The following is a 144,179-nucleotide window of genomic DNA, read 5'->3' on the forward strand; positions in this document are numbered from 1 at the left end:
ACAGCAAAGTCATGTCTTAAGTGTAAAACGAATAATGACTCAGTAATCCATGCTTTCTGGGAACGCTATGAAGTTCAAAAAGTATGGGCGGAGCTAGACAGTTGGCTGTCAGAAGTATTACAATGTAAATTTACTTTTGAATTTGTCATGTGTGCATATTTTAAGACATGCATATGGGGGTGTAGTGAGATACTCAATAGAGTACCACATTATGAGTCATAATACCCATAAAACCTAGCGCTCAAACAGGAAAATGGTTCTAATCATTTTACACAATTTGTTTTCTCTGAAGTTTTTTTTTTTTAGAAACACTTAAAATACGGTCTGTGATCTGTGTAGGCTTACCCTGGTGTGACGTTTTCATAAATCTCTAGGACAAGGTGGCTTTTATCAATATATTTGCCTGTATTTACCCCCCCATGAAATGAAATGCTAATTAGCTGCTAATGTGACTATCATAAAAAACTACAAATGCCATGATGATTTGGACGAGTGCGGAATCGAGGCAAAGGTAAGAATCTCTGGATTATAACGATCTAATGTTAGCTAAATGTAGTAATGAATAAATAAACTACGTTTCTTTAAATTAACAATTCTGTGAACTGTCTTGTGCAAGTTTTAAATTGACACAATACCTGTTAGCAAAGATGTCAGCTAGAGATGATGTGCAGGAGTTTGCAGGTATTTGTAGTCTTGCGTGATGTCTACTTTGATACTAATTAGCATTTTCGAAACAGAGTAAATAGAGCCAAATATATTGATATGTCACCTTGTCTGAGAGATTTATATGGTTTTCAAAAAGTCATGCCAGGGTAAGCCTACACGAAACATATTTTTGGTGTTTTCTGAAACCTCTTATGGGAAAATGTAATGTTGGAAAAACGATTGGAACCATTTCCCTGTTTGACCACTAGGTTTCATTGGTATCTTGACACCACTGTGGGGCTCTTTGGGCTGGATGATTATCTTTTCATCACTCATCTTGAAATAACATTCTAAAAATGTGAAAATCAATCAATCTGCCATCATTAACGTATCATTAAAAAATCTAATGATTTATTATTGAAATAGAATGCGCAACCAAGAAAATGAATTTGTACAATTTAAGGCCAAGTGGCAAACAATAATGCAGGCACTAGGGATAGGGGTGTGAGCATGCGGGTCTGGGCAGATGAGATTTAGTCATTGTTTGTGGTCCTCTGTAAGTTGTTGTTTGTATGTATAAATTTGTATCTGGAGTGGGGGAAATATAAAATATATATAATAACCATTTTAAAAAGTGCTGTATTAAGTTTTATTCAATTTAATATATCACATTTAAGAATCGTTATCTAAAAAATATGTGTTGTAGGGCCTAATGTATTGGACATTTATTAAATATGTTATAATAAGCTAATATTAGGCCTTGGAATGTTGTCCTTTTAATTCCTTTGTTTAGAAAGTAAACAGATGTGTAAGCCTATCAGTTTCACCTTGAGATTTTTATACATGTTTTACCCCGTGCTGCTGACAAATGGATTATTGGAAGGATGTGTGATAACTAGAAATCCAGCAGAGCCCGTATGTCTTAAGTACATAGATGTGACTATATTTATCTGGTATTTTTGTGTTGTTTGGAGGGCAGTAGTGGAAAACATCCTGTTATCACTGACTACAGTCGAGTTATTGGTAGAGGGATGAGATGGGCTTACCAAGAAAAACTTCCAAAAGGACTCATTCGAGGCAGAAAGAAGTCGAGGCAATCAACAAAAAAAGGCAGAGATTGATTTATTTTAGCTCACTTTAATCCATTGTACAGAATGAGAACAGGTGACTAAAGTTTTGTTGTCAAGCGGGAAGTCTTCCTAATTAGTAGATAAAGACACGCACACACACAAACGTTTCACTTATGTAAATGAAACCTGCTAATGTACTGTAGCTGTTTCATGTTAAGGATAAACACCAATGCTATGCCTGATATCAGAAAAAGCCATTAGTAGAAATTTGTCCTGCACTTCCTGTCCAGTTGCAGTGCTGTCATCCTCTCGCATGTCCACATCAAACGCTTGCACTGACCTGGCACACCAATTACACTGACGCTAATATCCATGTTCATTATGCGCTAACAATATCGTGGGGCTTTGCTGCTCGTGGTCTAGCCCACTGCCTAGGCAGCCAATAGCCTGACAAAATAATTATGCACACGCTCCAGCCAATGGGAGTACAGCTCCCCCTATATATAGGAGCGTGTCTCTACAGTCAGCCTCCCACTTTCTTCAGCGTGACTGAAGATTTGTCTGAGGAATTGCATGACAAGATAAGTCTCAAGACGATCCTGCCAAATGGATCCAGTCACGGCGTCATATATCATGAGCAAGAAGCCACCACCAAAAGCTCTTTTAAAATGATACTTCAGAATTTTAGCAATGAGGCCCTTTATCTACTTCCCCAGAGTCAGATGAACTCATGGACTCACATGTGATTTGTTTGCTTGGGCCCACAGCTGCGCCCTGCTGTCCTCCAAGGTGCGGCGGAAACACTTGGCATTTTTCAGTGTGCATGTCCCCTCAAGCGTTTTATACTCACTCTCAGGTTCTGAGGGCTCTTCCAGAGATGATGACGTTCCTTCCTCTCTCTTGGTTATGGCTCAGAAGGCTTGCCACAACCGGTATCCTTACCTTACTCCGCGTCTAGTGCTGTTGCTGGTCCTCTCATGCACACAGATGCAGGGTAGAGCGGGTTTGTCCCTCACTCACCACGACCCCCTCAGGAGTGCGGTCAATGGTGATTACCCTTCCAGGTCTAGTAAAACAGCGTCTTTGTTACCACATACGGCCCCTGCACTACAGGTTCCACTTCCAATCATGCCAAGTATGGGCATTGGGCCCACACACACTGTGTTCTCGACAGGCTCAAACGCTTGGGTTACGGATGTAACCATCACTCCGACGCCTCCAGTTCACACAAAAGGTAACACGGTATCCTTTCCCTTTCAAGGGGGTCCCCATGGGCTGTGTCAACGTCCAATGGGCCGCGACCGACAGGGCCATAGAGGACTACAGATTTTTTCTACTGAACGCTCCTCGACTTTGCGCTCTCCTGCTATCAGATAATTATTGGGAGTGGCGTTAAATCTGTCCTCTGCCCACCTGGTTAGATCGGACGCTGAGGTGAGCTTATGCCATTCAATTTTGTTGCCCCCTCCACCTTTTGTTGTAGAAACGGTGATGACGTAACCAGAGAAGGTTACAGGTCTGAACAAGGAAATTGCAGAGCTTCTGGTGAAGGAGGCGGTAACAGTAGTTCCCCAAGAGCAGAGAAACAACGGGCACTACTCACCCTATTTTCTCATGCCAAAGAAGGCAGGGTGGTGTGAGGCCAATTCTGGATCTGTGGGCCTTAAACAAGTCTGACGTTTCTGCATGATCATGACAAAGCGCGTTCTGGAGCATATCCAGCAGGGACATGTACTTCCATGTGCCGTTGCCTCGGCATCACAGGAAATTTCTGAGCTTTGCTTTCCAAGGAGTGGCATACGAGTACACAAGATACGTCCTAGCACCTCGCGTCTTTTCCAAATGTGTGGAGGCGGCAATAGAACCACTGCATCGCCAGGAAGTCAGGGTTCTGGCATACTTGGACCTTCTGCTGGTTCTCACCCCATCAGTAGAGCTGGTGATCGTACACATGACCCGACTGGTGACTCATCTCACGCGTCTGGGTGTCCTCAGAATGGAGCGGAACATGACAAGCTCGGGTAATCATAGGTGTGTGGCCTCCAACAGAACGCCACATCAACCTCCTACAACTAGAAAAGTTTTTGTTGGAGCTACGGCACATCACACCCATGCATCGAGGACACCATGTGTTGGTTTGCTCAGACAACCAGACCACAGTGACTTATGTGAACCGCCAAGGTGGGGTGAGATCTCCTGCTCTTCACACCTTGGTGGAGGAACTGTGGCTGTGAACTCACCAAGTGTCTTCTTTCATTGATGGTACGCCACATTCCAGGCCACTTCAATGTGGGGGTGGACCTCATGTCAAGAGGAGGCCCTTGACCCCCGAGATGACGAGTAGCGCCTACAACCCGACATTGTCCACCAGCTATGGGAACTTTCGGGAGAGCCGAGGTGTATCTTTTTGCTACACAGGAGAATGCACATTGCGGCCTCTGGTTCTCTCTTTGGGCACAGGACGGACCGCCACTGGGATTGGATGCGTTCACACACTACCCATGGCCAAGAGTTCTCCTACATGTATAATATATTTGATAAGGCCATTAGTTATTATTGCCTAGTTATCCTCAACATTGTGGTCTGAAAAACTTGGCTCATGGGCCACATCCGACCTGCAAATATGTCAAGGCTCAGGAGAAGATGCAGATGCAGACAGTTTTGAAGTAACAAAAGTTTATTACAAAAGCAGGGGGCAGGCAAACGGCAGGTCAAGGGCATGCAGAGGTTAGTAATACAGAGCAGAGTCCGAAAGGTACAGAACAGCAGGCAGGCTCAGGGCAGGCAGAGGTCAGTAATCCAGGTTGGTGTGACAAGGTACAGAATGGCAGGCAGGCTCAGGGTAGGCAGAATGGTCAAAACCAGGAAAACAGTAATTAGAGAAAGAAAGGAGCACAGAAAAACGCTGGTAGGCTTGATGAAACAAAATGAACTGGCAAGAGACAAACAGAGAACACAGGTATAAATACAGTGGGGATAATAAGCACAAAGACAGGTGAAACAGATCAGGGTGTGACAAAATCACAATATGATAGTATGTGAAGCGAATAGTAATTCCTATTGGAATCCAGCCAGAGAGAGGAAATTCAATCATTTGAATTTTATCACCCACAACCTGCATTCAGAATGACTGCTATGGCGAAGGACTTGACAAACCACACTTTTTACCTTAACACTGAGATTTTAACAATTACACATTTGCTGTGAATATGATTGAGAAGTGTAAAAAATAACGAATATGTATTTCTTCATTGGTAATCATTTGGGCTGTTTTATGAACACCTAAAATAATTGAGGCCTATCAGAATGAGGGAACCTAAGGACGCTTTGTGTGATTCTAGTAGAAACAAAACTTCTCTGTGTCCCTACAAAGCCTACCTGAAGTGCTGTGCATAGCATACTGTATGCCCAGAAGATAGACCTATACTCACTACCTGGTCTGGAGGGTCAGTGTGAGCTCTATAGGCTGAGCAAGGTGCCAGGCAGTGTTAAGTTGCAAACCAATCTGTTATTACCTACTTACTTGGAAATTAGTTCATAATCAGACAGTCGGTGAAGAGCCTTGATCAAGCGGGCCCTCGCAGCAAACTGCCTGTTATCTGCACAATAAAATAGGTCGCCACAGGTGAAAATGTGTACTGGTAAGAAACCTTTCATGTGCATGAAATATTCAGTCGTGGCCAAAAGTTTTGAGAATGACACACATTAATTTTCACAAAGTTTGCTGCTTCAGTGTCTTTAGATATTTTTGTCAGATGTTACTATGGAATACTGAAGTATAATTACAAGCATTTCATAAGTGTCAAAGGCTTTTATTGACAAGTACATGAAGTTGATGCGAAGAATCAATATTTGCAGTGTTGACCCTTGTTTTTCAAGACCTCTGCAATCCGCCCTGGCATGCTGTCAATTAACTTCTGGGCCACATCCTGACTGATGGCAGCCCATTCTTGCGTAATCAATGCTTGTAGTTTGTCAGAATTTGTGGATTTTTGTTTGTCCACCCGCCTCTTGAGGGTTGACCACAAGTTCTCAATGGGATTAAGGTCTGGGGAGTTTCCTGGCCATGGACCCAAAATATCGATTTGTTTTGTTCCTGAGCCACTTGGTTATCCCTTTTGCCTTGCCTTATGGCAAGGTTCTCCATCATGCTGGAAAAGGCATTGTTTGTCACCAAACTGTTCCTGGATGGTTGGGAGAAGTTGCTCTCGGAGGATGTGTTGGTACCATTCTTTATTCATGGCTGTGTTCTTAGGCAAAATTGTGAGTGAGCCCACTCCCTTGGCTGAGAAGCAACCCCACACATGAATGGTCTCAGGATGCTTTACTGTTGGCATGACACAGGACTGATGGTAGCGCTCACCTTGTCTTCTCCGGACAAGCTTTTTTCCGGATGCCCCAAACAATCGGAAAGGGGATTCATCAGGGAAAATGACTTTACCCCAGTCTTCAGCAGTCCAATCCCTGTACCTTTTGCAGAATATCAGTCTGTCCCTGATATTTTTTTCCTGAAGAGAAGTGGCTTCTTTTGCTGCCCTTCTTGACACCAGGCCATCCTCCAAAAGTCTTCGCCTCACTGTGCGTGCAGATGCACTCACACCTGCCTGCTGCCGCCATTCCTGAGCAAGCTCTGTACTGGTGGTGCCCCGATCCCGCAGCTGAATCAACTTTAGGAGACGGTCCTGGCGCTTGCTGGACTTTATTGGGCGCCCTGAAGCCTTCTTCACAACAATTGAACCGCTCTCCTTGAAGTTCTTGATGATCTGATAAATGGTTGAGTTAGGTGCAATCTTACTGGCAGCAATATCCTTGCCTGTGAAGCCCTTTTTGTGCAAAGCAATGATGACGGCATGTGTTTCCTTGCACGTCACCATGGTTGACAGATGAAGAACAATGATTCCAAGCACCACCCTCCTTTTGAATCTTCCAGTCTGTTATTCAAACTCAATCAGCATGACAGAGAGATCTCCAGCCTTGTCAACACTCACACCTGTGTTAATGAGAGAATCACTGACATGATGTCAGCTGGTCCTTTTGTGGCAGGGCTGAAATGCAGTGGAAATTTGTTTTTTTTTCAGTTCATTTGCATGGCAAAGCAGGACTTTGCAATTAATTGCAATTCATCTGATCACTCTTCATAACATTCTGGAGTATATGCAAATTGCCATCATACAAACTGAGGCAGCAGACTTTGTGAAAATTAATATTTGTGTCATTCTCAAAACTTTTGGCCACGACTACAGGTAACTGCCAAAATAAAGGAAACACCAACATATAGTGTCTTAATAGGGTGTTGGGCCATCACAATCTGTCTTGGCATAGATTCTACAAGTGTCTGGAACTGTATTGGATGGATGCAGTACCATTCTACCACAAGAAATTCTATAATTTGGTGTTTTGTTGATGGTGGTGGGAAATGCTGTCTCAGGTACTGCTCCATAATCTCCCATAAGTGTTCAATTGGGTTGAGATATGGTGACTGAGAGAGACAACCCTTTAAACCCCCTAAGCTCCTTTTGAGACTCCTCTTTCAAAGTCACTGAGATCTCTTTTTCTAGACAAAATAATGGTCAACTGGGCATGTGTTTTTAAAATTTTTAATTTATTTAACTAGGCAAGTCAGTTAAGAACAAATTCTTATTTTCAATGACTGCCTAGGAACAGTGGGTTAACTGCCTGTTCAGGGGCAGAATGACAGATTTGTAACTTGTCAGCTCGGGAATTTGAACTTGCAACCTTCCGGTTACTAGTCCAATGCTCTAACCACTAGGCTATCCTGCTTGACCCTAAGCATGATGGGATGTATTAATTGCTTAATTAACTCAGGAACCACACCTGCGTGGAAGCCTTGCTTTCAATATACTTTGTATCCCTCATTTACTCAAGTATTTCCTTTTGTCTGTTACCTGTAGATGAGCTTTGAGTGCAGTTTAGTGCAGTTACATTTGGTGGAGTTCTTGGTTTGCCAAAAGTGTGTGGTCACTCCAGCCCTTTATAAGGTGCTGCATAGCAAAGTTATGTTTCTAACTCAAAGTAGTGGTTTACATATTTTATTAATCACATTTGTCAGTCATTCATCTAAAAAATACAATAATTGTGTGGTAGGGCCTATTTATTTGACATTTATTACATATTTTATAATAAGTTATTATAGGCCTTGGAATGTTGACCTATAATTCATTTGTTTAGAAAGTAATCAGAGGCCTACACATCAGTTTCACCATGAGTTGTTTTGTGTTTTTACACCGTGATGCTGACAAATGAACTATTGGTTGGATGTGTAGTAACTACATATCTAGCGGAGCCCGCATCTAAGGACATAGATGTGACTATATTTAGCTGGTATTTTTGTTAAGAAAGCTGTTTGGAGGGCAGTAGTGAAAAACATCCTGTTATCACTGACTACAGTCAAGTTATTGGTAAAGGGATGAGAAGGGTTTTCCAAGAAAAACAATGAATCTATGGCAGCACCCAAGGGGATTGAATGTTTTTAGCTCTACCCATAGATTTTGCTCTCACATGTTGTCCCCATGAGTGACAGAACACTGAGCAAAGCTGAAACACCTGCATTTTAGAACTGCCTTACAAAAGAAAGCAAAAATAAATAAATACGTTTTTATGCGGCTTTGTTAACTCAATGATTGTTTTTACATTGTTTGCAAACTGATATGTGACACGTGTTAATGCAAAAATAACATGAAAAACAGGTGGGGCTCTGCCCAACCTGCCCTGAATGACGGGTTGCCACTGAACAGGTGACACGTTTCAACGTTCCTCTTCCTTATTAGTACAGGGATGTTGATAAATGCCGCGTTCATGTGCTAGTCGGTACTAGGAAACTGAAATTTCCGACTTGCTAACTGGTTGAACGTGGCACGTTTACAACTACAACCAGTTAGCAAGTCGTACATTTCTGAATTTCCTAGTACCGACTAGTACGTGAACACAGCAAAAGACGGCTACATACATGTTTCACTTATGGAAATGAGTCCCGAAGAGCTGCTAATGTTTCATGTTGAGCGTAAACACCAATGCTATGGCTGATATCACAAAAGGCCATTAGTTAGACACACACACTAACTTGGTTTCAATTCAATTGGAGACAGATTTTCATGCAAATATTCTAGAATCCGCATTAAGAAAACAACGTGAATTCTTCAACTAGTGTTTTTTTTTCCTCAAAGTGGACTTGCTTTTTTTAATACAAATTACCAGCAATCAACAATTTACATCACTACATCAAACATGTCTAACGCAAAACAAACCACACAGGTAAAAACAAGAAGACACTTGAAATACATATGTACTAAAAATAAGGAAAAAAAAGGGCAATTGTATTCACTCAGAAAAAAATGGCATAATAATGACTGAAGAACATGTCATTCTTTTTGTTATTAACTATGGATGTCTTAACTATATTATTACATTCAATCAGAAATATTTTACATTTTGGTGTAGAATTATAACAAATTTTGTTTGATTTATTTAACCTTTATTTAACCAGGAAAAAAGTCCATTGAGACCAAGAGTATTTTTCAAGAAGGCAGCAACAATCAATACATTACAGAACTAAAACATACAACAATACAATACAATTCAACAACATGATCCAGCCTCAATAAGCATTTACACTCCTCTGTAACAGTCTCCCATTAAAAATGTAAATTCATTCAGAGGCACTAACATATCTAGATGCAGCATGGATTGTAGACTATTCCTTGGCTCTGTTGCACAATATGAGAAGGCAGTCTTGCCTAATACAGTAAATGACCTGGGGGCCTTATTAAGTAGCAACCACCTAGCAGACCGGGTATGGTAACTGCTGGTGGTGAAGGAGACCAGACTACATAGGTAAAGAGGGAGTTTACCCAAAAGGGCTTTGTAGATGAACACTTACAAATGTGCCTTTATGTGCATATAAAGTGAGGTCCAACCAAACATTTGGTACAAGGTGCAATGGTGGGTGAGTGACTTGGCCTTTGTAATAAAGCTCAAGGATGCATGATTAACAGAGTCCAATCTCTGTAAGACAGAGGAGTCTGCATGCATATACAACAAGTCACCATAATTAATTACAGAGAGAAAAGTGGCCTGAACAAGCTTCTTTCTAGCCATAAGCGGGAAGCAAGCCTTATTACGAAAGTAAAAACCCAATTTCAATTTAAGCTTCCCCACAAGATTATCAATATGAACTTTAAAGGACAACTTGTCATCCAACCATATAAAAGGTATTTGTAGGATGACACTTTTTCAATGGATAAGCCACAAGATGTGAAAATGCTAACCTTCTCTGTCTGAGTACGAGCTCTGGTAAAGGTCATACATGTTTTGTACATTCAAGACCAGTTGTAGACAATAAAGGAAGGCCTGCAGTGACTGAAAAGCATTACTGGAGCTCTTCAACAGCCTTAACCTGTAACGCCTGCTTCCAACTCGCACTCCCAGACACGTAGATCTGTTTGTACTGTACTTTAGCCTATCGGATTTCCTGTAATCACCTATTGCCTGATCTCCCGGACGATGTTACTAGCCTTTTCCCTGCCTCTACTGTTGCCTTTTTGGACCCCCTGTGTATGACCTTCTGCCTGCCCCTGGACCCAGCTACCTGCCTCCTTCTGTTGTCCTTTACAATTAAACACCCTGCGCTTGAAACCAGCTCTCTGTCTCCCATTGTGTTCATTACAGAACCAGAGAAGGACCACATTAATATATGACTGTATCATATGCATATAGATGCAACTTTGCTGGTTGCATCTCATTTCCCAAATCATTAATACAAATTGATAAAAACAACACAGGAGATAAAATGGAACCCTGGAGCACACCTCTATTAATCTCTAGAAAGCTAGACTTGTGATTGTCAGTATATACACATTGTGTTCTGTCAGAAAGATTGTTCCTAAACCAATTTACTGCCCCTTCACTGAGACCAATGTTACTGAGTTTAGCTAGCAACAATTCATGGTCAACTGAATCAAATGCCTTTGATAAATCAACAAACAGAGCAGCACAATGCTGCTTTTTATGAAGTGCATTAGTGATGTCATTTGCCACTGCCATAGCTGCAGTTGTGGTACTGTGCCCCAATCTAAAGCCAGACTGAACCCTGCTCAGTATGTTATTTGTCACTGCCATAGCTGCAGTTGTGGTACTGTGCCCCAATCTAAAGCCAGACTGAACCCCGCTCAGTATGTTCTTTTCAATTAAGAAGTTTTTTAACTGAGTTCACTAGGGATTCATAGACGTTGGCCAGGTTAGGGAGTTTGGAGATAGGACAATAATTATTAGCATCTGAGTGATCTCCACCCTTTAGCAGTGGGAGGACATGAGCTGATTTCCAAATGCTGGGTAGGGAATTGGTCAAGAGGCTCAAGTTGAAAATGTGAGCCACAGGTTCAGTACTAATACCAGCTGCTATCAGCATAAGAAACAGGCTCAAAGTTAAAATGGTTCACATGAGGGCCTATATCTTAGTTTACTGTAACAGAGCTTACATTAGAGGCCTGGGACCCACCATTATCAAAAATTGAGCCAGCAGATATGAAGTGCTTGTTAAAAACCCCATACAATATCAGCTTTATCCTTCACTTCACTAGAATCCACCATTAATAAATGGTCAGGAAGGCCAGAGGAGACATTAGAACCTGACACTGATTTGATTAGCTTCCAGAACTTGGTATGGTTGTTTAGGTTCTCTGTGACTGCATTTAGATAGAAATCGGATTTGGATTTCCTGGTCAATCCTGCAAATTTGTTTTATAGTGCTCTGAAGGAAGCCCAGTCAACAGGAGCATTTGTATGTCTAGTTTGAGCCCAAGCGACAAATGGACTTGCTACAGATAAAAATGGGTAAGTGATGACAGTGCACAAAATGTAATTTTTTGCTTAAATTTTCATGTATCGAATACAAATCTAAAGTTCAATTCAACAGATAGTTTTGTCACAAAAACTGCTGAGTTAAATAGAAAATGTGCCTATTCTGGTCTTGGCACGTGCGCTCTAGCCAACAGCTCACAGACACAGTGCAGGTAGGCTGTGCTGGTACAGTAGGCTAGTCTACATGATTAGATTATTATGGATAAAGAGCGAGAATATTTGTATTGGTCAAAAGGCAGTCAAGCATCGATCATCATGTCACCAGAATAAGACCCTAGATACTTATTGTAAAGCAGCATCAAGTTCATCACCGTGCACTTTCACCACCCTGTGAAGTTCATCATAATTTAATCTGTATCCTAATAAACTGCATGGTTTCCGGAGTTGTAGTAGGAGGACCACACACCATATCATCACGTGACACTAAGTTTACTTCCATATGATGGTTATTATATCAATATCTGCATTTTCACAGCCATTTGGCACATAATTAATTTTACAGACACAAAAAGATTCTACCATGGAACACATTTTTTTAACAAGGTATGACTTTACTCAAATAAAAACTTGGTGGAAATGTGGTTATTGATGTGAATTAATCTTTTACTTCCTGTCCAGTTGCAGTACTGTCATCCTTTCGCACATCCAAGCATTGCTCCACATTGTATCCACATCAAACTCTTGCACTGACCCGAAGAACGAATTACACTCACATTACTATCATTATTCATGATGTGCTAACAGCTTGTTATGTGCTTTTCATCAAGGTTAAAGAGTTTCTCAGTACCTTGTAAACATTAGCAGATCACCGTCAGTTTGCCCTGGAGGGGAGCCAGTGAGGAGATGTGGAACCTGTCAAACAAAGTGACACTGTATTTGATGCTGTTTTGTAATTAATGATGTCAATGATTTTCAGGGGCGCAATTTCACTGTGGACGGGAACGGGGGAATGCCTCCCCCCACATTCTGAAATTGCATTTTTGTCCCCCCCAGTCTTATCATTGGAATGTGATACAAAGCGAGGCAAGGGTGTGCTTTAGGACCATGCGGACGCCTCCGAGCAGTCCGGGAGGCTGTTGGAAGTGTTTCTGACTGGATAAAAAATACATTATAATAATTATGTCCCCCCCACTTCTAAAACCAAAGTTGCGCACCTGATCATTTGTATATATTATTTTTTAAAGCCTTTTAAATGTATTGACCTGCATGGGTACTATAATGAGTTTGTATAGCTTGGTTTCACTTTCATGCCTTGTGTGTTTTTCAATATGAATGAGAGGGGGAAAAACATGTATTTCTTCATTGGTAGTCATTTGGGATGTTTTATGAACTGCAAAAAAAATAGGCTACCATTTTGAAGGACCATAGGGACGTTTTGTGGGATCCTTGAGGAAACATTCCCAGTTGGTCCCTGCAAAGCCTATCTGAAGTGCATAGCATATGCCTAGAAGATGGAGCTATACTAACTTCCTGGTCTAGAGGGTCTTTGAGCTTTATAGGCTGAGCAAGGTGCCACAGGCAGTGTTAAATTGCAAACCAATCTGTTATTACCAATTTACTTACAAATTAGTTGATAATCAGACAGGCGGTGAATCTACACAATAAAAGAGGCTGTCAGGTGTAAATGTGTACCTGTATGATAGACCTATCATGGCCATGAAATATAGATGAACTTTGAGTGTAGGTGGTTTAGTGCAGTTATAGTTTATTTATTCGCATACAAAGATTTGCAGATGTCATCTCATGTGCTGCAAAATGCTTATGTTTCTAGCTCCAACAGTGTAGTAATATGGGGCGGCAGGTAGCCTAATGGTTAGAGTGTTGGACAAGTAACTGAAAGGTTGCAAAAATCTAGCGTTCTGCCCCTGAACAAGGCAGTTAACCCACTGTTCCTAGACAGTCATTGAAAATGATAAAGTTTTTTTATATTTTTTATCTAGCAGTGGAGCTATAGAAGGACAGTCTCATTGTAATGGCTGGAACGGTATCACACATATGGAAACCAGCTCCTCCCACCAGCCTCCACTGATACAATAACAATACACATCATCCAAAAAGTAAAAAAAGAAATAGCTATTTCTAATTCATAGTAGTGGATAAATGTATTAATCATATATATTAATCATTAGCCTATATTTATGAACCACAACAAAAAAAAATGGGTAAAAAAATTGTAATTTGGTGATTTCACATTTTATAATTATCCCTTATCAATAGGCCTTGGAATGTTGACCCATAATTAATTTGTTTAGATAGTAAACATAGGCCTACGCATCAGTTTCACCTTTACTTTTTTTTCTTTGTACACCGTGCTGCTGAGAAATTCATTATTGGAAAGATGTGTGATAACTAGAAATCCAGCAGAGCCCAATATCTCTAACTTTTTGACCTCTACCTCCCACTTGTGGCGTGACGTTGAAAGAGGGATGGAACTTTAAAAAATGGAAAAAGACACGCCGCACTCAGAGCTTCTTCAGACACGCGCAGAGAAATACGAAAACGATCGCGAAACTTCGAATATTTACTTAGAATGGTGTGATAAAAGCTATCGCGGTATACATAATCTAAAAGTCCGTTTCTATATGTGTTGTCGAACCGATTAAATGTCATTGATTACTGCCAGATAGTTGTATACGCATTTGAATAACTTTTCTTTAAGAGTTTATTCTTTCTTCTCAAAGGCAGGAGAGAGTTGCTTAATGGAGTGAGACCAACGTTGCTAAATTGTTTCGTGTAATACAGTTTGTACGCGTTGAGATTTGTTTCAAAACAATAACTTTCTTGCTTTCATTGAGCAAGGCGATTGGGACATCGGCTTCAGTCTTCTGGAGTCATCCCCGAGGAAAAGCTGGACAAAACTCCGGCAGAATGAGCACCGATAAAAACAAGTGAGTATGAACCAGTTTTTTTTTGTGTGACCACTTCCTAAAGTTAATATTTATTTTCCACTAGCCTATGTGGTTTTGGTGGTGTCTGTTGGACTGGGCATGTTGCGCTTCAAATATTGTCCCGGTCAGAAGTGAGGTAATTTAATAGCATATCACGTTACTGCTGAGTAACGTTAGCAGATGTTCCTAATACTAGCTACTTGGATAGAGTTCATATTTCAACACACGCTAACCACGGCCATTATACTGGAATCTACGCGTAATTACGCAAAGCCATTTTGTCGCCAAAAGTGTTCCATCATGGAAAATCTTTATGGCATGGCATTGTTTACCTTTTGAGAAACCTTAAAAACAGGGGGAAACTATGAAATAATCAATTACAACCTTTCAAGGAAGGTGCCTTGTGGTAAAGCGAATTAGCCACGTTAACTATTTAGCACCCTACATTGATTAATTCTCAGTAGCTAACAGATCTTATACACAAATGAGGTCTGGATAAGCTGCCTGTTACCGCCGCTTCTCCAAGGCTGAGGCATGAGAGTGCACGATAATCTCTTCTTTTCCGAGAGCCTGTCACAATCAATTAGATTGTACGTGTCTAAATAAGACTATAGAGCCAAGTGTTATCGCTCGTCAGGGTGAAGTAATTTATGAATACATACATGTCTGAATATTGACAACACCACAAAACGTGGTAACTCTCCTTCGGTCTGTGTTGGCCTCTCTTGAAAGTATAGCGGAAGAGGCAAAGCGAGAGCGTTTACTCCGCCCTAGCCTCTGCTGAGTCCCTAACAACCGGATGTTCCGGTTTTCAGGGGAAATAGAAAGGTATGTGACACGACTTCCGCTTTTGGACATTAACTTGGCGAGAGGGTGGCGCTCTATAGTAACTCCTCCTCCACATTTACTGGATTGGTTGAACAGTACAGAAGATAACCTTAAAACAATGTTGTTTTTTCTTGTCCTTGAGGCCTGTGTCGTGGATCTAGTTTCAGGCATTATTTTTACGTTTTCTACGTTCGGTTAACAACATCTGTCCACGAAAATAAGACTACAAAGTGAGATTTTTTTGTATGAAGGTCAATGAGTGAATTTGTAAAACAAAAAATGTAATTGCTAATTTGCTAAGTCAGGCTTATTTGATCGAATAGAAATTTCGTAATGTTTATGTTATGAATGCACTGATATGTGGAAGAACGTGGCATTTCGGCAACTTTGGGAAAAAACGACTTTATATAGACGTTATCCGTTGTTCACGTGAATATCTGCCCTCTCATTGGCTAGAATGGTCCCACCTGATCTCGCCTCTTCCCGCCTTACTTCCATCTTCAAGGACATGTCTTTTCGTTGTTAGAGCAGACACTCAACTTTCTTGTTAATATAATAGATCATCTATGGTATAGCCAACCAACATCGCTTGCCTCTCAGGAACATGCACCCTGGTGGAAAGTTTTGTATTGGTTGTATATGGGTTTCTAAACTACACGCTCTTTCTCCTTAGATCTAAACCTCCAGATTACATTATACTCTTTGTTTTTTTGTTTTTTACATTATATGTAATCCATTCATGCTGTAGATTTATTCTGGTAAAAATGTCTAAAGCAGAAACTGGGTGGTGGAAAAGAGATCTGGTCACATGCAATGAAAAATAGAGCAGAGAGAACCTTTGAGATATATTGCCATTTGTGATCTCCTTGTGAATCATTTCCATTCTCATTCAATGTACATTTATTGCTTCATAGTTTGATAAGGAACCACATTGTAAAATACCTTTACTAAAAAATATGATTCCTCATTATTTATATTTTGTTTTCTCAGGACTAACCCACTAATCAGATTATGTTTGACAGGGAAATCATTCTTTTCTGTCATGATGTCATCTTTATTTTTTAAATTTTAACTTTATTTTACTAGGCAAGTCAGTTAAGAACAACAAATTCTTATTTATGTTGGCCAGGTCGCAATTTTAAATGAGAACCTGTTCTCAACTTGCCTATCTGGTTAAATAAAGGTGAAATAAAAATAAATAAACATTTACAATGACGGCCTACCCCGGACGACAGTGGGCACTGATTGTGCGCCGTCCTATTGGACTACCAATCACGGCCGGTTGTGATACAGCCTGGAATCGAACCAAGGTCTGTAGTGGTGCCTCTAGCACTGAGATGCAGTGCCTTAGACTGCTGCGCCACTTGGGAGCCCCCCATCTACTTACTGTCTGGATTTATCAGTGCGTTGTTTCCTGTTGTCTTTACTTTAGAGAGCGGATACAGGAAACCAGTGACAGACGCTTTAGGCTGATTAGGTGCTATGCGGGTTAGATTTTGTAACCTAAATCAAATTTTATTTGTCACATGCTTCATAAACAACAGATGTAGACTATCAGTGAAATGCTTACTTACAGGGTCGTTTTCCAACAATGCAGAGTTTAAAGATAAAACATAATGGAAATAGACACAGGAATAAATACACAGTGAATAACAATAACGAGTAAAATAAAACATGGCTATATAGAGGGAGTACTAGTACTTGGCCGATGTGCAGGGGAACCAGGTAATAGAGGAAGACGAGGAAGCTATGTACATGAACAGTGCATTCAGAAAGTATTCATACCCGTTAACTTATTCCACATTCTGTTGTGTTACAACCTGAATTCAAAATTGATTAAATATATATTTTTCTCTGATCCATCTACACCCCATAATAACAAAGTGAAAACAAGACATTTTTGCAAATTTATTGAAAATCAAATACATAAATATATAATTTACATAAGTATTCACACCCCTGAGTCAATCAATACATGTTAGAATTACCTTTGGCAGCGACAACAGCTGTGAGTCTTTCTGGGTAAGTCTCTAAGAGCTTTGAACACCTGGATTGAACGATATTTGTACATTATTATTTGAAAAATTCTTCAAGCTCTGTCAAGTTGGTTGTTTATCATTGCTAGACAGCCATTTTCAAGTCTTGCCATAGATTTTCAAGCTGATTTAAGTCAAAACTGTAACTAGGCCACTCTGTATCATTCAATGTCGGCTTGGTAAGCAACTCCAGTGTATATTTGGCCTTGTGTTTTAGGTTATTGTCCTGCTGAAAGTTGAATTTGTCTCCCAGTGACTATTTCAAAGCAGACAGAACCAGCTTTTCCTCTAGGATTTTGCCTGTGCTCACCTCTATTCCTTTTGACTGGATGTATTGATAACTTCACCACTCTCAAGGGACATTCAGAATCTGCTTTTTATTTTATTTAGACCCATCTACCAATAGATGCTTTTCTTTGCGAGGCATTGGAAAACCTCCCTGGTCTTTGTGGTTGAATCTGTGTTTGAAATTCACTGCTTGATTGAGGGACCTTACAATTATCTGTATATGTGGGGTACAGCGATTTACTTGATATTTGAATAATTAACTAAACACTATTATTGCACACAGAATAAGTCCATGCAACGTATGGGACTTGTTTAGCACATTTTTACACCTGAACTTATTTAGGCTTGCTATAACAAAGGGGTTGAGTGTTTATTGGCTCAAGACATTTCAGCTTTTCATTTATAAAAAAAAACTAAAAACGTAATTCCACTTTGACATTATGGTATTGTGTGTAGGCCAGTGACACAAAATCTCAATTTTAAATTCAGGCTGTAACACAACAATTCAAGGGGTGTGAGTACTTTCTGAAGGCACTGTAGGTAGGGGTGACAAGACAACAGGATAGATAAGACAGTAGTAGCAGCAGTGTATGTGGTGAGAGTGAAAGTGTTTGTGTGGCATCATTATGCATGTGTGCTTATGTTATGTGTGGGTGGGTGTTGGTGTGACTGTTTGGGTAGAGTTCAGTGTGTGTGTTTGTGTGTAGTTGCTGCGACAGAGTTAGTGCAAGAAAAGGGCAATGCAGGTAGTCCGGGTTTCCATTTGACTAGTTATTTAGCACTATTGTTTAGCAGTCTTTTGTCTTGGGGGTAGAAGCTATACAGGGTCCTGTTAGTTCCAGACTTGGCGTTCCGGTACCAATTGTCGTGCGGCAGCAGAGAGAACAGTCTATGGCTTTGGTGGCTGGAGTCTTTGACAATTTTTTTGTGCCTTCCTCTGACACCGCCTGGTATAGCGTTCCTGGATGGCAGGGAGCTCGGCCCCAGATCTACTGCTTCAATGTGAACTATTTCTACACTTCCCGTTTTTACATTTAGTTTTTGGTCTTCGGTTTCGCTATTTTTGGTGATGGAAAATATATATCATAGCGGTTTAGATGGCACAATGATTCTCTACAATATACTTCCTTGTTTTGTCACAAACTGAAATTCAAATCAAAGTTTATTTGTCACGTGTGCCGAATACAACAGGTGTAGTAGACTTACTGGAGGTGTAGAATACAACAGGTGTAGTAGAATACAACAGGTGTAGTAGACTTACTGGAGGTGTAGAAAGAAATCCTTCTGTTCACCTGATTTAGAATTCCTCACAATCAAATGTAGACCGCATTATCTACCAAGAGAATTCTCTTCGATTATAATCACAGCCGTATATATCCCCCCAAGCAGACACATCGATGGCTCTGAACGAACTTTATTTAACTCTCTGCAAACTGGAAACGATTTATCCGGAGGCTGCATTCATTGTAGCTGGGGATTTTAACAAGGCTAATCTGAAAACAAGACTCCCTAAATTTTATCAGCATATTGATTGCGCAACCAGGGGTGGAAAGACCCTGGATCATTGTTACTCTAACTTCCGCGACGCATATAAGGCCCTGCCCCGCCCCCCTTTCGGAAAAGCTGACCACGACTCCATTTTGTTGATCCCTGCCTACAGACAGAAACTAAAACAAGAAGCTCCCACGCTGAGGTCTGTCCAACGCTGGTCCGACCAAGCTGACTCCACACTCCAAGACTGCTTCCATCACGTGGACTGGGAGATGTTTCGTATTGCGTCAGACAACAACATTGACGAATACGCTGATACGGTGTGCGAGTTCATTAGAACGTGCGTTGAAGATGTCGTTCCCATAGCAACGATTAAAACATTCCCTAACCAGAAACCGTGGATTGATGGCAGCATTCGTGTGAAACTGAAGGCACGAACCACTGCTTTTAATCAGGGCAAGGTGTCTGGTAACATGACTGAATACAAACAGTGCAGCTATTCCTCCGCAAGGCTATCAAACAAGCTAAGCGCCAGTACAGAGACAAAGTAGAATCTCAATTCAACGGCTCAGACACAAGAGGTATGTGGCAGGGTCTACAGTCAATCACGGACTACAGGAAGAAACCCAGCCCAGTCACGGACCAGGATGTCTTGCTCCCAGGCAGACTAAATAACTTTTTGCCCGCTTTGAGGACAATACAGTGCCACTGACACGGCCTGCAACGGAATCATGCGGTCTCTCCTTCACTGCAGCCGAAGTGAGTAAGACATTTAAACGTGTTAACCCTCGCAAGGCTGCAGGCCCAGACGGCATCCCCAGCCGCGCCCTCAGAGCATGCGCAGACCAGCTGGCCGGTGTGTTTACGGACATATTCAACCAATCCCTATACCAGTCTGCTGTTCCCACATGCTTCAAGAGGGCCACCATTGTTCCTGTTCCCAAGAAAGCTAAGGTAACTGAGCTAAACGACTACCGCCCGTAGCACTCACATCCGTCATCATGAAGTGCTTTGAGAGACTAGTCAAGGACCATATCACCTCCACCCTACCTGACACCCTTGACCCACTCCAATTTGCTTACCGCCCAAATAGGTCCACAGACGATGCAATCTCAACCACACTGCACACTGCCCTAACCCATCTGGACAAGAGGAATACCTATGTGAGAATGCTGTTCATCGACTACAGCTCGGCATTCAACACCATAGTACCCTCCAAGCTCGTCATCAAGCTCGAGACCCTGGGTCTCGACCCCGCCCTGTGCAACTGGGTACTGGACTTCCTGACGGGCCGCCCCCAGGTGGTGAGGGTAGGCAACAACATCTCCTCCCCGCTGATCCTCAACACTGGGGCCCCACAAGGGTGCGTTCTGAGCCCCCTCCTGTACTCCCTGTTCACCCACGACTGCGCGGCCATGCACGCCTCCAACTCAATCATCAAGTTTGCGGACGACACAACAGTGGTAGGCTTGATTACCAACAACGACGAGACGGCCTACAGGGAGGAGGTGAGGGCCCTCGGAGTGTGGTGTCAGGAAAATAACCTCACACTCAACGTCAACAAAACTAAGGAGATGATTGTGGACTTCAGGAAACAGCAGAGGGAACACCCCCATCCACATCGATGGAACAGTAGTGGAGAGGGTAGCAAGTTTTAAGTTCCTCGGCATACACATCACAGACAAACTGAATTGGTCCACTCACACAGACAGCATCGTGAGGAAGGCGCAGCAGCGCCTCTTCAACCTCAGGAGGCTGAAGAAATTCGGCTTGTCACCAAAAGCACTCACAAACTTCTACAGATGCACAATCGAGAGCATCCTGGCGGGCTGTATCACCGCCTGGTATGGCAACTGCACCGCCCTCAACCGTAAGGCTCTCCAGAGGGTAGTGAGGTCTGCACAACGCATCACCGGGGGCAAACTACCTGCCCTCCAGGACACCTACACCACCCGATGCTACAGGAAGGCCATAAAGATCATCAAGGACATCAACCACCCGAGCCACTGCCTGTTCACCCCGCTGTCATCCAGAAGGCGAGGTCAGTACAGGTGCATCAAAGCTGGGACCGAGAGACTGAAAAACAGCTTCTATCTCAAGGCCATCAGACTGTTAAACAGCCACCACTAACATTGAGTGGCTACTGCCAACACACTGTCAATGACACTGACTCTACTCCAGCCACTTTAATCATGGGAATTGATGGGAAATTATGTAAATATATCACTAGCCACTTTAAACAATGCTACCTTATATAATGTTACTTACCCTACATTGTTCATCTCATATGCATACGTTGATACTGTACTCTATATCATCGACTGCATCCTTATGTAATACATGTATCACTAGCCACTTTAACTATGCCACTTGGTTTACATACTTATCTCATATGTATATACTGTACTCGATATCATCTACTGTATCTTGCCTATGCTGCTCTGTACCATCACTCATTCATATATCCTTATGTACATATTCTTTATCCCCTTACACTGTGTATAAGACAGTAGTTTTTTTGGAATTGTTAGTTAGATTACTTGCTCGTTATTACTGCATTGTCGGAACTAGAAGCACAAGCATTTCGCTACACTCGCATTAACATCTGCTAACCATGTGTATGTGACAAATAAAATTTGATTTGATTTGATTTGATTTGAATACAACAGGTGTAGTAGACTTACTGGAGGTGTAGAATACAACAGGTGTAGTAGACTTACTGGAGGTGTAGAATACAACAGGTGTAGTAGACTTACTGGAGGTGTAGTATGCTTACTTACCGGCTCTACCCAATAGTGCAAAAAAGGTATTAGGTGAACAATAGCCATTTGATTACCTGTTCAGGAGTCTTATGGCTTGGGGGTAAAACTGTTGAGAAGCCTCTTTGTCCTAGACTTGGCACTCCGGTACTGCTTGCCATGCGGTAGTAGAGAGAACAGTCTATGACAGGGGTGGCTGGGGTCTTTGACAATTTTTAGGGCGACCTATTTGAATTTTAGCAAATGGCAGAGCTATTTCTGCATAGTGCACCCTTAAAAGTGCACAGCGACTAGGAAAGATAGTCTTTGTACAATCCTTTAGAGCTGTTTGTAAGTTTCCCAAATATATTTTTCCTAGCACACTGCAAAAGCAACCATGTGAGAGAGCTAGGGAAGCCAGGGTGCAGGCAATCAAGGTCCTCAACCTGCTCTTCCCCCTGAGCCACTGATGTGGGCCTTGACTAACATGCTGACCAGACTGCCCACGTTGCGTGCGCATGTTTTGCAAATAAACTACAGTTCAAAAGTTTGGGGTCACTTAGAAATGTCCTTGTTTTTGAAAGAAAAGCAAACATTTTTGTGCATTAAAATAACATCAATTTGATCAGAAATACAGTGTAGACATTGTTAATGTTGTAAATAACTATTGTAGTTGGAAACGGCAGATTTTTAATGCAATATCTACATAGGCGTACAGAGGCCCATTATCAGCAACCATCACTCCTGTGTTCCAATGGCACGTTGTGTTAGTTTAAAAGGATACACAGTGAGGACGATGGTTCAGGAGGAAAATAAAAATCCAAGGGCCAAAGTTGGAGAATTCCGGAACTTGGTCGCATCTTCGGGTCATCTACTTCTCACGTGTACAATCAGACATCACCTCCATATCAATAGGCTCTTTGGAAGGTTTTCTAGAAAAAGCCTTTATTTAGAGGAATCAACAAATGCAAACGCTTGGGGTTTGCTAATCCCTTGGATTGGAACCGACGCTATGGTCAGATGACATGGAAATAGCCACGCACAACAGTGGTGCTACTAGGACATTTTAGCCAAAAACCTGGTTGCCTCTGCCAGGAGACTGAAACTTGGCCTCAAGTGGATCTTCCAGCAAGACACTAACCCCAAGCACACATCAAAATCCAGAAATAAATGATTAATTGACCAGAAAAGAAAATGTTTACAATGGCCATCTCAGTCTCCAGACTTGAACCCCATTTAAAACCTGTGGTTTGAATTGAAGAGGGCAGTCCATAAGTGCAGACAAAGGTTATCAAGGATTGATTATGTATGGAGGAATGGTCTAAGACCCTCCCAATGTGTTCTCCAATCTCATAAAACATTTTAGAAAAGACTCAGTGCTGTTAACCTCACAAAGGGAGTCAAAATTATTGCTATCCCTATCTTTCTGAAAATATTTTTATTACTTGTTATACAATTGCTCAGAGAAAGAGATTTTGTTTTAGTTTAAAATCATTTCCCCCCAAAATTGTGTATTCGATATAGCTCAGTATTTATATGATTTATTTTGTACAGTATTTTATACAGTATCTTTATCGTGGTTGCCAGTAATTTTAGTGAATGTATATAGTATAGAATGTGTGTGTCAGACAAGGTGAGAGTCAACCCATGTGGCGTCTTTACAAAAAATATGTTCTTGTGAGGATGTTTTTCATTCATGTTGAAAAAGGGGGAAAGGATCTTGTTTTTACTGAGGTGGGAATGCTGAACATTCCACATCTCTCGCCCACCACTGGTGTGGGTATACTGTACGTCTAGCCCTGCACCCCTTGGTGTGTGTACGTCCATCCCTGTGCAGTGTTCCCCATAAGGCCCACCCTGTTAGAAACCTCATCACAGGCTGATTATGTGGCTCCTGTCCTGGGGGTATATGGGTCCCCTGGTGTGGTAGGAGCTCTAGTCCCATGACCCCGTCCATCCCCAGCATCGAGCCTGCTGCAACATGACTCTTCTCTCGCTTCTCCCCCCTCCCCCTCTTAGGGCCTTCATTCTAGCCTTGCCACATCACTCTGTTACTTGAACCGGCTGCATCCCCTCCCCTCCCTGCCTCACCCCTTCACACCCTCTGCGTGCAGAAGAAGAAGACTATCATGGCGAATGCTAAACTAAATGCTACTTGAAGGCTATGTACAGTAAATGCTACATGATTGGATCCGTTAAAGATTTTGTACCTGTCTAGAGGATCATATTTGGTACAAATCAGTCCCAAAGTTCTAGACCTCAGCTGAATCTGGTAATGAATGGTGTGGCTTTTGAACAAGTTGAGGAGACTAAATTACTTGGCGTTACCTTAGATTGTAAACTGTCATGGTCAAAACATATAGATTCAATGGTTGTAAAGATGGGGAGAGGTCTGTCCGTAATTAAGAGATGCTCTGCTTTTTTGACACCACATTCCAAAAAGCAAGTCCTGCCGGCTCTAGTTTTATCTTAATTATTGTCCGGTCGAGTGCTGCAAGGAAAGACCTAGTTAAGCTGCAGCTGGGCCAGAACAGAGCGGGACATCTAGCGTTTCATTGTAATCAGAGGGCTGATATAAATACTATTCATGCCAGTCTCTCTTGGCTAAGAGTTGAGGAGAGGCTGACTTCATCACTTCTTCTTTCATAAGAAACATTGTGTTAAATTCCAAATTGTTTGCATAGTCAACTTACACACAGCTCTGACACACCAAACCCCATCAAACATGCCACCAGGGGTCTTTTCACAGTCCCCAAATCCAGATCAAATTCAAGAAAGCGTACAGTATAATATAAAGTCATTATTGCATGGAACTTCCTTCCATCTCATGTTGCTCAAATGAACAGCAAACCTGGTTTAAAAAAAATGAAAAAGCAATACCTCACGGCACAACGCTTCTCCCCTATTTGACCTAGACAGTTTGTGTATGTATTGATATGTAGGCTGCATGTGCCTCTTTTAAAGTTGATGTACAGTGAAAGTATTCAGACCCCTTTCCCACATGTTGTTACGTTACAGCCTTATTTGAAAATGGTTTTTAAAAATAAAATGGGTGTTGCACAACGATTTTGAATCAATACGTCATAGTTTAGTCAAATAATTATATATTTGGGCATGAAGTGACATCCGAAGTGTCCACTTCGTGCAAATCAGTGTCAATGTGGTGTCTTATCCTATGATATGACATACAAATTATTTTCAGAGGGTGCAGGGGCACCTCCCACTTTTTTAAAACCAGGAACATTTCATCATTTTTCTATTTTAATTTATTTTTTAGCTAGTCTGTATCTTTCAATAGTTATCCATATTACCAGTGCTTCATCCTATAATTCCTATGGTGAATTCGCAGCTGCAATTTATGAAAGATGACAAAACTTTGTAGATAACAATAATGGTGAAGTCAAAGAGACCAGTGGTTTCCATCTGTGGCAAAGTTTTCACTAAATCAATACTTCTGAAAAATCCAGCTCCAGAACCAGCCATAGAGCCAGCTGGCAAATTTTTTGATTACGGTGTAGTAAAATGCAACAACTGATGTAAGCCACTATAACTTCATTCACTCTTGGACCATTATTGCTTGATTTAACATACAACTTACAAATGTTGAAATGTGGCTTTCTGAGACTCAGAGAGGGTTCTCAGAAACCCTCTCAAACCACCAACCAGATCTTCCTCATCTTTTTAGTTAATGTGAATAGGAATGACCCCTGACCCTGTACATTCCAAGGCTCTCTCACTCTCCCTCTGCGCCTGCAGCTGTCCGAACAGACATTTCCCTAAGTCCTTAAACGGAGCCCCAGAGCCTCAGAGGAAGATCTGACTTCGTCACATCGCCAATGACACCTCAGGGACTCTTGAGAGATTGACTGGTTGAATGACTGACTGACTGACTGAAGCTATAGCTGGCTCTCTGACAACTATAAGATGACTCTCTATAGCTGTTTGCCTGGAAGGCATGTAGTAACCTGGAGGGACTGTCTGAACCCATGGCATGCTCTCTGTGTGACAGAGATGACGCTCTGTAACTGTTCTTACCAGGAAGGCACATACTGTCCTGGAGAGACTGAAGAAGAAACAGGACAATGAGAATGGTGGGAGATGAAGATGGAATACAGTACAACCCCTCTATTTCACTCCCTACTATTACTTCACAATGAAACTCAAGTCTGCTTTGATGCTGCTCAACACTCAACTCTTGAAACTCAACCATTCCTCTATTCTTTCTTCCATTCTTTCCTTCAAGACTGAAAAACCAAAGGAGAGTCAGAGTCCAATATTTGGCAGCGCTTGGCAGGATGGCACAACGCCAGGCCCCCAGGCTACTCCTCTCCCCTGTGTGTTTGATGTTGGGGCTTTGCTTTAATGTTATGGTTATGCTCTGGCCCCAATCATATCTCAAGGCCAGATAATGTGATAAGGCTGTCCCTCCGCTGGGGAAATGAAGATGAGATGCTAGTTGGTGCTATCTGTCTCAGGAACAAGTTGTATCCTTCCTGTTGTTGCTTATTTAGTGGTTTGTGTAACAAGAGGCAACCCCCCACAAACTGTGTAGCAGCATTATTCTGGCCCGGGGTGGGGCAGTGTAAAAGGAGAAAGTAAATATTCCCTAGCCTACCTTGCCGTCCAAGGTACTCGAATTAAGGAACAAACTGGATATTCCTGGTGGATATTGGAAGTTTAATTTTAAACACCACATCTTCATCTGCAAAAAAAACCTAATTTGAACATGTCTACAGGACTATATTGGATTATTATTGATAACTTAAAGTACATTTTCTATTGAAAAGAATCTGAGGAAAGTGAGAAGGAGGGATGCTGGTCACAGTTATGACCTCATCCTGTTAATGATCTGTATTGAAAGCCGGAGGGAAGGGAAAGGAGGATACCTAGTCAGTTGCACAACTGGCTGCATTCAACCGAACTGTGTCTTCTACATTTAACCCATCACCTCTGAAACAGAGAGGTGCGGGGGGCTTCCTTAATCGATGTCCACGTCATGGATGCTCGGGGAGCACTTGTTGTTGGGGGTTAACTGCCTTGCTCAAGGGCAGAACAGCAGATTTTTCTTAGAGATGGAGGGATGATAAGAAGGGGAACAGCAAGATGGAGAGAGAGAAAATAAGAAGGGGCTAGAAAGATGAAAAATGAGCAAACTGTCTTTGTGTTCTGGTTAACCTAAGCCTACGGGTTAATATTTTACTCTTTCTCCTTCTTGCTCCTCTCCCTGTGCTGTTGGTTCTGACTGAGACTGGCTCTCCATGGGGTCTAAACATCTGGTCTTGAAACTAAAGTCAGCTATGGGCTACGTTCCTAAAGGCCTCCCTGCTCCAGGAAGAACCAGCTGGCTGAGGGATCAGGGTAGAGCTGTAGGCCATGTAGCCCCACAAAGAGATCCAACGCTTGGACAGGGAACTAAACATGAGCTCTGAGCTTCCTTATACACCAGGAACTTACCTGTCCTGCAGAAGGCTTTTGGCACAAACTGTTTTGTTCTCTCCGCTCTGACTGGCTGGTGTATTATCATTGTCAGGCGTATGGCTTTAGGCAAAATACACAAGTATCAGTATGCACAAATAGGAACCATATTACCATGGACACCGATAAATACCTGCAGGACATGCATGCATGCACATGCTTTAATGGTGTAACATTGTGTAACGAGTGTGTAGAAATCCTGCTCTGAAGAAATCCCGCAAATAATTAATTTCCAGCCCGGGACATCGGGCAGGTATAAGCACAGCCACACACACTCATAGACATCATGCTGTGTTTGGTCAGTCATGGGAATGTGAAAGAGTATCTGACCAAGGCAATGGAGTTGCATTGTGTTTCTTGAGACCTGCAGAGTTGCTATCCAAGAACTTAGTTATATTATGTTCTATTAAGTCAGGTTCTGTGCCTTCCGATGAAAAGGATGGGCAATAAAAACTGAATGGAGTAAATAACAGAAACTGAACTGATTTTATGTTCTCCATATGTTCTCCATTGTAGTAGGATACTCTGCCCTCTCCTATTGTGATTGCACAATAACCGTTTGACAGGTCTGAAATAAAGGAAAGAATTAGTGTTTGTCTGTCAGGACGATGCACAACTGTGTGGGGTTGTGTGTATGTGCACGCTGGATTGCTAAATAGGATGGGTGTAAATATGTAGACTTGTTTCATGGGAACACAGACCTGACCTTCAAATCAAAGTTTATTTGTCACGTGCACCGAAAACAACAGATAGACCTTACATTGATATTCTTACTTACAGGCTCTAACCAATAGTGCGAAAAAAAGGTGTGTGTGTAAGTAAATAAATAAAATGAAAGTAAAAAGACATTTGAAAATATGAGTAGCAAGGCTATATACAGACACCAGTTAGTCAGGCTTATTGAGGTAGTATGTAGATATGGTTAAAGTGACTATGCATATATGATGAACAGAGAGTAGCAGTAGCGTAAAAGGGGAGTTGGCGGGTGGTGGGACACAATGCAGATAGCCCGGTTAGCCAATGTGCGGGAGCACTGGCTGGTCGGGCCAATGTGCGGGAGCACTGGCTGGTCGGGCCAATGTGCGGGAGCACTGGCTGGTCGGGCCAATGTGCGGGAGCACTGGCTGGTCGGGCCAATTGAGGTAGTATGTACATGAACGTATAGTTAATGACTATGCATATAAGATAAACAGAGAGTAGCCGCAGCGTAAAAGAGGGGTTGGGGGGGGGGCGGCACAATGCAAATAGTCCGGGTAACCATTTGGTTACCTGTCCAGGAGTCTTATGGCTTGGGGGTAAAAACTGTTGAGAAGCCTTTTTGTCATAGAACAGTCTGACAGGGGTGGCTGGGGTCTTTGACAATTTTTAGGGTCTTCCTCTGGCACTGCCTGGTGTAGAGGTCCTGGATGGCAGGCAGCTTTGCCCCAGTGATGTACTGGACCGTACGCTCTACCCTCTGAAGTGCCTTGCGGTCGGAGGCCGAGCAATTGCCGTACAAAAAAATACAAAAAAAACAAGGCAGTGGTGCAGCTGGTCAGGAGGCTCTCGATGTTGCAGCTGTAGAACCTTTTGAGGATCTCAGGACCCATGCCAAATCTTTTTAGTTTCCTTATCAGTAATAAGCTTTATCGTGCCCTCTTCAAGACTGCCTTTGTGTGTTTGGACCATTCTAGTTTGTTGTTGATGTGGACACCAAGGAACTTGAAGCTCTCAACCTGCTCCACTACAGCCCCGTTGATGAGAATGGGGACATGATCGGTCCTCCTTTTCCTGTAGTCCACAATCATCTCCTTAGTCTTGGTTACGTTGAGGGATAGGTTGTTATTCTGGCACCACCCGGCCAGGTCTCTGACCTCCCTATAGGCTGTCTCATCGTTGTCAGTGATCAGGCCTACCACTGTTGTGTTGTCTGCAAACTTAAGCAGGTTAGTAGAAGTGGAGGAGGTTACCTGTAGCAGGAGGACTTTTCCGTTGTTGCCTTAGAATGAGCATAAATGAACTGTCTTTTTGAGATCTTCTACATGGAATGTAATGAGTGTTTATAACCTTCGCTTGATAATCAATCTGTTCATGTTCTTCTTTTCTCTGCATGTATCTGGATATAGACGGTAGGTGGTGTGCATAATATACTTTTTTCAACAGGGCTCATAATAGATCAAAATAAACACGGTGCCCTTGATCTAGTAACTAGGCTCTTATTGCAGGTAACTGTAGTAGAGAGGCTTCCCGTGTGTGTGTTTGTATTTGTGTGCTCAGAGAAGGTTTCACTCCTAAGTAAAGCTAGGCTAATCCTGACAGCCAGGGCAGATCATTGTAAGAAGCCCACGTGACTCACAAATAAGGACTAAGGTGATGGAGTGAGAGATAGACGCAGCAAGTGTGAGCCAGATGGAGGACTAAGGCTTTGTGTGTGTATGTGTCACCCTCATAACAATAGGGGATTTGGGCTGAACGAAGTCCCTGGTGTGATGACACACACATCCTGTTCAGAATGCTTCAGCCTCTGTATTAATCCAATCATGTAGCTCAGTGTTTCCCAACCCGGTCCTCGAGACACCCTGACCCAGCCTTTCCACATATCTGACCTATTCCAGTACAAGCACACCTGATTCAAATGTGGTAACTAATCAGCAAGCCCTTGATTAGTTGAATCAGGTGTGCTCGTGTTGGAATGAAACAAATATGTGGACTGGCTGCTGGTGGTCCTGAGGACATGTTTTGGAATAAATTAACGTTGACAGTGGTATATTCCCCTGTTTAACTTATGTTCTAGGTATTTTCTCCTGTTCTCCTAGTATCCTAGGTATATTCCTCGGTTCTACTGGTGTTCTAGGTATTTTCTCCTGTTCTCCTAGTATCCTAGGTATATTCCCCCGTTCTACTGGTGTCCTAGGTATATTCCTCGGTTCTACTAGTGTTCTAGGTATATTCCCCCGTTCTACTGGTGTCCTAGGTATATTCCCCCGTTCTACTAGTGTCCTAGGTATATTCCCCCGTTCTACTAGTGTCCTAGGTATATTCCCCGTTCTACTAGTGTCCTAGGTATATTCCCCGTTCTACTAGTGTCCTAGGTATATTCCCCGTTCCACTGGTGTTCTAGGTATATTCCCCGTTCTACTGGTGTCCTAGGTATATTCCCCCGTTCTACTAGTGTTCTAGGTATATTCCCCCGTTCTACTAGTGTCCTAGGTATATTCCCCCGTTCTACTAGTGTCCTAGGTATATTCCCCCGTTCTACTAGTGTTCTAGGTATATTCCCCGTTCTACTGGTGTCCTAGGTATATTCCCCCGTTCTACTAGTGTCCTAGGTATATTCCCCCGTTCTACTAGTGTCCTAGGTATATTCCCCGTTCTACTAGTGTCCTAGGTATATTCCCCCGTTCTACTAGTGTCCTCGGTATATTCCCCGTTCTACTAGTGTCCTAGGTATATTCCCCGTTCTACTAGTGTCCTAGGTATATTCCCCCGTTCTACTAGTGTCCTAGGTATATTCCCCGTTCTACTAGTGTCCTAGGTATATTCCCCGTTCTACTAGTATCCTAGGTATATTCCCCGTTCTACTAGTATCCTAGGTATATTCCCCCGTTCTACAAGTGTCCTAGGTATATTCCCCCGTTCTACTAGTGTCCTAGGTATATTCCCCGTTCTACTAGTGTCCTAGGTATATTCCCCCGTTCTACTAGTGTCCTAGGTATATTCCCCGTTCTACTAGTGTCCTAGGTATATTCCCCCGTTCTACTAGTGTCCTAGGTATATTCCCCTGTTCTACTAGTGTCCTAGGTATATTCCCCGTTCTACTAGTATCCTAGGTATATTCCCCGTTCTACTAGTATCCTAGGTATATTCCCCGTTCTACTAGTGTCCTAGGTATATTCCCCCGTTCTACAAGTGTCCTAGGTATATTCCCCGTTCTCACAAGTGTTCTAGGTATATTTCCCCATTCTACTAGTGTCCTAGGTATATTCCCCGTTCTACTAGTGTCCTAGGTATATTCCCCCGTTCTACTAGTGTCCTAGGTATATTCCCCCGTTCTACTAGTGTCCTAGGTATATTCCCCGTTCTACTAGTGTCCTAGGTATATTCCCCCGTTCTACTAGTGTCCTAGGTATATTCCCCGTTCTACTAGTGTCCTAGGTATATTCCCCCGTTCTACTAGTGTCCTAGGTATATTCCCCCGTTCTACTAGTGTCCTAGGTATATTCCCCCGTTCTACAAGTGTCCTAGGTATATTCCCCCGTTCTCACAAGTGTTCTAGGTATATTTCCCCGTTCTCACAAGTGTTCTAGGTATATTTCCCCGTTCTCACAAGTGTTCTAGGTATATTCCCCGTTCTCACAAGTGTTCTAGGTATATTCCCCGTTCTACTAGTGTCCTAGGTATATTCCCGTTCTACTAGTGTCCTAGGTATATTCCCCCGTTCTACTAGTGTCCTAGGTATATTCCCCCGTTCTACTAGTGTCCTAGGTATATTCCCCCGTTCTACTAGTGTCCTAGGTATATTCCCCATTCCACTGGTGTTCTAGGTATATTCCCCGTTCCACTGGTGTTCTAGGTATATTCCCCTGTTCTCACAAGTGTTCTAGGTATATTTCCCGTTCTCACAAGTGTTCTAGGTATATTCCCCGTTCTCACAAGTGTTCTAGGTATATTCCCCGTTCTACTAGTGTCCTAGGTATATTCCCCCGTTCTACTAGTGTCCTAGGTATATTCCCCGTTCTACTAGTGTCCTAGGTATATTCCCCGTTCTACTAGTGTCCTAGGTATATTCCCCCGTTCTACTAGTATCCTAGGTATATTCCCCCGTTCTACTAGTGTCCTAGGTATATTCCCCCGTTCTACTAGTGTCCTAGGTATATTCCCCGTTCTACAAGTGTCCTAGGTATATTCCCCGTTCTCACAAGTGTTCTAGGTATATTTCCCCGTTCTCACAAGTGTTCTAGGTATATTTCCCCGTTCTCACAAGTGTTCTAGGTATATTCCCCCGTTCTCACAAGTGTTCTAGGTATATTCCCCCGTTCTACTAGTGTCCTAGGTATATTCCCCCGTTCTACTAGTGTCCTAGGTATATTCCCCCGTTCTACTAGTGTCCTAGGTATATTCCCCCGTTCTACTAGTGTCCTAGGTATATTCCCCGTTCTACTAGTGTCCTAGGTATATTCCCCATTCCACTGGTGTTCTAGGTATATTCCCCCGTTCCACTGGTGTTCTAGGTATATTCCCCTGTTCTCACAAGTGTTCTAGGTATATTTCCCCGTTCTCACAAGTGTTCTAGGTATATTCCCCCGTTCTCACAAGTGTTCTAGGTATATTTCCCCGTTCTCACAAGTGTTCTAGGTATATTTCCCCGTTCTCACAAGTGTTCTAGGTATATTCCCCCGTTCTCACAAGTGTTCTAGGTATATTCCCCCGTTCTCACAAGTGTTCTAGGTATATTCCCCCGTTCTCACAAGTGTTCCTGTTGTTCCTGCAGGGTGGAGGATGAGGCAGTGCTGGACAGAGGGGCATGCTTTGTCAAGCATGTCTGTGATGAGGAGGAGGTGGAAGGTAAGAGCACTGAGCCTCTGTGACATCCATGATGGCTGCTGTATCAATGATTGGCTAACAATGTTATTCAATAATGTCTCCTCTCATTTCTCTCAAGCACCAACTCCATGGAGTCAACCTATTTCCTTTCTCCTCTCTGTCTTCCATCCCTTGATGTTTCGCCACCTCACTCCAGGGCCGGCTCCGGGCATAAGCGACATAAGCAATCGCTTAGGGCCCCTGGTCACTAGATCCCCCCAGTCAGGGTATCAATTTACTGTTTGAGAGTTAGAATAGTGGAATATGCAAGTTCGACATTTGGTTGTGCATCAGCAGTTTCTCTTATGTCAACCACTGACATTCACTCAATTAGCTTTGTCAGCTAACAATTTTTAGATTGGTAAATTAGTCTAGCCAGCTATCTAAACTTTCAGTAATCATGGCTGAATACTGACCGGGCACCATGAGACCAGGGGCCCTGACCTCAAGTGGGCCCCATTAGATTTTTTTTGGTTACTCTCACTCCGATATCATAACATGACATAAGTCTTGGCAAAATATGTAGAATTGCAGGAAATTTGCTTTAAAACTACAAATAATTTGTTCCACCCCATGGCAAAATGGGTAGAATTACAGGAAATGTAGCCTCCCGAGTGGCGCAGTGGTCTAAGGCACTGCATCGCTGTGCTAACTGTGCCACTGGAGATCCTGGTTCGAGTCCAGGCTCTGTCGCAAGCGGGCGCGACCGGGAGACCCATGGGGCGGTGCACAATTGCCCCAGTGTCATCCGGGTTAGGCCGGTAGGGATGTCCTTGTCCCATCGCACTCTAGCGACTCCTGTGGCGGGCCAGGTGCATTGTATGCTGACACGGTCAGGTGTACGGTGTTTCCTCCAACACATTGGTGTGGCTGTCTCCCAGGTTAAGCGGGCATTGTGTCAAGAAGCAGTGCGGCTTAGTTGGGTCGTGTTTCGGAGGACGCACCGCTCTCGACCTTCGCCTCTCCTATGCCAGTACGGGAGTTGGAGAGATGAGACAAGACTCATCTCTCCAACTTGGATACCATGAAATTGGGGTGAATTTTAAAAAAATAATTAAATTCAAAAAAGAATTACAGGAAATTTGCTGTAATTCTACAAAAAAATTATCTCTGCCCCATGGCAAAATGGGCCAATGCTACAAAATGTGTAGCATTGTAGAAAGCGTGTTTTAAAAATTCAACATTTTCTGTACTCCCCATGGCAGAATGTATAGAAATGCAGGAAATTAACTTTCAAACTAAAATATTTCTCTCTGCAGTCATGGCCACTAAAAGTTTTGCCAGCTGGTTTGCACACGCGGCTGGGGATGCTGTCTGGGCCGGCAGGCTTGCGAGTGTTAACACGCTTAAATGTCTTACTCATGTCGGCAACGGAGATCAGGAGCACACAGTCGGCGGGGGCCCATGTGAGCGGCGGGGGCCCATGTCGGCGGCTCTATGTTTTCTTTGAAGCGGGCGAAAAAGGTGTTTAGCTTTTCCAGGAGCAAGGCTTCAGTGTCCGAGACGTAGCTGGCTGTGCCTTTATAATCCATGATTGTCTGGAGTCCCTGCCACATGCGTCTGGTGTCTGAGCCGTTAAATTGCGACTCCACTTTGTCTCTGTACTGTCGTTTAGCCACTTTTTAATTGCCTTATGGAGGTCATAACTGGTCTGTTTGAACAAGTCCTTGTTCCCAATCACCTTGCTATGGTTAAATGTGGTGGTTTGCGCGAATGCTGCCGTCTATCCACTGTTTTTGGTTTGGATAAGTTGCAATCGTCACAGTAGGAACAACAGCCTCTATCTACTTCGTCACAGAGTCTGCGTATACGTCGATACTATTCCCAGAAGCGACCCGGAACAGACCAACGTTGAACAGTCCTCACCACAGGTGCTTCCTGCTTAAGTTTCTGCCTATAGGGGGGAGGAGCAGGATGGAGGTGTGATCTGATTTTCCGAAGGCTATAATACTCTCTCTCTGTAGGTCTCGCTCTAATTTCAGCATGAAGTATAGGAGGGATTAATATTGAAGATAAAGATGTGGAGCAAATAACTACAGGTTTATCAAGCCACGTAATGCCTGCCCCCCACATGAAGATGTTTACTACTTTAATCCCCCTGCAGTGACACACACACTTACTTTTGCACAAACACACAAACTTGTGCACTCACACATTCCTACATTTTCACACATTTTGACACATACATACACACACACACACATAATCATGTCATGTTTGAGTTATAATTGACAGTGTGTGCACAGCCATATCTGCCAGCTAGCTCACCTCTGTGAGATTCTGTGTTAAAATTCAAACAAACCCCAAACCCAGGTTTCACATCACGGTGGAGCAACACAGTGAGAAGAATCAACAACCAAAAATACCAGTCACATTGAATGTGAAATCACTCAGTCACGACCAACCTCATGTTTGAATGGATGTCGCCTTTTGGTGAATGACCCCCGGTTAAACTCCTGTTCGTTCTTTGTTTACACAGCCTGTTCTGCAGTGTAGTTGGCACTCTGATTTTAAGTTAGCTTTGCAAAGTCAAGTTTATAATATTTATAATATTTGTTTCAAATAAGATGAAAATATATAAGGAACATTATTGAAAAGCAGCCTGTAAAATTCCCTTTTACATCACCCTCCCAAATCCACTGTGAAGGCTACATACAGGCATGTAGCATGTGTGAGAGGTCACACTAGGGAGTGGGGTGTGAGTTCTGGAGATTACCCATGCCAACCAATACCTACATTAGTGTTTACCAGTACATGAGGATTGGGTATATAGCCCAGAACATTTTGCCTGTGTGTTAGACAGCTGTTAGCTGGAGCATGTGGCACTCTGTTTCTCTCTCTCTCTCTCTCTCTGAAATGGCTTCCTGGATAAGTTTATCCTTTTCCTGTCTGAGCTGATGGACAGGAAGTGGTTGGCATTTATTTACATCCTCAGCGTGTGTCAGGATGAGGACAGATTCCGTCCTGATTGGCCCAAGGGAAACGGCCTGACGCACAAAGAACTCACCAAACATTTTACCAAACAAGCTGACTAAATAGCCCATCATCAGTCAGTAGGACTGTGTGCGTGCCTGTGTGTGCGTGCCTGTGTGTGCGCGTCTGTGTGTGCGCGTCTGTGTGTGCGCGTCTGTGTGTGCGCGCCTGTGTGTGCGCGCCTGTGTGTGCGCGCCTGTGTGTGTGCGCCTGTGTGTGTGCGCGTGTTCTTGTGACTCTTGCATGCATTCGTGTGTTTGGTTTATCGCGGGAATTTTGTTCCCTAACAGAAATGCACCACCGCTTAATTAATACCTGAACATACACCATATTGGTCAGTAAGCTTACATCACTATGGATTCTTTGACATCCAATCCTCCACTTTATCATATCTAATCCATCCTCCTTATTTATTCTACAGTTTCACTTACCCAACAATATTCATTGACTTTTTCTTCCATTTGATGCAAATTATCAGCATGGTAGTCCTAATCTGACCTGTGTCCCTTGAATGGTGTCCCCTCTTCCTCCCTCAGGTCACCACACCGTGTATATTGGTGTGCATGTGCCCAAGAGCTACCAGCGGAGACGGCGCCACCGACGCAAGTCCAGCCACAAGGAGAGGAAGGGGAGGCCGGCGGACAACGTGGAGGGGGACAAATCAGATGGAGAGAATGCTGACGAGGCAGCGCCCAACATCCTCAAACCCCTCAGTGAGTAATGACAGCACAAATTACACTACCCAGCATGCAACTCTGCCAGTGCAAACACATCAAGATAGATCCCTGGAACTATCAACCAATGATATCAGTGGAAACAAGTGAATAGAATTAAGTAGTGAATTACAACTAAAGGGAATTACCAACAAATCAGTCGATTGATCACTTTTCACTCCTGAATATCTTGATACACTACCTACCGTTCAAAAGTTTCGGGTCACTTAGAAATGTCCTTGTTTTTGAAAGAAAAGCCATTTTTTTTGTCCATTTTAAAATAACATTCAATTGATCAGAAATACAGTGTAGACATTGTTGACAGCAGATTTTTTGAATTAGGCCCATTATCAGGAACCATCACTCCTGTGTTCCGATGGCACCTTGTGTTAGCTAATCCAAGTTTATCATTTTTAAAGGCTAATTTATCATTGGAAAACCCTTTTGCAATTATTTTAGCACAGCTGAAAACTGTTCTGATTAAAGAAGCAATAAAACTGGACGCCTTTAGTTGAGTATCTGGAGCATCAGCATTTGTGTGTTCGTTTACAGGCTCAAAATGGCCAGAAACAAATAATTTCTTCTGAAACTCGTCAGTCTATTCTTGTTCTGAGAAATGAAGGCTATTCCATGCGAGAAATTGCCAAGAAACTGAAGATCTCGTACAACGCTGTGTACTACTCCCTTCACAGAACAGCGCAAACTGTCTCTAACCAGAATAGAAAGGAGTGGGAGGCCCCGGTGCACAGTTTTTAGCTGTAATAACAAAGGGTTTTCTATGATCAATTAGCCTTTTAAAATGATTAACTTGGATTAGCTAACACAACGTGCCATTGGAACACAGGAGTGATTGTTCCTGATAATGGGCATCTGTACGCCTATGTAGATATGCCATTAAAAATCAGCCATTTCCAGCTACAATAGTCATTTACAACATTAAAAATGTCTACACTGTATTTCTGATCAATTTGATGTTATTTTAATGGACAAAAAATGTGATTTTCTTTCAAAAACAAGGACATTTCTAAGTCACTCTGAACTTTCTGAGTTTTCTCAGTTTGTCTGCACTGGAATACTGTATGTTGACATTAGAAAAATATTCATAGACAGCATTACTGACTGAGCAACTAATTCCCCTGGCTTAGTATTGCCTAGAAACACATTGTTGTTAACCAAACCTCACTATGTCAGTGTTCATGGCTGTGTTACTTTTAGCTGTTAGTTCACACTAGACCACTCAAGTGTTGCTGCGAGTCTCAATCCAAGGATGCTATTTCTGTACTGCACCAGAGAATAAATGGCTAGAGATGATTGTCCTAACTCTAACCCAGAAACTCACAGTAGACTTGTTCCATAGCTTGTTCCAGTGACACTTTTTTTAGTGCCATGTAAATAGAGATGTGTCAAAACCACAATAATTCAAAAGACCGTAAGCAACGTGTCACACATTCAGTTCTTCTTGACTCTGCAGTTTCCCCTGCTTACAGTCACCAGCTTCTCTGATCCAGCGTGTTCATACTGATAGACCTCAATGTTTGTTTTATTACTTTGGGGCTCAAAGTTGATGACCTAACAGCAGTAAAGAGACAATCACGTGGTGGTCCGGTGATTGAGAACGAGGGGACATAAGGAGATTTAATTCTCCTCTGTTTTGGTCACTGGAGGTTAGATCTTGTTGAAAAATCCTACTGACCCCATGGATGGAAGTGACCATCAGTAAGCCTACACTTTTTAAAAGGAAGGCAAGTTGAGGTAGACCGACATCTCAAAGTTATGGAATTGTATAACTCACGTTGACTCACAGAATAACCATCACTGATCACACATGGCTGAAAATGAACTTCTGTGTGTGATTAACTCAAGTTATTTTGGGTTACCTAACCAATCTCCTGTGTTGTATAATGACAGCCAGAATGCCAGAAGCCTCATAGCATTGAGTTGTATCCATAGAGATACTCTTGATGGACATTTGTTATCCATATTATCTCATCTCTGTCAGTGTCTGCCCTTGATTTGCCCGGTAACATTTCTATACATTTTCGATCCAAACAGCGACACACAGAAATAAAAACAATACATTATTGGCTTTTTTAATTGAATGTTTTCATCTCTGTTTGGATGCAGTGGAACAGAACTAGACAGACTCGGGGACAGGGGACTTTTTTGGCCGTGACAAGGCTCCCTGCCAGCCAGTACCTGCTACTTTATCATAATCTCCTCTCTTATCCGCATCACCTTGCCACCTCAAAACACAGACACCTACCCTGCAAGTCTACACTACATACATAATCCTGTTAATGTTGGCAAACTGTGTGAAGCCATTCACTTGAGAGTTGTATTCAATAGCAACATGTAGAAAATAGTCAAAATAAAGAAAAACCCTTGAATGAGTAGGTGTGTCAACTTTGGACTAGTACTGTATATATAGATAAAGTATGTGGCCACACCTTCAAATTAGTGGCGTCGGCTATTTCAGCCACACCTGTTGCTGACAGGTGTATAAAATCGAGCACAGAGCCATAAAATATCCATAGACAAACATTGGCAGTAGAATGGCCCAAACTGAAGAGCTCGGTGACTTTTATAAGTGGCACAGTCATAAGATGCCACCTTTTCAACAAGTCAAATTCGTCAACTTTTTTGGCCTGCTAGAGCTGTCCAGACCAACTGTAAGGGCTGTTATTGCGAAGTGTAAACATTTAGGAGCAACAACTGCTCACAGAACGGGACCGCTGAGTGCTGAAGTGTGTAAAAATCATCTGTCCTCGGTTGCAACGGTCACTACCGAGTTCCAAACTGCCTCTTGTAAGCAACGCCAGCGCAAGAACTGTTTCTCGGGAGCTTCATGAAACGGGTTTCCATGGCTGAGCAGCCGCACACAAGCCTAAGATCACCGTGCACAATGCTAACCTTGCCACCATTGTATTCTGGAGCAGTGGAAACACGTTCACCATCTGCCAGTCCGACAGATAAATCTCGATTTGGCTGATGCCAGGAGAACATTTGGTGGAGGAAGAATAATGTTCAGGGGCTGTTTTTCATAGTTCAGGCTAAGCCCCTTAGTTCCAGTGAAGGTAAATCTTAACGCTACAGCATACAATGACATTCTAGATGATTCTGTGCTTCCAACTTTGTGGCAACAGTTTAGGGAAGATCCTTTCCGGAATCAGCATGACAATGCCCCCGTGCACAAAGAGCGGTCCATACAGAAATATTTTTTCCGAGATTGGTGTGGAAGAACTTAACTGGCCTGTACAAATCCCAGACCTCAACCCCATCGAACACTTTTGGGATGAATTAGAACGCTGACTGCGAAGCCAGGCCTAATCGCCCAACATCAGTGGCCGACCTCACGAATGCTCTTGTGGCTGAATGGAAGCAAGTCCCCTCAGCAATGTTCCAACATCTAGTGGAAAGCCTTCCCAGAAGAGTGTAGGCTGTTGTAGCAGCAAAGGGGGGACCAACTCCATATTAATGCCCATGATTTTGGAATGAGATGTTCAACGAGCAGGTGGAAAATATATCTCTGTCGGCCCCTTGTCTCGTCTGAAATATTCACTCTGGGATTTGTCCCTTCTTTGTTTATGTTGAGCACTTTTGCATTATTTCTTTGTACATGGGTATCTCCTAATGGAACAGGATAAAGTTGTCCTAGAAAATAAATCAGTATAATTAACTAGAACGGAAAACTGTATTTATAGAGCGCAACTACTACCAATGTAGCACAAAGTGATTAGTAATGGATTAAAAGATTACTTTTGAATCCACAGCTAACTATTTCATAATTATTTGCTGAACTATATAAAACAACTCTTAAGTCCTTTCTGGTGTGTGAGTGTTTCTTAGTTGTCAGTAAGCAGTGTTTCCCCTATACTCATTTAGCAAAGGCGTGCCACTTTTTTTTCCTGTTTAAAAAAAACAAACATTCGGGATAGTCAAATGTTTTAAGTGTAAACTTAAATGACTAAAAGCATATCAAAAGTAAGTAGAGATAATGGAGCTATATATTTTTAAATAATAATGTTTGTGTACTATGTCATGACATTGGCCTGATGGGGGAGGTTTATGAGCCCCATAAATATGACCCCCACCAAGAATTTATAACTTTCAGATTAGACTAAATAAGGCAAGGATTAAATATTGACTGCTATTGATGTGAAAGATGACTAGGTCTTTAAGAGTTTATTCGGAAGATAACAGCTCTATAAACATTATTGTGGTGCCCCGACGTTCTAGTTAATTACATTCATCTGATTAGCTTAATCAGGTAATATTAATTACAGAGAAATTATTTTATAGAATAGCATGTCATATCACTGTATACCACTGCTGGCTTGCTTCAGTAGCTAAGCAGGGTTGATCCTGGTCAGTTCCTGGATGGGAGACCAGATGCTGCTGGAAGTGGTGTTGGAGGGCCAGTAGGAGGCACCCTTTCCTCTGGTCTTAAAAAATATCCCAATGCCCCAGGGCAGTGATTGGGGACACTGCCCTATGTAGGATGCCTTCTTTCAGATGGGATGTTAAACGGGTGTCCTGACTCTCTGAAGTCATTAAAGATCCCATGGCACTTATCGTAAGAGTAACCCCGGTGTCCTGGCTAAATTCCCAATCTGGCCCTCAAACCATCACGGTCACCTAATAATCCCCAGTTTACAATTGGCTCATTCATCCCCCTCCTCTCCCCTGTAACTATTCCCCAGGTCGTTGCTGCAAATGAGAACGTGTTCTCAGTCAACTTACCTGGTAAAACAACGGATAAAAAAATAAAAAATATCACTTAATCCGGCATAGCCAAAGACACGACAACTAACAATTACCAAAATAAAAACTAGACAGTCTGAGATGCTAAAATTTGAAAGTATTCATGGAAAAATGTATAGAATTGCAGGACATTGTCTTAAAAACAGATTTTTTGTTGTTGTTCTCAGCTACATGACAAAATGTGTAGAATTGCAGATGCTAACATTGCAACTGCATCTGAAAAGAATCCTGAATTAAGTCAGTCAGTCTGTGGAGCTTAATAATGGCCACAGGAAACTCTCTTCCTTCAGAGAGTCTGGTAAATAACAGCTTAACAACCTCTTAGAGCCATCACTTCTACAGGTGTTGCAAAACTTTTTTTCTCCTTTTCTTATAAGTGATCGGCGGTGTCAACACTTAATATTTTACTGCATTGCTCACATATATATACAGTACCAGTCAAGTCTCTCTCTCTATCATCCATCCATCTTGTCTGCTCTCTTTCCCCATAGTCTCTGCAGCAGCAGAGAGGATAAGGTTTATCCTGGGTGAGGAGGATGATGGCCCCCCGCCCCCTCAGCTCTTCACTGAACTGGACGAACTGCTGGCCGTCGATGGACAGGAGATGGAGTGGAAGGAGACAGCCAGGTGAGGAGAGAGATTTTCTCTCTCTCATTTATTATTTATATATATGTACAGTACCAGTCAAAAGTGTGGACACACCTACTCATTCAATGTTTTTTCTTTATTTGGACTATTTTCTACATTGTAGAATAATAGTGAAGTCATCGAAACTATGAATTAACACATATGGAATCATGTAGTAACCAAAATTGTTAAACAAATCAAAATATATTTTAGATTCTTCAAAGTAGCCACCCTTTGCCTTGAAAGCTTTGCACACTCTTGGCATTCTCTCAACCATCTTCACCTGGAATGCTTTTCCAACAGTCTTGAAGGAATATGCTGTACTTGTTGCCTGCTTTTAATTCACTCTGCGGTCCAACTCATCCCAAACCATCTCAATTGGGTTGAGGTCGGGTGATTGTGGAGGCCCCCACACCATCACACCACCTCCTCCTTAATTCATGGTGGGAACCACACATGCTGAGATCATCTGTTCACCTACTCTGCGTCTCACAAAGACACAGCGGTTTGAACCAAAAATCTAAAATTTGGACTCATCAGACCAAAGGACAGATTTCCACCAGTCTAATGTCCATTACTGGTGTTTCTTGGGCCAAGCAAGTCTCTTCTTATTGGTGTCCTTTAGTAGTGGTTTCTTTGCAGCAATTCAATCATGAAGGCCTGATTCACGCAGTCTCCTCTGAACAGTTGATGTTGAGATGTGTCTGTTACTTGAATTCTGTGAAGCATTTATTTGGGCTGCAATCTGAGGTATAGTTAACTCTAATGAACTTATCCTCTGCAGCAGATGTAACTCTGGGTCTTACTTTCCTGTGGCGGTCCTCATGAGAGCCAGTTTCATCATGGCGCTTAATGGTTTTTGTGACTGCACTTGACATTTTCATGTCTTAGAGTAATAATGGACTGTCGTTTCTCTTTGCTTATTTGAGCTGTTCTTGCCATAATATGGACTTGATCTTTTACCAAATAGGGCTATCTTCTGTGTACAACCCCTACCTTGTCACAACAGAACTGACTGGCTCAAAAGCATTAAGAAGTAAAGAAATTCCACAAATTAACAAGGCACACCCGGTAATTGAAATGCATTCCAGGTGACTAACTCATGAATCTGGTTGAGAAAATGCCAAGAGTGTGCAAAGGTGTCATCAAGGCAGCTTTACTACATGATTCCATGTGTGTTATTTCATAGTTCTGACATCTTCACTATTATTCTACAATGTAGAAAATGAGTAGGTGTGTCAACTTTTGACTGGTACTGTATACACACACACACTATATGGTATGTGGACACCTGCTTGTCGAACATCTCATTCTAAAATCATGGGCATTAATGATTATGGAATTGGTCCCCCCCTTTGCTGCCATGACAGCCTCCACTCTTCTGGGAAGGCTTTCCACTAGATGTTGGAACATTGCTGCGGGGACTTGGTGGGCGATAAGGCCTGGCTCACAGTCGGCATTCCAATTAATCCGAAAGGTGTTTGATGGGGTTGAGGTCAGGGCTCTGTGCAGACCAGTCAAATTCTTCCACACCGATTTCGACAAGCAATTTCTATATGGACCTGCTGAAAATGGAAAGGGCCTTCCCCAAACTGTTGCCACAGAGTTGGAAGCACATAATCATCTAGAATGTCATTGTATGCTGTAGCGTTAAGATTTCCCTTTACTGGAACTAAGGGGCCTAGCCCGAACCATGAAAAACAGCCCCAGACATTATTCCTCCTTCACCAAACTTTACAGTTGGCACTATGCATTGGGGCAAGTAGCGTTCTTTTGCCATCAGCCAGACCCAGATTCATCCATCGGACTACTAGATGGTGAAGCATGATTCATCTCTCCAGAGAACGTGTTTCCACTGCTCCAGAGTCCAATGGCAGCGATCTTTATACCACTTCAGCCAACACTTGGCCTTGCGCATGGTGATCTTAGGCTTGTGTGCGGCTGCTCGACCATGGAAATCCATTTTATGAAGCTCCCAACTAACAGTTCCTGTGCTGATGTTGCTTCCAGAGGCAGTTTAGAACTCGGTAGTGAGTGTCACAACCGAGGACAGATAATTCTTACACACTTCCGCACTCAGCAATCCAGTTTTGTGAGCTTGTGTGGCCTACCACTTTGCATCTGAGCTGTTGTTGCTCCTAGACATTTCTACTTCACAATAACAGCACTTACAGTTGACCGGGGCAGCTCTAGCAGGGTAGAAATTTGACGAACTGACTTGTTGGAAAAGTGGCATCCTATGACGATGCCAAGTTAAGTCACTTCAGTAAGGCCATTCTCCTGCCAGTGTTTGTCTATGGAGAGTGCATGGCTGTGTGCTCGATTTTATACACCTGTCCTCAACGGGGGTGGCTGATATGTATAATGGCCAAAACCACTAATTTGAAGTGGTGTCCAAATACTTTTATGTGTATATGTGTGCACACACTCATGCATTGAATTACACACTCTTTGTTTGTTGTGTCAATTGATTATATGTATTTATGTGGGAGCAGCAGCATTCTCTATTGTCCAAAGTCTAATGTCCCCCTTGGGGACAAACTATATTGTATCATAACTCATAACACACACACACACACTTTCCTTTAGTACAAGCATCTCAGAGAAGGAGTGGTCAGTTCAACCATCGTGGTCTTTCACCGTTAACCCTCTTTGACCTTGTGCCTCCAAGGCTTTGTAACGTTAACCCCCTTGTCACCAACACCTACCCAGCTGTGGTATATCAATGTCATACTATCTACATCATATCGGTGAGGGACACATTTAACAACATCTCAGCTTGATGTTCTCTCTGTTCGAGAGCTGTGTTTATCTTCATTAGGGTTAAGTGTTTCCTGTTTCAGTGCTCTGCTAAAGTCCAGGGATTGGCTCCAATATGGAGTTGCTTGAGTAGGGCAGTAGTGTGCGTATTTACATGTATGCGTGAGTAGGAAGTGTGTGTGTGTGTGTAGCATGTGTGTGTTTGTGTGTCCATGAATGCGTGCGTAGGGTAGTAGTGTGTGTCCTCGAGTGAACTACTAGCTCACTCTTATCTGGATGAAACACTGCTCTGTTCCCTCCGTGAACCCAGAACACAACCTCTGTGACCTCCCATGTGATCTCAGAACACAACCTCTGTGACCTCCCATGTGATCTGTCCCTCTTCCTGAACAGGTTGCTTTCTGACTGCGGTTCTGACTATGTATCAAGAGTAGGTGTGCTGATTTAGGAACCATTTTGCATTTTACATAGCAATGATTACGATGGACAAGGGGAGACCTGATCCTACACTAGATCAGCACTCCTTCTCTGAGACCCTTGATACATACGGCCCCAGCTGTTTCCAGTTTTACATTAAAGATGACTAAATCTTAGTTAATGCACATTGTTACATCATTGTCTTACATGGTGACTTTATCTGCACTGATGGTTGGTTGAAGGACTAGGGACCTATTGGAGGACAATTCAATGGAGTGCTTTACTCCCTCCCCTGTAGTGGTGATTGTCCCTGAGGCCTGTCTCCTCCCTCCCTTATAGATGTGATTGTCCCTGAGGCCTGTCTCCTCCCTCCCTTACAGAAGTGATTGTCCCTGAGACCTGTCTCCTCCCTCCCTTATAGAAGTGATTGTCCCTGAGACCTGTCTCCTCCCTCCCTTATAGAAGTGATTGTCCCTGAGACCTGTCTCCTCCCTCCCTTATAGAAGTGATTGTCCCTGAGACCTGTCTCCTCCCTCCCTTATAGAAGTGATTGTCCCTGAGACCTGTCTCCTCCCTCCCTTATAGAAGTGAATGTCCCTGAGGTCTGTCTCCTCCCTCCCTTATAGAAGTGATTGTCCCTGAGGTCTGTCTCCTCCCTCCCCTGTAGTGGTGATTGTCCCTGAGGTCTGTCTCCTCCCTCCCTTATAGAAGTGATTGTCCCTGAGGTCTGTCTCCTCCCTCCCTTATAGAAGTGATTGTCCCTGAGGTCTGTCTCCTCCCTCCCCTATAGTGGTGATTGTCCCTGAGGTCTGTCTCCTCCCTCCCCTGTAGTGGTGATTGTCCCTGAGGTCTGTCTCCTCCCTCCCTTATAGAAGTGATTGTCCCTGAGGTCTGTCTCCTCCCTCCCTTATAGAAGTGATTGTCCCTGAGGTCTGTCTCCCTCCTTCCCCTGTAGTGGTGATTGTCCCTGAGGTCTGTCTCCTCCTCCCCTGTAGTGGTGATTGTCCCTGAGGTCTGTCTCCTCCCTCCCTTATAGAAGTGATTGTCCCTGAGGCCTGTCTCCTCCTTCCCCTGTAGTGGTGATTGTCCCTGAGGCCTGTCTCCTTCCCCTGTAGTGGTGATTGTCCCTGAGGCCTGTCTCCTCCCTCCCCTATAGAGGTGATTGTCCCTGAGGCCTGTCTCCTCCCTCCCCTATAGAGGTGATTGTCCCTGAGGCCTGTCTCCTCCCTCCCCTATAGACGTGATTGTCCCTGAGGCCTGTCTCCTCCCTCCCCTATAGACGTGATTGTCCCTGAGGCCTGTCTCCTCCCTCCCCTATAGACGTGATTGTCCCTGAGGCCTGTCTCCTCCCTCCCCTATAGACGTGATTGTCCCTGGGGCCTGTCTCCTCCCTCCCCTATAGACGTGATTGTCCCTGAGTTCTGTCTCCTCTCTCCCCTCAAGGGGCCTAAATGGAGGCAAGGTAGGGCAGTCCGATGTGGGAGGCGAGGTAGGGCAGTCCGATGTGGGAGGCGAGGTAGGGCAGTCCGATGTGGGAGGCGAGGTAGGGCAGTCCGATGTGGGAGGCGAGGTAGGGCAGTCCGATGTGGGAGGCGAGGTAGGGCAGTCCGATGTGGGAGGCGAGGTAGGGCAGTCCGATGTGGGAGGCGAGGTAGGGCAGTCCGATGTGGGAGGCGAGGTAGGGCAGTTAGATGTGGGAGGCGAGGTAGGGCAGTTAGATGTGGGAGGCGAGATAGGGCAGTTAGATGTCGGAGGCGAGTTTTCATTGTAAATTACATAGAATGAATCATTAGATTGTTTTCTACAATATCATAACCTTAATATACCTGTACTTGACCGTTTTGATGAAATAACAAGAGCCAAAGATTTTTATTGAGCAGTGACCACTTTTTGATCATGCCTGCAAAGGTGGGAAAAGGTATCCAATTGTCATACTTGAGTAAAAGTAAAGATAACTTAATAGAAAATGACTGAAGGGGAAGCTGCCCAGTATAATACTACTTGAGTTAGTCTAAAAGTATTTCGTTTTAAATATACTCCGACATAATTTACAAATGAAGCATGTGTTTAGTGAGTCTGCCAGATCAGAGGCAGTATGGATGACCAGAATTTTCTCTTAATACAGTAAATGTGTGTCAATTAGACCATTTTCCTGTCCTGCTAAGCATTTGAAATGTAACAAGTACTTTTGGGTGTCTGGGGAAAATGTATGGAGTAGAAAGTACATCATTTTCTTTAGGAATCTAGTGAAGTAAAAAATAGTAACGTACAGATACTCCAGTAGTACTTTTGAAAGTATTTTTCACTACTGCTTGCCTGTGATGACATTCAATTCACTCTGAACATGCTGAACATGAACATTCTCCGTGTAAATTATATGTAACTTTTGAGCCATATGGTAGAGGCATGCGGATTGGACTATTGTCTTTCTGACAGAATTCTCTATGGAATGGACATATTTGTATAAACCTTGAGTTAATTAAGAATTTTATGGGTGAACCCTCTATATGTAGATGTGTCCATAAACCAGAATACACATGTATTTGTTGCTAAGATTTACAGCCCCCCTGCTGCCATGGTGGATGCTATTGGTGCTATATCCAAGTGTTTAACAACTTGTTTTGTCCTCGAAGTTTGTCAATTTAGGGGATTTGAATCTGGGTTGGCTATCCCTGGCCTCAGATCAATCTAAGAGTATATGCATTGATTTTAATCTTACTCAATTGATCTCAAAACCCACCTGGCTAAATGTGAAAACTATTCTTATTAATAAGCTAAATAAATATGATGCTGTATTTCCATATGATCTCAGTGATCATTAGCCCATAGTATGTATAAGATAAACAGCAAAATACTAGTTATTTTTTAATTAAGAATTAACCTTCTTTTTTTTAAAGTTCTCTCCTCAATGGTTTTTACATGACATGTTCTACTCTGATTTAGTCACTCTCCTGTATTCCTGACCCCGAATTAGCCCTAGAAAATGTATTCTCCATATCTATTCCTCTGGCAAATAAACACGCCCCTTTTTTAACAATTCAGAGTTAAAGATAGATCTAACCCTTGGTTTTATTTGGATTTATCTGTGCTCATTCAGATGAGAAATCAGGCCTGGGCCAAAGCAAGGGAAACTGACTCTAGTGGACTGGCATTCTTTCAGACAATTGAGAAATGGGTAGTACCTTGATTTAAGAAGGCTATATCAAGCTACTTTTTAACCTCTGACTCTGCTGGTTATCCTTCTCAATTTTGGATAACAGTAAATGCACTGAAGCGTACAAATTCCTCTTCTTCCCTGCCTAAGCACGTTCTCTCTGATTGCATCATAACTGAGAAATGGGATAACTGATGCTTTTAATCATAATTTTATCTTGAAGGCTTTATATTTGAGAGAAACGGTGGTTTAACTGACCTTGGTCAGTCAATCGACTGCTCTTCCCTCTGCCAGACTCTAGCTGACTCGATAGAATCTTTGTTTTCATTTCAACAATTTACTATCTGTGACATGCTAGATGCCTTGCTTAAGATTGATCTAAAAAATGTTTTAAATCCACTGGGGCGGATATGCTTGATCCATTTTTGCTGTAACTCTCTCTGCTCCCCTTGTTGCTAAATCATTAACACATATTTTTAACCTGACGATTTTATCTGGTAATATCCCCAAGTAGCCCATGTACTCCCTCTTCACAAAGGTGGTGACCCTTGTGACCTAAATAATTCATTGCCCTGTTTCTCAACTTTCTTGCCAAGCTAAAATATTAGAATCCTTGATTAATTCTCAGCTTAAATCTTATCTTTTAAATGTATTCTAAATGTAGATCAGTCGGGTTTTAGACCAGGTCATAACATTTGTCTCTGCTGCCTTCCTAGTTTATAAATGATGTGGTTAACTGTATGGATAAAATACATTGTCCTGCCCTCTTCATTGACCTGTTGCTCACTCACTGTGAATTCAGAGGCTTTCCTCAATTGTCCTAGACTAGGCTGCATGTAACTGGTTTAAAAGTTACTTGACATCTTTACTAAACTTTAGACATGCCGCACCTGGTCTCAGGGATGATTAACTCTGGAAATTCCATTGGTCTTTACTGAGTTACGTAAATCGGCTTTTCGTTTTCATGTACCTTATTTGTGGAACAATCTTCAAAATGTTCTTAAATGTGATGTTTTTGTACAAACCGGTCGATCTCCAAGCCATTCCTTGTCGATCACCAAACATTTATGTTAAAAAAAACTATGATAAAGCCTTACGTTCCTATTTAATTTTTTTCGTTTTTCGCTGTTGGCGGTTAGTGCAGAACACTGCCTACCCGGTAGGGCAAGAGAGCACATCAAGTGCAGCTATAACCCTACCGCTGGCCAATCAGATAGCTCAGATCAGTGTCTGCACAGTTTCGTAGCGCCATAGACTGTAAAACTAAGCCTCGAACGCACAGCGAAGATGATAATGTGAGATTTCAAAACTTTTAAAACCATAACTAGAGCGAGACTCAACAGATACTGGGCAGCTGTTTTTGAGTAAGTTCATGTTTAAGTTGATATTCAGCACTGTCAACACTCTGTTCAACAGTTTGATAAACCATAAAATCCTAATTTCGATAAGCTTGCCTTATTTGCAGCTTGTCTTTTTTTAAATATCAAGTAATATTTCACTTTCCCTGGTCAGAGGAGTAACAACATTAATTGGTGCGTGAGGCATAAGTAATGCAGTTGAACTTAAGTTTCGCCATCAGCTGGAAGACTGTGTCCCCCTTTCTCAGCAGAGAGTGGGGGAAAGAAGGGACGGTGAGTCGGGTGAGAGGCAGCTTCACTTTCTCAGCAGAGAGTGGGAGAAATAAGGGACGGTGAGTCGGGTGAGAGGCAGCCTCACCACTGCTCCCTCCCTCAGACTGACTATCAGATGCCGGCCATCACTCTAGTAGAAAAAATAGCCTACTGCGCTAACCTCATTGCTGCAGAACTGTTTTTAATTAGTTAATGTTGAATAGTCTTGTGCTTTTTAAGTAATGTAAAATAAAATGGTAGATCTCTGCATGCATTCTGGCTCAGTAAGTGATCTTAACTCAGAAACGTTTGGTGACCACTGCTCTAGGGCAATTCAAAAAGCTGACTAAGGACTTTATTACTGATGTTTTTTTTTTTTATGACCGTGTTTAAAAATAAAACAATATGACCGTGTTTTTCTTTCAGCTTGCATTTTGTATTGATGTTTATAATTTCTGTAATTCAGGGCTCATTTGTAAAATAGACCTTGATCTCCGTATGACTCCCCGATTAAAATAAAGGTCAAATGTACAAGTGTTTTTATTGCTTCGTCCCACATCCCCTCCATTTTCTGTGAACCGTGATGAACCCATAACATAGAGGGGTTGTTTTGTAAAGAACGAACTCTCTCACTCACACACACTATGTATGTTGTGTCAATTGATTGTATGTACTTATGTGGAAGCAGAAGCACGCTCTGTTCAGTCAAATTTAACCTTGGAGGACAATTATAGTATATAACACACACTGACCCTTTCCTTTTAGTCCAAGAGTCAGTCAGTTGGTCAGTAAATCATAGTCACTCGTGTGCGTCGGTTCAACCATCACATGTTCTTACACAGTTAACCCTCTTTGACCCTGTGCCTTCAAGGCGTTCTAATCTTAACCCCCTTGTCACCAACACCCACCCAGCTGTGGTATATCAAAGTCATATGATCTACATCATATAGGTGAGGGACTCATAACAACACATCTGTGCTTGATGTTCTCTCTGTTTGAGAGCTGTGTTTATCAGCAGTAGGTTTTAAGGATGGGCTCGAATATCCGAACGGACGTTAGTATTGTAATGAAACCACCAGGGGGCAGGTCTCGAACCCTCGACCTTCTAGCCCGAAGGCCAGCGCGCTATCGACTGTGCGCAAAAGCATGCTCAAGCGGCAGTCGATATCCTCGCTTATAAACCCAGGGTCGTTACACTAGTCCCTCCTTTCAAAGAGTGCGTCCTCGCGCTAGTTTGAGACTCAACGTCTTATAGGACCGCGTTCACCGGCCGGGCCACGCACTGTCGTGGATGCAAGGTCCGATCACGTCTGACCCCAGTGTAATGAAACGGCAGGGAGCAAGCAGGTCTCGAACTCTCGACCTTCTAGCCCGAGGTCCAGCGCGCCATCGACTGCCACAAAAGCATTCTCGGGCGCCAGAGTCGATATCCTTGGCAGAGTACTCATACAAATATTTCAAAACAGGCCTATTTTTTTTTTTAAAGGCTTTGGCTAAAATTGTAATATCTATGTGACATTGCTACATAACCTACAAGGATAGACCATGACATTTTACATTCTAATAATACGTTTTATGACCGTTTTTATCATAAAAAAGACGCACATATAGCATATTATTGTTGGTCAATCCAAAGCGGCGCTAGTCGGATGCTCCATATGTAGCAAGTGAAGTGGGAGGTTTCTAATCAATGCCAAATTGAATTAAAATTAAATTGTCTAAACGAGGAGTAGGCTACAATGATCAACCAACAGGTAGTCTTGTTTCTTATGAATGGAGTTGTTGTAGACAAGGATGCCTCAAAATAACCTAAGTTAGCCTTGCTACTTTAGCTAGCAAACTTAGCTTGCTATTGTAGCTAGCTAGCTTCTTTACAACGATTTGATGAAGTCAAGACAAGCACTACCAGATGGTAGAGTATGATAGCCAAACTTGTTGCTGCCATAGGTTATTGTAACTAGCCTGAGTCGGTTGGGTTACTTTCTCTCCCGCTGTGCCACACACAAGACTGTCACACACACACAAACCAAACACATGAATCATATGTAAATAAGGGACGTTTGTGTGGACAACAATAAACTTGTGTGGGAAACCATAATTGTTCATTCTTTACCTAGCATATTGTACTTTTGGAATAGTTTTAGATTTATTTGACTAAACTGTAAACTTTCCTGAATATTCAATTCAAGGGGCTTCATTGGCATGGGAAACATGTTAACATTGCCAAAGCAAGTGAAGTAGATCATATACAAAAGTGAAATAAACAAAAATTAACAGTAAACATTACACTCACAGAAGTTCCAAACGAATAAACACATTAGAAATGTCATATTATGTATATATTCAGTGTTGTAACGATGTACAAAAGGGAAATGTAAAGCTCTTCACTCCAAATTAGCCTACCTACTTGAGGGCAGATATCCAGGAAGACGTATGGACTACCCTGGTATAACTACAGTACAAGTCGTTACGATTACAAAGATCAAGTCAGATAAAGGTTTATTGGGAGATAAACAAGAATAAAATGTAGTCTCTGTAACCCTCTCTAAGGAAAACATTCAAGTTGAGAACTGCACCCAGACCAAATAACAAAAAAACGATTTACAAAGATGTCACCATATCCAATATTTTTCCTAATTGGGATCCAGATAAAGAATACGCATACAGTATACTTGTGGAAAGTGGTCAACTGTTATGTATATTGTATACTGTTATGTACATACTTGTTAATATATAAATAGACTAGTGCAGTGGTTAAATGGTAGCAGTTGTGTGTTGTAAGGTGCAGTCTGAATTTGGAGCCGTCTGTTGGTACTGCTGGAATGTAAATGGTAGAACAGTTGTCCATGTTCTTATAATGATGGTGCCTCGTTCTATCCTGCTCACTCATTTGTACAGGGAAACCAAACTGTAATATTCAGTAGGCCTACATCATCTATTATGTACAAAGAGTTGAGTATCACACTTTTACAATCAATACACATCTTGATAATCAATGTAGCTAAATCACCACTTCTACAGATGAAATTAATATCAGTGCAGTCTATGACTAGCTTACATTAGGCTGCATTTTCTACTTCACAGAGGTATAGTGTGCCCACAGAATGCCCACTTAGGTTCTCAACAGCTACTAGCTAGGGCTGGGCGATATGGCCAAAATATCATATGGTATTTTTGACAGTATGACTGTCTGTTTGTTATGTTATGTCTGTATGTTATGTTTTTGATTAATAAAAGTTCTACATTTGCTTTATGAGTAAGGGTGGCAACACATATATTCTAAATTATTTTAATGGGTCTTTCTCCATTTCGGATTGTTTTATACTGTTCAATTCAACTTCAACCTAAAATAATTTCCTGCACTCATTTGAGATCATTTCCACAACTGCCACGATATGGGCAAAAATGACCAAATTTAACCAAATGTTGCAATTGTGATTTAGATCAAAACACTTGGGTGAACTTTTGGAATCATGGAAATAGAATATTTATAATTCTATAGTTAGAATATAAATAAGTGGACACTTTGAATACAGTGTTTGACATGACAAAGAATGAAAATGCCATGGACGAGTCATTGGGAACCAAAGTGATGGAACCAAAGTGATGTTCCATGTTTCCTAGGGGGCCCTATAATCTTTGGCTACATTAAATCTTTATTCATATAGCCAACATATCCCTGCTTCTCCTATTCCTCTTTAATTTAAATATACTGTTGCACAAACAACATGCTGATTTAGTCCTCCATCAGCACTGGTATCAGGCTGTATTAGCTAGCTACGTTTGCTCTGACTCAGTACTTTAAAATTTTTTTTTATAATCATAAGCTCTAGAAAGATGGAATTCCAAGTTGGATGACCGTTCAAAACTATTTTTCCCAGTCAGAGCTGGTTTCTTTCAAAGTTCCCTGTTGTCCTGAACGCTTGGAAGTCGGAGATTTCAGAGTTCCAAGTTGTTTTGAACGTGGCATTAAACGGGTTGCATGTTTCGTCACAATATTGTTTTGATTGTTCATTTTAGGACTGATTCCGAACTGAGGATTCTACTCCATGCATTCTCAATGGGCGCAGATTAAGTCTCAAGTCCATTGCTGTTGCTTAAAAACACGATGACATTTCTAAATAGGGCCCCTTATTAATAGGATAACCTTTTGATATCGCCAGATTGACATCATATAAATGATTTACTCTGGACCCTTAAAGTAGTCTTACCAGTATTTTTATTGTGTCATCCCGCATCCGCTGCTATTTTTCATGACCTGTGATGAACCAATAACATAGAGGGGCTGTTTTGTAAAGAAAAGAACATTCTTCTTGTCTCCTTTTGTCAGCGGCCCGTATTTGGCAGTGAAATGATATGAAAGGCTTTGTCTACAGACCTTTATTATGATGTGACCTACTGTACCTTGCAGGACCTGCTGTGCACATGCATCTTTGTAATTATGAGTATTATTTTTAAATCAAACTTAAGGTTATTCCCTCTACTTCTGTATCTCTCTCGTTCTGGGTCTCTCTCTCTCTCACACACACACACACACCTCTCATGCTTTTGCTCTGTCTTAATCTATTCCTCTCTCTCTAGGTGGATAAAGTTTGAGGAGAAGGTGGAGAAGGGAGGAGAGCGTTGGAGTAAGCCCCACGTGGCCACATTGTCCCTTCACAGTCTGTTTGAGCTGAAGACCTGCATTGAGAAAGGCACCATCCTGCTGGACCTGGAAGCCTCCACTCTACCACAGGTGGTCGGTAAGACAAGTACACTTCCCATAAGTTAGAATTGGAACGTTCCAAAACTGTGCACTTTGAAACCAAGCATCCTCAGTATTGACATTCTCTCCATCCCCTTTTGTCTCTCTGTTATCCTCCCCCTGCTTGTTTCTCCATCCTCTATCAGAGTTGATCACTGACAGCCAGATCGAGATCGGTCAGCTGAAGCCTGAGCTAAAGGATCAGGTCATGTACACGTTGCTACGGAAACATCGTCACCAGACCAAGAAGTCCAACCTGCGCTCGCTTGCTGACATCGGCAAGACGGTGTCCAGTGCAAGTAGGCTGTTTTCCAACCAAGACCAGAACGGTAAGGTAGATGCCAGTTTGGTGCAGCTTTTTTTATTATTATTGTTTGCCTCCTAATTACTATCTTATCCCAATCAATTCTACCAATCACATCCTTTTTCCTCTGGTGGTCATCAATACTATAGGATAAGGTGTAGTGTATGTTCAACTTTTATATGCCATCATTTGAGTGCAGTAAAGATGTTACAGGTACATATATCTAGGTGGCTATAGTTTTAACTAGTAATGTGAATGTGACTGGCAACATTCTTTTATGAGTGTTGATGCTTGTTTTTGTTATTCTTCTAAATTCTACTATCTCCAAAGTGTATTCCGACTTGCATATCATTTTATAATATAAAGCATGCGATTTAATTATTTACAACTTCTTGGATGCCATTAAATAATAATAATATGGTACTGCAGTTTGAAGTGTGAGATTGTTCTAGTTTTCTGTCTTCTATCTGTACTCTCACTCTCCTGCACAGATTAACATTCCCTCGTGTTCTCTTCACTTTTTGCCTGCCTGTCTTCCTGCTTTCTTCGTTCCTTCCTTTCTTCCGTCACTCCATCTCTCTTTCTCTCTGTCTCTCTTTGTCTGCACTAAAGCACGCAGTCTCAATGAGCACCCCCAGCCCTTTCCCCACTTGCACACCCAGTCCCAACCCCAGTCTGTGCCTTATGCAACCACGCTTGGCCATGAGGAACCGATAAAGGAGATCCAAAGAAGCTCCAGCATGCAATACATCAGTAAGTCAGGTCACAACACAGTTATAACACATGCAATACATCAGTAAGTCAGGTCACAACACAGTTATAACACATGCAATACATCAGTAAGTCAGGTCACAACACAGTTATAACACATGCAATACATCAGTAAGTCAGGTCACAACACAGTTATAACACATGCAATACATCAGTAAGTCAGGTCACAACACATAACACATGCAATACATCAGTAAGTCAGGTCACAACACATAACACATGCAATACATCAGTAAGTCAGGTCACAACACATAACACATGCAATACATCAGTAAGTCAGGTCACAACACATTTATAACACATGCAATACATCAGTAAGTCAGGTCACAACACATTTATAACACATTGGATAACTAGGTAAGTTAGGTTATAATGCATTTATAACATATGGGATAGGTCAGTAAGTCAGGTCACAACACATTTAAAACACATTGGATACGTCAGTCAGTAAGTCAGGTCAGAACACATGGGATCAAATCAAATTTTATTTGTCACATGCGCGACTACAGCAGTGAAATGCTTACTTACAAGCCCTTAACCAACAATGCAGTTCTAAGATAATACCAACAGAAAAAAGTAAGAGTTAAGAAAAACAAATAATTACAGAGCAGCAGTAAATAACAATAGCGGGGCTATATACAGGAGTACCGGTTCAGAGGTTAACTAGGTAAGTGAGGTTATAATGCATTTATAACATATGGGATAGGTCAGTAAAGTAAGTCATGACACTTATAACACATGGGATAGCTTGGTAAGTTAGGTTATAATATATTTATAACAGGATATGTCAGGTCAACACATTTACAGCGCATGGAATAACTTGGTAAGTTGTGTTATAAATAAATGCATTATAACCTATGGGATAAAAGGTAAGTCAGGTTACATTGCATTTATAACACATGGGATACCTCAGTAAGTCAAGTCAGAACACATTTATAACACATGCAATACATTAGTAAGTTAGTTCAGAACACATTTCTAACACCCTAGTGTGGGATACTTTTGTAAGGCGGGTTATGACACTCATATACAGAGTTTATAACAGGGTATAACACATACCTTCACAATAGTCTGTGCCAAGAAAATTTGCGATCCACATTCATATTGTTGATATGAGCATTGATGACCGAAAACAATACTGTCATGTCATTCTCATGGGATATGACAATCCACCATTTTTTTATGTTTAAAAAAAAAAGGGCATCATCAAACAGCATCTAAGTCACAGTCCTTCATGCCCAGAGAAACAGCAAACAAACAATTAGCTAATGTAGATGCTACTCGGCTATTGACCAACTTTTTTAGGTAATCACAACTCCAACGCAAAGCCAGCCTTCTCGAGTCTGATACTGCTGGCTAAAAGAGGCTAAAGAAAAATGTCTATCTCTCCCACCAACCCCATCATGGACTACTAATAAGACACTGTCCGTGCCCCCTCTGCTCTGCCGTGCAAGTGAATGACCAGTTGGCATCAGATCAGTGAAAGACAGGGCACGGCAGTGGGAGATTTCAGGCAGTACATCTGATCCACTGCAGCTGGCATCGGCCCGAAAGCTTAACTTAGTCCTTGCTGCCTTCCACATTTATATTAGGCCTTGTGAAGTTTCTGTTTCTCTTCATCTTCTGTTTCTCTTCATCTCCTTCTCTGAGATCAGTCTAATCTAACTGGGCCTCTGTCTGTTCTGGGAGTTGCGATCTACCTTTCATCCCAGTGACTTTGTTTGACCCCTGGGTTGTGTTCATTAGGCACTGAAAAGAAGAAAACAGACTGAAATGGGGAAAGACTGCCTGGTCCAATAAGAAACACTAATTTCTGTTTCAGAAGGCTTTAAGCATTTTTTTTCTGTTTTTTGCCTTAATGAACACGACCCTGGTGAACCCTCTCAGGCCTGGTCTTTAAGCTCTTGACCTCTGATCCCACAGGTAGCCCAGCCACGGCCCATCGGAATCTGACCTCCAACAGCCTCAACGACTTTTCTGACCAACCAGATAGAGACCAGGTGAGGATATAACTGTGTGTGTGTGTGTGTGAGAGTGTGAGTGAGAGAGAGATCTAAGCGGGAACTTTAAGAAGCAATTGCTGTTCCCCGGGCACTCTAAATCTTAGTTCCTGCTGTAACAATATGCAGGGTCAAGGAGTCGACACCGTGTGTGTGGGAACCAGAGCACGGCCTCACTCTACTGATAAAGTCTGAGCCTCACACACGACGATAAGAGCCCTGACCCTCTCTCTCAAATGTTTGGTAACAATGTTACCACTCCTCCTGAAGCCTGTGGAAACTACACAGACACAATAACTAACTCCTGGAATTACACGGACAACAGTAGCTAATTCGTCAAATTGATCTGGTCTTTGATAAAACACCAAGGCCTTGCTTTGTTAATCATCTCCTTACACCCAAGGTCTCTGGTTGCTTAAGTTTTATGCATTTCACTGTGACTAAGTACTCAGTGTACCACTTGGACGTTATGTTTAATTTAGCAGTCTATTAAGATTAAGAGATTAAGATTAATATCACTTTATTTGTCAATTGTACAAGTTCCAACTAAAATTTGACTTATTCTGTATCCCAACCCCTCCCAAGACACACATACATATACGGGTTGGAGCAGGGGTCTGCCACACTGGGCGACGGGGAGCAGTTGTTGTGGGGATTAAGTGCCTAGCTCAAGGGCACAACGGCAGGCAATTACATCTAGGATTTGATACCAGCAACCCTCCAGTTTCCAGCTCACTTCCTGTCTGATTTTGTTTCCCATCATACCCTGGATTCGAACAGTTGCTGGCTCGCGCCTCTAACCACTAGGATCCCTGTCTCCCCTTGACCTAAAGTGAAGGGCTTGTATGCATTCACCTGGCCTGTTCTTTTGTATACAGTTGCACAGAGGTTAATCTTTTTTGTTGCTACCTCATTCTCATTACATATCATTATGTAGACTGGTTCAAGTGTATAACAGCAATGAACAGAAAGGGCTTTATTGTGTCTTGTTAATCATACTGCTTGTGTCATAGTGACTCACAGAGTGGTAAAGACGCTTTAATCTGTTTCTAAAAAGCTACGAACTGCAGTGGTGTTGCCACACAATACAGCATGTAATGCCTATGTGCCAGGGACGGGCTGTACTCAGCTGCCCCATTTCATCCATGCAACTGTACAACTTTGGGGCATGTGAAATGTCCATTGTTACGGTACCTTTACTGCTCTTCTCATACTACTTTGATAAGGACAGTCGTTTCAAGCACCGCTTCTCTCGAATGTGTGTCAAGGCTCATTGCTTTCCTTCTCTTTTTTCTGTCTCACTCTATATGTGCTCTATTTGTGCGTGTTCCTCTCTTTCTCTTTCTCTCTGTCCATCTTTGCCCCCCCCCCTCTCTAGCTGAAGAATAAGTTGATGAAGAAGCTTCCACGTGATGCCGAGGCGTCTAACGTCCTGGTCGGAGGGGTGGACTTCCTGGACACACCCTTCGTGGCGTTTGTCCGCCTGCAGCAGGCTGCCATGTTGGGAGGTTTGACTGAGGTCCCCGTCCCTACCAGGTACCCTACTGATACCACCACAACCAACTTAGCAAATCCACCGAATATACCACATATCTCTCTCATAGATATCTCCTATGTCATAGAGGCTGATGCTATATTTATATAGTTTAACCACTAGTGACCACCAGTTATATTCAATTTGGGCTTTTTATTGAACATGCTTCTGCTTTTCTCTTCATCTCCTTTTAGGTTCCTATTTGTGCTGCTGGGGCCCAAAAGCAAAGCCAAGTCCTACCATGAGATCGGACGTGCTATCGCCACCCTCATGTCTGATGAGGTACGTTACCATCGTGTCCAACGCGCATATACAGTAGCTAGTGGAAGTCTACACACCCCTTGGAGAGTTGTCACATTTTGCTGCCTTAAAATGTTATCTAAAAGGGCATTCAATTAGATGTACACACACACCCTACATACGTACACACACACCCTACATACATTCACACACACAAAACACACACACACACACATGCATATTGATGCCACACACACGCTCACAAATAGACACACTTTTACACTCTTCACATACGCTGATGCTACTCTGTTTATTATCTATCACGATTGCCTGGTCACTTTTACCCCTACCTCAATGTACATATTATCTCAATTACCTCAATCAACTACCTCGTACCCCGGCACATTGACTCGGTACCGGTACTCCTTGTATATAGCCTCGTTATTGTTATTTTGTGTTACTATTTCAAATGGTTATTTTGTTAATTTTTTTAAACATTTCAACTGCATTGTTGGGAAAGGGCTCGTAAGTAAGCATTTCACTGTAAAGTCCACCTGTTGTATTCGGCATGTGACAACTAAAATGTCATTTGATTTTGAACCTGCTCGACATTTTCAAAGTGAAAGAAAAAGTATAGAAGAGTTTCTATACTAAAATTGATTGAGTATGTGTTCACACCCCTGAGTTGATACTTGGTGGAAGCACCTTTGACAGCAATTACAGCTGTAAATCATTTTGAATACGATTCTGACAACTCTGCACAATTCTTAGGGCAACATATATCCATTCTTTTTGTAAAAAATTGCTCAAGATAAGTACATTTGGTTGGGAATCATTGATGGACAGCAATATTCAAACCTTGTCTCTGATTTTCAAGCAGACTGAGACTGGACCCCTCCAGTTAACCATACTGCACCTGACTCGTGTTCCCACAGGTCCCTGCCACACCCCCTGCTTCTATCCACACTGTTGGTGGTAGGTAATCCCCCCCGGGATTACCTTAAGTTATAGTTAAACAAAACCCTCAGGATCCCTGTGAACACTCAGTCCCATAGAGATCTTTATCTGACTGATTGTGGCTCTGAGGGATCTTCCTTGGCCTGGGTGGCCCAACGCTCTGTGTCTGAGATTGACAGGGAGATACTCTGGGACAATAAGATATAATGGCATATGGCTTATATAGATGGTGATTACAAACACACCATCTGGAAGTGATTATGATTGGGGATAATTATAATGATTTGGGATCCAATTATTCACAATATCAGGAAGAAACAAGTGTGAAAAATGATTGGTTGTTGGCTGGTGTTGATGTTAACATGGTTTCTGATTGGTTGTGTTGTGGTATGGTGTTCCATGACAAGGACAGACAGGACCTGCGGTGGGTTTGATTAGTTATGTGGGGAAGTAACATAGCTGTTGTTAATGTTAACATTGTTTATGATTGGTTGTGTGCTGGTGTTGATGTTACCTTGGTTTCTGATTGGTTGTGTGGGGTCAGGTGTTCCATGACATTGCCTACAAGGCCAAGGACAGACAGGACCTGCTGGCAGGCATTGAGGAGTTCCTTGATGAGGTTATCGTCCTACCTCCTGGGGAGTGGGACCCTGACATCAGGATAGAACCCCCCAAATCCCTGCCCTCCTCAGATAAGAGGTACAGCTCTGCCACCCACACCTCTAGTCCTAGTACAGTTGTATAATTCTGTAAATGGTCCTAGTTCCAGAAAATTAATTCAATTGTGCATATTTCCTTGGACAGTTTTGAAAGTTATGTCAATATTGGGTGCTCGTGATGAACCTTCAACACTGTGTTGGAGAGTGACGTCTGTAGGCTAACCTGCTGTTTGTGACTGTATAGGAAGAACCAGTATAATGCTGGAGGCGGAGGGGATGGCCCCCAGATGAACGGGGACACGCCGGGACATGACGGGGGTCAAGGAGGAGGAGGGGGACATGGACATGTTGGAGAAGAGCTCATGAACACTGGAAAGTAAAGACTGCTCATTACCACTAGCCTAGCCCATAGCGTATGGCGTAGTATTGAATATCAGAGCAGTCTTCAACGGTTGCCAATACCAACCAGTGGAGGCTGCTGAGGGGAGGATGGCTCATAATAATGGAGTAAATGCAGTGGGGTTTTTAGCATGTAAATCTTGGTGGGGCAAAACAAATTGCCAGCAAAGTCACTACACAGCATTAAACCATACATTAATTGCACTTTAACAGTGACAAACTGTGCCCACAAAACTGTTAGGGCCTACATAAAGCTGTCCCAACAGCAGAGCTTTCTTTCCAGCACCATGGAGTGAATCTTTACCATCACTACACCTGAAACAGTTCATTCAGCCTCATTTACTGCCTTTTTAAAAAACACAGCTGATTTGCTTAAACAAATGCGGTTTCTCCTACTGACAATTGAGATGTACAAACTATGGCATAAGGGAACAATGAGCGGATAAGAGGCGTTCTGTAATTTTGATTAAGACATTAATGAGCGAGCGACGACGGATGTAGTCAAAATAACTATGAGTTCAGCATTTTTGAAATGTACAGCGACAGAATGCAGAACATGGGCTGCTCTTACAGTATTTTCCCTGTATACCAAGTCAGAGCCGTAGGATAAATAAAGGGTGAAAATAAGCAGACAATGAAACCTCTTACAATATTAGATGATGATATTTCTGAAAAACAGGTTATATGTGCAGCACCACCAAGTCAGAACAGTAACGTTAGGTGAAAATAAGAGGAGAAAATAGATTATTAGGGTGAGGCACATGGGCTACTAACAACTTCCTACACAACATACACTTTGTATGACTTACAGTATACATATCTCCCTGACATATTACTACACAACATACACTTAGTATTACTTTTTTTGCTACAGTATACATATCTCCCTGACATATTACTACACAACATACACTTTGTATGACTTACAGTATACATATCTCCCTGACATATTACTACACAACATACACTTAGTATTACTTTTTTTGCTACAGTATACATATCTCCCTGACATATTACTACACAACATACACTTTGTATGACTTACAGTATACATATCTCCCTGACATATTACTACACAACATACACTTAGTATTACTTTTTTGCTACAGTATTCATATCTCTCTGACATATTACATCATTTATGCAGCGGCATATAAGCCATTTTTGGACTCCCCTTGTTGTGCGCGGCGGTCCTCCGTTGGAAAATGTTGTCATCAGAGAAAGAGAAAGGTTTCGAGTTGGATGACTGTTCAAAGCGCATTTTCTCAGTCTGAGTGCTTTTATTCCCGACGACTTCCCAGGTTAGCTACTGTCACCGATTCCTTCCAAACAACTCATTGTTGAATTAGCAATTTCCAACTTGTTGTGTGATGTTTATGGCCGATGAGCACCGATACATTTTATCTATAATTTCTCTTCATTATTTCTCTTCATATGACAAGGATTTAAAAGGATTTGCCAGTAGATTGTCGACTTGATGATAACTGATGATAACTGCTAGCTAAGACTTTGAAAGTAAGATGTTGACATGATCAGTCCAATCAAAGCTACTGTAGATTTTATCTGTGGCCAATGATCTTGAAGCTTCTTGGAAGGGCACTTCTAATCTAAGTCTATGGCAGGACCCAAAGGGCTCACATTCTTGATGTCTACCCTTACTAAAGGCGGGTGATGTAGTGTCCCCATGAGTGACAGAACACTGAGCCAATCACGGTGCAATGCTCCTATTTTCTGCTGGCCTGCTCCACCACCACAGAAAGCAAACTGATATGTGACACGTATTAATTCCAAAATAACATGCAAAACAGGCAAACGCCCCCCCCAAAAAAAAAAAAAAAAAATACATATCTAGTTTTTATTTATTTTTTTGTCGCTAAAATGTGGGGCTCAAAACTTGATGGGTCCCCACTGAGTAAATGGAATGACATCTAACACATGGAAACCATGTATATGATACCATTCCACTCATTTCACTCCAGCCATTACCACAAGCCCAACCTCCACAATTAAGGTGCCACCAACCTCCTGTGATACCAACATGTAGTACAGTGACAAAATGTTACTCAGCAGGGCCTCAACTCTCACTGATATTGGAGTACAGTGTTAAAAGGATTTGCTATAACACTGTAACACTACACATGTTACTAAAGAATTCCAGTGAAAAGCATGAGCTGGCTCACACCCAAAATTGTTATTAGAGGTACTGACTAACAACGAGTAAAACTGTAGGCTATGAAAATAAAGACATTCGCACGCTATATACAAGTGCCCAGCAAGTTATTGGGTAAACCACCAATGGTTCGGCATCACTGTGCCTTCTTCAGGGTGAAAGAATTTCAGAAAATAACATCTCAGGTGTGTGGCCAAAGCAAGCCACTGTTTACTGTTGCCTTTTAGTTATGCTTTGTGCAGACACTGATTTGTGATGAAACAGCATCTTCTAGTAGTCTCGTAAATCAGACAAATAGCTACGCTCACAAAAACAGCATGGGGATCGTAGGGATCCGTCTGCTTTACAAGGCTACATCTTAAGATCATTTTACCATAAATAAAGACTTTGTGGCATAAATGTAACTGTCACATTTTCATTGTTAAGGTTTTGTGGTGGCCTCATCCTGGACATCAAGCGAAAGCTGCCGTTCTTCGCCAGTGATTTCTACGACGCCATACACATCCAGTCGCTTTCCGCCATCCTGTTTATCTACCTGGGCACCGTGACCAACGCCATCACCTTCGGAGGGTTGCTAGGAGATGCTACAGAAAACATGCAGGTGAGTCTCTTTCTGTTCTCTCTTCTCAAAACAGAAGCATTTGAAAGGAGCAAAACAGCATAAGTGAATGTAAGTAAGGGCAAAGACCTGACTGTGTCCCGATTCTCCACCCTTATAACATAGTGGGCACTTTAATACTTTCTGACATGGATTTAAAATGACATAACTCCCCTAAATGCACTCTGAACATTTCAAGACTCTAGGACCAAGAAAATGTATTCAAATTAGCTTCTGAAGTTTGGTTGGTTGTTAATTGTAAAATATGGCCATTTTTAAAAATGTCCTAAAAAGTTTATGTTTGGGAGATAAGAGGTTTTTGTCAGACAGCGAAGATATCGTTTTATGTGATCTGACCAGGTGACATGATTACAGAGAACTCCTGAACCTAAAAACAAGCACAGCCTCCCCCGGATGTGTTGGTCAAGGAAGGCATGCGCAGGGAGGGCTGTCCTCAGGGGATTTGGCTGCTCTGGAAATAACCACAGATCCAGATTACTCAGATAGCCTTGTCACTGCCCCGTCTCACCCTCCCCCGTCTTCCCGATTGCATGAGAGAAGGGGAAGGGAATTCCTCGACTGACCTCTGACCTTTCCCAGAAGCCTTAACTGTCCAAGCCACAGGAGCACAGTGTTCCAGGTAGCGCAGCTCTGATCCTGCATCCCAGCTGTCCACTGTCTCCCACCCAGGCCTGGATATGCTGTGTAAATGACACCTAGTAAAAACACATGATGTCACAATGTGAACTTGAACAGGGCTGCCTGTCTTGATGGGGCAGTATAACAGCTCTCTGTGTGTCTGGAGCTGTGTGATGGGGGAAATAGAGATCTCGCTGAATAAGCAGATTGATATCATGATGTAGTTAGCTTCAATTGCACACTTGACAATTCCCAGTTCCCATACATACACAGAAACTAAATGGATTTCTTTAGATGATAAAAATGTTACCATGTGCTTCCTTTTATTTGTGAGGGTAGGGTACCAGAACAGTAGTTTGGAACCAGACCTTGCCGCCAGTCCTCCACCAAACGCTCTCTGTCCAGTCCCATTTGGTTTAAACATATACAACAGTGGGTTGGAATGTGACCATCACTGTTTACTGTGTCCTTGACCTTTAACCCCACCAGGACACCCACTAACACTTTCAATGGATTTGGGACAAACATATCCATCTGCGTGTCTCTATCTGTATGCTGTTTCTTTGACTCACCAGCCTATCCGTGTCCCTCTCCTCTTTCAGGGTGTGTTGGAGAGTTTCCTGGGCACGGCACTGACGGGGGCCATATTCTGTCTGCTGGGTGGCCAGCCTCTCACCATTCTCAGCAGCACAGGTCCTGTACTGGTGTTTGAAAGGCTCCTCTTCAACTTCAGCAAGTGAGCTCTCTTACACCCGCATTTTGAGCACCACAGATATTGATACTTTATCTCTCTCTCTCTCTCTAGCTCTCTCACTCGCTCACTCAATTAAATTGAAATGGCTTTATTGGCATGAGAAACACATGTTTAGATTTCCAAAGCAAGTGAAATGGATAATTAACAAAAGTTAAATAAACAATAAAAAATGAACAGTAAATATTTCACTCTCAAAAGTTTCAAAAGAGTAGAAACATTTCAAATGTCATATTATGGCTATGTACAGTGTTATAACGATGTACAAAAGGGAAAATAAATAAACATAAATATGGGTTGTATCTCGCCATCTGTCTCTCTCCGTCTGTCTGTCTCTCTCCGTCTGTCTCTGTCTGTCTGTCTCTCTCTGTCTGTCTGTTTCTCTCTGTCTGTCTCTCTCTGTCCGTCTGTCTCTCTCTCCGTCTGTCTGTCTCTCTCCGTGTGTCTGTCTCTCTCCATCTGTCCATCTGTCTCCTTCTTCTGTCTGTCTCTCTCCTTCTGTCTCTCTTTTCTCTGTCTGTCTGTTTCTCTGTCTGTCTCTCCTTCCGTCCGTCTCTCCTTCCGGCCGTCTCTCCTTCTGTCCATCTCTCCTTCTTTCCGTCTCTCCTTCTCTCAGTCTCTCCTTCTGTCCGCCTCTCCATCTCTCCTTCTGTCCGTCTTTCCGCCTCTCCGGCTCTCCGTCTCTCCTTCCGTCCGTCTCTCCTTCCGGCCGTCTCTCCTTCTGTCCATCTCTCCGCCTCTCCGTCTCTCCGCCTCTCCGTCTCTCCGCCTCTCCGGCTCTCTGCCTCTCCGCCTCTCCGCCTCTCTGTCTCTCCGCCTCTCCGTCTCTCCGTCTCTCTGCCTCTCCGTCTCTCTGCCTCTCCGCCTCTCTGCCTCTCCGTCTCTCTGCCTCTCCGCCTCTCTGCCTCTCCGTCTCTCTGCCTCTCCGTCTCTCTGCCTCCGTCTCTCTGCCTCCGTCTCTCTGCTTCTCCGTCTCTCCGTCTCTCTGCCCCTCCGTCTCTCTGCCCCTCCGTCTCGCTGCCTCTCCGTCTCTCTGCCTCTCCGTCTCTCTGCCTCTCTGTCTCTCTGCCTCTCCGTCTCTCTGCCTCTCCGTCTCTCTGCTTCTCCGCCTCTCCGTCTCTCTGCCTCTCCGTCTCTCTGCCTCTCCGTCTCTCTGCCTCTCCGTCTCTCTGCTTCTCCGTCTCTCCGTCTCTCTGCTTCTCCGTCTCGCCACCTCTCTGTCTGTCTGTCCGCCTCTCTCTCTCTCTCGCTCTGTCACTCCGCCTCTCCATCTCTGTCCGCCTCTCCGTCTGTCTGGCCGCCTCTCCGTCTGTCTGTTCACCTCTCCGTCTCTCTCTCTCTCCGTCTCTCTCTCTCTCTCCCTGTCTGTCTCTCTCTCTGTCTGTCTGTCTCTCTCTCTCTGTCTGTTTCTCTGTCTGTCTGTCTGTCTGTCTGTCTCTCTGTCTGTCTCGTTCTCTCTGTCTGTCTCGTTCTCTCTCTCTCTGTCTTGCGCTCTCTCTCTGTCTTGCACTCTCTCTGTCTGTCTCATATTGAAATATTTGACTGGTAAAACATTACCAACACCTTCCTGGATGTTCTTTGGGTGGTGGACCATTCTTGATACACACCGGAAACAGTTCGGTGTGAAAACCTCGGCTGAGTTGCAGTTCTTGACACAAACCTGTGCGCCAGGCACCTTCTGTACTATACCCTGTTCAAAGGCATTTACATTTTTTGTCTTGCCCATTCACCCTCTGAATAGCACACATGCACAATCCATGTCTCAATTGCCTCAAGGCTTAAAAATCCTTCTTTAGCCTGTCTCCTCCCCTTCATCTACACTGATTGAAGTGGATTTAACAAGTGACATCAATAAGGGATCATAGCTTTTGCCTGGATTCACCTGGTCAGTCTGTCATGGAAAGAGGAGATGTCCTTAATGTTTTGTATACTCAGTGTATGTGTCTGTGAGAGAATTCAATAGAAGTAAAACAAATTAGCAGCTATAATGGTCCTAGAGATGTTTTGTTTGTTTTCAGAGTTGGACTGTTGTTGTGAGGATTACCAGTATGTGGAACTGGCTCAAGGGTACCATGGTGCCCACCACATATCCTAACCCCAACCACAAGTGTTTAGTGTTCCTTTTGGGCAGCGTAGAATCTTGTTTTTCTATTGACAACCTCCGGCTTCCTGTTTCCTTTAATAAAAAATCTAGTTAAACAAAAATATAAAAGCAACATGCAACAATTTCAACGATTTTACTGAGATACAGTTCATATAAGGATATCAGTCAATTGAAATGAATTCATTAAGACCTAATTTATGGATTTCACATGACTGGGCAGGGGCGCAGTCACTTTGGAGCCAGGCCCACCCACTGGGAAGCCAGGCCCAGCCAATCAGAATTACTGTAGTATTTCCCCCACAAAAGGGTTTATTGCAGACAGAAATATTCCTTAGTTTCATCAGCTCTCTGGGTGGCTGGTTTCAGACGATTCCACAGGGGAAGAAGCCGGATGAGGAGGTCTCGGCTGTCGTGGTTACACAGGCTCTGTGGTTGTGAGGCTGGTTGGACATACTGCCAACTTCTCTAAAACGATGTTGGAAGCGGCTTATGGTCGAGAAATGAACATTACATTATTGGGCAACAGCTCTGGTGGAAGTTCCTGCAGTCAGCATGCCAATTGCACACTCCCTCAAAACTAGAGACATCTGTGGCATTGTGTTGTGTGACAAAACTGCACATTTAAGAGTGGCCTTTTATTGTCCCCAGCACAAGGTGTACCTGTGTAATGATCATATGATAATGCTTTTTAATCAGCTTCTTGATATGACACACCTGTCAGGATGATGGATTATCTTGGCAAAGGATAAATGCTCCCTAACAGGGATGTAAACTTGTGCACAATTTGAGAGAAATAAGCTTTTTGTGCATATTGACAATTTCTGTGGTCAGTTATTTCAGCTCATGAAACATGGGACCAACACTTTACATGTTGCGTTTATATTTTTGTTCGGTATAATAATAGTCATGATAGACATAAACAATATGAATTTCTTCTGCAGTCAGACGTTAGCCACTGTCAAGTATTTGTATCTTGAACAAAAAATTAATTCACAGTAACAAACAAACTGCCCTCAGTTCCGTTGCCAGGCTGATTGTCCCTCAATTTCACATGCATCCTGCTCGCTACTTCCTACTTCCTCACCTGAATGGGATCACCGGTCCAGACCTGCTCCCACACGGACCAGAGCAGAATTCTCTTCTCCTCTTTCTTCTCTCTCTTCTTTCTCTTCCTCCTTACCTTCTCTTGCCATCCCGGAGAGTGGACCCTCTTCTAGCATTACATTACAGACAACACTGGCTTAGCTATGTTCCATTATCAATCATTTACATTCATTGAATGTCACACCGTGAATGGAAACTATCAACGATGAGCCGACGGGGGCCATGTTTCCTCAGGTCGGGTCTGACCCTATGCCGCCATGCACTCTATTACTCTGTGAGCTGGATTTACAGCCTCCATCAGTCTTTCTTTTGGTACTCTGATACACGCATACATGCTGTGAAAACATTGATTTATGGATAGAAACTTCCAAGTGCCTTAGAAGGGACTTCCGGTTTCAATAAAGGTTAATCCATTAATATTAAACTATGGTTCTACCATCTCTCCGACCTCTCCCTCTACAGAGACCAATGACTTTAACTACCTGGAGTTCAGGCTGTGGATCGGCCTGCTCTTAGACTAACTAACCATGGTCCTACCTTCACTCTCTCTCTTTCCCCTCCAGAGACCATGACTTTGACTACCTGGAGTTCAGGCTGTGGGTCGGCCTGCTCTTAGACTAACTAACCATGGTCCTACCTTCACTCTCTCTCTTTCCCCTCCAGAGACCATGACTTTGACTACCTGGAGTTCAGGCTGTGGGTCGGCCTGCTCTTAGACTAACTAACCATGGTCGTACCTTCACTCTCTCTCTTTCCCCTCCAGAGACCATGACTTTGACTACCTGGAGTTCAGGCTGTGGATCGGCCTTTGGTCAGCCTTCTTCTGCCTGGTGCTGGTTGCCACAGATGCCAGCTCCCTGGTCAAGTACTTTACACGCTTCACAGAGGAGGGCTTTTCTTCCCTCATCTCCTTCATCTTCATCTACGACGCCTTCAAGAAGATGCTGAAGCTGGCCCACTACAACCCCATCAACGCTGACTATGACCCCAACTACGTCACAATGTACGACTGCCGCTGCATGCCCCCACCGGACGACGGTACGCTTATCAGCACTGTGCTCGCAGCTCATTGGCTGTTTTGTAGTTTAAACCGAATAAGATCAGGAAGTGCTAATGATTAAGGTGTGCCTGTCCAGGTGACAACAGGGATGTAGCTACCGAAGAGGGTTTAGCCAATATAAATGTAATCTCTTTCTGGTTCTGTGGTTTGGCCTGTGTTTCTTGGGCTCTCAAATTGCTCTAACTTTGAGTCGGTGAGCTCACTTCCTATTGCTGTCGGAACAGTCCAGAAAGCAAACATTACACAATTTTTCACAATATTTAAACTGGAGATAATCACATGGTCCAAGTTTGTGTTCACTTAAGAGATATCATTAGTCCACTCTATTCATAACAGATTATAGTTTTGGGAACAGAAAACTGTATCGAGATCAAATGTTTCATCGATGATAAAATGTGCAGAATGTCGGCCAAAATCCATGTCGTTCCATCTTCTCCCACTGCCGGCCAGTGGGCTTCCTCTCACTACCATATTTGGTAGTGAGTGGAAACGCTAAGCGGATGCTTCACATTTATATGTCCAGTGAAATATCTGTCTCTTTGTTCTATCTGTGGTAACACTGCATACGCTTGAGGAAAATGCACATTATAGTTTTGACAAGTCCCCCGTAAAGTGGTTTTGAGGAGACCTCACTGTTTGTTTGTTTCCATCCAGGCAATATGACGGGTCTCTATATCGATGCCTCTGCCTGGATAAACAATGCTGATCTGGTAAGCAGCAGTCACTGGAGTATTTCTTCTCTGACAGCCATATATTCTTCAGTCACAAGAAAGTCTGAAGGAAATCTATGTTTCTGAGTGTGTCTCAGACAGGAATGTGTCTGAGCTGGTGTGGGTTAATTAGGTCATGACAGTGTTATCCATCAACCATACAGACGCATTGTTGATAGAGAACACTTTCATTACCTGATTTTAAATTAGATCAATATTTCAATAAATAGTAAAGGTGTTTATTTCACTAATGTTGTGAAATAATTTTTGGGCTGGTTTTAGCAGCTTCAGTATGTACTGATTCATTTGAACCCGAAGTCATGACAAATGAGGTAATGGTTTTGTCTGTGTGTGCCTGTCTCTCCCGTAGTCGGTAAATGCCACATGGGCGTCTCTCGACAAGAAGCAGTGTGTGGTGTACGGCGGCGAGCTGATTGGTCCAGCCTGTGGCTTCGTCCCTGACGTCACTCTGATGTCATTCATCCTTTTCCTGGGGACCTACACCTGCTCCATGTCCCTCAAGAAGTTTAAGTTCAGCCGCTTCTTCCCCACCACTGTGAGTGACTGACAGCCCCGACCGCCAGTCACGTTTCAGGATCAAAATTGTGACAGCCCCGTAGGCTGATCATGTTGCAGGTTCTTAGTTTTACTGCCCAGCTGGCCAATCATGTTTCAGGATCCAAGTTTGGTTGATTTTTCAAAAGGGAAAAGGGCGAAAGAAATTAAAACGTCAACATTGTGTCGACAATACAATCAGGTTATTGTGCATACAGATGGTATTGATGTACAGAAGTCATATGCCTACTGCATGACGTTCCTACCACATCTTTACATGTTTTCTTGGAGAATTTCCATGAGCCATGTTTGGGTTCAGTGGAGTGAAACTTACTTCAGAGGACCCCCCCCCGACAACCCTGACCCTTTGATCCGGTTAGTATCTACTGAGCTGCTGGTATTCCAGGTTTTATTACATTGCGATTTCTCATGATGTACAGCACATCGCTCTATACCCCCCTGCTCCCTCCTCCTTGCTGTGACATTCTCAGGTTATTTGATAGGCTCTGGTGTCAAAGAGAGTCTTAGCAGGAAAGTCAGATGTCACTCTCTGACACTGTTTAAGGTGCTATGTATCAAACAAACTCACACCTACACTTGCACTTCCGTGTCCTAAAACACACAAACCTAGTGGACGAACTGCTTAAGATGCTGTGTATTAACCCCACACTTCACACCAACACTAAACAATTACACTTCCACCTCATGAATCCTAAAATACATGAAGAGTCTGATACATGAGAAGTAGTACTCATCTCTGTCTTGCCTATTGAAGATCTACCCATCTCCTCTTGTTCTCATTCACGCAAAGACATTAGTTACCTTGCCTTTTAGATAATAACTTAAGATCCTATGGACAGGTGGGACCTAATCCTAGATAAGCACTCTTGACTGTGAGACGCCTTTTGAATACAGGCCCAGAGCAAGGCTCACTTCACCCTGCTCGTTGCTCCTCTCTCTGCCAACTGCCTTATCTGTTCTGCATCTCACGGCATGGCTGGCTGTTACTGTACAGCCCGGCAGGACCGTAGATGTTAAAATATCACTCATTCATTTCCCCATGGCAGGGACAGAGAGGGAGGGCTGAACTTTCCCAGGAGGCCATGCACTGTAGCTTTCCTCCATCACCCAGGCCAGGCCAGGGAGGGCCCTGTTGAACATCGTAAAGGCTTTGAACTGTTGGTTATTGCACAACATGAGTCCAGTATCTGGTTTAGGGGGTTTCTGTGGGTTCAGTCAGTGTTTGAAGATGCCTGCTACTTCTTTACGATATGGCTATATTTATGGAGTTATGAGCTAAATGATACTGTATAGTGCAATAAGTTAACACTTATTTACATATAGAACACACACATATACAGTCGTGGCCAAAAGTTTTGAGAATGACACAAATATTAATTGTCACAAAGTCTGCTGCCTCAGTTTGTATGATGGCAATTTGCATACACTCCAGAATGTTATGAAGAGTGATCAGATGAATTGCAATTAATTGCAAAGTCCCTCTTTGCCATGCAAATTAACTGAATCCCCCAAAAACATTTCCACTGCCCTGCCACAAAAGGACCAGCTGACATCATGTCAGTGATTCTCTCGTTAACACAGGTGTGAGTGTTGACGAGAACAAGGCTGGAGATCTCTCTGTCATGCTGATTGAGTTCGAAAAACAGACTGGAAGCTTCAAAAGGAGGGTGGTGCTTGGAATCATTGTTCTTCCTCTGTCAACCATGGTTACCTGCAAGGAAACACATGCCGTCATCATTGCTTTGTACAAAAAGGGCTTCACAGGCAAGGATATTGCTGCCAGTAAGATTGCACCTAAATCAACCATTTATCGGATCATCAAGAACTTCAAGGAGAGTGGTTCAATTGTTGTGAAGAAGGCTTCAGGGCACCCAAGAAAGTCCAGCAAGCACCAGGACCGTCTCCTAAAGTTGATTCAGCTACAGGATCGGGGCACCACCAGTACAGAGCAGGAATGGCAGCAGGCAGGTGTGAGTGCATCTGCACGCACAGTGAGGCGAAGACTTTTGGAGGATGGCCTGGTGTCAAGAAGGGCAGCAAAAAAGCCACTTCTCTCCAGGAAAAACATCAGGGACAGACTGATATTCTGCAAAAGGTACAGGGATTGGACTGCTGTGGACTGGGGTAAAGTCATTTTCTCTGATGAATTCCCTTTCCGATTGTTTGGGACATCCGGAAAAAAAGCTTGTCCGGAAAAGACAAGGAGAGCGCTACCATCTGTCCTGTGTCATGCCAACAGTAAAGCATCCTGAGACCATTCATGTGTGGGGTTGCTTCTCAGCTAAGGGAGTTGGCTCACTCACAATTTTGCCTAAGAACAAGCCATGAATAAAGAATGGTACCAACACATCATCCGAGAGCACAGTTTCTGCAAATATTGACTCTTTGCATCAACTTCATGTAATTGTCAATAAAAGCCTTTGACACTTATGAAATGCTTGTAATTATACTTCAATGTTCCATAGTAACATCTGACAAAAATATCTAAAGATACTGAGGCAGCAGACTTTGTGAAAATTTATATTTGTCTCATTCTCAAAACGTTTGGCCACGACAAATACATTTAAACTCAGTTTTTTACAATTCTTTTATTTATTTAATCACATTCCCAGTGGGTCAGAAGTTTACATACAATCGATTAGTATTTGGTGTCATTGCCTTTAAATTGTATGTCATATCGGGTAGCCTTCCACAAGCTTCCCACAATAAGTTGGGGGAATTTGGTCTCATTCCTCCTGACAGCTGGTGTAACTGAGTCAGGTATGTAGGCCTCCTTGCTTGCACACACCTTTTCAGTTCTGCCCACAAATGTTCTATAGGATTGAGGTCAGGAATTTGTGATGGCCACTCCAATACCTTGACTTTGTTGTCCTTAAGCTATTTTGCCACAACTTTGGATATATGCTTGGTGTCATTGTGCCAAGCTGTTTAAAGGCACAGTCAACTTAGTGTATGTTAACTTCTGACCCACTGGAATTGTGATACAGTGAATTATAAGTGAAATAATCTGTCTGTAAACAATTGTTGGAAAAATTACTTGTGTCATGCACAAAGAAGATGTCCTAACCAACTTGCCAAAACTATAGTTTGTTAAAAAGACATTTGTGGTTGAAAAAGGAGTTTTAATGACTCCATCCTATGTGTATGTAAACTTCTGACTTCAACTATATATACTAACCTAATTTACAGAGTGAAAAATGGAAGCCTGTACAGAATAAAAATATTCCAAAACATGCATCATGTTTGCTACAAGGCACTAATGTAATACTGCAAAGAAAGTGGCAAAGTAATTAACTTTTTGTCCTGAATACAAAACGTTATGTTTGGGGCAAATCCAATACAACACATTACTGAGTACCACTCCATATTTTCAAGCATGGTGGTGGCTGCACCATGTTATGGGTATACTTGTACTTGTTAAGGATTGGGATAAAAAAAATCAATAGAATGGAGCTAAACACAGGCAAAATCCTAGAGGACAACTTTGTTCTGTCTGCTTTCCACCAGACCCTGGCAGATTAATTCACCTTTCAGCAGGACAGTAACCTAAAACAAGGCCAAATCTGCACTGGACTTGCTTACCAAGAAGACAGTGAATGTTCCTGAGTGGCCGAGTTACAGTTTTGACTTAAATCTGCTTGAAAATCTATGGCAAGACTTGCAAATATTGTACAACCCAGGTGTGCAAAGCTCTTAGAGACTTAACCAGAAAGACTCACAGCTGTAATCGCTGCCAATGGTGATTCTAACATGTATTGACTCAGGGGTGTGAATACTTATGTAAATGAGATACTTATGTATTTCATTTTCAATAAGTTTGCTTGTTGATACTTAAATGGAAGAAGTTTGGAACCACCAAGATTCTTCCTAGAGTTGGCCAAACTGAGCAATCGGGGGAGACGGGCCTTTATTCAGGGAGGTGACCAAGAACCCGATTTTTCACTAAGACAGACCTCCAGAGTTCCTCTGTGGAGATGGGAAAACCTTCCAGAAGGACAACCATCTCTGCAGCACTCCACCAATCAAACCTTTATGGTAGAGCGGCTAGACAGAAACCACTCCTCAGTAAAAGGCACATGACAGCCCACTCTGAGTTTGCCAAAAGGCACCTAAAGGACTCTCAGACCATGAGAAATAAGATTATCTGGTCTGACAAAACCAAGATTGAACTCTTTAGCCTGAATGCCAAGTGTCACGTCTGGAGGAAACATCCCTACGGTGAAGCATGGTGGTGGCAGCATCATGCTGTGGGGTTGTTTTTCAGAGGCAGGGACTGGGAGACTAGATCAAGAGAAAGATGAACAGAGCGAAGTACAGAGAGATCCTTGATGCAAACCTGCTCAGGACCTCAGACTGGGGCGAGGGTTCACCTTCCAACATGACAACAACCCTACGCACACAGCCAATACGACCGAGGAGTGGCTTCGGGACAAGTCTCTGAATGTCCTTGAGTGGCCCAGCCAGAGTCCATACTTGAACCTGATCGAACATCTCTGGAGAGACCTGAGAATAGCTGTGCAGCTACGCTCCCCATCCAACCTGACAGCGCTTGAGATGATCTGCAGAGAAGAATGGGAGAAACTCCGCAAATATAGGTGTGCCAATCTTGTAGCGTCATACCCAACAGGACTTGAGGCTGTAATCACTGACAAAGGTGCTTCAACAAAGTACTGAGTAAAGGGTCTGAATACTTATGTAAATGTAATATTTAAATTTAAAAAATTTAAAATCTGTTTTTCCTTTGTCATTATGGGGTATTGTCTGTAGTTTGATGAGGGGGGAAATCGGATTTAATCCATTTTAGGATAAAGCTGTAATGTCATAAAATGTGTAAAAAGTGAAGGGATAGGGAAACTTTCGGTCAAAAGTTTTAGAACACCTACTAATTCAAGGGTTTCTCTTTATTTTTACTATTTTCAACATTGTAGAATAATATTGAAGACATCAAAACTATGAAATAACACATGGAATCATGTAGAAACCAAAAATATATAAAAATATATTTTATATATGAGATTCTTCAAATAGCCACCCATTGCCTTGATGACAACTTTGCACACTCTTATTCTACAATGTAGAAACATAGTAAAAATAAAGAAAAACCCTTGAATGAGTAGGTGTTCTTAAACTTTTGACAGGTAGTGTATATGTATGTGAAACGTGAGAAAATGTGATTATTATGGCTAGAACACCCTGATTAGCTCAATGAGTAAAGGAACTACACAGGCCATAATGGGTTAGCTAAAAAACATTCTGCTCCACCTTAGAACATTTTTTTGTGTGACGTACATTCAGTCTTTCCCTGGACGTAATATTGAAAAAGGGAAGTCCTTACTGTATTGCCTCAGCCAAAAGCCTTGCCTAACTGTCAACTGTCAAAATCAACATGATGTTCCTCCCCCTATTGTACCGTAGGTGAGGAAGCTGATCAGTGATTTTGCCATCATCCTGACTATTGTTATCTTCTGTGGAGTGGATGCCTTTGTCGGAGTGGACACACCCAAGCTCATCGTGCCAACTGAATTCAAGGTGAGAACCTGGGTGGATTACAGTAGCATTGAGACAGGCCTTGTTCTACAACTTTGACCTTGTATAATGTCCACAATCCTCTATTTTTATTTTGTTCTATAGTGCACAGTTTCACACATGCATTCACATTAGTGATAAGGCTTTAAATTCAAATACAGGCAAAGGATTATGTAGTATACTCTGGTCCACGTTTTGATTGATAGATTGAGGTGCCATCGTTTTCTAGAATTACACAAGAGGGACTGGTGTATCAATCTGATCTCTGCCTGAACAATGCTGCCTTGTCTCAGGCAGACATAAAGTCTTTGTAATCATTGTTATAAAGTCTTATAGAATCCAGGGTACTACTGCCAAGATCCTGAAACTCAGACACAGAACCAGTCACTGACTTTATTACCTTATCTTAGTTTACCTTACTTCACTGGGGCCTAGGGGGTCTCGAGTGGTGGAGGGCCTAGGGTGTCTCGAGTGGTGGAGGGCCTAGGGTGTCTCGACTGGTCGAGGGCCTATGCTGTCTCGGGTGGTGGATGGCCTATGCTGTCTCGGGTGGTGGAGGGCCTAGGCTGTCTCGACTGGTGGAGGGCCTAGGGTACCTCGACTGGTCGAGGGCTTATGCTGTCTCGGGTGGTGGAGGGCCTAGGCTGTCTCGGGTGGTGGAGGGCCTAGGCTGTCTCGACTGGTGGAGGGCCTATGCTGTCTCGACTGGTGGAGGGCCTAGGGGTCTCGAGTGGTGGAGGGCCTAGGGTGTCTCGAGTGGTGGAGGGCCTAGGGTGTCTCGAGTGGTGGAGGGCCTAGGGTGTCTCGAGTGGTGGAGGGCCTACGCTGTCTCGAGTGGTGGAGGGCCTTCGGTGTCTCGACTGGTGGAGGGCCTATGCTGTCTCGGGTGGTGGATGGCCTATGCTGTCTCGGGTGGTGGATGGCCTATGCTGTCTCGAGTGGTGGAGGGCCTATGCTGTCTCGAGTGGTGGAGGGCCTATGCTGTCTCGAGTGGTGGAGGGCCTATGCTGTCTCGGGTGGTGGAGGGCCTAAGGTGTCTCGACTGGTGGAGGGCCTAAGGTGTCTCGACTGGTGGAGGGCCTATGCTGTCTCGGGTGGTGGAGGGCCTAGGGTGTCTCCAGTGGTGGAGGGCCTATGCTGTCTCGAGTGGTTGAGGGCCTACAGTGTCTCGAGTGGTTGAGGGCCTATGCTGTCTCGAGTGGTGGAGGGCCTATGCTGTCTCGGGTAGTGGAGGGCCTATGCTGTCTCGGGTGGTGGAGGGCCTATGCTGTCTCGAGTGGTGGAGAGCCTACGGTGTCTTGAGTGGTGGAGGTCCTACGGTGTCTCGAGTGGTGGAGGGCCTACGCTGTCTCGAGTGGTGGAGGGCCTTCGGTGTCTCGACTGGTGGAGGGCCTATGCTGTCTCGGGTGGTGGATGGCCTATGCTGTCTCGGGTGGTGGAGGGCCTAGGGTGTCTCGAGTGGTGGAGGGCCTACGCTGTCTCGAGTGGTTGAGGGCCTACAGTGTCTCGAGTGGTTGATGGCCTATGCTGTCTCGAGTGGTGGAGGGCCTATGCTGTCTCGGGTAGTGGAGGGCCTATGCTGTCTCGGGTGGTGGAGGGCCTATGCTGTCTCGGGTGGTGGAGGGCCTATGCTGTCTCGAGTGGTGGAGAGCCTACGGTGTCTCGAGTGGTGGAGGTCCTACGGTGTCTCGAGTGGTGGAGGGCCTATGCTGTCTCGGGTGGTGGATGGCCTAGGGTGTCTCGAGTGGTGGAGCGCCTATGCTGTCTCGACTGGTGGAGGGCCTAGGGTGTCTCGACTGGTGGAGGGCCTATGCTGTCTCGGGTGGTGGAGTGCCTAGGCTGTCTCGAGTGGTGGAGGGCCTGGGCTGTCTCGAGTGGTGGAGGGCCTAGGCTGTCTCAACTTTTGGAGGGCCTAGGGTGTCTCGACTGGTGGAGGGCCTAGGGTGTCTCGACTGGTGGAGGGCCTAGGGTGTCTCGACTGGTGGAGGGCCTAGGGTGTCTCGACTGGTGGAGGGCCTAGGCTGTCTCGACTGGTCGAGGGCCTAGGGTGTCTCGACTGGTCGAGGGCCTAGGGTGTCTCGACTGGTCGAGGGCCTATGCTGTCTCGGGTGGTGGAGGGCCTAGGCTGTCTCGGGTGGTGGAGGGCCTAGGCTGTCTCGGGTGGTGGAGGGCCTGGGCTGTCTCGGGTGGTGGAGGGCCTGGGCTGTCTCGAGTGGTGGAGGGCCTGGGCTGTCTCGAGTGGTGGAGGGCCTGGGCTGTCTCGAGTGGTGGAGGGCCTGGGCTGTCTCGAGTGGTGGAGGGCCTAGGGTGTCTCGAGTGGTGGAGGGCCTAGGGTGTCTCGAGTGGTGGAGGGCCTAGGGTGTCTCGAGTGGTGGAGGGCCTAGGGTGTCTCGAGTGGTGGAGGGCCTAGGCTGTCTCGACTGGTGGAGGGCCTATGCTGTCTTGGGTGGTGGAGGGCCTAGGGTGTCTCCAGTGGTGGAGGGCCTACAGTGTCTCGAGTGGTTGAGGGCCTACAGTGTCTCGAGTGGTTGAGGGCCTATGCTGTCTCGGGTGGTGGAGGGCCTACGCTGTCTCGGGTGGTGGAGGGCCTATGCTGTCTCGGGTGGTGGAGGGCCTATGCTGTCTCGGGTGGTGGAGGGCCTATGCTGTCTCGAGTGGTGGAGAGCCTACGGTGTCTCGAGTGGTGGAGGTCCTACGGTGTCTCGAGTGGTGGAGGTCCTACGCTGTCTCGAGTGGTGGAGGGCCTTCGGTGTCTCGACTGGTGGAGGGCCTATGCTGTCTCGGGTGGTGGATGGCCTATGCTGTCTCGGGTGGTGGAGGGCCTAGGGTGTCTCGACTGGTGGAGGGCCTATGCTGTCTCGACTGGTGGAGGGCCTATGCTGTCTCGAGTGGTGGAGGGCCTATGCTGTCTCGGGTGGTGGATGGCCTATGCTGTCTCGGGTGGTGGTGGGCCTAGGGTGTCTCGAGTGGTGGAGGGCCTATGCTGTCTCGAGTGGTGGAGGGCCTATGCTGTCTCGAGTGGTGGAGGGCCTATGCTGTCTCGGGTGGTGGAGGGCCTAGGGTGTCTCGACTGGTGGAGGGCCTAAGGTGTCTCGACTGGTGGAGGGCCTATGCTGTCTCGGGTGGTGGAGGGCCTAGGGTGTCTCGACTGGTGGAGGGCCTAAGGTGTCTCGACTGGTGGAGGGCCTATGCTGTCTTGGGTGGTGGAGGGCCTAGGGTGTCTCCAGTGGTGGAGGGCCTACGCTGTCTCGAGTGGTTGAGGGCCTATGCTGTCTCGGGTGGTGGATGGCCTATGCTGTCTCGGGTGGTGGAGGGCCTAGGGTGTCTCGAGTGGTGGAGGGCCTATGCTGTCTCGAGTGGTGGAGGGCCTATGCTGTCTCGGGTGGTGGAGGGCCTATGCTGTCTCGAGTGGTGGAGGGCCTATGCTGTCTCGAGTGGTGGAGGGCCTAGGGGGTCTCGAGTGGTGGAGGGCCTAGGGTGTCTCGACTGGTGGAGGGCCTAGGGTGTCTCGAGTGGTGGAGGGCCTAGGGTGTCTCGAGTGGTGGAGGGCCTACGCTGTCTTGAGTGGTGGAGGGCCTTCGGTGTCTCGAGTGGTTGAGGGCCTATGCTGTCTCGGGTGGTGGATGGCCTATGCTGTCTCGGGTGGTGGAGGGCCTATGCTGTCTCGAGTGGTGGAGGGCCTATGCTGTCTCGAGTGGTGGAGAGCCACGGTGTCACGAGTGGTGGAGGTCCTACGGTGTCTCGAGTGGTGGAGGGCCTACGCTGTCTCGAGTGGTGGAGGGCCTACGCTGTCTCGAGTGGTGGAGGGCCTACGGTGTCTCGAGTGGTGGAGGGCCTTCGGTGTCTCGACTGGTGGAGGGCCTATGCTGTCTCGGGTGGTGGATGGCCTATGCTGTCTCGGGTGGTGGAGGGCCTAGGGTGTCTCGAGTGGTGGAGGGCCTATGCTGTCTCGAGTGGTGGAGGGCCTATGCTGTCTCGAGTGGTGGAGGGCCTATGCTGTCTCGAGTGGTGGAGGGCCTATGCTGTCTCGGGTGGTGGAGGGCCTAGGGTGTCTCGACTGGTGGAGGGCCTAAGGTGTCTCGACTGGTGGAGGGCCTATGCTGTCTTGGGTGGTGGAGGGCCTAGGGTGTCTCCAGTGGTGGAGGGCCTACGCTGTCTCGAGTGGTTGAGGGCCTACAGTGTCTCGAGTGGTGGAGGGCCTATGCTGTCTCGGGTAGTGGAGGGCCTATGCTGTCTCGGGTGGTGGAGGGGCCTATGCTGTCTCGGGTGGTGGAGGGCCTATGCTGTCTCGAGTGGTGGAGAGCCTACGGTGTCTCGAGTGGTGGAGGTCCTACGGTGTCTCGAGTGGTGGAGGTCCTATGCTGTCTCGAGTGGTGGAGGGCCTATGCTGTCTCGGGTGGTGGAGGGCCTAGGGTGTCTCGAGTGGTGGAGGGCCTACGCTGTCTCGAGTGGTGGAGGGCCTTCGGTGTCTCTACTGGTGGAGGGCCTAAGGTGTCTCGACTGGTGGAGGGCCTATGCTGTCTCGGGTGGTGGAGGGCCTAGGGTGTCTCGAGTGGTGGAGGGCCTACGCTGTCTTGAGTGGTGGAGGGCCTTCGGTGTCTCGACTGGTGGAGGGCCTATGCTGTCTCGGGTGGTGGATGGCCTATGCTGTCTCGGGTGGTTGAGGGCCTAGGCTGTCTCGACTGGTGGAGGGCCGAGGGTGTCTCGACTGCTGGAGGGCCTAGGGTGTCTCGACTGGTCGAGGGCCTATGCTGTCTCGGGTGGTGGAGGGCCTAGGCTGTCTCGGGTGGTGGAGGGCCTAGGCTGTCTCGGGTGGTGGAGGGCCTAGGCTGTCTCGACTGGTGGAGGGCCTATGCTGTCTCGACTGGTGGAGGGCCTAGGGGGTCTCGAGTGGTGGAGGGCCTAGGGTGTCTCGAGTGGTGGAGGGCCTAGGGTGTCTCGAGTGGTGGAGGGCCTAGGGTGTCTCGAGTGGTGGAGGGCCTACGCTGTCTCGAGTGGTGGAGGGCCTTCGGTGTCTCGACTGGTGGAGGGCCTATGCTGTCTCGGGTGGTGGATGGCCTATGCTGTCTCGAGTGGTGGAGGGCCTATGCTGTCTCGAGTGGTGGAGGGCCTATGCTGTCTCGAGTGGTGGAGGGCCTATGCTGTCTCGGGTGGTGGAGGGCCTAAGGTGTCTCGACTGGTGGAGGGCCTAAGGTGTCTCGACTGGTGGAGGGCCTATGCTGTCTCGGGTGGTGGAGGGCCTAGGGTGTCTCCAGTGGTGGAGGGCCTATGCTGTCTCGAGTGGTTGAGGGCCTACAGTGTCTCGAGTGGTTGAGGGCCTATGCTGTCTCGAGTGGTGGAGGGCCTATGCTGTCTCGGGTAGTGGAGGGCCTATGCTGTCTCGGGTGGTGGAGGGCCTATGCTGTCTCGAGTGGTGGAGAGCCTACGGTGTCTTGAGTGGTGGAGGTCCTACGGTGTCTCGAGTGGTGGAGGGCCTACGCTGTCTCGAGTGGTGGAGGGCCTTCGGTGTCTCGACTGGTGGAGGGCCTATGCTGTCTCGGGTGGTGGATGGCCTATGCTGTCTCGGGTGGTGGAGGGCCTAGGGTGTCTCGAGTGGTGGAGGGCCTACGCTGTCTCGAGTGGTTGAGGGCCTACAGTGTCTCGAGTGGTTGAGGGCCTATGCTGTCTCGAGTGGTGGAGGGCCTATGCTGTCTCGGGTAGTGGAGGGCCTATGCTGTCTCGGGTGGTGGAGGGCCTATGCTGTCTCGGGTGGTGGAGGGCCTATGCTGTCTCGAGTGGTGGAGAGCCTACGGTGTCTCGAGTGGTGGAGGTCCCACGGTGTCTCGAGTGGTGGAGGGCCTATGCTGTCTCGGGTGGTGGATGGCCTAGGGTGTCTCGAGTGGTGGAGCGCCTATGCTGTCTCGACTGGTGGAGGGCCTAGGGTGTCTCGACTGGTGGAGGGCCTATGCTGTCTCGGGTGGTGGAGTGCCTAGGCTGTCTCGAGTGGTGGAGGGCCTGGGCTGTCTCGAGTGGTGGAGGGCCTAGGCTGTCTCAACTTTTGGAGGGCCTAGGGTGTCTCGACTGGTGGAGGGCCTAGGGTGTCTCGACTGGTGGAGGGCCTAGGGTGTCTCGACTGGTGGAGGGCCTAGGGTGTCTCGACTGGTGGAGGGCCTAGGCTGTCTCGACTGGTCGAGGGCCTAGGGTGTCTCGACTGGTCGAGGGCCTAGGGTGTCTCGACTGGTCGAGGGCCTATGCTGTCTCGGGTGGTGGAGGGCCTAGGCTGTCTCGGGTGGTGGAGGGCCTAGGCTGTCTCGGGTGGTGGAGGGCCTGGGCTGTCTCGGGTGGTGGAGGGCCTGGGCTGTCTCGAGTGGTGGAGGGCCTGGGCTGTCTCGAGTGGTGGAGGGCCTGGGCTGTCTCGAGTGGTGGAGGGCCTGGGCTGTCTCGAGTGGTGGAGGGCCTAGGGTGTCTCGAGTGGTGGAGGGCCTAGGGTGTCTCGAGTGGTGGAGGGCCTAGGGTGTCTCGAGTGGTGGAGGGCCTAGGGTGTCTCGAGTGGTGGAGGGCCTAGGCTGTCTCGACTGGTGGAGGGCCTATGCTGTCTTGGGTGGTGGAGGGCCTAGGGTGTCTCCAGTGGTGGAGGGCCTACAGTGTCTCGAGTGGTTGAGGGCCTACAGTGTCTCGAGTGGTTGAGGGCCTATGCTGTCTCGGGTGGTGGAGGGCCTACGCTGTCTCGGGTGGTGGAGGGCCTATGCTGTCTCGGGTGGTGGAGGGCCTATGCTGTCTCGGGTGGTGGAGGGCCTATGCTGTCTCGAGTGGTGGAGAGCCTACGGTGTCTCGAGTGGTGGAGGTCCTACGGTGTCTCGAGTGGTGGAGGTCCTACGCTGTCTCGAGTGGTGGAGGGCCTTCGGTGTCTCGACTGGTGGAGGGCCTATGCTGTCTCGGGTGGTGGATGGCCTATGCTGTCTCGGGTGGTGGAGGGCCTAGGGTGTCTCGACTGGTGGAGGGCCTATGCTGTCTCGACTGGTGGAGGGCCTATGCTGTCTCGAGTGGTGGAGGGCCTATGCTGTCTCGGGTGGTGGATGGCCTATGCTGTCTCGGGTGGTGGTGGGCCTAGGGTGTCTCGAGTGGTGGAGGGCCTATGCTGTCTCGAGTGGTGGAGGGCCTATGCTGTCTCGAGTGGTGGAGGGCCTATGCTGTCTCGGGTGGTGGAGGGCCTAGGGTGTCTCGACTGGTGGAGGGCCTAAGGTGTCTCGACTGGTGGAGGGCCTATGCTGTCTCGGGTGGTGGAGGGCCTAGGGTGTCTCGACTGGTGGAGGGCCTAAGGTGTCTCGACTGGTGGAGGGCCTATGCTGTCTTGGGTGGTGGAGGGCCTAGGGTGTCTCCAGTGGTGGAGGGCCTACGCTGTCTCGAGTGGTTGAGGGCCTATGCTGTCTCGGGTGGTGGATGGCCTATGCTGTCTCGGGTGGTGGAGGGCCTAGGGTGTCTCGAGTGGTGGAGGGCCTATGCTGTCTCGAGTGGTGGAGGGCCTATGCTGTCTCGGGTGGTGGAGGGCCTATGCTGTCTCGAGTGGTGGAGGGCCTATGCTGTCTCGAGTGGTGGAGGGCCTAGGGGGTCTCGAGTGGTGGAGGGCCTAGGGTGTCTCGACTGGTGGAGGGCCTAGGGTGTCTCGAGTGGTGGAGGGCCTAGGGTGTCTCGAGTGGTGGAGGGCCTACGCTGTCTTGAGTGGTGGAGGGCCTTCGGTGTCTCGAGTGGTTGAGGGCCTATGCTGTCTCGGGTGGTGGATGGCCTATGCTGTCTCGGGTGGTGGGGGGCCTATGCTGTCTCGAGTGGTGGAGGGCCTATGCTGTCTCGAGTGGTGGAGAGCCCACGGTGTCACGAGTGGTGGAGGTCCTACGGTGTCTCGAGTGGTGGAGGGCCTACGCTGTCTCGAGTGGTGGAGGGCCTACGCTGTCTCGAGTGGTGGAGGGCCTACGGTGTCTCGAGTGGTGGAGGGCCTTCGGTGTCTCGACTGGTGGAGGGCCTATGCTGTCTCGGGTGGTGGATGGCCTATGCTGTCTCGGGTGGTGGAGGGCCTAGGGTGTCTCGAGTGGTGGAGGGCCTATGCTGTCTCGAGTGGTGGAGGGCCTATGCTGTCTCGAGTGGTGGAGGGCCTATGCTGTCTCGAGTGGTGGAGGGCCTATGCTGTCTCGGGTGGTGGAGGGCCTAGGGTGTCTCGACTGGTGGAGGGCCTAAGGTGTCTCGACTGGTGGAGGGCCTATGCTGTCTTGGGTGGTGGAGGGCCTAGGGTGTCTCCAGTGGTGGAGGGCCTACGCTGTCTCGAGTGGTTGAGGGCCTACAGTGTCTCGAGTGGTGGAGGGCCTATGCTGTCTCGGGTAGTGGAGGGCCTATGCTGTCTCGGGTGGTGGAGGGCCTATGCTGTCTCGGGTGGTGGAGGGCCTATGCTGTCTCGAGTGGTGGAGAGCCTACGGTGTCTCGAGTGGTGGAGGTCCTACGGTGTCTCGAGTGGTGGAGGTCCTATGCTGTCTCGAGTGGTGGAGGGCCTATGCTGTCTCGGGTGGTGGAGGGCCTAGGGTGTCTCGAGTGGTGGAGGGCCTACGCTGTCTCGAGTGGTGGAGGGCCTTCGGTGTCTCTACTGGTGGAGGGCCTAAGGTGTCTCGACTGGTGGAGGGCCTATGCTGTCTCGGGTGGTGGAGGGCCTAGGGTGTCTCGAGTGGTGGAGGGCCTACGCTGTCTTGAGTGGTGGAGGGCCTTCGGTGTCTCGACTGGTGGAGGGCCTATGCTGTCTCGGGTGGTGGATGGCCTATGCTGTCTCGGGTGGTTGAGGGCCTAGGCTGTCTCGACTGGTGGAGGGCCGAGGGTGTCTCGACTGCTGGAGGGCCTAGGGTGTCTCGACTGGTCGAGGGCCTATGCTGTCTCGGGTGGTGGAGGGCCTAGGCTGTCTCGGGTGGTGGAGGGCCTAGGCTGTCTCGACTGGTGGAGGGCCTATGCTGTCTCGAGTGGTGGAGGGCCTAGGGTGTCTCGAGTGGTGGAGGGCCTACGCTGTCTCGAGTGGTGGAGGGCCTTCGGTGTCTCGACTGGTGGAGGGCCTATGCTGTCTCGGGTGGTGGATGGCCTATGCTGTCTCGGGTGGTGGAGGGCCTAGGGTGTCTCGAGTGGTGGAGGACCTATGCTGTCTCGAGTGGTGGAGGGCCTATGCTCTCTCGAGTGGTGGAGGGCCTATGCTGTCTCGGGTGGTGGAGGGCCTATGCTGTCTCGAGTGGTTGAGGGCCTACAGTGTCTCGAGTGGTTGAGGGCCTATGCTGTCTCGAGTGGTGGAGGGCCTATGCTGTCTCGGGTGGTGGAGGGCCTATGCTGTCTCGAGTGGTGGAGGGCCTATGCTGTCTCGAGTGGTGGAGAGCCTACGGTGTCACGAGTGGTGGAGGTCCTACGGTGTCTCGAGTGGTGGAGGGCCTACGCTGTCTCGAGTGGTGGAGGGCCTACGCTGTCTCGAGTGGTGGAGGGCCTACGGTGTCTCGAGTGGTGGAGGGCCTTCGGTGTCTCGACTGGTGGAGGGCCTATGCTGTCTCGGGTGGTGGATGGCCTATGCTGTCTCGGGTGGTGGAGGGCCTAGGGTGTCTCGAGTGGTGGAGGGCCTATGCTGTCTCGAGTGGTGGAGGGCCTATGCTGTCTCGAGTGGTGGAGGGCCTATGCTGTCTCGAGTGGTGGAGGGCCTATGCTGTCTCGGGTGGTGGAGGGCCTAGGGTGTCTCGACTGGTGGAGGGCCTAAGGTGTCTCGACTGGTGGAGGGCCTGTGCTGTCTTGGGTGGTGGAGGGCCTAGGGTGTCTCCAGTGGTGGAGGGCCTACGCTGTCTCGAGTGGTTGAGGGCCTACAGTGTCTCGAGTGGTGGAGGGCCTATGCTGTCTCGGGTAGTGGAGGGCCTATGCTGTCTCGGGTGGTGGAGGGCCTATGCTGTCTCGGGTGGTGGAGGGCCTATGCTGTCTCGAGTGGTGGAGAGCCTACGGTGTCTCGAGTGGTGGAGGTCCTACGGTGTCTCGAGTGGTGGAGGTCCTATGCTGTCTCGAGTGGTGGAGGGCCTATGCTGTCTCGGGTGGTGGAGGGCCTAGGGTGTCTCGAGTGGTGGAGGGCCTATGCTGTCTCGAGTGGTGGAGGGCCTATGCTGTCTCGAGTGGTGGAGGGCCTAGGCTGTCTCGACTAGTGGAGGGCCGAGGGTGTCTCGACTGGTGGAGGGCCTAGGCTGTCTCGACTGGTGGAGGGCCTAGGCTGTCTCGACTGGTGGAGGGCCTAGGCTGTCTCGACTGGTGGAGGGCCTAGGCTGTCTCGACTGGTGGAGGGCCTAGGCTGTCTCGACTGGTGGAGGGCCTAGGCTGTCTCAACTGGTGGAGGGCCTAGGCTGTCTCGACTGGTGGAGGGCCTAGGCTGTCTCGACTGGTGGAGGGCCTAGGCTGTCTCGACTGGTGGAGGGCCTAGGCTGTCTCGACTGGTGGAGGGCCTAGGCTGTCTCGACTGGTGGAGGGCCTAGGCTGTCTCGACTGGTGGAGGGTCTAGGTTGTCTCGACTGGTGGAGGGTCTAGGTTGTCTCGACTGGTGGAGGGCCTAGGTTGTCTCGACTGGTGGAGGGCCTAGGGTGTCTCGACTGGTGGAGGGCCTATGCTGTCTCGGGTGGTGGAGGGCCTAGGCTGCCTCGAGTGGTGGAGGGCCTAGGGTGTCTCGAGTGGTGGAGGGCCTAGGGTGTCTCGATTTGGGGTTGGTTCTAGGCTGTCTCGGGTGGTGGAGGGCCTAGACTGTCTCGGGTGGTGGAGGGAGTGAGGGTGAGGAGGGGTGAAGTATCGGTTCTGAAGTTAACCACCCCGTTCTGCTCCAATCCCCCCCAAGTGGAAGCCTCTTCCCCAGAATAAAAAAAATAAATCACATTCTTTGCAAGTGTTACTTTACGCACACATTTTTTGGTCACCCTCCCTTCACATTTCTTACTGTCATTTGTGAGAACAGAGTAAGTAGTAACTTTTTAGGTTATTGTCTCGGCAACCGTAATATAAAATATATTCCATGAGTTAGTGTAATGTTATAACAACAAAATTACTTTTCTAACAACATCCTGCAACCATGAATGTTTACTTGGCAAGTATGATGTGTGTCTGTTGTCTTGTGTGTTTATCCACCCTAACCTACTATATATCTGGCTGTGTCTCTCTGCTCCTGGTCCCTAGCCCACCAGCCCCAACCGTGGCTGGTTCGTGCCCCCATTTGGAGGGAACCCGTGGTGGGTTTATCTGGCAGCATCCCTCCCTGCTCTCCTGGTCACCATCCTGGTGTTCATGGACCAGCAGATCACCGCCGTCATCGTGAACAGGAAGGAGCACAAACTTAAGGTAGAGGGGATGGAGGGGAAAGGGAGGGGTGGATGTAGAAGAAGGGAGGATGGGAGGGATGGAAGGGGAACATTGAGGGATGAAGGGCCAGTGGGTCAGAGGGGTAAGGAGATTAAATAAGATAATGTCTTAAGATAAGAGAATGAGGCACAGCAGAAGAGGGAAGAAATGGCTTTAGGGGTTAGGTGAAGAGGGGTAGAGACTGAAATGGGAGCTCTGGGGGTGTTTTTCAACACTTTGTATTGGATGTTACATCAATAGTAACTTGTTTAAGGAACTAGACTCTGTTTGCTTGTGGTTAGTGGTTACTGACACACCTTCTCCTCTCCTGGTCCTCACAGAAAGGGGCAGGCTACCATTTGGACCTGTTCTGGGTAGCAATACTTCTGATCGTTTGTTCCTTCATGGGCCTGCCCTGGTACGTGGCTGCTACTGTCATCTCCATCGCCCACATCGACTCTCTGAAGATGGAGACCCAGTGCTCTGCCCCTGGGGAGCAACCCAAGTTCCTGGGTGTCAGGTGGGTGAGCGGGGAGGGAGGTGGGGAGGAGGGGAGGGAGTTAGAGAGTTGAGAGGTAAGCGAGGAGGGAGGGTCAGTGGAGCGAAGAGAGTTATCAGAGCAGAACGATTCCTGGCTCTTTCACATGCAGCCTACAAAGGCCTTAGTTTCACTTTGTTGCCATTCCCACCTAAGGTATGTTTTTTGTTTTGTTTTAAATTGATACATGACATTTTACACTCCCATAGACAGGGCTCTAAAGTGAAAAAGTAGTTTTATTTTGGGAGCACTGTGCATCTAGAAAAAATATCTCCCAGATAATGTTGTAATAATACGGTTTCACTATACCGTTGTTTCCGAGTGCCCTCGAGTAAAAACACGAAGCCGATAGTGGCCGGGAGATCTGAACTATCATCTAGGATTGATGTGCATTTCCGGCTCATACATAAAGCATCCTCCATTCAGGCTGCAAAGGCATCATTTTCCTCGTTAACTAGCTTTAATGGTGAGCTGCCATGAAACACTGGGGAAAATATGTACTGTCTTAATTAATAAAACAACATTTTCTACCACCATTTTCGTATTTTCTGACAACTTAGGACACAACTTGCACACAGCATTCAGCCAAGGGTGTGCAATGTCCTAAGTTGTCCAAAAATACTAAAATGTTTAAAATATCTGACCCATATGGCGCAACATTTTTCCCTTCTTCCTATAAGCGGATCACCGAGACCGCATTTTATATTCAAAATTCATAAACCATGTCATGGGCCATTCTAAAACTACTTGTGTGTCATGAACCATTTGTTTACACTTAAGTCATGTAACATCATTGTAACACCTGCTAACAACCTGGTGACTACCAGTAGACCTATATCCAAACATTTAGGGGCACAGAAAAGAAAAGGGATAGCTTCTTCAGGAGACCAATGATCATAGCAATTGAATGAATGAGATCTCTTGCATGTAGTCATCACAAACCTGACGTTTTTAAAGAGATAGTGTGTAATTTTACACAATGCTTTTAGACAATGTAAAAACCTAGTATACGACAACTGACTTTGTAATTTCAGTGACAGGTGTAAGTATAAACATTTGAGCTTTTATAATAAACAAATGTCTTTACAGTGTTAAATATTCATTTCTAGGGCACAACATGTGCTTTAAAAGTAGTTAGAATTCATATAGGTCTAATATAAGATTTATCTCAATCAACAACAAAAAGATTTAATTGTATTTTCTGGTGCTGCTAAATTTCATGTGGTACTCCCAACTTGTAAGAGTTACCAGCACCAGTGCTAACAAATGGTCATTTAGAGCCCTTCCCATAGCACTACATGAGCATGTTGAAATGATTTGATTGTCATATCAGAACAGTGGTCAATAGTTTGGACAGAAAAGTTAGAAAACTGACTATGGTGTCTGTGCAGTGTGATGAACTATGCTTTTTCTTACCTCAGAGAGCAGAGAGTGACCGGTGTCTTTGTCTTTGTTCTGACTGGACTGTCTGTCTTCATGGCTCCCATCCTCAAGGTAACACTTCAAACACCTGTTCCCTTTAAATCTGCCTATTCATTTCCCTTAAATCTATAATAATATATGCCATTTAGCAGACACTTTTATCCAAGGTGATTTACAGTAGTACTTGCTTACATTATTATATTTGTGGTCCCACGGGGAATCTAACCCACAAATCGACATGGTCATTCCCTTTAAATCTTACTGGATCACTGTCCTCCCCTTTTAGTGGATAATCCCATCACTCATTCAAATTGTGAAATATTGTAGTCATCCAATTAGTGAGTGGCCTAATTGAGATGATGTGAATCGGGGCTTAGGCTCAGTTTGCAGCTCAGTGAGCAGGTTAGTCAGGTTTCTTGTTCTCTTGTTAATAACCTGACCATTATAAATATAAAAGCTGTCATTGTCCTTACAGTGAGTGGGAATGGTACTCCCCCTTGTGGACTCTTTAGGGTAGTAGAAATGTTGAGGCCGCCTGTGCTCTTTAAAGGTCCTTTTTATCAAATAGTGTTAGTTCCAGGTGCGTAGGTATCAAAACTAGGAATACATAGATGGAAACCCACACGCTGGTGAAAATAAAGATACAAAACTGATGCTTAATTAAATACAAAAATCTAAATGATTTTATTTGGTCGTCATGATGCCAAAAAGGTGAAAAACAAAATATAAATGTTTCGGCAGAAATCACACCATCAGTGTAATAGGTAGGCACCCACACCTGGCTTCTGTTTAAATAATAATTACATATGTCACATGATCAAGAAAGAAAATCAGGAAACCTATAAATCAGTACCTAGTACAACTTAGCCTCCCGAGTGGCGCAGCGGTCTAAGGCACTGCATCTCAGTGTTAGAGGCGTCACTACAGAGACCCTGGTTCAATTCCAGGCTGTATCACAACCAGCTGTGCTTGGGAGTCCCATAGGGCGGCGGATTTGGCCGGACGACGCTCCTGGTTAAATAAAGGTTACATTTAAATCAAATGTAAAAGAAAAAAAGAAAAGTACAATAGAATGCATGATCTATACATTATATATATAATATACATTAGCAGACAGCGAAACGTCATGTGAACATTTCATCAGAATAAAGAACACATGAAAGTAATGGGTCAACAAGACCAGAATAGAGAGCTAGAGACGACAAGCTACTACCTGGGGGATATCTCTATCTCTAATGAAGATGAGATCTTAAGCTTCTACTGTAGTAGACTCTCGTAACAGCACATTCTATCAGATCTGTTCAGAGGTCAGCCACATGACAGGTCGACTCTAGTAACAGCACATTCTAGTAATGCCAGATAAGGTGCTTTGGCCATGTCGACAGACTGCTATTTTAGGCTGGTTCTGACTAAATGCATTGATCATCTTCTACGTAGAATAAATGTGTGTGTTGTTTTGTTATACAACATGTTATTTAGTAGAAGCTAACGACATACACCAAAAATATTAACGAGGTGCAGACTAACCGACTATAAACTTGCAAAACATTAGAAGGTAGCACACCCTATCTATGTGTATATAATGTATATCCCAGTGATTAATTGGAGAGTTAACTTTTGACAACATGTTGCATCGTTATTTGTCTCTCACTGTTGTTATTGAAAACAGGGTTAACCCTAACTTCATATCAGCCCTAAAAAATAGTAAAAGGGAGGAATGCGGTTTTTTGGTTATTATTTCTGTGGAAATACAGCCTCTATTACCTTTGTCTTGTTCACCCATTCCTGTTCTGTCTTCCCAGTTCATCCCTATGCCCGTGCTCTATGGCGTGTTCCTCTACATGGGCGTGGCATCTCTCAACGGTGTCCAGGTGAGTGACTCTGACCCAAAATGCAGTCTGAAATTCTAGGCGTTCGTGATATTAGTCCACTGCTAACCAACATGGTACACCAGCCGCATCCACTCCCATGTATCTGGGCCTTACCTCTGTACAACTGTAAGTCAAAGAACACTCAGAGTCAAAATGGAGTCTGTAACTCTATGCCTGTTAGTTATTAGCCCATCAATAATATTGTCTGCGATGCCAGTCGCTCCCCACCCCATGTATCCTGGCCTTACTTCTGTACGACTGTGTCTGTTCATCAGTTCTTGGACCGGCTGCAGCTGCTCCTGATGCCAGCCAAGCACCAGCCTGACCTGATATACTTGCGCCACGTTCCCCAGCGTCGTATCCACCTGTTCACCTTCATACAGGCCCTCTGCCTTGCCCTTCTCTGGGTCCTCAAGTCCACTGTCGCTGCAATCATCTTCCCTGTCATGGTAAGATTAAGCATGCAACACACACGCACACACACACACATACCAAAGTTTATTTGTCACATGCGCCGAAACCACCAGGAATAAATCCACAAAAAATGAGCTATATACAGGAAGTACCAGTACCAGATAAATGTGCAGGGGTAATAGCTATATACAGGAAGTACCAGTACCAGATAAATGTGCAGGGGTAATAGCTATATACAGGAAGTACCAGTACCAGATAAATGTGCAGGGGTAATAGCTATATAGAGGAAGTACCAGTACCAGATAAATGTGCAGGGGTAATAGCTATATACAGGAAGTACCAGTACTAGATCGTTGTGCAAGGGTGCGAGGTATTTGAGGTATAATGTACATGAAGGCATGGTTAGGTGACTAGGCATCATAATAGATAATAATAAGAGTAAAATAAAGAACAGAGTAGCAGCAGCAAATGAAGGTAAAAGTGTGTGTTTGTGTTGTCAGTATGTTTGTGTGTGTGTGCGTATGTAGTGAATGTGTGATGGTTTTGTGTGAGGGTGTCAGTGTAGTGTGTGTGTATATAAATGTATAGTTTTGTGAATGTGCATAGAGTCCGTGCAGACAGTCCAGGTAACCATTAATTAACTTATGACCAGTGCTTGACTTGGGCCGGAGCTGATCGTAACGTAGTACCTTCACATTTTTGGGGAATTGCGTACCGTTTGTAAGGTCATGGAAATTAGTTTCATAATTGTTGTTAATGTAATTCATGAAAGGACACTTTTGAATAAGATCAATCAATAAAACTACATATCAGCCATTATCGTTTTGACTCTTCATTTCCAGTCTGTGGTGCTGCGAGTGTACCAGTGTGAGTGGGTCGTTGCCCGCGGAGAAAGAGCAGGTATACAATAATGACAGACAGACCAACTAGATCACCAATTCAAAACATAACTAGTAGCACTTATCTCTCTAGTTAACTATAGCTAACTAAGCATTAATTTAGCTGTGGCCTTTCCACCGGCACTGTAGAGCCTAAATAAATCTGCACCATTGGAAAGCTGGGATTCCCCTCTATTAAACAGTAGCCATGTAATTGTGACAATGTAAAAAACATTCTAAGAATAGTCTTATTTACAACTAACTTACTGTGCATAGATCTCACCTGAAACATTCATATTTGAGCCTTTTATTTATATATATATATATATAAACATGTTTAGTTAGATACCTTGCTTTGAAGTGGCCTACCTTATCCATTTGATCCCTGATTTATTGAATGAGGGGTTCATTTTAAAAAGACAAAAGTATTTGGATGTATTGTTACAATATTTTATATCTAGTGTGGCAACCATCCTCCAGGATAGTTACTGGGTTACTGTGCAGGCTTTTGTTCAGGCCCTGGTCGAACCCCATTGTAGCCTAAACATCAGCTACTTGACAGGACCTTGAGAAGCAGACTTGGGTGTTTCAGGGCTGGATCAAAAGCCAAGCCTTCTCACACCCAGGTGCTCTCTAGATGGAGGGTTGACCACATGTTGACAACATGTGACTAACAGTGCATTTTTATGTGGGGATTTAAGTGTCTTGGTCAATGGCAGGAGATGGTAGGTCTACATGGGATCAGACACAGCAGCTTTCCAGTGTCAATAATGCTTACGTTTTCATGTAGGCTATAATACTAGCCATGAACATTTGGTTAAAGGTCATAGAGAGGTCATGGAAAAGGTGTATGAACCCTTAACAGTGAATATTCAGAGGTCTCTATAGCATAATGTAATTTAGAATTTCGGTGAACTTAGTCTAATGGACAGACTAGGAGCTCGGCCCCAGTGATGTACTGGGCTGTCTGTACCACCCTCAGTAGAGCTTTGTGGTCTGCTGGTGCATTTGCCATACCAAGCGGTGATACAGCCAGTCAAGATGCTCTCGATGGAGCAGATGTAGAACCTTTTGAGGATCCAAGGGCCCATGCCAAATCTTTTCACTCTCCGGAGGGGGAAGAGGCGCTGTCGTGCCCTCTTCACGACTGTGTGGGGTGGTCCAAGGAACTTGAATCTCTCAACCCTCTCCACTACTGCCCTGTCAATGTGGATGGGGGCATGCTCTCCCCTCTTTCATCTGTAGTCCTTAGTCTTCCTGAGGTTGAAGGAAAGGTTGTTGTCCTGGCACCACACTGCCAAGTCTCTGACCTCCTCCCTGTAGGCTCTCATCACCATTGGTGATCAGGCCAGCCACTGTCGTGTCTTCAGCAAACTTGATGATGGTGTTGGAGTCTTGCGTTGCCACACGATCGTGGGTAAACAGACTAAGGACACACCCTTGAGGGGCCCGCGTGTTGAGGGTCCACTTAGCAGTGGTGTTGTTGCCTACACTCACCACCTTGGAGAGTCCCATCAGGAAGTCCAGGAACCAGTTACAGAGGGAGGTGTTCAGTCCCGAGGTCCCCAGCTTGGTAATGAGCTTGGAGGGAACTATGGTGTTGAATGTACAGCATTCTCACATAGCTATTTCCCCTCTTGTCCAGGTACGAGAGGGCACTGTGAAGTGCAGTTGAGATTGCTTTATCTGTGGATCTGTGTGATCTTGGGGCAATATGCGAATTGGAGTGAGTCCAGGGTGCCTGGGATGATAGTGTTGATTTTTGTCATGACCAGCCTTTCAAAGCACTTCATAATTACAGATGTGAGTGCTACAGGTAGATGGTCCTGGTTACCTTGGAGTCCTTGGGAACAGGGACAATGGGTGGTCAGTTTAAAACATTACAGACTGGGACACGTGGAGATTGAAAATGTCAACTTGTTTAAAAGTTTTACATCGGCCATGGAGAGCGAGATTACACAGTCATCCGGAACAACAGGACTCAATATTGTTTTCCTTGAAGCGAGCATAAAATGCATTTAGCTCGTTTTGGAGCATCACTGGGCATCCCACGGCTGGGTTTCCCTTTGTAATCCGTTATCGTTTGCTAGCCCTGCCACATACAGTACGTTTAGCATTGAAGCCGTTGAAATAGGATTCCACCTTCCTTCTATATTGTTCTTTTGCATGTTTGATGTCTGATCAGAGGTCGTAGCATGCTTTCTATGTATGCGTCCATGTCCGTGTCCCCTTTCTTTTAAGCAATAGCTCTAGCCTTTAGCCCAGCGAGGATATTGTCTGTAATCCATGTTTTTTGGTTTGGATACATTTGTATAGTCACTATGGGGATGACATCATCTATGCACTTATTGATGAAGCCCTTGAGTGATGTGGTAAACTCCTCAATGCTATCGGAAGAATCCTGGAACATATCCCAGTCTGTACTCCCAGTCTTGTAGCCTCGTGTCTGCTTCATCGGATCACTGCTTCAACGCGTCACTGGTACTTCCTGTTGGAGCTTTTGTTTGTAAACAGGAAGCAGGAGAAGAGAGTCATGGTCAGATTTGCCGAAGGGAGGGTGAGGGAGGGCCTTATAGGTGTTTCTGTGGGGAGAATAAAAGTGGTTTAGAGTTTTAGTACACCTAGGCATGCACAGACACACACTCACAGGTACGTGTGTGAGAGTCCGACATACACAAACAAGTACACCTACATGATGAAATGTACCAAGGAGCCAATTATAAACCATTCATACACGTGTACAATACAGTAGTGACACATTCACTTAAGCAGTGTGGAAACCGTTACTAACAGACACAAACACACAATACTATACAATGCATCCAGCTATGTACCCACCAACACAGTATATAGTAGCCATTATCTACCCCCACTGACGTGTCTGTGTCCGTCTCTCCAGATCTTGGCCCTGGTGGCAGTCAGAAAGGCCATGGACTACATCTTCTCCCAGCAAGATCTCAGCTACCTGGATGACGTCATCCCAGAGAAAGACAAGAAGAAGAAGGAGGATGAGAAGAGGAAGAAGAAACAGAAGAAAGGAAGCATCGACAGTGAAATCGATTTTGTAAGTCATTTTGAGGCTTTATTGAAAGTGGATCAGTCTGCTTTATTTCATGTGTTTCCCCCAAGGGATCTACCTTGTAGTAGTATTTGTAGTAGTAACAGTAGTAGTAACAGTAGTAGTAACAGTAGTAGTAGTAACAGTAGTAGTAGTAGTAGTAGTGGTAACAGTAGTAGTAGTAGTAGTAGTAGTAACTGTAGTAGTAGTAACAGTAGTAGCAGTAGAGGTAACAGTAGCATGTTACTTTTTGTAGAACACTAGCACGCTTAACTCATGACCTGTCCTCCCTCCTAACAGTCACACCACTCCTCCTATCCGAAACTATCCCTTCTGTGAACACTGTTCTCCAAATGAGAACTGGCTAACATTTTATGTTACGGTACTGAAATGAACACTGTCTGTCTGAGCACTGTCTTTTCCTACGGACATACATATGGTACAGATATCACCAGGTATTTGTGTAGAAACTACATTGTAAAATGATAATTACACAGCATGGATGACATTATGAATGACTTGTTTGTTTGTTTAAACGGCGCACCACTGGACGCCATTACAGTAGATACATGGGTCGTATTCATTAGGTACCAAACAGAAGAAAACACAATGAAACAGGGAGGGACTACAGTACCTGAACTTATGAGAAACCCCCATTTTGGTTTTCCATTGCAAAATGATTTTGCTATAGTGTGCCCTAATGAGTATGACCCAGGTAGTTAGTTGCCAATGTGTTAAATGAGTTGAAGTAAGTAGCAGAAAGTATAGCCATTGTTATTCTCTCCCTCCAGCCCCCTGAGTACCCCTACAATGACAAAATCCCCAGTATTAAAATCTCCATGGATATAATGGAGACGGAGCCCATGTTGGGGAATAAGGATAAGGCCTCGGACAGTGAGTACAACAAGACTGCATGGGGTCTCGTACCCACAACTGTACGGGGCTTAGAGCCTTTTTACACTATACTTCTTTGTCGACACATACCAGTTCCACAACACATATTTTGTAGTGTAAAGAGACGGATCTAGATTCAAATCTCTTTTCCAAGCCATCTCTTTAGGTAGTGTTGGACACTTCTGCACCACATACCCCCCTCTGAGGGGTATAGTGTAAAGAGAATGGGAGAATCTCAATTGCATACTCCTCGCCTCCTTCTCAAAATCCATTAGATGAGGAAGCCAGAGGTCCGTCCCCTCTGACCTTCTCTTCCAAGGGGTTTTGAGAAGGAGGCGCGGAGAGAGGACGCGAGGAATATGCAATTGAGATTCTTCCAATGACTCTCTGATGCTAATTACCATTATACCAGTAGAGTAGACAGCGTTTGTTGTCAGCCAAGACTTTTAAAAGTCCACACTTTTGTGAATCTTTTTATTAATCAAGTGTGCAACAGTATGTGCAATATGGTTTAGATCACAAACTCCTGTATAGTTTGAATAGCTATCCTTGTTTTGTCTGTACTGTGTATTTATGGTATGCTAATAACTGCACACATGGGTAAAGTAAGGATAGTGTAAGCAGGAAAGTCGCACATCTGTGGTGAAGAGAAAGAGATATTTACTACACATATTTATGTATTATGTGTAAAAGCAGTCTTAATGAGTGCTGCTAAGGCCTTCTTGGAAATGTTTCTCTTACCTTCTTGCCTCCTTCCCCCTCTGTCTCTATTTGTCTCGCTCGCTCTTTCTCTGTCTGTATTCAGACCCCTTGACTTTTTCCACATTTTGTTAGGTTACAGCCTTATTCTAAAATTGATTAAAAAACATTTTTTCTCATCAATCTACACACAATACCCCATAATGACAAAAAAGAAAAGAAAACGGAAATATAACATTTACATAAATATTCAGACCTTTTACTCAGTATTTTTTTGAAGCACTTTTGGCAGCGATTACAGCCTCAAATCTTCTTGCGTAGGACTCTACAAGCTTGGCACACCTGTATTTTGATTGAGTTCAAGTCCAGCCTCTGGCTGGGCCACTCAAGGGCATTCAGAGACTTGTCTCAAAGCCACTCCTACATTATCTTGGCTGTATGCTTAGGGTTGTTGTCCTGTTGGAAGGTGAACCCTCACCCCCCAGTCTGAGGTCCTGAGCGCACTGGAGCAGGTTTTCATCAAGGATCTCTCGGTATTTTGCTCCGTTCATCTTTGCCTCAATCCTGACTAGTTTCCCAGTCCCTGAAAAACATCCCCACAGCATGATGCTGCCACCCCATGCTTCACCGTAGGGAAGGTGCCAGATTTCCTCTAGACGTGACACTTGGCATTCAGGCCAAAGAGTTCAATCTTGGTTTCATTAGACCAGGGAATCTAATTTCTCATAGTCTGAGAGTCAATTTAGGTGTCTTTTGGCAAACTCCAGGCAGGTTGTCATGTGCCTTTTTACTGAGGAGTGGCTTCCGTCTGGCCACTCTACCATAAAGGCCTAATTGGTGGAGTGCTACAGAGATGGTTGTACTTCTGGAAGGTTCTCCCATATCCACAGAGGAATTCTAAGAGCCCTGTCAGAGTGACCATTGTCGTGGCAGAATCAGAATTAGTTGGTATTTACTACACATATTTAGCTAAGATGTTTTATATTCATAATATGCTTGTGAGATACTTGTCATTTATAATGTATTTTGTTGTACTATACTGTTGGCCGTTTCCAGTTATCTGTTCTCTGTCAGGGTTCAGTTACTTGGGCCACAGAAAGGGGAGTGGTCAAGCTTGTCTTCATATGTAAACGTATCTTTTAAACCATGTGAAGGGTTGATTGAGGGGGAACCAATTATCTCTTGGCTCCACAATGTCTGTGTGCCAGTCACTGTCTCTCTGTGATCTTGTCCAGGAGGGGGTGTATTTGATATATGCCATTGGGTGAGGTAATGAGGTAAGGTGGTCCTGAGTGGTACCAAGAGCGAGATAAGAACATAGTTTAGGAGACCAAAGCTGAAGGCTAATTTATAGCCAATGCTGTCTGGCTATGTGTGTCTTTGCTATAAAGGATCTCAATTGCAATGTGTAAGCACTCTCAGAGAATTCATTTATAGACACTGAATTGACCTGAGAGTCACAGGGTTGTGATAGAGCTCATATAAAATGAAAGATGGACTTTATGATAACTCTGTCTGGTGTGTGGTTTGCTCTCTCATGATTTGGTAATACAGGAAATTCACACTACACCATTGGGTTCTTGGTCACCTCCCTGACCAAAACCCTTCTCCCCCGATTGCTCAGTTTGGTTGGGCTGCCAGCTCTAGGAAGAGTCTTGGTGGTTCCAAACTTCTTCCATTTAAGAATGGAGGCCACTGTGTTCTTGGGGACCTTCAATGCTGCAGAAATGTTTTGGTACCCTTCCCCAGATCTGTGCTTCAACACAGTCCTGTCTCAGAGCGCTACGGACCATTCCTTTGACCTCATGGCTTGGTTTTTGCATGTCCGATCAATTGAATTGACCACGGGCGGACTCCATTCAAGTTGTAGAAACATCTCAAGGATGATCAATGGAAACAGGATGCACCTGAGCTCAATTTCGAGTCTCATAGCAAAGGGTCTGAATACTACAGTTGAAGTCGGAAGTTTACATACACCTTAGCCAAATACATTTAAACTCAGTTTTTTACCATTCCTCACATTTAATCCTAGTAAAAATTCCCTGTCTTAGGTCAGGTCAAATATTGACTCTTTACATCAACTTCATGTAATTGTCAATAAAAGCCTTTGACACTTATGAAATGCTTGTAATTATATTTTGTTGTCCTTAAGCCATTTTGCCACAACTTTGGATGTATGCTTGGGGTCATTGTCCATTTGGAAGACCCATTTGCGACCAAGCTTTAACTTCCTGACTGATGTCTTGAGATGTTGCTTCAATATATCCACATAATTTTCCATTCCTCATGATGCCATCTAATTTGTGAAGTGCACCAGTCCCTCCTGCAGCAAAGCACCCCCACAACATGATGCTGCCACCCCCGTGCTTTATCCCCATGTGCAGTTGCAAACCGTAGTCAGTTTTTTTTAATGGCGGTTTTTGAGCAGTGGCTTGTTCCTTGCTGAGCGGCCTTTCAGGTTATGTCGATATAGGACTCGTTTTACTGTGGATATAGATACTTTTGTACATGTTTCCTCCAGCATCTTCACAAGGTCCTTTGTTGTTCTGGGATGGATTTGCACTTTTCGCAACAAAGTACGTTAATCTCTAGGAGACAGAACGCATCTCCTTCCTGAGCGGTATGACGGTTGCGTGGTCCCATGGTATTTATACTTGCATACTATTGTTTGTACAGATGAACATGGTGCCTTCAGGTGTTTGGAAATTGCTCTCAAGGATGAACCAGACTTGTGGAGGTCTACAATTTTTCTTGGCTGCTTTCTTTTGATTTTCCCATGATGTCAAGCAAAGAGGCACTGAGTTTGAAGGTAGGCCTTGAAATACATCCACAGGTACACCTCCAATTGACTCAAATGATGTCAATTAGCCTATCAGAAGCTTCTAAAGCCATGACATCCTTTTCTGGAATTTTCCAAGCTGTTTAAATGCTCAGTCAACTTAGTGTATGTAAACTTCTGACCCACTGGATTCAGTGAATTATAAATTAAATAATCTGCCTGTAAACAATTGTTGGAAAAATGACTTGTGTCATACAAAGTAGATGTCCTAACCAACTTAAATTAGCAAAAATGTCTTAAACCTGTTTACACTTTGTCATTATGGGGTATTGTGTGTGGATATCTTTTTTTAAAACAATTTTATAAGTGGTCTAATGTAACAAAATGTGGGAAAAGTCAATGGGTCTGAATACTTTCCATGGGCACTGTATATATCTCTCTCTGTCTCTCCTTCTCCCTCTTCCCCTTTGTGAAGCACTAACCTCATCTTTGAGTCTTGATCAGATCTCTCGCTTTTCTCTGACTCTGCAGACATCCAGCTGTATTCTGCACACTAACGCAGATGAGCTTACTTTTCTAATCCTTTCTTATTGTTCTATTAACAGCTGCTTACAAATGCTTAATTAACAGCTGCTTATAAATGCTTAATTAACAGCTGCTTATAAATGCTTAATTAACAGCTGCTTATAAATGCTTAATTAACAGCTGCTTATAAATGCTTAATTAACAGCTGCTCCTACTGTGAAACATCATGGCTTTGCAACACTTGCTCGAATATTCCTCTTTTGCTGGACCTGGTCTGAATTATGATGATATTTTGAGAGTGAATATTTAAGTGGCTGAAACTTGTTAATGTTGTGTGTGTTTTGTCTTCTCTCTTAGGACCCCCGTCGTCTTTCCGTGACCAACACTCACCATGTTGAGGACTACTTTGAGCCCACTACTGTAGCAAGGTATCTGTGTGAGCGAGCCTGCGTGACTTATTCTATACCCCCAGACACCCACAGATTTATATAGTGTGACAATCAGTCATAGAGTATAGCGTGTCATGGTTGTTCAATCTCTCTACCTTCTCTCTGTCTCCTCTCTCTCTCTCACTCTCTCGCTCTTTATCCCTCTCCTCTCTTTCTATCTCTCAGTCTGAATCTATTGAAAAAAAGCTGTGCCTCAGATTAGAATCGACCTGGAGCCAGAAGACAACGGTTTCTTCTGGAAAAACTAGTCTCCGGGACCTGAAATGTCCCTCTAGTCTAACACAAACAACCCAACAAAACCAGCACTAATCAACACAGCACAAAGTGCATCTGAAATTGCACCATATTCCCTATATAGTGCACTACTCTTGTCCTCTTAGTGCACTACTTTTGACCAGAGCCCTATGTACTGAATGAGATGCCATTTTGGATGTAAACAAAGACCCCTACAGCAGCCTCATTTATACTGTAGCACTGTTTTATAATTCTCTTTTAAATGTCCTGCTGAAGTACATATTTTTAATTTAAGATAAGTGACAGAATTCTTTGTTTTGAGAAGAGAAGTATAGGAGGGAGCCCTGTGAAACGGGGAGATGTAAGTGTTTGTATGAGAGGGGGAGGGGTTGCATTTGAACATCCTTAATTTGCTGTCGAGGTCATGCTCTACACCAAGGAAAACGTTGAAGTTCTTTGGAAGCCATTCATTGCTTATTCATGGGTATGGTATTAATGATTTATAAAGCATTTAAACTAATACAATGCTTCATGTATTCATAATTCATGCATGTTAGGTAATTAAGTACAACACACTTTATTATGCAACTCTTATGGAGCTGTGAAGTTGGACTTGACTGTCCTATTCTCTGCCTGCCAGAACAGATCAAACTTAAAAATCCCATTATCATTTCATGTTCAACTGTCCATCATCATAGTGTCCTTTTTGGATTTCATGTGTTTCTGTCCTTCACACCTGTATTGTCATATTTATATATGCTAAATATTTTTTGCTCTTGAACCAAAATGTTGGTTTGGCTATTTTCCTTCCCAGTGTGTATGAAACTGATAAACTTTTCTGATTGGTCTGTTCTATTTGTTATGTTTGTTGCAGGGTTGAGGTCAATTACAATGTCATTAGAATTTCTAATTCAATTCTTGAAATCACTAATGAAGTGGAGAATTTCTGTTGAATTACATTCTAATTTAAAGAATTTTTAAGTTTTGGAATTGAATTGGAATTATACTGTTTGAATTGGAATTGAAAAGAAAATGTTTTTTGAGTTGAATTGCAATTCAATATTTGTACATTTCCCAGGTAATATAATTAATGCAAAAAGTGTCAAATCGACTGCAGGATTTGTTTTAAATCATTTAAACTTGTATTTCTATATTTCTAGTATAACTTGGCTATCTGAACACTGACATCAGCCTTAAAGCCTGAGGGAATTGTTGGGGATCATTTCAATTGGTAATTAAAATATTTTAATTGACCTAACATTGGAATTCAGAGGAAATGAATTATCTCTTAATTCAACGACTGACCTGGAATTATAATTGAATTTGTGGAATTAACCCTCGTCTGTTGTTCCTATCGGCTTAATAAGAGACAGGAGGACACCAACTACGATTATCTGTAGTAGGGATTGAAATATATAAATATACTTATTTGTAGCTCTACCTCTTTGACTTAATTAATGTACTGTAGGTGCCAGGCATTATAAGTACAGTATGATGAACACGTTATTATTATGCAATGATTTGTCATCATTAATACTGAATTATTTGCATGAAAGGGCACAGCACAGGATCTCTACCTTATCACTTTCTGAGTTTCTTTTGCTCTGTAACTAATTAATTCGAGATTTTTATTTGTATCACATTTAAATAAATGCAATAACAGTGACGCATATTATATTGCTGAGAGATTAAGTGAAATAATAATTACGTGTATTTACAATATGACAATTTTTCCAGTTGTCTGTGTGGCAACATTTTTATTATTACCTTTTCTAATGAAGTGATCATTTAGTAAGTGTTTTTTAAGGATATTAAATAATATTATGATTATGATCTACGATATCATTGAAGAATCACTGTGAGACAATGCAATATTGAAGTTACTTGTCTTGCATTTCTGCAAGAACTAATGTTGCATATAGTGTACAGCTTTTCAAAGTTCCATGACCAAATATTCATTCACACCCATTCAACATTTAATCTCCTCCACCAGCCAGCTTTCTCGGTTGCCAGCTCTCACAGATGCATTGCAGCCCTTGTAGAAATGTAGGCTTAAATTATTTACTTGTGCAAAAATTCCTGGACTGGATTTGGACTAATTGCAGTTTCTAAGTGGCTTGAAGATAGAGCTTTTGGTTATGTGGTCTTATTGATTACTGGGTTTGTAAATGATTTAAATTGTAACATCTTCAAGCATTCATCTCAGCCAATTAAATGAGATGAATCAAAAGTTTCACTGTGATTCTTATCTATGCTGTTATCTTCATGCTACTCTTACAGGAGTGTATGAAAGATAATATACTGCAGCGATAATATAATACAATTATATTTGTAATCTTGCGTGGTATAATGTCAAAAAATATATTGTATTGTAAGCGTATCTGAAGTATGATAGAACTGTGATGAATATCAAAATGATGGTACACTCAATCATGGTTCCCTATTGATGTCATGTTTTCTATCCCAACTATGCCAGCTCCCATCTTGATCTGTCTTGGGGCAAATGTTAGTTGTCTGTATATCTTGACAGCATATTAATTTTCTAGGTTTCTAAGTTTAGGATTAGTCCATGTTTTTGCTGTAAAATTGGTTGATTCATAGGGGGCTAATTTTATAAACCTTTCTTTTTAATAAAGTTGACACATTTGAGAATCTTTATCTACAGACATGGTTCATATTTAACAAGCACAAGCACTGAGATACAAGTGTCAGTTTATTGTAAAACGTAGAACAAAATATTCAAGCAATAAAACTATACTTTAAGATAAATGAATACCTGTAAGATGTATGGTATTTCATTAATAATCGGTATAGACTATTTTTGAATGAGTATGTTACTTAAAGTGAGTTATTTGGCATATTTTTCAAATGACATGCATATTGACAGCAATAAAGTCACATACGAAATTATTCTGTGTTGGTTTCAGTCTGTTAAATGTTTATATTTGATCTAATGTAACAGTCAGGCCTGGATTCACAAAATGTCTTATCCTCAAAAAGGTTATTGGAAAACAAATTCTTATATTTCTCTGGGCTCTGATCTCTTTGCAAAAATACTTATAAAGCCTATTGCTGGTGGTCAGATGCTGTAATTGGTTGATACGCCGCTACCATAAACGTTATGGTAGTTTAATAAGCCATAGCACTCTAAATGGACCAGCAATGGGGTCAACAGTTTAACTGGGATTAGAAACATAATTCAACTGATGAGACCAAGTGAGCAAGTTAAAGAACTTACTTGTCTTGCATTAGGCCAAGCTTAATCCCCTGTCCAATAAATAGGCAGAGAGTAGACGCAAGGTCCCCAGTCTCCACACATGCTTTGGATGGATAAGCTGTGTTTTGTGTGCGTCTAGCCTATTAGGTCAACAATTTTCTCAAGCATTATCAAAATGACCTATCACAGCAGCGAGTCTGCATAGTGACTTACAGGAATGGAATGAATGGCTAATTAACTCAAACCTGTTATCTTTTACTGTGTACTGGACACTGTCATTGTTGCCAGGGAAAAGACATTCACCCACAGTTAACCGTTACTTTGGTCTTGAGAGCCACATAGTATGTTCCCATAAATTTTTGTTATCCACAAGCATGATTTGAGATTAGAGGTGTCTCTATAGTGAAGGGTGAAGGATGATGCTATGAAAGTGATAGTACCAATAGCCCGCTATGAGATGTAATGCCTAAACATGTGGGTAGGGTGAAAGAACATCCCTAGGTTACTACTTACAGTATGTTGTCAAAATTCCTTGCCCTTGTGGTGTGATAACATAGGTCTACATGAACGTTGGCTCTACTGTAATTGACAGGGCAGGGCAAGGTATTTTCCAACAAAAGAAAACAGAAATTCAACAGGCTTGTCCTTACTTTGGTCAGGCTTACTGCCAAGTAACGTCCAGTTAGGTTCGATATCCCTCCCAGTGTTGGAAGGCCCTGCAGGTCAGCTCTTGTTGCTCTAGACCAAAAACAGATCTGGGCAAAGCCAGGTAAAAACAGACACAACCCAACCTTCAAGCTAATAATATTCAAATGTGTGTAATTAGGCTCTTCCTCTTCCGGGCCAGCAGATGTAGCCAACTGTCAGCAATATATCGGCCTTCACACACCCAACCTGTCACTCCGTCGCACACCCCCACGTCAGCTCTGACCCTGCGGGCGGGGCGGCCATCGTCCACAGAGCGTTGTGACAAGGCCTCTCCATTCCCGTGTTTTGACCAGGACCTGTGGACAACAAAGAAACGATACTGTTGGAGCAAGAGAAACCACCTGGTCACTCTATCGTTGATTTCCTTGTTCCTGGACATCCAGACTAGAGGAGTATGGTCCGTGACCAGAGTGAGGTGTCGTCCCAAGAGGTAGTACTTTAACTTAGGCACTCTTTCTCCACTGTTGAGTATTTGGTTTCTCGGGGCAACCGCTTCCGGCTGATGTATAGGATAGGATGCTCTTCCCCTCGTACTTCTTGGGACAAGACCGCTCCCACCCCTGTGTCGAGGGCATCTGTTTGGATCACCATCTCTCTCCCAAAGTCCGGAATCACCAAGACCGGTCTGGAGTACAGGGCCTCCTTCAGGTTCTGGAAGGCTTCTTTCGCTTTGTCAGTCAACCTGACCACGTTGGGCTGGGTCTTTTTGGTCAGGTCTGTGAGATGACAAGCGACAGTTGCATAGTTAAGAATTAACCTACAGTAATAGCTGGTTACCCCCTCAAAGGTTTTTACCTGAGACTTGGTTTTACCTGAGACTTGGCCATCAGATGGCTTGAAATTTCTTCTCTTGCAGTTTGACGTTGCCCCTCTCGATGGTGAAACCCAGGTACTCTGCTTCCTCAAGTCCCAGTCTGCATCTTTTTGCATTGGCGGTTAGACCTGCTCTGCGAAGAGCCTCCAAGACAGTGTTGAGCTGCTTCGGATGAGATTCCCAGTTAGGGCTGTACACAATCACACCATCCAAATATGCTGCCATGTACTCACTGTGGGGTCTGCAGTGAAAATATATACCAGGCGTTGCTCAGGCGGTCAATCAGCTCATCTACATAGGATAAGCATAGGATAAGCGTCAAATTTCGATATCTCATTTCGTTTTCAGAAGTCGTTGCAAAACCGTACCGACCCATCCGGCTTTGGTGGCTCTCCACTAGGAGGACTAGTTGGTCCACGGACTGTGGATTGCCCTGCTTGGCATCATGGGGAAGGGCCCGTAGGAAGTGGTTCACTCTCTCTACCACGCTGGGCCCTGCAGGGTCACTCTGCAACCAGGCCTTCGTCAGCCGGATGAGGTCGTGCATCTGGGCCCTAACTGACTGGGCGCGAACAAAGGTCCATTCCTGGAACTTCAAGACCGGGTCATTAACATGTAGCCATTCCGGGCAAGAATCGCTGCCTTAACCACCTTGTAGCCTTTAGCCTGGTCATATGATAGGTCAAAGTAGGCCTGTTGTTCTTCTCCAGCCAGGAAGGGTCCGAGCAGCCCAGCTTTCAAACACCCACCCTCTCACCCCATCACATTTTGTTTTGTCAGTCACTGACAGTCACTCAATTAGCCATGTCAGCTAACACATTTTTTATTAGTAGGTTATCTAAAGTTGTAGTAATCATGGCCGAATACCGACGTGCCCAGGGGCCCTGACCTCCAGGGGGGTCCCATTGATGTTGTTAGTCATTCTCACTCAGATATCATTAACATGGCTGAAGTCATGGCAAAATATGTAGAATTTAAGGAAATTAGCTATAAAACTGAAATAAAGTATCTCTCCCCATGGCAAAATCAGTAGAATTGCGTTAAATTTGTTATAAAATTGCAAAAATGTATCTCTGCCACATTGCAAAATGTGTAGAACTGCAGAAAATTAACTTTAAAATGTTACGTTGACTTTCCACCGTCAAGAGGGGGGCCACTAAAAAACGTTTCACACTTAGGGCCACTTAGAGATAAAAGAAGAGAAGAAGTGGATTCTGGCCTATGAGCGCCACCTAGAGGTTTACTCTGCACACCCCTCACTAGGTATTCCATATGGGTTGAATTAGGGTATTTGAATGTAACATTTTAAGAAATGTTAAGATTGTGGTTTTGTCCAAATTGAGTTTAATATTGTTTTCAGGCATATATGCAGTCCATGTTGTGGGCTTGGAGCCTCCAGTCCCTGGCATGACCACTGAGTTGCAGTATAGACCAAGATGGTCACTAGGCTAAGGCATAGATATACTGTAAATAGGGCTAAACTCATGTTTCATTGACCGAAGACAGCAGTGGGGGTTCTAACTTCTACTAATCCCTGCCCCGATGTTCAGAGGCCTCGTACAAGTATTTATGTATGTCCAGCATATATATCATAGATGTCTTGGAGAAAACTAATCCTGCCCCTCTGGTCCCTCTTTGGTGTCTCTCTGGTCTCTCTCTGGTCCTTCTCTGAACTATTTGGTCTCTCTGGTCTCTCTCTGGTCCTTCTCTGATCTCTTTGGTCTCTCTCTCTGGTCTCTCTGGTCTCTCTCTGGTCCTTCTCTGATCTCTTTGGTCTCTCTCTGGTCTCTCTCTGGTCTCTCTCTGATCTCTTTGGTCTCTCTCTGGTCTCTCTCTGGTCCCTCCCTCTCTGGTCTCTCTCTGGTCTCTCGCTGATCTCTTTGGTCTCTCTCTGGTCCCTCCCTCTCTGATCTCTCTCTCTGGTCCCTCTTTGATCTCTCTGGTCTTTCTCTCTGGTCCCTCTTTGATCTCTCTGGTTTCTCTGATCTCTCTCTGATCTCTTTGGTCTCTCTCTGGTCCCTCCCTCTCTGATCTCTCTGGTCTCTCTGGTCTCTATTTGGTCCTTCTCTGATCTCTCTGGTCTCTCTGGTCTCTCTCTGGTCCCTCTCTGGTCTCTCACTGATCTCTTTGGTCTCTCTGGTTTCTCTCTGGTCCCTCCCTCTCTGATCTATCTGGTCTCTCTCTGGCCTTTTTGGTCTCTCTCTGGTCTCTCGCTGATCTCTTTGGTCTCCCTCTGGTCCCTCTCTCTCTTTGGTCTCTCTGGTCTCTCACTGAACTCTTTGGTCTCTTTCGTCTCTCTCTGGTCCCTCCCTCTCTGATCTCTCTGGTCTCTCTCTGGTCTCTCGCTGATCTCTTTGGTCTCCCTCTGGTCCCTCTCTTTCTGGTCTCTCTCTGGTCTCTGGTCTCTCACCGAACTCTGTGGTCTCTTTAGTCTCTCTCTGGTCCCTCCCTCTCTGATCTATCTGGTCTCTCTCTGATCTCTTTGGTCTCTCTCTTGTCCCTCTCTGATCTCTCTGGTGTCTCTCTGGTCCCTCTCTGACCTCTGGTCTCAACCAAATCTTGCTTATGGATACCAAAAGACAAGAGATGGCCCTGTATGAGATACAAAAAGAGGAGAAGTTGGATGTGGATGCTGGCCTATGAGATCCACCTAAAGGTTCACTCTGCACACCCCTCACTATGTACTCAATATAAGTTGAATTAGGCTATTTGAGTGTAAATTGATTACATTTATTATTTTAAGATTGTGATATTGTCCAAATTGTGTTTCATATTATTTTCAGGCATATATGCACCCGGCAGCCCATATTGAGGCCTTGGAGTCTCCAGTCCCTGGCATGACCACTGGGTGGCAGTATAGACCAATCAATCACATATAACCCTTGGTCAGAGCTAATCTCTGGTGTGCCACAAGGGGATGTGGTTTCACCATATCTGTTTCCCCTTCACATGTCAACACGAAAAGTTGTTTTCAGTGACACTCTGGACCCTGGGTATGCAGACCATGTAGGGCTGTGCCAATCTATACCATTAACCAGCATCCAAGAGGACACTTTCATGGGCTTGGAGGCAAAGCAGCTGGAACAGAGGGTCACATCCAACAACATGCTCCTGAATGGGAAAAAGTCTGTGGAAATGCGGACATGTTTGGTTAGAGACCATCCACAAACTGCACAGCTCATCATAGGAGGACAGGAAGTACCATTGGTAACAACAACCAAGTATCTTGGTTTGCATCTAGACTCTAACCTCAGTGGTGACACACATGTGGAGCAGTCTGTGAGGAAGGCCTCAAAATGCTGGTCACAGTCTACACTACAATGGACAGCCCTTGTCTGGTATATGGTGGAGTGCTGTTAGTTGGATGCAGTAAAAAGCAGCAGGCCCAACTAGACAAGGTGCAGAGGAGGGCCTTGAGGATCATCTCCAGAGGTGGAGCAGTCCAACCACAGCTCCCGTCACTGCAGAGCAAGTGAGAGCAGGCTGCAGTGCACCTGGTGAAGGACATGCACACTCTTATCCATCCACTGAATGACCTGCTCCCTCCAAAAAGAGGTAACTGCACCACCAGGCTCCTGAGAAACAGCCACCAACTGTCCTGTATAACTTCCTGTACGAATCGCCAGTGAAACGCCACTCTACCCTCTGTTATCAGACTGTATAATAACTCTAGCTCTTAAATGGCTTTCCCAATCATATTTCAATTTCCATCAGGAAAAATGTCCTGTACTGATTCAAGTGTTCTGTATTCTATTTAAAGTGCCTAGCAAAAGGGTTCACCCCCCTTTTTCCTATTTTGTTGCATTACAACCTGTAAATAAATATAAGGCTAATTATTACATGAAATTATTACCTGAAAGAGGTTGGCTTGGACTCACCCTTGGTATTTTTCATATTTTTTTGCATTACAACCTGTAATTTAAATGGATTTTTATTTGGATTTCATGTAATTGACATACACAAAATAGTCCAAATTGGTGAAGTGAAATTTTAAAAATTACTTGTTTCAAAAAATGAATCAAATGTAAACGGAAAAGTGGTGTGTGCGTATGTTTTCACCCCATTTGCTATGAAGCCCCTAAATAAGATCTGGTGCAACCAGTTACCTTCAGAAGTCACATAATTAGTTATTAAATAAAGTCCACCTGTGTGCAATCTAAGTGTCACATGATCTGTCACATGATCTCAGTATATATACACCTATTCTGAAAGGCCCCAGAGTCTGCAACACCACCAAGCGAGTGACACCATGAAGACCAAGGAGCAGTACAAACAGGTCAGGGACAAAGTTGAGGAGAAGTACAGATCAGGTTTGGGTTGTAAAAAAAATATCCCAAACTTTGAACATCCCACGGAGCACCATTAAATCCATTATTTAAAATGGAAAGATTGTTTATGGTCATGTACCAAAATACAAAGATACTGGTCTGGTGGTCTGCAAGAAATTGAAAAGATCCTAGGGGTTGATCTAGAATTTGACCCAGTTTCTTTACTGTTAGGTCTCCCTAGTAGGCATGTTACTTCTGTGGGTAAGAGGAGGCTTTACAACATCCATACCTTCGCAGCGAGGAAAAACATCCTCTTACAGTGGATTAGTGATAAGGTTCCTTCTATTAAAGATTGGCATAAGATACTATTTGAATGGGTGCCACTGGAATATCTGACATGTACATTGCATTCTAAAACAGATCAGTTCTACATAGTATGGGAACCTTTTCTAAATCATCTAGAACCTGAGATATCAGCTATTATGCTGCAAGGATTGTCTTAGAATGGTGGTGATCTATGTATTTCAGAATTACACTGTACATTCCATGTGTTGAACCTAACTTCTTGGTTTAAACTGAGCTTTTGTGTTTAATTTCTGTTTGTATGTTTGTTCAAAATGTATGTATTGAGAGACGCAATAATGGGGATGGGGTGAGAGAAGCGCCTAGCAGGGAGAGGAAGATTGTGTATGTATGTACAGTATATGTATATATGTGTGTGTATGTAAGTGCGTGCTGTTTTTTGCTTTGTCATTGTTGTTGTATCTCTTAATTTGGGTGAAAATGGTGAAATTCCAATAAAAATACTGTTATAAAAAAAAGGAAAGAATATGGCACCACAACAAACCTGCTAAGAGAGGGCCGCCCACCAAAATTCACAGACCAGGAAAGGAGGGCATTAATCAGAGAGGCAACAAAGAGACCAAAGATAACCCTGAAGGAGCTGCAAAGCTCCAGGAGGAGATTGAAGTATCTGTACATAGGACCACTTTAAGCCATACACTCCACAGAGCTGGGCTTTATGGAAGAGTGGCCAGAAAAAAATAAGCAAGCATGTTTGGTGTTCGCCAACAGGCATGTGGGAGACTCCCCAAACATATGGAAGTTACTCTGGTCAGATGAGACAAAAATGTAGCTTTTTGGGCATCAAGGAAAATGCTATGTCTGGCGCTAACCCAACACCTCTCATCACCCCGAGAACACCATCCCCACAGTGAAGCATGATGGTGGTGGCAGCATCATGCTGTGGGGATGTTTTTCATCGGCAGGGACTAGGAAACTGGTCAGAATTGAAGGAATGATGGGTGGAGCTAAATACAGGGAAATTATTGAGGGAAACCTGTGTCAGTCTTCCAGAGATTTGAGACTGGAACGAAGGTTCACCTTCTAGCAGGGCAATGACCCTAAACATACTGCTAAAGCAACACTCGAGTGGTTTAAGGGGAAACATTTAAATGTATTGGAATGGCCTAGTCAAAGCCCAGACCTCAATCAAATTGAGAATCTGTGGTATGACTTAAAGATTGCTGTACATCAGCGAACCCATCCAACTTGAAGGAGCTGGAGCAGTTTTGCCTTGAAGAATGGCAAAAATCTCAGTGGCTAGATGTGCCAAGCTTATAGAGACACCCCAAGAGACTTGCAGCTGTAATTGCTGCAAAAGGTGGCTCTACAAAGTATTGACTTTGAATAGTTATGCACGCTCAAGTTTTTTGTTTGTTTAACAATGAAAAATAATTTGCATCTTCAAAGTGGTAGGTGATAGGCATGCTGTGTAAATCAAATGATACAAATCCATTTTAATTCCAGGTTGTAAGACAACAAAATAGGAAAAATGCCAAGGGGGTGAATACTTTCTCAAGTCACTGTATGTCACGTATTATGTGTTATGTATTTTAAATGTGCAATTATTAGTATTGTAAATTCTGCATTTCAGTTTATCTGTGAGCAAGAATAAATAAGCTCAAACCCAAACTCAAGTTTGTCACTAGTCTAAGCCATAGACTGTAAAAAGGAGGGCTAAACTCATGTTTCTTTGATCGAAGACAGCAGTGGGGGTTCTAACTTCTACTAATCCCGGTCACAATGTTCAGAGGCCTCATACATGTATTTCTGTATATCCAGCATATGTTGGAAAGAACATTAATCTTTTGAAATTCTGTAGAGAGAAGAAACCCACCAAACCTGAATCCAAGATGGCGTAGCAGTCAGACGTATTTGTCCTTCGTCTTGTCGTGTCCCATGTATATATATTTTATATATTTTTCTTTGCATATCTTTTTATATTTTTCTAAACCCTTACTTCAAAATACTCTCCTGCAACCCGCCTCACCCAATGTGGTGTGGACCTGCTTTTTCTGTAAAGTATTTTTCTCTGCCTCTATTACTGGAATCTCTCCAACATAAACTAGCCAGCTAACTAGCCAGCTAACGGTCATCAGCTAACCCCTAGCTCGGAAAACTCTCGCCAGTTTGTACAACGCGATTCAACCAGAGCATACCGGACCTATTTTTCTCTCCATATCCCCGGATTCCTATCGCAAGCTCTGAATCTTCTCACTTTCCGACCTTCGCAGCTAACGTCCCCTGAATGCTAGCTGTCTAGAGCACAACGGACTGTTGGCTTACGAGGCCCATCGAATCCATTCCGAAGCCACTAGCTAGCAGTCAGCTATCCTTTGCTAGCGGTCATCAGCTACCTTTATCTGGGACAACTCCCACCAGTCTGTACAGCGCGACTCAAACCAGAGCTAGTCAGACTTTTTCTTCTCCATATCTCCGGATTCCTACCGCAAGCTCTGAACCAATTTTTTTTGTAAATTTTGTAAACATTTTTATTATGATATTTTTTACCCCCACCTGGAATTATAGCAGCTAACGACCCCTGAACACACAGTCGCTAATCTGCGGCCTACTAGCTATCTAAAGCACATTGGACTCTTGGCTTAAGAGGCCCTTCGGACATATTTATTTGGCCACTATACATATTTTGCCAATTGGCCTGGTTTACCCTGCTGATCCATCCGCTGATGTAACTGAACGAGGGGGCCACAACAGACTTTCCTCCGTCACGTCATCCCTCTAAGGCCTTTCTGTTAGCCTGCTAGCCCCGTGCCGCTAGCTGCCTGAAGCCACACACTGGACTTGTATGATCACCCGGCTACGCATGCCTTTCCCTAACGTCACCATGCCGTGTCGATTGCTGTTCTGGTTTGTAACTATTGATTTATTTCACTGTAGAGCCTCTAGCACTGCTCAACACGCCTCGGCTAACAATTTAGTTCCAACTCCCACACACGCAGTGACATCACCTGGTTTAAATGCTATTTCTAGAGACAATATCTCTTTCATTATCACTATATGCAAAGGTTTACTCCCACTGTATTCACATCCTACTATACATTTGTCTGTACATTATGCCTTGAATATATTCTACCGTGCCCAGAAATCTGCTCCATTTACTCTCTGTTCTGAACATACTAGCTGTCCAGTTCTGTTAGCCTTTAGCCGTACCCTTATCCTACTCCTCCTCTGTTCCTCTGGTGATGTAGAGGTTAATCCAGGCCCTGCAGTGTCAACCTCCACTCCCATCCCCCAGGCTCTCTCATTTGTTGACTTCTGCAACCGTAAAAGCCTTGGTTTCATGCATGTTAACATTAGAAGCCTCCTCCCTAAGTTTGTTTTATTCACTGCCCTAGCACACTCCGTGTCTGAATCCTGGCTTAGGAAGACCACCAAAAACCTTGAAATTTCCATTCCTAACTATAACATTTTCTGACAAGATAGAACTGCCAAAGGGGGCGTTGTTGCAATTTACTGCAAAGATAACCTGCAGAGTTCTGTCTTACTATCCAGGTCTGTACCCAAACAATTTGAGCTTCTACTTCTAAAAATGAACCTTTCCAGAAACAAATCTCTCACCGTTGTCGCTTGCTATAGACCACCCTCTGCCCCCAGCTGTGCCCTCAACACCATATGTGATTTGATTGTCCCCCATCTATCTTCTGAGCTCGTGCTGCTAGGTGTCCTAAACTGGGACATGCTGAACACCCCGGCCATCCTACAATCTAAGCTTGATGCCCTCAATCTCACACAATTTATCAATGACCCTACCAGATATAACCCCAAATCTATAAACACGGGCACCCTCATAGATATCATCCTAACTAACTCACCCTCCAAATACACCTCTGCTGTTTTCAACCAAGATCTCAGCGATCACTGCCTCATTGTCTGCATCCATAATGGGTCTGCGAGCAAACGACCACCCCTCATCACTGTCAAACGCTCCCTAAAACACTTCTGCGAGCAGGCCTTTCTAATCGACCTGGCCGGGGTATCCTGGAATGACATAGACCTCATCCTGACAGTAGAGTATCTATTCCTGGTTATTCTTTAAAAGTGCCTTCCTCACCATCTTAAATAGGCATACCCGATTCAAAAAATGTAGAACCAGGAATAGATATAGCCCTTGGTTCACTCCAGACCTGTCTGCCCTTGACCAGCACAAAAACATCCTGTGGCGTTCTGCATTCGCATCGAATAGCCCCCGTGATATGCAACTTTTCAGGGAAGTTAGGAACCAATATACACAGGCAGTTAGGAAAGCTAAGGCTAGCTTTTTTAAACAGAAATTTGCATCCCGCAGTACAAACTCAAAGAAGTTCTGGGACACTGTAAAGTCCATGGAGAATAAGAGCACCTCCTCCCAGCTACCCACTGCTCTGAGGCTAGGAAACACTGTTACAACCAACAAATCCACTATAATTGAGAATTTCAATAAGCATTTTTCTACGGCTGGCCATGCTTTCCACCTAGCTACCCCTACCCCGGTCAACTGCCCGGCACCCTCCACAGCAACCCGCCCAAGCCCCCACCATTTCTCCTTCACCCATATCCAGATAGCTGATGTTATGAAAGAACTGCAAAATCTGGACCCCTACAAATCAGCCAGACTAGACAATCTGGACCCTCTCTTTCTAAAATTATCTGCCGAAATTGTTGCAACCCCTATTACTAGCCTGTTCAACCTCTCTTTCAGATCGTCTGAGATTCCCAAAGATTGGAAAGCTGCCGCAGTCATCCCCCTCTTCAAAGGGGGAAACACTCTAGACCCAAACTGCTACAGACCTATATCTATTCTACCCTGCATCTCTAAGGTCTTCGAAAGCCAAGTTAACAAACATATTACTGACCATTTTGAATCACATCGCACCTTCTCCACTATGCAATCTGGTTTCCGAGCTGGTCATGGGTGCACCTCAGCCACGCTCAAGGTCCTTAACGATATCATAACCGCCATCGATAAGAGACATTACTGTGCAGCTGTATTCATCGACCTGGCCAAGGCTTTCGACTATGTCAATCACCACATTCTTATTGGCAGACACAACAGCCTTGGTTTCTCAAATGATTGCCTCGCCTGGATCACCAACTAGTTCTCTGATAGAGTTCAAATCGGAGGGCCTGTTGTCCGGACCTCTGGCAGTCTCTATGGGGGTGCCACAGAGTTCATTTCTCGTGCCGGCTCTCTTCTCTGTATACATCAATGATGTCTCTCTTGCTGCTGGTGATTCTCTGATCCACCTCTACGCAGACGACACCATTCTGTATACTTCTGGCCCTTCTTTGGACACTGTGTTAACTAACCTCCAGACGTGCTTCAATTCCATACAACTCTCCTTCCGTGGCCTCCAAGTGCTCTTAAACGCAAATAAAACTAAATGCATGCTATTAAACCGATCATTGCCCGCACCTGCCCGCCCATCCAGCATCACTACTCTGGACGGCTCTGACTTAGAATACGTGGAGAACTACAAATACCTAGGTGTCAGGCTAGACTGGAAACTCTCCTTCCAGACTCACATTAAGCATCTCCAATCAAAAATTAAATTTACAATTGGCTTCCTATTTCGCAAACAAAGCTTCCTTCACTCATGCTGCCATAACATACCCTCGTAAAACTGACCATCCTACCGATCCTTGACTTCGGCGATGTCATCTATAAAATATCCTCCAACACGCTACTCAGCAAACTGGATGTAGTCTATTACAGTGCCATCCGTTTTGCCACCAAAGCCCCATACACTACTCACCACTACAACCTGTACGCTCTCGTTGGCTGGCCCTCGCTTCATACTCGTCGCCAAACCCACTGGCTACAGGTTATCTACAAGTATCTGCTAGTTAAAGCCCCGCCCTATCTCAACTCGCTGGTCACCATAGCAGCACCCACTCATAGCACGCGCTCCAGCAGGTATATCTCACTGGTCACCCCCAAAGCCAATTCCTCTTTTGGTCGCCTTTCCTTCCAGTTCTCTGCTGCCACTGACTGGAACCAACTGCAAAAATCACTGAAGCTGGAGATTCCCATCTCCCTCACTAGCTTTAAGAACCAGCTGTCAGAGCAGCTCACAGATCACTGCACCTGTTCATAGCCCATCTGTATACAGCCCATCTATCTACCTCATCCCCATACTGTATTTATTTATTCTTATCCTTTTGTACCACAGTATCTCTACTTGCACATCCATCTTTTGCACATCTACCATTCCAGTGTTTAATTGCCATATTGTAATTACTTCGCCACCATGGCCTATTTATTGCCTTAACTCTCTTATTTGACCTAATTTGCACTAACTGTATATAGACTTTGTTTTCTTTTTTTCTACTGTATTATTGACTGTATGTTTTGTTCATTCCACGTGTAACTCTGTGTTGTTGTATGTGTCGAACTGCTATGCTTTATCTTGGCCAGGACGCAGTTGCAAATGAGAACTTGTTCTCAACTAGCTTACCTGGTTAAATAAAGGTGAAATAAAAAATAAAATCATTTTAAAAAACTCAATGAGGCTCTGGTTTCTCTGGTCTCTCTCTGGTCCCTCTCTCTGGTCTCCATCTGTTCTATCTGGTCTCTCTCTGGTCTCTCTCTCTGACCTCTATGGTCCCTCTCTCTGGTGTGTCTGTTCTCTCTCTGGTCCCCCTCTGTTCTCTGTGGTCTCTCTCTCTGGTCTCTCTGTGGTCCCTCTCTCTGGTCTCTCTCTGGTCTCTCTTTGATCCCTCTCTCTGGTCCCTCTTTGATCCCTCTCTCTGGTCCCTATCTCTGGTCTCTCTTTGGTCTCTCTCTGATATCTCTGGTCTCTCTGTGGTACCGCTCTGTGGTCTCTCTGGTCTCCATCTGATCTCTCTGGTCCCTCTCTCTGGTCTCTGGTCCCTCTCTCTGGTCTCTCGCTCTTTGACCTCTCTGGTGCTTCTCTCTGGTCTATCTCTGGTCTCTCTCTGGTCTCTCAGATCTCCGGTCCCTCCGGTTCCTCTGATCTCTCTCTGGTATCTCTCAGATCTCTGGTCCCTCTGGTCTCTCTCTGGTCTCTATGGTCCCTTTCTCTGGTCTCTCTCTGGTGTCTGATCTCTCTAGTCTCCCTCTGGTCTCTATGGTCTCTATGGTTGCTCTCTGGTCACGTTCTGGTCTCTCTCTGATCTCTCTTGTCTCTCTCAGGTCTCTCAGGTCTTTATGGTCTCTCTTCTACTTTGTCTCTGTACTGCTGTGCTGTTTGTAGCTACTTCGCTACCTGATTTGTACTTTTCAATTAAACTCTGTATTTAACAAGTTTGCCAACGTCTTAGTTTTGTCCTCACTCGACTTTTGTCATTCACCCTGGACGCTTTCTCTGGACATGGATCTGAAGGACCTCCACCAGGCGAAGTAACATTATGCCTTCTCATTGCAGTTGCTGTACTCATAATATAATATTCAGGAGAACTAACATCTTATTGTGAGTCTGACTTCTCATTCACCCGTTACATGGTCTGAAGCCTCCCACCATTAGCTCTGACAGATTGAAAACGCTAGTCATTGGCGACTCCATTAACCGCAACATTACACTTAAAAAAATATATTGTTTACTAGTAGGCAGGGCTACCGAAGTAAAGACTTATCTGAAGATGGTGCTGGCTCAGGCTAAAACTGGCGAGTATAGGGATATTGTTATCCACGTCAGCATCAATGACTGTTTCACCCTTAACGTCGGAGGTCACCAAGTGCAACATAGCTTCAGCATGTAACTTAACTACAAAGATGTGTCGGCATCGAGTAATTGCCTCTGGCCCTCTCCCAGTTAGGGGGAGTGATGAGCTCTGCAGCAGACTTGCACAACTCAATCACTGGTTGAAAATGGTATTCTGCCCCTCCCAAAAGATAGAATTTCTAGATAATTGGCCCAAGCCTGGCCTGCTGAAGAAATGGACTCCATTCTAGCTGGTACTCTCATTTTATCTATCGACATAGACAGGGCTCTAACTCCTCTAGCTTCACAATGAGATAGGGTGAAGGTCAGGCAGCAGGATGTTAGCCAGCCTGCCAGCTTAGTGGAGTCTGCCCCTTGCAGTAGTCAGCTCAGCTTTCCCCATTGAGACCATGTCCTCCATTCCTGCCATTATTGAAAGAGATTGTGATTATACCTCACATCTCAAAATAGGACTTCTTAATGTTAGATCCCTCACTTCCAGTCATTGTTAATGAACTAATCACTGATCATAAACTTGATGTGATTTTACTGACTGAAACATGGCATAAGCCTGATGAATATACTGCGTTAAATGAGGCCTCTCCTCCTTGCTATGCTAGTGACCATATACCCGCGCATCCCGCAAAGGTGCAGGTATTGTTAACATTTATGACAGCAAATTTGAAATAACGAAAGAACAAATAAAGACTGCATTTTCGTCTTTTGAGGTTCTAGTCATGAAATATATGCAGCAATCACATTATGGGGCTCCCGAGTGGCGCAGCGGTCTAAGGCACTGCATCTCAATGCTAGAGGCATCACTACAGACACCCTGGTTCGATTCCAGGCTGTATCATAAGTGGCCGTGATTGGGAGTCCCATAGGGCGGCGCACAATTGGCCCAGCATCGTCTGGGTTTGGCCAGTGTAGGCTGTCATTGTAAATAAGAATGTGTTCTTAACTGACTTGCCTAGTTAAATAAAGGGTACAAAAATATAGCGACTGTTTACAGGCCTCCTTGAATTCCATTCAAACCTCGTAGTCATGGCGGATAATATCATTTTTTGGGGTGATTTAAATATTCACATGGAGAAGTCCACAGACTCACTCCACAAGGTTTTCAAAGCCATCATCAACTCAGTCTGTTTATTCAACTGTCTCAGGACCTAGGCCACAATCATACCCTGGATCTAGTTTTGTCCCATGGAATAGATATTGTGGATCTGTATGTTTTTCCTCATAATCCGTGACTATCGGAAACACCCTTTTATTAAGTTTTGCAATTGCAACAAATAATTTGCTAAGACTCCAACCAAGGATTATCAAACGCTGTGCTAAAATTCTCAGACAACACAAAGATTCCTAGATGCCTATATCGAATCTCCCATTCCTCTACATTTTTGGGGAAAAAGCTGTTGTTCAGCAACTCACTGCCTTACTGAAGACAAATAATGTACACAAAGTGCTCCAGTCTGGTTTTAGACCCCAGTAGACATCATTATAGTCGTGCAACCGAATAACAGAGTTCTAAAACTGGGTGCAACTTGGTTACTTCGCAACAGTAGAAGCTAGCTAGTACAAGACTAGCAACTGTAACTAGCTAGCTAACACCATTTGGATGAGAAGCAAAATTAAGGTTGCAAGCTAGCTAGCTAGATAGATATATTTTGCTTTGGAAGGTTTTTTATATGGCTGAAGTTATCTGTGTAAACTGTTAACCTGGACACTTGTGTGTAATCAGAGCAGAAACAAATAAGCTAGCGAATGTCCTTGGCTGCTATTATAGCCAATAAGATACACCAAAATGTGGGAAAACTGTCACGCTGCTTATTTATTATAGAAGCACAGACCAGAACCAGCCAGGTCACCCGTGATACAAGTCAATATTCAACATCATCCATGTCTCAGGACGTCGGGAGATGACGTGGAAACAATGAGCGCTGATACCTTCAAGTACGTTTCAGTTTTGCTAGGGCGTTGTGGACAGGGACAGTAAATGGGCATAAGCAACTGATTACAAAGATTGCAAGTTTGAATCCACTGATTTTATACCTCTTTTTCTCTCCAATTTGTAGTTACAGTCTTGTCCCATCACTGCGATTCCTGTACGGACTCGGGAGAGACGAAGTTCAAGAGCCATGCGTCCTCCCTGAAACACAACCCAGCCAAGCTGCACTGCTTCTTGACACAACGCCGCTTAACCTGGAAGCCAGCCACACCAACGTGTCGGAGGAAACACTGTACACCTGGCAACCGTGTCAGCATGCACTGCGCCCGGCCCGCCACAGGAGTCGCTGGTGCGCGATGGGACAGGAACATCACTGCCGGCCACACCCTCCCCTAACCCAGATGATGCTGTGCCAATTGTGCACCGCTCCATGGGTCTCCTGGTCATATCCGGCTGCAACAGAGCCTGGACTCGAACCAGGATCTCTAGTGACACAGCTGGCACTGTGATGCAGTGCCTTAGACCACTATGCCACTCTGGAGGCCCTTATATTTTTTTAAGCCTATCCCAAACCTTAACCTTACCTTAATCATTTGTAATTAATGCCGAACCTTAAGATTTTGGAGTTATTGCCTGAACTTAACCCTAAACTTAAACATTTGGAGTTAATGACTAAACTTAAACACTTTGATGTTTGACGTTTACAACTTCTAAATTTGATGTTTGAGAAACATGGATGAACGTCTAATTCTGTCATGAAATTGTGAGATCTGGTTGACCAGAACATACATGTTACTGTTAGAAATTTAAGAGCAAATTCTATCCCTGACCAGTACTTTCTCTCCTCTGTCAATGCAACTTTCTTCTTGTCATTATAACAGTGGGAAATTACTTTTTAATGTGTTTTTGTGTTTCCAAAAATCCTGAAGTCACCATCCACAAGAGATGCGATGTTCAACGAGCAGGTGTCCACATACTTTTGCTCATGAAGTGTACTTGCCGTAGGCCTACTTGCTCAATGCTCTGAACTATGCAAGGCGCTGAAATGTACACACACACAAGTTAGCCCTGTTGCGCTGCCTGCACACTCTCTCTCTCACTCCCTGGATTTATTTCAAATAACAGCTGCCCACCAAAACTGGGGGAGGGGGTTAGGGTTAGGGTCAGAGTGTCTCTCAATTCAGTTTAATTCAATTCGTTCTCGGAGAAGGACCTGAGCCCTAGGACCAGGCGTCAGAACTACCTGGCCTGACGAATCCTGGCCGTCCCCGTCCCCAGTCCACCTGGTCGTGCTGCTGATCCAGTTTCAAATGTTCTACCTTCAGCTATGGAACCCTGCCTGATCTGTTGACCGGATGTGCTACCTTCAGCTATGGAACCCTGCCTGACCTGTTGACCGGATGTGCTACCTATGGAACCCTGCCTGACCTGTTGACCGGATGTGCTACCTATGGAACCCTGCCTGACCTGTTGACCGGATGTGCTACCTATGGAACCCTGCCTGACCTGTTGACCGGATGTGCTACCTATGGAACCCCCTGACCTGACCGGATGTGCTACCTATGGAACCCTGCCTGACCTGTTGACCGGATGTGCTACCTATGGAACCCTGCCTGACCTGTTGACCGGATGTGCTACCTATGGAACCCTGCCTGACCTGTTGACCGGATGTGCTACCTATAGAACCCTGCCTGACCTGTTGACCGGATGTGCTACCTATGGAACCCTGCCTGACCTGTTGACCAGATGTGCTACCTATGGAACCCTGCCTGACCTGTTGACCGGATGTGCTACCTTGTGCCGAAGCTGCTGTATTCGACCCTACCTCTACCTCTCTCGTCGTTCTGTATAAGCACTTTGTGATTTCTGCTGAAGTAAAAAGGGCATTATAAATTCATTTGATTGACTGAAGGCTTCATACTTACTCTCTCATACAATGTCCACGTGCCAGGCTCCTTTCAGTATAGTTGAAAAGCTGGTCATGCCCTCAGTTGTGGATGCTTGCTAAGAGGTTTTAGGCCCAACTGCAGCTACAAAGATCAGTGAAATCCCACTTTACAATGACACGGTCACGTGTTGAATCCAGGATATGGCAGATGATATTGAATCACATGTACAGTGCCTTGCGAAAGTATTCGGCCCCCTTGAACTTTGCGACCTTTTGCCACATTTCAGGCTTCAAACATAAAGATATAAAACTGTATTTTTTTGTGAAGAATCAACAACAAGTGGGACACAATCATGAAGTGGAACGACATTTATTGGATATTTCAAACTTTTTTAACAAATCAAAAACTGAAAAATTGGGCGTGCAAAATTATTCAGCCCCCTTAAGTTAATACTTTGTAGCGCCACCTTTTGCTGCGATTACAGCTGTAAGTCGCTTGGGGTATGTCTCTATCAGTTTTGCCCATCGAGAGACTGAAATTATTTCCCATTCCTCCTTGCAAAACAGCTCGAGCTCAGTGAGGTTGGATGGAGAGCATTTGTGAACAGCAGTTTTCAGTTCTTTCCACAGATTCTTGATTGGATTCAGGTCTGGACTTTGACTTGGCCATTCTAACACCTGGATATGTTTATTTTTGAACCATTCCATTGTAGATTTTGCTTTATGTTTTGGATCATTGTCTTGTTGGAAGACAAATCTCCGTCCCAGTCTCAGGTCTTTTGCAGACTCCATCAGGTTTTCTTCCAGAATGGTCCTGTATTTGGCTCCATCCATCTTCCCATCAATTTTAACCATCTTCCCTGTCCCTGCTGAAGAAAAGCAGGCCCAAACCATGATGCTGCCACCACCATGTTTGACAGTGGGGAAGGTGTGTTCAGGGTGATGAGCTGTGTTGCTTTTACGCCAAACATAACGTTTTGCATTGTTGCCAAAAAGTTCAATTTTGGTTTCATCTGACCAGAGCACCTTCTTCCACATGTTTGGTGTGTCTCCCAGGTGGCTTGTGGCAAACTTTAAACAACACTTTTTATGGATATCTTTAAGAAATGGCTTTCTTCTTGCCACTCTTCCATAAAGGCCAGATTTGTGCAATATACAACTGATTGTTGTCCTATGGACAGAGTCTCCCACCTCAGCTGTAGATCTCTGCAGTTCATCCAGAGTGATCATGGGCCTCTTGGCTGCATCTCTGATCAGTCTTCTCCTTGTATGAGCTGAAAGTTTAGAGGGACGGCCAGGTCTTGGTAGATTTGCAGTGGTCTGATACTCCTTCCATTTCAATATTATCGCTTGCACAGTGCTCCTTGGGATGTTTAAAGCTTGGGAAATCTTTTTGTATCCAAATCCGGCTTTAAACGTCTTCACAACAGTATCTCGGACCTGCCTGGTGTGTTCCTTGTTCTTCATGATGGTCTCTGCGCTTTTAACGGACCTCTGAAACTATCACAGTGCAGGTGCATTTATATGGAGACTTGATTACACACAGGTGGATTGTATTTTTCATCATTAGTCATTTAGGTCAACATTGGATCATTCAGAGATCCTCACTGAACTTCTGGAGAGAGTTTGCTGCACTGAAAGTAAAGGGGCTGAATAATTTTGCACGCCCAATTTTTCAGTTTTTGATTTGTTAAAAAAGTTTGAAATATCCAATAAATGTCGTTCCACTTCATGATTGTGTCCCACTTGTTGTTGATTCTTCACAAAAAAATACAGTTTTATATCTTTATGTTTGAAGCCTGAAATGTGGCAAAAGGTCGCAAAGTTCAAGGGGGCCGAATACTTTCGCAAGGCACTGTATGTTTTAGACAGAGCCCGCACATCAGATTGATTTGCAATCCAATTAGATGAGACGACTGACATTTCAAATGCCCGCTTCTTCTTGTATATATTCAATACATATATGAAGAATTTCTTTGTTGCAAAGCGTTGCCTCAGAATACAACTGCAGGTGAATTATTCTGTGTTCTAAACAAGGACATAACGGGACATGGATTAGGATGAACCGTTTTATCGGGATCTGTAGGCCTACCAACAAGACTGCTGCTCAACCTATCCATACAGGGATACTCAAGTGACATTTTCCAAACAAACAGATAAAATTGCAGATTTCAAGAAAAGATTGGTGTCTGGAGAGAGCGAGTGACATTTTCGATATGTTCCCCCTATTCTCAACTCTGGCTGGGTGATGTAGACATGGATGACATGCATACATTGATGGGGTCACATCTGAGCAAAACTTTGCTCAAATTCGAGGATTACTTCCCCTCACAATCTGATCCACGCCCGGGAAAGCAATAGGTGCATAATCCGTTCACCAGTACTAAAAAGACTCACAGCTGTCACCGTTCTTGATGACTATTGGATCTGTTCTTTGGCCTGTGCACTCGTTTTAATGAGATGCTCATGTCAATATGCTGGCTGTTCAGCAGCTTAGAATACCCGCGACTGTGAGATGGCAGGGAAGACGTTAATCCCCTTTTCATTCTACCTAGATATGTGAGATCAGCTTCTCCTTGCTTGCTGCAACAAAATCAAAATGTAATTTAAAGTTTCATTAAAAATTTAAATGAACCCCCTTACCCAATTAAAACATTTTTTTTTTACATGACCCTCTCCTTGTACTGTAAAATAAATTGAACACACTCCACTCATAGAATTAACTCAGAATAATGTTTAAGACCACAAATAACAATATCTGTTGTGACCCTGTTTTTAATCATCTTGGCCATTTCAGCATGCTTTTGTGGCACCTTCGATGCCACGCAGGGCTACGGGCCAAAAGGTTGAGGGTTTGCAGACCCCCACAGACAATCTCTCTCCCTGCCTGTTTCATTACTTCACGATCAGAGCCATTTGCTGACAATGATCAGCTACGGGGAATCAGATTTTCAACATTTTGATGCCATATTTATAATTCTATAAAATATATGCAACAATTTTTCCAACAACAGGTTTCTGTGCCAATGCACCACACAAACAATAAACAAAACATAGTGACTTTGGGCACTTCAATGTCATGGTTTGCATTTTCAACACCACAATAAATAGAATATGTCAATCTCCACAACCAGAAACACTTCCCTCCCTACCAATGTTCCCTCAAATTATTTTCATTACTGAGCAAATTTCAGGTCTGCTGAGCGCAAACTTGAACATTGTGAAAATTCTGTGCAACTTCCAGCACACATTTACTGTGAACACTGAGGCTGTACCTGCTTTAAGTTACAGTTTCAGACACTGATCAAGTAGGGTACTGTGGCTATTTGATCATAATGTAGGCCTACCAGAGTGACCTACCTTCAAAAACAATGGAGAAAATGCATCCCATAACATTTAACATGGAAATAGCTGTTCTATCATTCAGGCCGCAGTAGCAGCCAATGTGTGGTGTTCAATGTCGACCTAATTCCATGAGACTTAAAAAAACAAACATGTAGGGCTTGACATGAACCTATTTATCTACTTGTCCTTCAGACAAGGAGGTGACTGAAAATGTTGTGTTGTTTGATGCAAGAAACCACTTTACAAAATAAAAGTAATTATTATTCCCATACCATTATTTCAGGGAATCAGAAAAATTATTCTACACTCTGCCTGTTGGCTACTTAGCTTATTCAAGCCTGTATCAAAATACAACACTGCTCCTTTAAGATGTAAAAAATATGTCTAGAAATGTACAGGTTTTGTGCTCTTGTAGGAAGCAACCACTCCCCCATTGCTGACTAGAAAATAGCTATAACTGGGCTAATGACTCACTAACTAGAAATAATATGAACAAATGTACACAGTTGGCTACATGTAGCTCTCGCTTTGATCTCAAGCACATCTACTCATGACCACTCATGCTGTCTAGTTAAAAGTGAAGAGATCCATACATGGATACAATTGAACAGATCCATACATGGCAATGGCTATTTGCATATAGGCCTACTGCTGCTCTGATTGGTTATGGCGCACCAGCCTGTGTTTATTAAGGGCCTGAGTCATGCATGTCAATGCAATAGTATCCTACTCCAACTACAAGAAAATCTCTTGCACAGTTAGTTTTGCATACAAAGTCTTGCATAGTTCATTTTGTTTCGGTATGTTACATTGAAAGTGTCTAATATTGCATTGATTCGAGCACAATTCCACACAGCAGACCGAAACCTCCATAGTGTTAACTAAACAGGAAAACTCTAGAAAGTTGAGTGAAGTTCAATTTTGTGTTTCTCTGGGCATACTGATATTTCATCTGCATGGCAGTCCAAGGGGAGCTGCGCGACCACGCGCATTTTAGATGGAAGACCGGCTTACAGTATTGAAGGCTTGGCTTGACAAGCTCTGAATGTCATTAAACCTTTCGGTGTTTTGCAACAGATGTCTCTTTCCATTCATCAAATTGCTGCTGCACAGTTTGGATTAATTGATTGATTGATTTGATCTGTCAGTAAAAAAACACATATAGTGCCATGAAAATGTATTTGCCCCCTTTCTGATTTTCTAAATGTTTTTATATATATATATATATATATAAATATTTTTAATACTGAATGTTATCAGATCTTCAACCAAAACCATTAGATAAAGCGAACCTGAGTTTACAAATAACAATTTTTAATTAACAAAATTACGCAATACCCAATTTGAAAAAGTAATTGCTCCATTACACTCAAAAATGGTTTGTGCCACCATTAGCGGTAATGACTGCAACCAAATGCTTCCTGTAGTTGTTGATCAGTCTCTCACATTGCTATGGAGGAATGCTGGCCCAGTCTTGCATGCAGAACCACTTTAACTCAGTGACATTTGTGGCTTTTCAAGCATGGAACTGCTTGTTTCAAGTCCTGCCACAATTTCTCAATTGGGATTAGGTCTGGATTTGGACTAGGCCATTCCAAAACTTCAAATGTCTTGCTTTTGAACCATTTTCATGTTTTGGAACATTGTCTTGCTGTATGACCCAGATGCATTTCAGCTTCAGCTCACAGAAGGATGGCTTGACATTATCCTGTATAATTATCATATACAGAGCATAATTCATGGTTCCTTCTATTAAGGCAAGTCGTCCAGGTCCCGAGGCAGCAAAGCATCCCCAAACCATCACACTACCACCACCATGCTTGACTTTTGGTATGAGGTTCTTACTGTGGAATGCAGTGTTTGGTTTTCACCAGACATACAGTAATAGGATCCATCTCGTCCATATACAGTACAGTGCCTTCAGAAAGTATTCATACCCTTAGACTTATTCCACATGTTGTTGTGTTACAGCCTGAATTCAAAATTAATTTTAAAAAAAATGTTAATCACCCATCTACACACAATATCCTATAATGAGAAAGTGAAAACATGTTTTTAGAAATGTTTGCCTGTGTATTGAAAATGAAATACAGAAATACCTCATTTACATAAGTATTCACACCCCTGTGTCAGTACTTTGTACAAGCACCTTTGGCAGCTATTACAGCTGTGAGTCTTTCTGGTTAAGTGTCTTAGAGCTTTCCACACCTGGATTGTGAAACATTTGCCCACTATTCTTGAAAAGATTATTCAATCTCTGTCAAATTGGTTGTTGATCATTGCTAGACAACTATTTTCAGGTCTTGCTATAGCTTTTCAAGTAGATTTAAGTCAAAACTGTAAGTCAGCCTCTCAGGAACATTGTGTCTTCTTGATAAGCAAATCCAGTGTAGATTTGACATGGTCATGTCATGCTGAAAGGTGAATTAATCTCCCAGTGTCTGGTAGAAAGCAAACTGAATCAGGTTTTCCTCTAGGATTTTGCCTGTGCTTAAGTACTGTAAACTGTAACTGCTTAAATTCCGTTTATTTTCTATCCTGAGAAACTCTCCATTCCTTAACAATTACAAGCATACCTTTAACATGATGCAGCCACCACTATGCTTGAACATTTTGAAGAGTGGTACTCAGTAATGTGTTGTATTGGATTTGCCCCAAACAAAACATTTTGTGTTCAGAACAAAAAGTGAATTGCTTTGACACATTTTTTGAAGTATTATTCTAGTACCTTATTGCAAACAGGATGCATGTTTTTGAATATTTGTATTCTGTACAGGCTTCCTTCTTTTCACTCTGTAAATTAGGTTTGTATTGTGGACTAACTACAATGTTGTTGATCCATCCTCAGTTTTCTCCTATCACAGCCATTAAACTCCTAGAACTGTTTTAAAGTCACCATTGGCCTCATGGTGAAATTCCTGAGCAATTTCCTTACTCTCCGGTTAGGAGAGGAAGTTAGGAAGGATGTCTGTATTGATACACCATTCAAAGTGTAATTCATAACTTCACCATGCTCAAAGGGATATTCAATGTCTGTTTTTACCCATCTACCAATAGGTGCCCTTGGTTGTGAGGCATTGGAAAACCTTGCTGGTCTTTGTGGTTGAATTTATGTTGGACATTCACTGCTTGACTGAGGGACCTTACAGATAATAGAGGTAGTCATTCAAAAAGCATGTAAAATACAATTATTGCACACAGAGTGAGTCCACACAACTTATTGTCTGACTTGTTAAGCACAATTTTACTCCTGGATGTATTCAATCATGCCATAACAAAGTGGCTGAATACTTATTGACTCATGACATTTCAGCTTTTCATTTTTAATTAATTTGTAAAAATTAAAAATAATTCCACTTTGACATTATGGGGTATTGTGTGTAGTCCAGTGACCTAAAATATCAATTTACTCCATTATAAATTGAAGCTGTAACACAAGAAAATGTGGACCAAGTCAAGGGGTGTCAATACTTTCTGAATGCAGTGCATATAGGCTTTCCACTAGATGTTGGAACATTGCTACGGGGACTTTCTTCGATTAAGCCACAAGAGCATTAGTGAAGTCAGGCACTGATGTTGTGCTCGCAGTCGGCATTCCAATTCATCCCAAGGGTGTTCGATGGAGTTGAGGTCAGGGCTCAGTGCACGCCAGTCAAGTTCTTCCACACCAATTTCAACAAAGCATTTCTGTATGGACCTCACTTTGTGCAAGGGGGCATTATCATGCTGAAACAGGAAAGGGCCTTCCCAAATTGTTGGGCCTTCCCAAGTTGAAAGCACAGAGTCATCCAGAATGTCACTGTATCCTGTAAAGTTAAGATTTCCCTTCACTGGAGCTATGGGGCCTAGCCCAAATTATTTATATTCCACCAAACATTGCAGTTGGAATTATGCGTTTGGGCAGGTAAAACCAAAATTCATCCATCGAACTGCCAGATGGTGAAGCGTGATTCATCACTCCAGAGAACATGTTTCCACTGCTCCAGAGTCCACTCCAGCCGACGCCTGGCATTGCGCGTGGTGATCTTAGGCTTGTGTGCAGCTGCTTGAATCCACTCATTTGACGGGGTGTCCACATACTTTTTATATATATGTAACGGATGTGAAACGGCTAGCTTAGTTAGCGGTGCGCGCTAAATAGCGGTTCAATCGGTGACGTCATTTGCTCTGAGACCTTGAAGTAGTAGTTCCCCTTGCTCTGCAAGGGCCGCGGCTTTTGTGGAGCGATGGGTAACGATGCTTCGTGGGTGACTGTTGTTGATGTGTGCAGAGGGTCCCTGGTTGAGCCCGGGTCGGGGCGAGGGGACGGTTTAAAGTTATACTGTTACATATAGTGCCTTCGGAAAGTATTCAGACCCTTGACTTTTTCCACATTTTGTTATGTTACAGCCTTATTCTAAAATGGATTAAATATATAAAAATCATCAGCAATCTACACACAATACCCCATAATTACACAGTGAAAACAGGCTTTTAGAAGTTTTTGCTAATTTGTTAAAAAAATATAAAAACAGAAATACCTAATTTACATAAGTATTCAGACCCTTTGCCATTAGACTTCAAATTGTGTTAAGGTGCATCCTGTTTCCATTGATCATCCTTGAGATGTTTCTATAACTTGATTGGAGTCCACCTGTGGTAAATTCAATTGATTGGACATGATTTGGAACGGCACACATCAGTCTATGTAAGGTCCCACAATTGACAGTGGATGTCAGAACAAAAACCAAGCCATGAGGTCAAAGAAATTGTCCATAGAGCTCTGAGACAGGATGGTGTCTAGGTTCATCTTCCAACAGGACAACAACCCTAAGCACACAGCCAAGACAGCGCAGGAGTGGCTTCAAGACAAGTCTCTGAATGTCCTTGTGTGGCCCAGCCAGAGCCCAGACTTGAACCCGTTCGAACATCTCTGGAGAGACCTGAAATAGCTGTGCAGCAACGCTCCCAATCCAACCTGAAAGCTTGAGAGGATCTGTAGAGAGAAATGGGAGAAAATATCCAAGAAGACTTGAGGCTGTAATTGCTGCCAAAGGTGCTACAACAAAGTACAGAGTAAAGGGTCTGAATACTTATGTTAATGTGATATTTCAGTTATATTTTTATGAATTTGCTCAAATTTCAACAATTTTTTGATTTGTCATTATGGGGTATTGATTTGAGGGAAAAAACATACGTTTTAAAATAAGGAAAAAGTAAAGTGGTCTGATTCCTTTCCGAATGCTTAGGGTCATTGTCCTGCTGGAGGGTGAACCTCCGTTCCAGTCTCAAATCTCTGGAAGACTGAAACAAGTTTCCCTCAAGAATTGCCCTGCATTTAGCGTCATCTGTCATTCTTTCAATTCTGACCAGTTTCCCAGTCCCTGCTGATAAAAAACATCCCCACAGCATGATGCTGCCACCACCATGCTTCACTGTGAGGATGTTGTTCTCGGGGTGATGAGAGGTGTTGGGTTTGCGCAGGACATAGTGTTTTCCTTGATGGCCAAAAAGCTACATTTTAGTCTTATCTGACCAGTGTACCCCTTCTTCCATATGTTTAGGGAGTCTCCCACATGCCTTTTGGCGAACACCAAACATGTTTGCTTATTTTTATTTTTATTTTTATTTTTTTATTGCTTTTTTCTGGCCACTCTTCCATAAAGCCCAGCTCTGTGGAGTGTATGGCTTAAAGTGGTCTTATGGACAGACACTCCAGTCTCTGCTGTGGAGCTCTGCAGCTCCTTCAGGGTTATCTTTGGTCTCTTTGTTGCCTCTCTGATTAATGCCCTCCTTGCCTGGTCTGTGAGTTTTGGTGGGCGGCCCTCTCTTGTCAGGTTTGTTGTGGTGCCATATTCTTTACATTTTTTAATAATGGATTTAATGGTGCTCTGTGGGATGTTCAAAGTTTGATATTTTTTTATAACCCAACCCTGATCTGTACTTCTCCACAACTTTGTCCCTGACCTGTTTAGAGAGCTCTTTGGTCTTCATGGTGCCGCTTACTTGGTGGTGCCCCTTGTTTAGTGGTGTTGCAGACTCTGGGGCCTTTCAGAACAGGTGTATATATACTGAGATCATGTGACAGATCATGTGACACTGAAATGAAGCCCACCTGTGTGCAGTTTAACTAATTATGTGACTTCTGAAGGTAATTGGTTGCACCAGATCTTATTTAGGGGCTTCATAGCAAAGGGGTGAATACATATGCATACACCACTTTTCCGTTTTAAATTTTAAAAAATTCCACTTCACCAATTTGGACTAGTTTGTGTATGTCTATTAAATGAAATCCAAATAAAAATTCATTTATATTACAGGATGTAATGCAACAAAATAGAAAAAATGCCAAGGGGATCAATACTTTTGCAAGGCACTAATATATATATGAGAGAGAGACCTAGCCAAGCTCTTTCAGGTAATCATTTCATGTAATAAATTCAATAATTAGCCTTATATTTAGCTAATGAATTATGGGCTATAAATAAGCTTCTATCGAACTTATAGCCCTTTTCTCTTGTGTAATAGGCACAACGCATTCTGCTGGTCTCTCCTTAAAAAAATGCTCCTTAGCTCTTGGAGTCCCAGGAAAAGCTAGACTAGAAAAGTTTGCTGGAAGAATGTATTTTTAGCATTTCTTATACTAACAGACTATTGGAAGAGGGATGCAAGCCCTGGTTTGCTTACTGTTAAATACAGCAGCCAATAGAACTCATGGCCACTGCCGGGAAGTTTGAAAAAAATATAGCCCACCGCCATCCCGCGTTCTCTAGCAGTTATTTGTTCATACCCTTAACTATTTAATCTTCATGAAGAGTAAATAAATCCGTCTGCATCTTATTCTAGTCCTATATTATTCAAGCATGTCATTACAATGATGAAGATCAGGAAAACGAAACATTTCATTTAACTGTTGAAAGCTGTCGTGGAAATGTCCTCTATTTACCAAATCATGAGAGCAAACCACAACACAAGTCAGAGTTAGTTATCAAAGTCCATCTTTAATTATATGAGCTCTATCACAACCCTGTGACTCTCAGATCAATTCAGTGTCTATCAGTGAATTCTCTGAGAGCCCCCTCTACATTGCAACTGAGATCCTTAAATAGCAATAGTCAGACAGCATAGACATAATAAATCATTCAGCTTTGTCTCCTTACTCAAACCCAGAACCATAAATCCAATCCTCCATATCAACAGGCATATATCAAATTGTCATTTAGATACAACCAATTCTAAATACAACCAATCCTGGACTAGCTCACGGAGAGCATAGAATGATTCCAGACACTGCCATCCTCCTTTCCCCGATGGGAAAAGTAGCGAGTGACTGGCACACAGACACAGTGGAGCAAAAGATATGTTTACACATGATGACACCTTGACCTCTCCCCTCTCTGCGGCCCATGCAACTTAGTCTTGACATAGAACAGATAACTGCCAATGGCCACCACTATAGTACAACAAAATACATTCTTATGAGAAATAACTCATAAGATGTTTTATTTTCATGATATGCTTATCTATGTTACCCACCAATTCTGATTATTCCCCAACAAAGCGAGGAAAGAATGATGCAACAATAGAGAAAGAGGAGGTAGGCTAACATGGAAATGGCACTTTTTAGAGGAAATATTATGAAAGGTATGCATGTGTCAGCCTACTAATTATAAACATGTAAAATAGGGCCTAATATATTTCAAAATTAAAATCAAATTTGCTAGCCTATAATTGTAACTTAGTAGGCAGCATGTCCTGCACCAGCCTCACCAGCGTCACATATTCTCTCCCAGGTACAGTATAATACAATACAATAATACAGTCCACACCCAAAAAGATTAGCTTACTGGAGCTTGTTTCATTTACTTACCCAAGAGAGTATAGCTACATCTATGGGATTTTTTGTTTTTCTGTCCTGGTTAATGTGCGATAGGCTCTGTATTGGAGGAAAAATATATATATAAAAAATAAAATGTCTCTTATGCAGGATTTCTAAAATGCATTTAATTTATGGCTTCTGAGACTCAGGTAGCATCAGACTTGAATTTTCATGCCGATCAAAGCTCTAATCAAATCCAGACATATGCTTTAGAATGACACTTCCGGTTTGAGGAGAAAAGTGATTATTATCAGCATGGAACATTTGTAAAATACAGGGAAACTATCCAAACCTGTTATTCTTTTGATGTTTGGCGCTGATGGTGAACCATGATGGGCAGGCATAATCAAAGTGACACTGGACTAGCGCACTTGCCAGTCTTTAGGGTGTCTATAGCTATAGGTTTCCATCCAATTGCTGACAGATTGTCATACTAATATTCTAAAATCTGCATATCAACAATAGGAGCATTTCTGTGGTTTCCTTTAGGGAATGTTTGGCGCCTGGGAATACATTTACCAGACATCCATATGCATTCAGATCTAACTTGAGCAGCCAGTGCCATCAATAAATGAGGGTGTGATAAAGTGCGTCTCAGTGAGAGGTGTAGGAGTCAGGTGCAGGAGAGCAGGGATTTTCTTTGAGAAGCGTGTTTAAATGTAGAGATCTGTACACATAGTCCACCAATACAAAATTGGCCCAGTTGAATGTCCAAACAACGCGCTCGAAGGAAAACAAACTCGTGTCAGTACACGGAAGAACAACCACAGTTCCGACACTACATACACATACGTCAATGCGAAAACAATAAACCGCATGGAATACTGAACGCTAATACTCACAAGCTTAATCCTGCACGAATTACGGCAGGTAACAGGTGCCCTATATACCCACAGAAATCAAAGCAATTGAAACCCGGTGTGAAAAGGAACACAGACAAAACAACCAGAAAAAGAAAAAAGGGATCGGTAGCGGCTAGTAAACCACAGGGAGAGGAGTTACCTTCGGTAGAAGTCGTGACAGTACCCCCCCCCCCTGACGTGCGGCTCCCGCAGCGAGACGACGCCGGCCTCGAGGACGACCCGGAGGACGAGGCGCAGGGCGATCCGGATGGAGGCGGTGAAACTCCCTTAGCATAGGTCGATCCAGTACGTTCTCCACCGGCACCCAGCATCTCTCCTCCGGACCGTACCCCTCCCAGTCCACGAGGTACTGAAGACCCCCACCCGACGCCTCGAGTCCAGTATGGACCGAACTGCATACGCCGGCGCCCCCGATGTCCAGGGGGCGGAGGGACCTCCCGCACCTCATCTTCTTGAAGTGGACCAGCCACCACCAGCCTGAGGAGAGACACATGAAACGAGGGGTTAATACGGTAATACGGGGGGAGCTGTAACCTATAACACACCTCGTTTATTCTCCTCAGGACTTTGAATGGCCCCACAAACCACGGACCCAGCTTTTGGCAGGGCAGGTTTCGGGTCGAGAGCCAGACCCGGTCACCGGGGCCTCGCTGCGGTGGCGGTCGGCACTGGCCTTCTGCCGCCCTTTGGCCCGTTTAAGGTACCCGTGGACGGCCTCCCAGGTTTCCCTTGAGCGTCTCACACAATCGTCCACCGCAGGAGCCTCGGTCTGGCTCTGATGCCATGGTACCAGGACCGGCTGATAGCCCAACACACATTGGAAGGGCGACAGGTTCGTAGAGGAGTGGGGGAGTGAGTTCTGGGCCATCTCTGCCCAGGGGATGTACTTCACCCACTCCCCTGGCCGGTCCTGGCAATACGACCGCAGAAACCTACCCACATCCTGGTTCACTCTTTCCACCTGCCCATTACTCTCGGGGTGAAACCCAGAGGTTAGGCTGACCGAGACCCCCAAACGTTCCATGAACGCCTTCCACACCCTGGACGTGAACTGGGGACCCCGATCAGAAACAATATCCTCAGGCACCCCGTAGTGCCGGAAGATGTGAGTAAACAGGGCCTCCGCCGTCTGTAGGGCCGTAGGGAGACCGGGCAAAGGGAGGAGACGACAGGACTTAGAAAACCGATCCACAACGACCAGGATCGTGGTGTTGCCCTGTGACGGTGGCAGATCGGTCAAGAAGTCACCCGACAGGTGTGACCAAGGCCGCTGTGGAACGGGAAGGGGTTGTAACTTCCTTCTGGGCAGGTGCCTAGGAGCCTTGCACTGAGCGCACTGAGCAGGAGGACACATAAACCCTCACGTCCTTGGCTAAAGTGGGCCACCAGTACTTCCCACTAAGACATCGCACCATCCTCCCGATCCCCGGGTGACCAGAGGGGGACGTGTGAGCCCACCAAATTAACCTGTCTCTAACCTCCAGCGGAACATACACCCGTCCCGCTGGACACTGTGGTGGAGTAGGCTCAACACGCGATGCTCGCTCAATGTCTGCGTCCACCTCCCACCTTACAGGTGCCACTAGACAAGAAGCCGGGAGGGTGGGCGCAGGATCAATGGCCCGCTCCTCTGTATCATATAGTTGGGACAGTGCGCCTGCCTTAGTGTTCTGGGAGCCTGGTCTATAGGAGATGGTAAACCTAAATTGGGTGAAAAACATGGCCCACCTTGCCTGACAAGGGTTCAGTCTCCTCGCTGCCCGAATGTACTCTAGATTACGGTGGTCAGTCCAGATGAGAAAAGGGTGTTGGGCCCCCTCAAGCCAATGTCTCCACACCTTCAGGGCTCTGACAACAGCTAGCAGCTCCCGATCCCCCATGTCATAGTTTCGCTCCGCCGGGCTGAGCTTCCGAGAAAAGAACGCACAGGGGCGGAGCTTCGGTGGCGCACCCGAGCGCTGGGAGAGCACGGCTCCAACCCCAGCCTCGGATGCATCCACCTCCACTATGAATGCCAAAGAGGGGTCCGGATGCGCCAGCACGGGAGCCGAGGTAAAAAGAGCCTTCAGGCGACCAAAAGCCCTGTCCGCCTCAGCCGACCATCCCAGACGCATCGGCCCCACCCTTCAGCAGTGAAGTAATGGGCGCAGCCACCTGCCCAAAACCCCGGATAAACCTCCGGTAGTAGTTGGCAAACCCTAAGAACCACTGCACCTCCTTTACCGTAGTTGGAGTCGGCCAATTACGCACGGCTGCAATGCGGTCATCCTCCATCACCAACCCCGATGTGGAAATGCGATATCCAAGGAAGGAGACGGCCTGTTGGAAGAACGAGCATTTCTCAGCCTTGACGTACAGGTCATGCTCCAATAGTCGCCCAAGTACCCTGCGCACCAGAGACACATGCGCGGCCCGTGTAGCGGAATAGACCAGAATATCATCGATGTAAACCATACCCTGACCATGCAGGGCCCTGAGAATATCATCCATAAAAGATTGGAAGACTGCTGGAGCATTCTTCAACCCGTACGGCATGACGGGGTACTCATAATGGCCGGATGTGGTACTAAACGCAGTCTTCCACTCATCTCCCTTCCGGATACGCACCAAGTTATATGCACTCCTGAGATCCAGTTTTGTGAAAAACCGTGCTCTGTGAAATGACTCAATCGCTGTGGCAATGAGAGGTAGCGGGTAACTATACCCCACCGTGATGGAATTTAGACCTCTATAGTCAATGCACGGACGCAGACCAGCCTCCTTCACAAAAAAGAAACTCAAGGAGGCACGTGAGATGGAGGGCCGAATGAACCCCTGCCCCAGAGATTCCGATATGTATGTCTCCATAGCCACCGTCTCCTCCTGTGACAGGGGATACACGTGACTCCTGGGAAGTGCAGCGCCTACCAGGAGATTTATCGCACAATCCCCTCGTCGATGAGGTGGTAATTGGGTCGCCTTCTTTTTACAGAAGGCGATAGCCAAATCGGCATATTCTGAGGGAATGTGCACGGTGGAGACTTGGTCTGGACTCTCCACCGTTGTAGCACCGATGGAAACTCCTACACACCTGCCTGAGCACTCCTCTGACCACCCCTGTAGAGCCCTCTGTTGCCATGAAATCCTGGGGTTGTGACGGGCCAACCAGGGGATCCCCAACACCACCGGAAACGCAGGAGAATCAATGAGGAAGAGACTAATGCTCTCCTCATGACCCTCCTGCGTAACCATACCCAGTGGAGCCGTGGCCTCCCTGACCAGTCCTGACCCTAATGGTCGGCTATCTAAGGCGTGCACTGTGAAGGGTTTGTCAAGCTGAACAAGGGGAATCCCTAACTTGTTCGCTAAACAGCGGTCAATAAAATTCCCCGCCGCGCCTGAGTCTACTAGCGCCTTATGCCAGGAAAGAGGGGAAAATTCAGGAAAAACAATCCATACATACATTTGACCAACAGGGGGCTCTGGGGTGAGCCTGGTGCCGACTCACCTGAGGTGTCCGGGCAGTGCTCGGCCTGGCGTCTCGACTCCCGGGGGGGCCCCCCCAGCACCGGTCTGCAGTGTGCCCTCTGCGACCACAGCTGGCACAGGAAAGGCCCCCTCCTCCGGTCGCCCTCGCTGCAGCACCTCCTAGCTCCATGGGTGTTGGAGTGGTGGAGCTGGGGGATGGAACTGACAGAACCCGATCTGGACGTCCGCGGGTCGCCAGCAAGTTGTCCAACCGAATGGACATGTCGATCAATTGGTCCAAGGACAAGGTAGTGTCTCTACAGGCTAGCTCCCTACGGACGTCCTCACGCAAACTACACCTATAGTGATCGATCAAGGCCCTGTCGTTCCATCCCGCACCAGCAGCCAAGGTCCGGAACTCTAGAGCAAAGTCCTGAGCACTCCTCTTCTCCTGCCTCAGATGGAACAGCCGTTCACCCGCCGCTCGACCCTCAGGTGGGTGATCGAACACGGCCCGAAAGCGGCGAGTGAACTCTGGGTAGTGGTCCGTCGCCGAGTCAGGATCGTTCCATACCGCGTTGGCCCACTCCAGGGCTTTACCTGCGAGGCAGGAGACGAGGGCGTTCACGCTCTCACCCCCCAAAGGAGCCGGACGAACAGTCGCCAGGTATAAGTCCATCTGGAGTAAGAAGCCCTGGCACCCGGCCGCTGTCCCATCGTACTCCCTCGGGAGGGCGAGTCGAATCCCACTGTGCTCAGGCAATGAAGGAGAGGGTAGTGGTACTGGTTGGTGTGTGGCTGATAACGTTGTGCGAAGGCCACCTCTCCATCGTCGCCATCACCTGATCCATGGCGGTCCCCATCCGGTGTAACACTGCCGTGTGGTGTTGAACTCGCTCCTCCACGGACCCTGGGAGCGCGTCTGCTCCTGCTGACTCCATAGTTATTGCTGCAGGATTCTGTGATAAAGTGCGTCTCAGTGAGAGGTGTAGGAGTCAGGCGCAGGAGAGCAGGGATTTTCTTTGAGAAGCGTGTTTAATGTAGAGATCTGTACACATAGTCCACCAATACAAAATTGGCCCAGTTGAATGTCCAAACAACGCGCTCGAAGGAAAACAAACTCGTGTCAGTACACGGAAGAACAACCACAGTTCCGACACTGACACATACGTCAATGCGAAAACAATAAACCGCATGGAATACTGAACGCTAATACTCACAAGCTTAATCCTGCACGAATTACGGCAGGTAACAGGTGCCCTATATACCCACAGAAATCAAAGCAATTGAAACCCGGTGTGAAAAGGAACACAGACAAAACAACCAGAAAAAGAAAAAGGGATCGGTAGCGGCTAGTAAACCGGCGCCGCCGAGCGCCGAGCGCCGCCCGAACAGGGAGAGGAGTTACCTTCGGTAGAAATCGTGACAGAGGGAAGTTGGCCAAATAAGCCACATTTACATGTGTATGCTTGCTTGGTGGTGCCCCTATAAGCCTATAACAAATTACAAAACACTGTTCCTTGTGTAGCATATGCAAAACTTTATAGTCAATTATTTTATAGATTTTTAGGGTACTTTCATAAAACAATAATCGTTCACCCACATGCATCAGGGAATTGCATGTATAGGCTTTTAGGCTTAGGTGTCCACTGTATAATATTCAAATCAAATCAAATTTATTTATATAGCCCTTCGTACATCAGCTGATATCTCAAAGTGCTGTACAGAAACCCAGCCTAAAACCCCAAACAGCAAGCAATGCAGGTGTAGAAGCACGGTGGCTAGGAAAAACTCCCTAGAAAGGCCTAAACCTAGGAAGGAACCTAGAGAGGAACCAGGCTATGTGGAGTGGCCAGTCCTCTTCTGGCTGTGCTGGGTGGAGATTATAACAGAACATGGCCAAGATGTTCAAATGTTCATAAATGACCAGCATGGTCGAATAATAATAAGGCAGAACAGTTGAAACTGGAGCAGCAGCACGATATATTCATATTTAAAAATGCTATGACACTTCTTTATGTCAGATGGGTAATGCGTCTGCTATACAGATATAGACTTACAGAAGGAGGTCATTCGTTCATTTTCAATCAGAATATGTTTTTATAAAGATAAGCATTATATTGTTAGATTATAGGAGTAACTCTGGCACGCCTGAAACATTCTTCCTGACCTCAAGCTCAACTGTTGGAGTCAGTTGGAGTGCTGGTTCATATCATAGGCTTGCAGTAGCTAAAGCTTAATAAAAAAAACAACCACACCAAACCTTCACAAGAGTTTCTAAACTTTATTAAGGTAAAATCAAAAGTTAGTCAAGCCATTGCTCATAAGAAATATAGGAGCAGGCTATTATATTGCGGAAAACACACCAATACAGTTGGAACTGAATTTGGCCAAAGAAAATGGCACAACTGAATGAATGTGGTTTAAACCTTCACAAACGTTCTGCACAGGCTATATTGCAGCAATTACCAACAAAGGCAGTGCCCCCCCTACCCAACAAATTACAGAAACTAGCCAATGTTATTTATTTTACAACAGACCTACTTATACACCATCTTAAACTAAATATGGAGCACATATTTAAAAAGACAGATCATTTTAATTTAGCCAATAAAAATGTCTCAACAGAATTAAACAAAACAGGTTTTGCATATTTAAAAAGATGGGTTCAATTAATAAATAGGTTTACAATAATAACAATGATATACAATAATGTCAGTTCCATAATTGCATCCTACCTGAATAGGGAATTGCACAGTAGCCTGCATTTGGCCGTGCAACGTTCTTCTCATCTCCCACTACAATATTAAAACATAAATTCCCCTTGTAGGCTTTTCACTATAGGCATACTTTTTTCCCTCAACTTTTGTTTTACTTCAATGAAAAAGGCTTCCATCTTCACAATTCCATCTTCTTCCTTCCGTGGCCTCCAACTTCTTTTAAATGCTAGTTAAACTAAATGCATGCTCTTCAACCGATTGCTGCCCACACCCGCCCGCCCGACTAGCATCACTACTCTGAACGGTTCTGACTTAGAATATGTGGACAACTACAAATACCTAGGTGTCTGGTTAGACTGTAAACTCTCCTTCCAGACTCACATCAAGCATCTCCAATCCAAAATTAAATCTAGAATCGGCTTCCTATTTTGCAACAAAGCATCCTTCACTCATTCTGCCAAACATACCCTCGTAAAACCGACTATCCTACTGATCCTTGACTTTGGCGATGTCATTTACAAAATAGCCTCCAACACTCCACTCAGCAAACTGGATGTAGTCTCACAGTGTCATCCGTTTTGTCACCAAAGTCCCTTATACTATCCACCTCTGTGACCTGTATGCTCTCATTGGCTGGCCCTCGCTACACATTCGTTGTCAGACCCACTGGCTCCAGGTCATCTATAAGTCTTTGCTAGGTAAAGCTCCGCCTTATCTCAGCTCACTGGTCATGATAACAACACCCACCCGTAGCACGCGCTCCAGAAGGTATATTTCACTCGTCATCCCCAAAGCCAACACTTCCTTTGGCCACCTTTCCTTATAGTTCTCTGCTGCCAATGACTGGAACGAATTGCAAAAATCACTGAAGCTGGAGACTTGTATCTCCTTCTCTAACTTTAAGCATCAGCTGTCAGAGCAGCTTACTGTACCTGTACACAGCCAATCTGTAAATAGCACACCCAAATACCTCATCCCCATATTGTTATTTATATATTTGCTCTTTTGCACCCCAGTATCTCTACTTGCACATCATCATCTGCACATCTGCACATCTGCACATCTTTAATCATGGGAATTGATGGGAAATTATGTAAATATATCACTAGCCACTTTAAACAATGCTACCTTATATAATGTTACTTACCCTACATTGTTCATCTCATATGCATACGTTGATACTGTACTCTATATCATCGACTGCATCCTTATGTAATACATGTATCACTAGCCACTTTAACTATGCCACTTGGTTTACATACTTATCTCATATGTATATACTGTACTCGATATCATCTACTGTATCTTGCCTATGCTGCTCTGTACCATCACTCATTCATATATCCTTATGTACATATTCTTTATCCCCTTACACTGTGTATGACAGTAGTTTTTTTTGGAATTGTTAGTTAGATTACTTGCTCGTTATTACTGCATTGTCGGAACTAGAAGCACAAGCATTTCGCTACACTCGCATTAACATCTGCTAACCATGTGTATGTGACAAATAAAATTTGATTTGATTTGATCTATCACTCCAGTGGTAATGCTAAATTGTAATTATTTCACCTCTATGGCCTATTTATTGCCTTACCTCCCTAATCTTACTACATTTGCACACAGTCTATATTGACTTGTCTATTGTGTTATTGACTGTACGTTTGTTTATCCCATGTGTAACTCTGTGTTGTTTGTGTCGCAGGTCGCAGTTGACCAGGTCGCAGTTGTAAATGAGAACTTGTTCTCAACTGGCCTACCTGGTTAAATAAAGGTGAAATAAAATAAATAAATAAATTGCTGCAGTGTCAATTAAAATCTCTACTTGCACATTAATCTTCTGCACATCTATCACTCCTGTGTTTAATTGCTAAATTGTAAATATTTCACCACTATGGCCTATTTATTGCCTTACTTCCCTAATCTTCTACATTTGCACACACTGTACATAGATTTTTCTATTGTGTTATTGACTGTGTATTTGTTTATGTGTAATTCTGTGTTGTTGTTTTTGTCGCACTGCTTTACTTTATCTTGGCCAGGTCGCAGGTGTAAATGAGAACTTGTTCTCAACTGGCCGACCTGGTTAAACAAAGGTGAAACAAAAAACAAAACAACAAAACAATCACTCTCTCTCCTAAGCAACAGGCTCACGTGCTCGCAAGGCAGGAAAGAATGGTGCTGAAGGGTGAATTTGGGGTGTAGACTATGATAGACAGTCTCTCCTGGACAATTTGGATTGCTACAATTTGATTTATTGCCTTTTCATTTTTTTATTGGCCAAAAGCTGCAATTAGCCTACTGGCTAAATTGTGTTTCCATCAAAAATGACTTGTTGCAGATAGAAGTCTGTGCATCAATACGTAGTGTACATAAAAATGACTTTTGAGGTCCAATTCCCATGTACCGAATAAGTTAAATGGGTTTCCATGGCACTTTCAACTCTAGGCCTACTGATGGTTTTGTCACAAAAAAATAGGTATAGCAAATGTGCCCACTCTGGTATTGGCATGTGCTCTCTAGCAAACCGTTTGCAGATACAGTGCAGATGTAGCCTACTACATGATGAGATTATTATGGACACAATTGCTAGATTATTTTTATTTGTCAAATGGCAGCCAAGCGTTGATCATCATGTCACCAGAATAAGACCCTCCATATTTATTGAAAGGAACATCAAACTATTCACTGTGCACTTTCACCACCCAGTGAAGTTCATCATCATTTATTTCATCTGTAGCCTAATAAACTGCATGCTTTCTCATCATGTGTATTTTTTTGTCCTACGTGTAGGATACTTTACTGAATAAAAAGGTTGGATGGAAACCTGGTTAATGTCAAGCCATTTTGAGGATGCAGGAATTGTATTTTGCATGAACGTGCGCATGCCCACAGGACAATTTTGAAGTAGCCTAATCAGATGAAAATATTGTGACTGGTTGTGTTAATGCCACATATAAAAGGTCATAAAGCAAAGCAGCGTTAGGTTTTAGGCGTAGGAGGAATAGTGCTCGGATTGGAGAGGAAGCAGAGCATGTGTTAAGCTTTCCTGAATAACTGGGCCTGCAGGGAGGGGGCATATGTGGCCACATTATTATAGGACGACTTAGAATAACAATGATCTGAAACATACAGCGCATTCAGTATCAGAAGTAAAAATACAGCCAGACTGGCCTGCTACTGTGCCTTTCTAGACCGTATCAACTGTCTAGAGTCGACCCACATTTGATCCAAATGG

At 44.4% G+C, this 144,179-nt stretch overlaps 1 protein-coding gene and 1 long non-coding RNA gene across 2 annotated transcripts; one reads left to right on the forward strand and one right to left on the reverse strand.

Annotated features, from left to right (window-relative positions):
* Window positions 1–8,880: 8,880 nt before the first annotated feature.
* On the reverse strand, window positions 8,881–15,373 carry LOC121840208. Its single transcript, XR_006079467.1, has 2 exons — window positions 15,142–15,373; window positions 8,881–12,443 (listed from the first exon to the last, which is right to left on the reverse strand). It is a non-coding gene; the product is annotated as an uncharacterized LOC121840208 (long non-coding RNA).
* Window positions 14,036–104,775, forward strand: LOC112220160 (electrogenic sodium bicarbonate cotransporter 1). The gene is made up of 26 exons (XM_024381840.2): window positions 14,036–14,479; window positions 32,806–32,879; window positions 36,407–36,583; window positions 41,836–41,971; window positions 54,494–54,654; window positions 54,803–54,985; window positions 57,655–57,731; window positions 59,110–59,267; window positions 59,460–59,547; window positions 61,007–61,161; window positions 61,366–61,497; window positions 64,117–64,291; window positions 65,530–65,663; window positions 69,650–69,924; window positions 70,601–70,656; window positions 71,027–71,212; window positions 76,648–76,761; window positions 87,943–88,104; window positions 88,446–88,624; window positions 90,064–90,136; window positions 91,867–91,935; window positions 92,211–92,384; window positions 96,127–96,291; window positions 97,077–97,179; window positions 101,540–101,610; window positions 101,797–104,775. Exons 1-25 carry the CDS (start codon window positions 14,460–14,462, stop codon window positions 101,578–101,580), a joined length of 3,267 nt encoding a protein of 1,088 aa, XP_024237608.1. The 5' UTR covers window positions 14,036–14,459; the 3' UTR covers window positions 101,581–101,610; window positions 101,797–104,775.
* Window positions 104,776–144,179: the final 39,404 nt, after the last annotated feature.

This window comes from Oncorhynchus tshawytscha, linkage group LG20, assembly GCF_018296145.1.
Source record: "Oncorhynchus tshawytscha isolate Ot180627B linkage group LG20, Otsh_v2.0, whole genome shotgun sequence".
Classification (NCBI taxonomy): Eukaryota; Metazoa; Chordata; class Actinopteri; order Salmoniformes; family Salmonidae; genus Oncorhynchus; species Oncorhynchus tshawytscha.

Bases quoted from the DNA above. Each gene is read 5' to 3' on its own strand.
- LOC112220160 (XM_024381840.2), top strand. From the start codon at position 14,460: ATGAGCACCGATAAAAACAA. The intron at 70,657-71,026 runs GTAAGCAGCAGT...TCTCTCCCGTAG, and splicing joins GGATAAACAATGCTGATCTG to TCGGTAAATGCCACATGGGC. The intron at 76,762-87,942 runs GTGAGAACCTGG...CCTGGTCCCTAG, and splicing joins TCGTGCCAACTGAATTCAAG to CCCACCAGCCCCAACCGTGG.